Source organism: Carcharhinus amblyrhynchos, chromosome 25, assembly GCF_965287045.1.
Source record: "Carcharhinus amblyrhynchos chromosome 25, sCarAmb.v2.hapA, whole genome shotgun sequence".
NCBI classification, from domain to species: Eukaryota; Metazoa; Chordata; class Chondrichthyes; order Carcharhiniformes; family Carcharhinidae; genus Carcharhinus; species Carcharhinus amblyrhynchos.
Window position 1 is genome coordinate 29,270,851 of NC_137348.1, and position 115,113 is coordinate 29,385,963.

General features: G+C 43.5%; 1 protein-coding gene across 2 annotated transcripts; it reads left to right on the forward strand.

Moving 5' to 3' along the window:
- Positions 1 to 1,772: 1,772 nt before the first annotated feature.
- Positions 1,773 to 114,641, forward strand: LOC145358357 (uncharacterized). Of its 2 annotated transcripts, none has more exons than XM_080212315.1 (45): positions 1,773 to 1,818; positions 5,448 to 5,501; positions 9,345 to 9,452; positions 13,532 to 13,585; positions 17,026 to 17,079; positions 20,492 to 20,536; positions 22,718 to 22,763; positions 27,020 to 27,064; positions 28,414 to 28,490; positions 32,733 to 32,786; positions 34,648 to 34,701; positions 38,386 to 38,439; positions 40,824 to 40,877; positions 41,865 to 41,909; positions 44,807 to 44,851; positions 47,785 to 47,892; positions 50,478 to 50,531; positions 51,179 to 51,232; positions 53,781 to 53,834; positions 56,444 to 56,551; positions 57,494 to 57,547; positions 60,228 to 60,335; positions 62,205 to 62,258; positions 62,383 to 62,436; positions 63,545 to 63,598; positions 65,730 to 65,783; positions 68,290 to 68,397; positions 73,445 to 73,498; positions 73,659 to 73,712; positions 73,808 to 73,861; positions 77,604 to 77,657; positions 77,770 to 77,823; positions 80,126 to 80,179; positions 85,070 to 85,123; positions 85,224 to 85,277; positions 86,601 to 86,654; positions 94,419 to 94,472; positions 95,290 to 95,307; positions 98,214 to 98,267; positions 100,367 to 100,429; positions 105,401 to 105,566; positions 109,589 to 109,695; positions 110,903 to 110,983; positions 111,077 to 111,289; positions 112,522 to 114,641. In XM_080212315.1, exons 11-45 carry the CDS (start codon positions 34,696 to 34,698, stop codon positions 112,666 to 112,668), a joined length of 2,457 nt encoding a protein of 818 aa, XP_080068441.1. In that variant the 5' UTR covers positions 1,773 to 1,818; positions 5,448 to 5,501; positions 9,345 to 9,452; positions 13,532 to 13,585; positions 17,026 to 17,079; positions 20,492 to 20,536; positions 22,718 to 22,763; positions 27,020 to 27,064; positions 28,414 to 28,490; positions 32,733 to 32,786; positions 34,648 to 34,695; the 3' UTR covers positions 112,669 to 114,641. The 2 variants fall into 2 exon arrangements, with proteins under 2 accessions (XP_080068441.1, XP_080068440.1); XM_080212314.1 differs by having other exon boundaries at positions 28,414 to 28,467.
- Positions 114,642 to 115,113: the final 472 nt, after the last annotated feature.

Genomic DNA, 115,113 nt, shown 5'->3' on the forward strand with positions numbered 1-115,113 from the left:
CCTTTCTGCTGAGTGAATTGTGACAAATCCCTTTTATGTCATTGTGCTTTGCCTTTTTCCAGTCTAGAATCTATCTCTTTCTCATCCTTGCTATTTTTCTCATTGACTGTGTTGTGATCACTATTTCCCAATTATTCTCCTGTTTTCACATCAGCTCTTTGTTCCAATTCAATTCCCAGTACTGAATCACTCTTTCCTTTCTAAAGAAATAAGTTAATTTGAGCCAAACATATTCCTAAGCTTTTCGTATCGACTGTGACAATTAGTAAAATTTTAAAGTGAACCTTGCCGGGAAGTTACCGGGTAAACGTTAATATTGAAACTCAGCAGTAATTTTGATATAGGTTGTCAAAGAACAAAGAAAATTACAGCACAGGAACAGGCCCTTCGGCCATCCAGGCCTGCACCAACCATGCTGCCCAACTGAACTAAAAACCTCTACCTTCCGGGGACCGTGTCCCTCTATTCCTATCCAATTCATGTATTTGTCCAGTCACTAAAAGTCACTATCGTATCGGTTTCCATTACTTCCCCTGGCAGCGAGTTCCAGGCACCCACCACCCTCTGTGTAAAAAAACTTAACTCGTATATCTCCTTTAAACCTTGTCCCTCGCACCTTAAACTTATGCCCCCCAGTAATTGACTCTACCACAATGGGAAAAAGCTTCTGACTATCCACTTTGGCCATGCCCCTCATACCTGTCAAAGTAAGATGGAGAAGAGCTGATGGCCTAGTGGCATTATCACTATATTAGAAATTCAGCAAATGTTCTGGAAATTCCAGCTCGAATCCTACCTCAGCAGATGGTGGAATTTTAATTCCATAAGAAATGTCTGGAATTAAGAATCTACTGATGACCATGAAACCATTGTCGATTATCAGAAAAATACATCTGGTTCACTAATGTCCTCCCGGGAAGGAAATTTGCCGTCCTTATCCTGGCTTATATGTGACTCCAGAGCCACAGCAATGTGGTTGACTCTCAATTGCCCTCCAAGGCAACTAGGGATGGGCAATAAATGCTGGCCAGCCTGCGACACCCATGTCCCACGAATAAATAAAAAGAAATTCTAACTTTGCACAAGTGGACTTTTATCGTGTGATTATTGATCATTGAAGGGCAATAAATGTAATAAAGTGCATGAGTGTAAAGTTATGACAGATCAGTCAAAGGGCAATGCCAATGGGATAGCTTGGTTTGATTAAAACTTAATTGCTTTCAAAGTAAACGTGGTGATTTGGAGCCGAGTATCCATTGCCCTTAAAGTGATCTCTCTCTTGCATAGCATAACATGGGTGGCACAGTAGCACAGTGGTTTGCACTGCTGCCTCACAGCACCAGGGACCCGGGTTTGATTCTGGCCTTGGGTCACTATGTGGAGTTTGCACGTTGTCCCCGTGTCTGCGGGGGTTTACTCTGAGTGCTCTGGTTTCCCCCATAGCCCAAAAATATGTGGGTTAGGTTGATTGGCCATGCTAAATTGCCCATTAGTGTCAGAGGAATTAGTAGGGTAAATAAATGGGGTTATGGGGATAAGGCCTGTGTGAGATTATGATTGGTGCAGGCTCAATGGGCCAATGGCCTCCTTCTGCACTGTAGGGATTCTATGGACTTATGGTGATGTGTATTTGAAGGTTCGATCCTATGAGAGCGCTGGTCAATTGTGGAACATTTGCTTTAGGCATGAACACATACTGGCACATTGTTCATTTCATTTCTTAATATAAGCTTCTTATAACTGTGCCTAATCAAATGACCATATCTGTTTCAGGGTTTGACAGGACCGCCAGGGATCAGAGGCCCTCCAGGCAACCCAGTAAGACTGATTTTTAATTACTGTACAGTTCGGCATTTAATGAATTTTGCACAATGAAATGTGATTACTGGCTGCCTTCAAACGATGGGCATGTAGTGATTACTTTAAGAAGATAAAGGTGTAGAGTGATCCCTAAATTAAGTCAATTGATCATAATGGAGAAGGTTCACTCAACAAGGCACAGACTTTGGCTAGGATTTTCTGGGGGGTTTTTTTAACCTCAGGCAGGGAAAGCAGTGTGTAGCCTGCCAGCTGCATTGCAGGCTGTTCCGATTTTTTTTTGACATTAAAATCTCACAGGAGGGTCCCATGCTGCCATACTGGGGGCCTGGGATCTGAATGGGCCCATCCCACTAGCAATCTCGGTCAATCAGAGATTGGGTCCCCTTTTTGTTTTAGAAGGGTGCACCAATCAAAATAAAGCAAAAACAAGGATTCCCCCTCCACGCACATGGGAAGCCCCTACCTCCCCCCCCCCAACTCCCTTCCCCCATGCACATGGGAGCCAATGAACCCTGCTACAGGCCAGGCCACCCCAATGGAGGCTCCTCCAGCCGTGTCCTCTGCCATGGACACAAGGCCCCCCCCAACCCCCACCCCAGCATTCGCAGGGAAATTCCTTCCTAGGGACACAGGTAATTCCACCCCCCTACCACAAACTACCCCAATGAAAGCCATCAGTACTGCCCACTGGCACTGCCCCTGGGGGCATTGCCCAGGTATGGCCCTCTGTCCCCTGCAGGCTGTACCTAACTGCACATTGACGGGTTCTCTTTGTCATATTCCCACTAATCCACAGCTGTCTCAAACCCCACAGACATAATGTCACGTTTGCAGGGAGGGAGGAGATCTGAATGTCGGGGAGTGGGTGGTGGGGGTAGGTCCAGCAGGGGGGGCCCACTAATTAGATTAAAATTTATGGTAATGGGGTTCCTGCCCTTTCTGGATGGGAAATCCATCATGTCATTGGGGTGGAGCAGGAACAATGTGAACAGGAAATCCCATTGGCAGGAACGCTGTTTAGGGATTCTTTTTGGATTCTCTGCCCCCACTGGGCAGAGAATCCAAAGCGAAGGCGGGGGCAGAGGTACCACTGAGGTGTCGAGAGACTGCATAAATCTCCAAACAACTCATCTACCCACTCCTTCAATCACAACCAGCCGCACAGAGTCTGCACACTGGGCATTGGACTGATCAACTATCTCACAACCCGTTGAGATGAGGGAAGCAAGTCACACCCAATCCTGAAGTACCGCCTAGGTGAAGTAGTTGATCTATCATGCCATGAGCAACATCATTGATAATTGATCACTGTCCTCAGCCCAGGTCATAGCTTTACAGTCCTGAAATGTGGGACTCAGCTATCTATAAGAATGATTTACAAGTATTTTATCTTGTGATACAAGGTTACATTAACAATACTTTATTAGAATTCAAACAATGGTCAAGGAAACCATTGTCTTTGTAAACATAACCAAATGACAAATCATCCTTGTTCCTTTGGAAGATTGTGTTCTCTGTACCGCGGAGAAGTTGGACACAAAAAGTTATCCTTTTGACTTGTCATCGAGGGAGAATGCTGAGGAAAGACATGGCAGTTCCTGACAAGCATGGGCTAAAATGAGGGATTTGGCCCCTGGGCTGTCTGTGTGTCAACTTAGAGGCTGGATCAAGACGCAGGGAGGTGAGGGCTTAGTGGTAATATCACTAGACTATTAATCCACAAACTCAGCTAATGTTCTGGGTACCCGAGTTCGAATCCAGCCATGGCAGATGGTGGAATTTGAATACAATTTTTTTTAAAAACCTGGAATTAAGAATCTACTGATGACCGTGAAACCATTGTCGATCGTTGGAAAAACCCTTCTGGTTCACTAATATCCTTTAGGGAAGGAAATCGGCCATCCTTACCTGGTCTGGCCTGCGTATGACTCCAGCCACAGCAATATGGTTGACTATCAACTGCCCTCTGAAATGGCCCAGACAGGGGCAACCGAGGATGGCAATAAAGCTGGCCAGCCAGCGATGCTCATATCATAGAGTCATAGAGGTTTACAGCATGGAAACAGGCTCTTCAGCCCAACTTGTCCATGCAGCCCTTTTTTTAAAACCCCAAAGCTAATCCCATTTGGCCCATATCCCTCTATACACATCTTACCCATGGAACTATCGAAATGCTTTTTAAAAGATAAAATTGTGCCTGCTCTACTACTACTCCTGGCAGCTTGTTCCAGACACTCATCACCCCCTGTGTGAAGAAATTGCCCCTCTGGACACTTTTGGATCTCTCTCCTCTCACCTTAAACCTATGCCCTCTAGTTTTAGACTCCTATCTTTGGGAAAAGATATTGACTATCTATCTGATCTGTGCTCCTCATTATTTTATAGACCTCTATAAGGTCACCCCTCAACCTCCTACGCTTCAGAGAAAAAAGTCCCAGTCTATCCAGCATCTCCTTATAACTCAAACCATCAAGTTCCAGTAGCATCCTAGTGAATCTTTTCTGTGCTCTTTCTAGTTTAATCACATCCTTCCTATAATCCTTCTTGATAAGAGAGGGGATTAAGGGTTATGGGGAGAGGGCGGGAAAGTGGAACTGAGCCACGACAGATCAGCCATGATCGTACTGAATGGCGGGGCAGGCTCGAAGGGCTAGATGGCCTACTCCTGCTCCTATTTCTTATGTTCTTATAATAGGATGATCAGGACCACACATAGTATTCCAAGTGCGGTCTTACCAATGTCTTGTACAACTTCAACAAGACGTCCCAATTCCTGTATTCAGTGTTTTGACCGATGAAACGAAGCATGCTGAATGCCGCCTTCACCACTCTGCCCACCTGTGACTCCACTTTCAAGGAGCTATGAACATATACCCCTAGACCTCTTTGTTCTGTAACTCTCCCCAACGCCCTATCATTAACTGAGTAAGTCCTGCCCTGGTTCAATCTACCAAAATGTGTCACCTCACATTTGTCTAAATTAAATTCCATCTGCCCACTGGCCCAATTGATCAACAATTCAATGTAACTGGAGATAACTTTCTTCACTGTCCACCCTGCCACCCATCTTGCTGTCATCTGCAAACTTACTAACCATACGTCCTATATTCTCATTGAAATCATTAATAGAAATGACAAAGAACAGTGGACCCAACACCGAGCCCTGAGGCACACCGCTGGTCACAGGTCAGACGATTGAATAAAAAAAAACAGGGCTGACAGTAAGTTGGCCACTGGTCCTCTCAGCATGGCTTTTAGAGTGAGGAAACCCAAAGAATGGGGAAAGAATATCTCAGTTGTTTTGAGGATTAAAAGTGATGAAGCCCAGCAGTTAGTAACCTGAGAGTATAATTACATCAAATCACCTTAAAATATTGAAACTCTATTTTTCAATTTGTTATGGGTGAACGCATGAAAACTTGGAATGTAGGTTAAAATAATTCTGGAACATGAACATCTAATTTAATCATGTGTAACGTTTGGTTATTTCACTGAAAGGAAACATCACTTGCCTCAATGTCAAGAATGCTTATCTCCAGAAGAAAGTTGACAAGCATCAGATGTCAGGATCAAGATTTGTTTCTGTTATTTGGAATTGCTAACTTTTGACTTTGGTACTTTGACAGGGGCCAAGAGCATCAGATGGTGCACAAGGGGATCCTGGAGAAAAAGGAGATTCTGTAAGTTTCATTGAGAAATCAAACATTTATTTGCCTCATGTTATTTGCTCACACGCACTCTGTCTTCGCTGTGGAAGAGACGAATAACGCCACAGATATAGTTGCCAATCAAGAGGGGAAAGTGAGGGAGGAACTTCAAACAATCATAATCATCAGGGGAAAGGTATTGAGAAAGGTGGATACGTCAGCGAGACCTTGATGTCACTGATAATAAGCACGCAGCTATAGCAGGCAGTAAAGAAGGCAAATGGTATGTTGACCTTCATAGCGAGAGGATTTGAGCATGGGGATAGAGATGTTCTACTGCAACTGTATAGGGTGTTGGTGAGGCCAGACCTGGAGTACTATGTGCAGTTTTGGTGTCTTTACCTGAGGAAGGATATCCTAGCTATAGAGGAAATACAGCGAAAGTTTGTTAGGCTGATTCCTAGGATGCCAGGCCTGTCATATGAGGAGAGACTGAGTCGGTTAGGATTATATTCATTGGAGTTTAGAAGAGTTAGAGGGAATCTCACATAAACTTATAAAATTCTAACAGGGTTTGACAGGTTAGATTCCAAAAGAATGTTCCTGAAGGTGGCAAAGCCCAGAACTAGGGGTCATAATCTGAGGATAAGGGGTAAACCATTCAGAACTGAAGAAGAGAAATTGCTTCACAGTATTTGAACTAAATACCTTATGGACATATCCTCAGATCGTAAAAGCAGTCTCTGCAGCGATAGTAACTGCATTGGTTGTAATTTTCCAAAATTCTCCAGTTTCTAAGAATGGAAAATAGCAAATGTAACTCTTCCATTCATGACATGATGTGGGTAACTACAAGCCAGTTAGCCTAATGTTTGCCATTGTGAAAATACTGGGATCCAGTATTAAGGAAATGAGGCTGGAGAAGTAATAATAGGAAACAAAGGAATGGCAGAGGAAGTGAATAGTTACTTTGCATCGGTCTTCACGATGGAAGACACCAATGGGATGCCTGAACCCTGGGAGAATCAGAGGGCACAGTGAGTGTGGTGGCCATCACTCAAGGAGAAGGTTCTGGGGAAGCTGAAAGGTCTGAAGGTGGATAAATCACCTGGACCAGGTGGTCTACATCTCAGGGTTCGAAAAGAGATAGCTGAGGAAATTGCGGAGGCGTTGATGGTGATCTTTCAGGAATCTCTGGAGGCAGGGAGGGTACCAGAGGACTGGAAAGTAGCTAATGTAACACCGCTGTTTAAGAAGGGGAAATTATAGGCCGGTTAGCCTGACTTCGGTCATTGGCAAGATTTTAGAGTCCATTATTAAAGATGAGATTGCTGAGTACTTGGAAGTGCATGATAAAATAGGACTGAGTCAGCACGGCTTTGTCAAGGGGAGGTCATGTCTGACGAACCTGTTAGAGTTCTTTGACGAGGTAACAAGGAAGAAGTTAGATAAAAGAGTACCACTGGATGTGATTTATTCAGAGTTCCAAAAGGCCTTTGACAAGGTACCACATAGCAGACTGTTAAATAAGTTAAGAGCCAATTGTGTTAAGGGTAAGATCCTGGCAAGGATAGAGGATTGGCTGACTGGCAGAAATCAGAGTGGGGATAAAGGGGTCTTTTTCAGGATGGCAGCTGGTGACTAGCGGTGTACCTCAGGGGTCAGTGCTGGGACCACAACTTTTCACAATATACATTAACGATTTGGAAGAAGGAACTGAAGGCACCATTACTTTGTTTGCAGATGATACAAAGATATATTGGGGACAGGTAGTGTTGAGGAAGTGGGGGGCTACAGAAGGACTTGGACAGTGTAAGAGCGTGTGCAAAGTCGTGGCAGATGGAATACAATGTGAAAAGGTGTGAAGTTATGCACTTTGGAATGGAGGCATTGACTGTTTTCTAAATGGGAAAATGATTAGGAAATCAAACACAATGGGACTTGGGAGTCCTTGTTCAATACTCTCTTAAGGTTAACTTGCAGGTTCAGTTGGCAGTTAGGAAGGCCAGTGCAATGTTAGCATTCATGTTGAGAGGACTAGAATATAAGAACAAGGATGTACTTCTGAGGCTGTATAAGGCTGTGGTCAGACCCCATTTGGAGTATTGTGAACAGTTTTGGGCCCCATATCTAAGTAAGGATGTGCAGGCCTGGGAAAAGGTTCAAAGGAAGTTCCCTGGAACAAGGAATGGCTGAGGCCTCTGGGTCTGTACTTGTTGGAGTTTAGAAGGATGAGAGGTGGGGGATCTTATTGAAACTTACAGGATACTGCAAGATTTGGATAGAGTGGACATGGAGAGGATGTTCCCACTAGTAGGAAAACTAGAACCAGAGGGCACAACCTCAAGCTGAAGGGACGATCCTTTAAAACAGAGATGAGGATGAATTTCTTCAGCCAGAGAGTGGTGAATGTGTGGAACTCTGCCACAGAAGGCTGTGGAGGCCGGATCATTGAGTGTCTTTAAGACAGAGATAGATAGATTCTCGATAAATAAGGGGATCAGGTATTATGGGGAAAAGGCAGGACAATGGGGATGAGAAAAATATCAGCCATGATTGAATGGTGGAGCAGAGTCGATGGGCCGAGTGGCCTAATTCTGTTCCTATGTCTTATGATCTTATTAGGGGAAGTTATTATTTATTTTCAAAGTTAATCTTCTAGGTGAAGCCAGAAGAAAAATAGGTATAATTTGAACTAGCAATGGCATAGGCTAGACATTCCCAGCATTGAGTTACAGCAGAATGACACATGGCCCTAAACCCTATCACTACAGAAATCTCTTATCTCAGGTGGGATTTTATGATCTCGCCGAGTGAGACTGCAAAATCCCACCCATTGAGGGGGGATTTTCTGCTCCCTTTTCGGGTGGGTTTGGGGACGGGAACAGAAGATCCCGTCGGAGGCCCAAATCATGCTTCACACTGAGGTAAAAGCGGGATATGACTGTTTCCAGCTCCCCCCCACCTGTGACATGATGTTAGTGGTGGCTCCAATGTTGAGTGCAATCCTACCGACTGTTCACACCACACTCCCGCTGCAGCGAGATCAGAGAATTTGGCGGCCAGCCAAAACTCCATTCACTGCAGCGTGAAGAGAAAACCCTGTTGGTAAGAATGGTGATAAGATTCAAGCCATTGTGCTTCCTGCCTGCTGTCACACTTCGACAGGAAGAGTTCCATCCAATGACTTCCCAATCGTTGGACATTAGAATCATAAAATCCTGACAGTGCAGAAGGAGGCCATTCGGCCTATCGAGTCTGCACCAACCACAATCCCACCCGAACCCTATTCCTGTAACTCCACAGATTTACCCTGCTAATCCCCCGATACAAGGGTCAATTTAGCATAGCCAATCAATCTAACCTGCACTTCTTTGGGAGGAAGCCGTTGCACCCAAAGGAAACCATGCCAACACGGGGAGAATGTGCAAACTCCACACAGTCAGTGATCCAAGGCTGGAATTGAACCCAGGTCCCTGGTGCTGTGAGGCAGTAATGCTAACCACCATGCCACCGTGTTGCCCTATTGATTGATAGCTGTTTCAGCTCTTGTCAAGAAAAATTGGAATATGGTCTCTATTAATCATTCTGAGGATCACATTTTGCACTAAAGAATGGATTGCATATAATGACCTGTGGCAGTCACATTAGCATGTTTCAAAAGAATATGCACACTGCAAGAAGTATGACTGTCACTTGATGTCCCACTGAGTTTTAGAATGTGCTTGTTAAAACCTGAAAGGAAAAATAAAGAAAATTACACAGCAATATTATTTAAAACAGAAACATGCAGTATTTCACGTAATTTGCTTTGGCTATTTTAGCCAAGAAAAGAAACAATTGAACAATCTGATTTGTGAATGTTGCTATGTTTAGGGGCCACCTGGGTTGCCTGGTAAGAGAGGATTCCCAGGACCAAGAGGGCCACCTGGAATCCCTGGAATTCCCGGACATAAGGGACAGCTTGGCCTACCTGGACTTGAAGTGAGTAGCTCAGGGAACGTGTAAAAAAAATTGAATTCCTTTACTTTTCTCTGATTGTTTTGCAGACGCTGGAATCTATATTACTTGTCATTTTTCAAGTTACATATTTGTAAAGAACATTCTTCATTCTTCTTACACCATCACAGATTTGAAATCAGTATTCTCCTGCTCTAATACTTTGAGGGCCTCACAACCCTGCTTGTCTCATTAAGCTTCTCTCCATTGTTCAATGGGGCAACATTTAAAACTCAAATTTACCTCCATCTAACCATTAATCATTTTCTTATTCATCACAACCTGTGTCCTGTGCTGAGTTAGGCCTTTGTTCAAGTTATTCAATGAAAGATGGGTAAGCTCAGATGAGCTGAGTAGCCTACTTCATCCATAATTATCTCGTGAAGACAAACCTTTTTATACTTCCGCGGTTTTCTCCCACCGTCAAAAAGTATGCCGGTTAGGTGGATTAGCCATGGTAACTACGCGGGGGTCACGGGGATAGTGTGGCAGGGTGGACCTGAGTAAGATATTCTTTGAGAGTCAATGCAGACTCAATGGGCTGAATGACCTCCTTCTGCACTGTAGGGATTCTATGGAATATTAATTTGAAAGGATTTTCCCCCAGTTTCAGCAAAAAAAGGGAGACGATGGCCTAGTGATATCATCACTAGAATATGAATCCAGAAACTCAGCTAATGTTCTGGGGACCCGAGTTCAAATCCTGCCACAGCAGATGGTGGCATTTGAATTCAATAAAACTATCTGCAATTAAAAATTTACTGATAACCGTGAAACCATTGTTGATTGTCGTAAAAACTCATCTGGTTCACTAATGCCCTTTAGGGAAGGAAATCTGTCATCCTTACCTGGTCTGGCTTACGTGTGACTCCAGAGCCACAGCAATGTGGTTGACTCTCAACTGCCCTTGGGCAACTAGGCATGGGTTATCAATGCTGGCCAGCCAGCAACGCCCATGTCCCACGAATGAATAATTAAAAAAAAACGAGTTATGCTGCCTCCTTATTATCTCAAATGTTATAGTCTACTATGCAACCAAGGACTGAATTTTCCAGCCCTTTCCACCAGCTGATTGTCCAATCCTACAAATAGCCAAACTCTTGGGGCAGGTTTCCCAGCAATGCAACTGGTGAGCTACGCAAAACGGCATCGATATTGATGAACCAGAAGATCCACCGCCAGTCAATGGCAAGCCACCTCTGCCACTGGAAACATGCCACGCAAACTGCAAAGGTGGGAAAATCCCTCTGTGAAGCTTTGTACTGCATAGTTGAGAGGCAAATGCTGAACTATAGGTGGATGGTGAAATTAACTCTGCAATAACTTATTTTCTGCTTCAGTCGAACTTCAGCAATTCAGAATTTTTACATCCTTTGCAGGGCTGCGCAAACATTCCAATTTTCACTCATCAATGTTTTTGCAAAGGTGGACAATAATGAAAACAAATGAATGATTGTAATGTATCTGCAGCGTAATAGTGCAACTACAGTACAAAGCACGTTCACCATCCTTCAGCTACCATGTCCTAAGAGGTGACCATGGAGCTGCACTGGTTTTGTTCATGATTATGTGTGACTATCCATAAGTACAGCAGTGATTTGCCTTCTGCAGTCTGGCTGACCAGGGAAATTCCTGTTCTTACCACCTGTCATCAGGGGTATTGAAAGAAATTGCAAACTGATAATCAACCTAAGAGGCCACATTATGAACACACCTCCCATGGCCATCTAGCCCTTAAGGGGGACCTGAAACCAGAGTTCCAGTTCAGAGGTAGGGATGGTACCAACATGCCACAAGGTCTTCCCCTTAGTACATCACATTTTGGCTCAGATCAAGCCCAGGATGCGATGCAATGCCTTATCTTGTCAGCTTTGATCTTGTTTCTCTTATGGGGACCATGAATTGGATTCAACTTGAGTTTGGTTTTTGGAGCAAGCAAGGCATGGGTCTGACAGTCCACTCTGAGCATTGTCTTTGTAACTTTAAGAATGGAGTTTAAAAAAAAGTTTTTAAAAATTGTAAAGTCAAAGGGGAGAGTCTGATCAGTGTAGCCAATGAGGTTTAACTGACATGTTGCCTAATGCAATTTTTCAAAGCCACTTTGCCACTTTTGGCTAAAATGAAGATCAGAATGTCACCACCATTCACGCTGGCAAGATTTTCCCATTCCATTGCAGTGAACCGAGATTTGGCTGGGTGCCAAATTCCCCGACCTCACTGCAGCGGGAGCATGGCGTGAACGGCCAGTAAGATTGCACCCAAAGTGTTGGATCAAATCCAACCTGGGGTGTAATGCTTCACCTTGTCAGCTTGGATCTTATTTGTCTCTCTTGTGAGGGCAATGAATTGGATTCAATTTGAATTTGATTTTTTTGGATGGAACAAAGAAATTTGAAATAAAAAATGTTGTAAACTCAGAGTGCAATTTAGAAGTTTCTGTCCATTAGAGTTCACACAGCCAAATCTCCACCTCTGCAAACTGTTTTCAGATTTAAAAACAGAGGGTTTCAGTGTTGATGAAAAATTGGGTGATAACTTGCAGAAATTTAATCCCAAGGAGTGAGTGAAGAAAGAGGGTTAAATCAACCCAGTTCAGTTGGACAAATTTTAGCACAAATGTGTAGCAGTTGTATTCAATAGCTTGTTGCTTTTTATTTACTTGTACTCCTCAAAGAACTTTGAGAGTGTAACGTTCTGACATATCACATGCCTAGGAAGGAGTTTTCTTGAATAGCCTTTCATGGGATGAGGGTGTACAAGGCCCATTACTAATTGCCTATGAGCAAATTGGTTTGCCACACCATTCCAGGGGGCAGTCACAAGTCAACCACAGTACAATGGGGCAGGAATCGCATGTGGCCCAGAGCAGGTAAAGGATGACAGATTTCCCTCCCTAAAAGCCACGGTAAACCAGATGGGTTTTTGTGACAATTATACCCAGCTCCACCCTGGGCAGACCCATGAAACCATGCTGAGGCAAAACAAAGTTCTAAGTATCTATTACAGGTTTCACTATATTAAATAAAACACTCTTATGGATAAAAGTCCATTCATTACATTTGAATTTCTTCAAGTATCAAATCCCTAATAAAGACAAAGATTTCGATGCATAACCCTACATCAAAGATAGTTAATCACTTTATGACCACATGGAACTGTCAATCAAATTGTGATAGTCAAACAGAAATACAATAGTCATAGCACTCAAACTTACGTTGACAAGCACCGTTTGTTTTCAACTGCAGATGGGTCTTATTTTCAAAATGTAAAGAGCGGGGAATTTAAATGACTTGGCAGCGTGACAGTTCCGTAGGCCTTATCCATTCCTTATGTACATTCAAGCTTTAAAAGGTATATGTGACCTGTCCACAAAGGAAACTGACCTCTCCAAATAATGCCAATAGGTTTGGATTTTTCAATTAAATTTGTAAAGTTGTGGTTCACAAATCTGGGTGACCAATATTGCACTTTTAAATGTGTCACTGCCTCTGTGAACTGCAAATGTGCGATGCGCATCCCAACTGTGCCCATCCACGCCACTCCTCTCATTCACCAATGAAATTGATAGATGCTATATACTGGAGTGGGATTTCCAAAGTTTGGGTTCTGGCACCATTTTGGCTAAAATAAGCTATTCCAGCTTGGCGAAAATTCAGACCTTCGAATCAGAAGTATTACTTGCAACCCAAAGCTGGTTCCTGGGGGAAAGACTTACATTTAGAAGGATTTACCCCTAATATTCTCTCTAGTCCAAAGATGTGTGGGTTAGGTTAATTGGCCCATGCCAGTTAGTGTCAAGGGGAGTAGCAGGGTTAATACATGAGGTTATGGGATTAGAGTCTGGGTGGGATTGTTGTCGGTGCAGACTCAATAAGCCAAATGGCCTCCTTCTGATTGTATGGATTCCTTGAGTCCATTGTATGATTCTAATCCATTGATAGACTGATCAAATTGTAGACTCGGTACCTACACAGAATTATAGCTATTTCCTCATTTCTGGAGAAAGCTGTGTGTGTGATTTGTTATTTATTTAACATTCACTGTTTGTGAACTTTTTTTTTTAGGGTGATGATGGAGCCTTAGGTCTTCAAGGCCAGCAAGGACCTGTAGGATTCAAGGTCAGTTTGGCAAGGTCCTGATATGAATTCTAATTAAGAACTGGTGTAATCATCAAAATCTTTGAGAAACCTGATTTGTCTGTCTTTTTACTGACCATGTTGCATTAAATTTATTTATTAGTCACAAGTAAGGCTTACATTAACGTTGCAAGTTACTGTGAAATTCCTGTAGTCGCCTGTTCGGCGCCATGCACCTAACCAGTATGTCTCGCAAAATTTGGGAGGAAACCGGAGCGACCAGAGGAAACCCACGCAGACACGGGGAGAATATGCAAACTCCACACAGACAGTGACCCAAGCCGGGAATCGAACCAGGGTCTCTGGCGCTGTGAAGCAGCAGTGCTAACCATTGTGCTACCCTGCCGCCCGCATTAGAGAAAGTTTCAAAGTTCAATCCTATTGTTTGTTGTACAGGGTAATTGAAATGAATTTCTGTGGAGGTTCTCTCTCCTGGTCACCATAACTGTGGTGGAAGAGTCAAAGAAATCTCAGCTAAATCGTGACAATGCTATTTGGAGCAATTTTTCAGTGTTTCCACTGAACGTATGGAAGATTGGAGCAGTACGGTGGCACAGTGGTTAGCATGTTGCCTCACAGCGCCAGGGACCCGGGTTCAATTCCCAACTTGCGTCACTCTCTATGTGGAGTTTGCATGTTCTCCCTGTGTCTGTGTGGGTTTCCTCTGGGTGTTGCAGTTTCCCCTCACAGTCCAAAGATGTGTAGATAAGCTGCTTCGGCCATGCTAAATTGCCCCTTAGTGTCTTGGGATGCATAGGTTAGAGAGATTAGCAGAGTAAATATGAGGATACTTATGGATAGGATTGTTGTTGGTGCAGACTCGGGCCGAATGGCCTCTTTCTGCACTTTAGGGATTCTACGATAATGAGAAAATTCCTTGCAGGAATTCACCCGCACATCTAGATAGAGCGATTGTGCGAAGATTGGTCAAAAGAACCCTGAGATGCTTGGTTTTAAAGTCATGAAACAACCTGCAAGAATATGAGACTAAGAATGACTAAACAGTGTGATAACCTTGTCCCTGGCCATCTGATATATTTAATCACAGATCATACTCATCACTGATGAAGCAACTGAATATTTGTAGGATTATTTGAATATTTGTCCCATTTTTATAAGAAATGCATTTTATCCCATTTTAATTTTGTCCTATTCTGACAGTATGGTTGCAACAGATTTATTTGGCAGTTAAGATAGTATTATTTTGACGAATGAGTATTTGTTTCACTGAACGTCTATGCAGGACGTCAATTAGTGTAATGAGTGAATTGGTTAAAAATCCAGTAATAGCCTTATTTCAAGAAATCCATGTTGATTTTGACTTGTCTGATTTACAATGCAAACTCTTCCTCGGTAAAGACACCCACATTCACCTGCATTTAGAAAACGTAGACATAAAAACAGAAAATGCTTGTAACAGGGCAGGATTTTCCTGCTACACTCGCTCCAACGCCGGAAATTCCCACTGGGGGGGTCTGCCCCCCACCTGCTACGATTCCTGTGGCGGGCAGGGAAGGGGAAATTCTGCCTACAATCTATCAGGTTGCATCTGTGGAGCAAGAAAGGTAGGGTGGCTATTTCAGGTTGCAGACCTTTCTGACCAGCTCTGACCGAGGACGTTGACCTAACAGATTAACTCTGCCTCCCAGTCTTCCACAGATGTTGCTCAACTTGCTGAGTGTGCCCATTCTGTTCTGTTACAGTTCCAGATGTTCCCTATCCACAATATTTTGCTGTTTGTTCCTGAGACCTTTGAGTTCAGATCAAGCAAAAACCAATGCTTACGGGGTCCCCAGTGTAAATAATGGTGCTCTTGGGTTTTAATGAGCTACAACATTGTAGCTTACTGTAACAGACAAGAGGGGGATTAATTTAAACAGCACTAATTGCTTGTCACCACCCATCCACAAGCAGGAAGATATTTTGATTTATTTCCTTTTTTATAAGTGGCAGCTTGTTTCCTAACCCTTCAGTTCCTCTTAGATCCAATGTTCTGTTAGTTAGCCCACTGCACACTTGTAAATTGGAGGGACTAAAAAAAGTTTGTTGCACAACTCAAAATACAATAAAGTTTGTAATACCGTCTCCACACGCAGGTAATAAAGACAGGGATAGGCTAAGTAAAAAAATTACAGTACAGAGACCATAGAGAAAATAACTATTGTTTTGTGTGGGTTCCAGAGTTCCGAGGAGGTTGTGGGTTGAAAACCAATGCTGTACAACTCGCTTTTCTGGTGGTGTTGACTATACGTGATAGGCATGCAAGGATGAATCGGTCTTGTAGGTGATGGATTTTCCAGCAGGAGTAATGTAGATCAGATACTCCACCCAGACAGAGCTCCTTTTCCAGCTAAGAAAACTTTAAAAGGGATTCATTAGTAAATGTAGACCAAATGTTTCCCCTTATGGGGCAAACTAGAACAAGAGGTCGCAAGTGTGGGTTGAGAGGCGGTAGATTTCAAACTGAGATGAGGAGAAACTACTTCTTGCAGAGGGTGGTGAATTTATGGAACTCACTGCTCCATAGCAAGATGGAGTCTGAATCATTGAATGGTTTCAAGAAGGAGATGGATATTTTCTAATAACAAAAAAGAGATAAGGGAACATGGGGAACTGGTGGGGAGGTGGATTTGAGAGATCAGCCATAATCTGATTGAATGGTGGAGCAAGCTCAAAGGCTGAATTTGCCAACTTCTGCTCCTAATTCCTATGTTCCTGTGTTAGGCAGTTACAGACAGATGTAGGGTCAGGCATTTTTGAGATCTTTGTTCTATTTAAAAAATTTTAGAAATAGCAATGTATGTTTGTATAGATGTCTTAGTCACTCAGACTTACCAGGACAGAAATTTGTCAAGCGAAGTCCTCCTCCAGTTATGGTGTTGGCGTCCATAGGTTTACCCCTCCAGACCCAATGAAAGAATCAGCCTGGTTCATCAGCATCTGACTACTGCAGGTCAGTATACCCTTAGTTGTCAGGTCACCAAGCCCATCATAGAAACATAGACATAGAAACATAGAAGATAGGAGCAGGAGAGGAGGCCATTTGGCCCGTCGAGCCATTCATCACAATCATGGCTAATTGTCCAACTCAATAGCTTTTTCCCCATAAACTTGATCTCATTCGCCCTAAGCGCTATATCCAGCGCCTACAGATTTGTTGCAATTTCCCATCACATGGCAGTAAATTCAAACTCCTTTTTCTTTCTAAGCCCTTATCTGTTTCTCCCTTCTTAATCAACCAAGGGGAAAAACTCCCAATTCCTCATTAAACAAGTTAAATGTGTAAGGAGGCTGAATTACATCAAACAAGACGATAAGTTTTATACTGGGTATTATGCTGGAAAAGAACAGCCATAAGCTTTCACAAGAAAATTACAAATTATCCCAAGTGCTTTTGCTTTTGCTTTTTTTTTGTATCTCAGGGAAACCGAGGACCTGATGGCCCCAAAGGAATTCGAGGATCCAGAGGACACAGGGTTTGTACTCATTTGAAGGAAAAGCTTTGAAAAGGAAAGCAGTAATACAGGGGGAGAAAATTCTCTCCATGACCTGTATCAAAAGGACTTGCTGAATGTTGTACCCAATCTTTATTGTTTTCTATAGATTGGTTTGTTCGATAGCTCCTTTCACCATCAACTCCACACGGTCTACGTTCCCACACGGTCTACATTCCCTGTATTGATGTTAGTCCGACTGATCGTGTTCCTGTGACTATTCTGAATCAGTGCCAAATTCACCATCACCCTGTTTGAATTTATGTAAATTCGCAAGAGAAATTCCAAATTCATATTTATCCAAATGTATTGGCTGGAATCCTCCCATCCAGCCTGCCACTGGAATTTTAGCGGGCAAGGTTGCGGAGAACGTGAAACCCCATTGGCGGCCGGGCAGGAATTTCCTGCTTATAGACCAGCGCAGCCAGAGAATCCCGACCGTTTTGATTGCATCTAAATGCTGATTTTCGGAGACAACCAGGAAGTTATTACCAGAAGTGGAACCAATCGCCAATGACTCCTTAAGTTAAAAGGAGAAAATGGTGGAAATACAGGTCTGGCAGCATCTGTGGAGAGAGAAAGTGAGTGACCATTTCAGGCTGATAACTCACACCAGCAGGCCAGATTCTGCTGCGAATGGTGAATGAATAGCACCAGCCATTTGATAGGCCTGTACTCGTCCAAAAAATATTTGATGGGGTTTTCTATGTCAGGTTACTGCCAGTCAAATAGCACGGCACCTTTTTTAGGGCATCTGGAATCGGTGTAAAAAAGACAACCGTTCTGTATCTCCTTAATCAGTCAGACAGAAGAGTTGTTAATGAGCAATAAACAAGCAGAGGCAGCACGGTGGCACAGAAGTCTGTACTCACTGGAGTTTAGAAGGATGAGGGGGGATCTTATTGAGACGTATAAGATAATGAAGGGGATGGATAGGGTAGAGGTGGAGAGATTCTTCCCACTCAGAAAGGATAGCAGGACTAGAAGGCACAGCCTCAAGATAAAGGGGGGGCGGTTTAGAACGGAGTTGAGGAGGAACTTCTTCACTCAAAGGGTGGTGAATCTCTGGAATTCTCTGCCCGTTGAAGTGGTGGAGGCTACCTCGCTAAATATATTTAAGACACGGGTAGAGAGGTTTTTGGTAGACAAGGGAATTAAGGGTAATGGGGAGAAAGTGGAACGGAGCCACTTCAGATCAGCCATGATCTTATTGAATGGTGGGGCAGGCTCGAGGGGCTAGATGGCCTACTCCTGCTCCTATTTCTTATGTTCTCATGTTCACAGTGGTTAGCACTGCTGCCTCAGAGCGTTAGGGACGCAGGTTCAATTCCAGCCTCGGATGACTGTGTGGCATTTGCACACAGCGTGGGTTTCCTTCGGTTCATTTGCTGTGCTAGATTGTCCCTTAGTGTCTGAAGATGTCTAGTTTAGAGGGATTAATGGGGTAAATATGTGGGATTACGGGAATAGGCCTTGGAGAAGATGAGTCAGTGCAGAGTTGATAGGTCAAATGGACTGAGTCCGAAACAGTTAAAATAATTTATTCAAACCCAAATCAGATACAGAAAGTGAAATAAAGGGATATTCTTTCATCTAAAAAATCCTGGGTTTTGTTGGGTAGGGGTGGGAAGGGTGAGGGTAATTTAAAGTCTGCAAGATCTGTGTTCAGGTCAGAACCTGTCTCGAACACTTCCAGCATTAACTGAGGCCAGATATTGGGCTGGTGACAAAACCAATCCAACAAGATGAGTTGGAACTTTAAATATAACAGTGAGGCTACAAACCTTATAGTTATTCTTCTTTTCAACTTTAACTTCCTGAGCATTGGGTAACTTGGCAGTTTATCACGTCAGAGATTTGGTAGGCTTGTGAGGCTGGAGCCTTTACCTTTCTTCCTGGATCCAGGTGCTAACCTAAGAACCTGTTGACCTTCCCGAAAAACCTCCAGTTCTGTTCACTGCACTGCCAGAAGAACATGGAGGCTTTTTGCGGAGAGTGCAAAGCAGGTTCACCAGGATATTTCCTGGTCTTGAGGGCATTTACTATGAGAAGAGGCTGATAAACTAGGATTGTTTTCATTGAAAAGACAGAGGCTGAGGGGGCACCTGATAGAGATCTACAAAATTATGAGAGGCACAGACGAGGTGGATAATCGGAGGTTTTTTTCCCCAGCGTGGAAGTGTCAGTAATGAGGATGCACAGGTTTAAGGTGAGAGAGGGGAAGTTTAAAGGAGATGTGGGGGGCTGGGGGGAGGTTTTACACACACACACACACACACACACACACACACACACACACACACACACACACACACACACACACACACAGGTGGGTGCCTGGAACACGCTGCCAGAGAAGGTGGAGGAAATATTAGCAACATTTAAGAGGCAGCTGGATGGGTACGTGAATAGGAAGGGGACAGAAGGATGTGGACTAAGTAAGGGAAGAAGGTGGTTTCTTTTAGTTTGGTTAGGCATCATGAGAGGCCAAAGAGTCAGTTCCTGTGCTGTACTTTTCTTTTATGCTTTGTTCTTGATCCTGCACACCCATCCCCCCCAGCCGCTTTTAACCTTCCCAAAAAGTCTCCAAGATTGTACATACCCAAACCCCAGCTCCATTGACCTTCTCCAATCCCACTACGGGTGCCCCGGCTCTTCCCCAACCACCAGGTCCCGAGGTCGCACCCTCCTCTCCACTCCCTGAGTCTCCAATGCCCCCTCACCCCAGCATTTAAAAAGCAATGAATTGTTTGATGGGAAAGAATGTTGTATTAACATGAAGCTTTTTTTTCTTGTCAAATTCAGCACCCTGCCTCTTAAACATTTGTTTATTACATTTTACAACATACAGCTGTAAGCAGTAACCTTACTGATCTCTTCCATTCACAGATATATATAAAGAATTTTTATAAGCACTTGTGGGGTGAAGGGCCTGTTTTGCTGTCATGTTCTATGTTCTATGCCTTCATACAGACTTTCTTCCTCTTGGGCAAGATGGGCTCCCAGCCTGATTATCAGCTTGTTCAGCCACATCATGGTTAGCAAGTCCTGATGTCCGACTCAAACCCGGAGCTTCTGGCCCATCAGTGCTGACACTATCATTGCCCCACCACAACTCCTCTATTTTCAAAATAAGGGCTGGAATCTTGTCACCGTTCACGCTGGCGGGATTTTCCCATCCCGCCGCAGTGAACATTTTAGCTGGCCATCAAATTCTATGACTTCACTGCAGCGGGAGCGTGGCGTGAATGCCAGGTGAGGTGGCGCCCAAAGTGTTTTCCAAAATGAACGTAACAGTTGAGAACACTTTTTGCAGTTTTATAATGCTCAACAGTCTGCAGAGAGGTTTCCTTGATTTAATTGTTTTAAACTTCTGTGTATTTTTTTTAAACAGGGGCGTGCAGGCCAGCGAGGATTAGTAGGATTACCTGGGCCAGCCGTAAGTGAATTTATTGAGACTGACACGGTTTAAATTCATGTGAGCGTGACAGTGTATATGACAGACGCACAGTCACTAAATAATATGGCAAAAAGTCAAAGTCGACATAGAACCGTAGAACATTCCAATCCCGTGCGTGGAAGGCCATTCAACCCATCAAGTCTGTGTTCGTACTTTAAAAAAATTATCCAATAGCATCCTGCTGATATTGTGTATTATTTGTTGACAGCAGATAAATTTGAATGAAATATTATAAACTCTCAATTTTTAGTGGTGATTATTGTAATAAGGAAACAAGAAGAACTGTTGTCTTGGTCATAAAACAAATCCAAATCCCAGTTTTATCTGCATCCAACAGGTTAGAAACCAGCCTGATGATTTGTAAAGCCCTGTTCCTGCAGTAGTGCACAAAACACAGTTCAAAAGTTTGGTTTCATAATCTCACTTTAAACAGTCAGTAAGAACCCCCAACATCGATTAGCTCTGGCTAGTGGTTAGCACTGCTATCTCACACCATCAGGGACTTGGGTTCAATTCCGACTTCCATGTCTATCTGTGCAGAGTTTGCACGTTCTCCCTGTGTCTGTGTGGGTTTCTTCTGGGTGCTCTCTTTTCTTCCCACGGTCCAAAGGTGTATGGGTTAGGTTGATTGGCTGTGGTAAAATTGACCCTAGTGTCAGGGGGATTAGCAGGGTAAATATGTGGAGTAACAGTAAAAGGGCCTGGGTGGGATTGTGGTTTGTACAGACTCAATGGGCCGAATGGCCTCCTTTTGTATTGGAGGAAAACTATCTCTATTGTATGAAACTATCTCTCACCAATTTGAGTTGCAGTGTAACCCCAGCCTGTTGTGAAAGCACATTTGGGAAGCTTACATTTGCTTTTCTTTCAAACATTATGAAAGACCCTGGGGGCAAAATCCGTCTTATAGCACAAAATAGCGAATGGCTAACCTGCCACATCTCTTGCACTCTTCTCAATGATTGTTTTTGAAGAGTCTAATGGAAATTGGAATGAAGAGTTGGAAAAAACATGCTGTTGACTTATTAATGACTGTTTTGCACCACCTCCCTCAATTGATTTTCAACCCCTTCATGTTTTCACCGGCTGTCTCCTATTTCAAACATCCAGGCACCGCAAACAGAGCTCCCTTTATGCTCCACAGACTAATACGTGATACAGCTCATTTGTGGCTAATCTCAACATGACAAGTCTAAGTGCACAGACTGCCTACTAAACAATGCTGATTCCACTTCAAAAGTAATTAATTGTCTATGAGGTTTATTTGCACGTCCTGAGGAGGTGCTGACTAATCCTCTTTTAATCAGTGGCCTAACTCCAGTTTGCTGACTGCTTTATGCTATTCTATAGTCACAGCACAGCGAGCAGGGAGGCAGAGAAATAATAGGTATTGTCACTGGATTAGTAATCCAGAGACCCAGGGTATTGTGGATTTCACTACTGCAAAGTGCAGTGGATGCTGGGACAGTGAGTAAATTTAAGAAGAAGCTAGACAGTTTTTTAATTGGTAATGAGTTGAAGGGTACAGGGAGAAGGCAGGAAAATAGGGATGAGGAGCATATCGGGCATGATTGAATGGCGGAGTGGACTCAATGGGCCGAATGGCCTGATTCTGCTCCTATATCTTATGTTTCAGAGGCCAGGCCCAAGTTCAAATCCCAGCAAGGCAGATGGTGAAATTTAAAATTAATAGAACTCTGGTATCTATAACCTGTGAGAGGGGAAAAGCCCATCTAATTCACTAATGCCCTTTAGGGAAGGAAGTTTGCTGTCCTTACCTGGTCTGGCTTGGCCTACATGCGACTCCAGACTCAAATGAAGTGGCTACTCAGTTCTGGAAGCAATTAAGGATGAGTAGTGAATATAGACTCAGCCAACGCATCCCATCAATGTATAAGAAAAATGCTGCAGCTTTAATTATTTGAGGTGTGAGGGATTGTGATATCTCTTTGATTTCTATTTAAGGAATTCTATGGACTTGTGAATGGATGTAAATTGCAGGATCCTACTGTTGACTGTTTTACCTGAATTAGTTTTGTTTTAGTCAACCAGTATAGACATTGTACTGTTGATAGCTTTTTCATTATTTTAAGGCACCTTAATATTTTGTCCTTCTGTTTTGCACAAAGTTTAATTCAAAACATGTTTTAATCTCTGCAGGGATTAAAGGGCCAACAAGGAATACGCGGTCCTGAAGGAAAGCCTGGTACACAGGTTCCCATTCTGTACTTTTAATACAGATTATAACCATTTTACATTCTTTGTATTTAAACTTTATTTGTCAAAATGTTCAGCATGGAAAAAAAGTTTTTTTGTACGTCAACTGTAACTTTTTCATTTGGGTTTCACAATTTAACTAAAGCGCCAGGGACCCAGGTTCAATTCCGGTATCGGGTGACTGTCTTTGTGTGGAGTTGCACGTTCTCCTCCTGTCTGCATGTGTTTCCTCCAGGTGCTCTGGTTTCCTCCCACAGTCCAAACATGTCAGGTGGATTGGCCATGGTAAATAGTTCCTTGGTTTCTGTTCCAAGATCTGCAGGTTAGATTTGATTTGATTTATTATTGTCATATGTTTTAGTATACAGTGAAAAGTATTGTTCCTTGTGTGCTATACAGTCAAAGCATACTGTACATAGAGTAGGAAAGAGAGAATGTAGTGTTACAGTCATAGCAAAGGTATAGAGAAAGATCAACTTAATGTAAGGTAGGTCTGTTCAAAAGTCTGATGGCAGCAGTGAAGAAGCTGTTTTTGAATAGGTTGGTACGCAACCGCAGACTTTTGTATCTTTTTCCCCATGGAAGCAGGTGGAAGAGAGTATGTCCAGGGTGTGTGGAGTCGTTGATTACTCTGGCTGCTTTTCCGAGGCAGCGGGAAGTGTAGACTGAATCAGTGGATGGGAGGCTGGTTTGAGTGGTGGACTGAGCTATGTTCACGACCCTTGTAGTTTCTTGCTGTGTCGGACAGAGCAAGAACCACACCAACAATGAGAAAGAATGCTTTCTCTGATGCATTGGTATAAGTTGGTGAGAGCCATAGCAGATATGCCACATTTCCTTGGTCTCCTGAGAAAGTAAGGTGTTGGTGGGCTCTCTTAACTATAACATTAACATGGAGAGACTAGGATAAGTTATTGGTGATCTGTACGCCTAAAAACTTGAAGCTCTCGAACATTTTTATTTCATTCCCATTGATGTAGACAAGGGCATATCCCCCACTATGCTTCCTTAAGTTGATGACAATCTCCTTCATTTTACTGACAGTGAAGGCAAGATTATTGTTGTGGCACCAGTTCACCAGATGGATTAGCCATGATGAATGTGCAGGGTTATGGGCATGGAGAAAGGAGAGGGCTTGGGTAAGATATTCTGTCACAGAGTGGGTGTAGACTCGATGGTCTCCTTCTGCACTGTAGGGATTCTATGAGCTCCCAGTGGACATTGAGCCCAAAGCACACAAAGTGCCTGGATAATGGGGTGTTCCAAACCTGAAACAAGTACAGTCAGTCTCCTGCATCCAATAACAGCTTCAAGGAGTCAAAGTGGAGAATGCGTTGCGGAGTGAATGATGTTCTGAAACAAGATGTTTTCTCAGCCTTTTGGTTAAGATCAAGTGTAGGATCAAGCCTGAGGTCAGGTGTAATGCTCATTCTTGTCAGCTTGGATCTAGTATTTCTCTTTTTTGGAGACAATGAACTGGATTCGGTTTGAATTTGATTTTGTTTTCAGAGCCAGCAAGGAGATTGATCAGGGGTTTGCCTCACCCGCTCTGCACATTGTCTTTGTAACTCTGAGAAACGAATAACGCTGTTTGAAAAGATGTTTTTCACCTATTATGATAATTTTTATACAGGACACATAGCTTTTTTTAAAAAATTCATTTTACAGGACATTGCTGGCTAGGCCAGGATTTATTGCCCATCCCTAGTTGCCCTTCTGAAAGCAGTGGTGAGCTGCCTCCTTAAACCTCTGCAGTCCCGGAGGTGTAGGTACATCCACAGTGCTCTTTGAGAGGGAGCTCCAGGATTTTGATCCAGTGACAGTGAAGGAACAGCGATATATTTCCAAGTCAGGATGGTGATGGGGATCTCCAGGTGATGGTGTTCCCTGAGATCTGCTGCTCTTGTCCTTTTAGATGGTAATGGTTGTGGGTTTAGAAGGTGTTGCCTTTGGAACCTTGGTGAGTTCCTGCACTACATCCTGTAGATGGTACATCTGCATTCCACAGTTCATAGGTGGAGGAAGGATTGAATGTTTGTTGAAGACATAGCAATCAAGTGGGCTGCTTTGTCCTGGATAGTGTCAAACTTCTTGAGTGTTGGAGTTTCACTTATCCAGGCAAGTGGAGAATATTCCATTACACTCCTGACTTGTGCCTTGTAGATGGTGGGCAGGCTTTGCAGAGTCAGGAAGTGAGTTATTCACCGCAAGATTCCTAGCCTTTGACCTGCTCTGGTCGCCACAGTATTTACATGGCTAGTCCAGTTCAGTTTCTGGTCAATGGTAACCCCCAGGATATTGATAGGGAGGATTCAGCAATGGAAATGCCAATAAATGTCAAGGTGCGATGGTTATAGCCCCTCTTGTTACAGATGGTCATTGCTGGCACTTGTGTGGTGTGAATGTTACTTGCCACTTGCCAACCCAAGCTTGGATACTGTCCAATGTTTGCTGCATTTGGGCTTAAACTGCTTCAGTACCTGAACAGTTGCAAGTTGTCCTGAACATTGTGCAGTCATCAGCAAACATCCCCAGTTCTGACCTTATGATGTAGCTGAAGATGGTTGGGACTAGGACTCTGACCTGAAGAATTCCTGCAGTGATGTCCTGGAGCTGAGATGATTGACCCCCAACGACCACAAACAGCTTCCTTTGTGCCGGATTTGACTCCAACCAGGAGAGAGTTTTTCCCCTTATTCCCATTGACTCCAGTCTTCCCAGGCCTCCTGATGCCACCCCGGTCAAATGCTGCCTTCATGTCGAGGGCTATCATTCTCACCTGTTCTCTAGCTTTCAACTCCATTGTCCATTTTTGAACCAATGCTGTAATGAGGTCAGAAGCTGAGTGAAATTGGTGTAACCCAAACTGAGCATCTGTGAGTTGTCGCCGAATAAGTGTTGCTTGATAGCACTGTCAATGACCCCTTCCATTCTTTTATGATAATTGAGAGTGGACTGATGGTGCAGCGATTGATTGGGTTGGATTTGTCCTATTTCTTGTGTACAGGACATACGTGGGCAATTTTCCACAATGCCACATAGACACCAGTATTGTAACTGTACTGGAAGAGCTTGGCTAGGGGTGTGACAAGTTCTGGAGCACAAGTCTTCAGTACTATTGCCAGTATATTGTCAGAGTCCATAGTCTTTGCAGTATGCAGCTGTTTCTTGATATCATGTGGATTGAATCGAATTGGCTGAAGACTGACATCTGTGGTGCTGGGGACCTCTGGAGGAGGCCGAGATGGATCATCCACTCGTCTAGCTGAAGATTATTGTAAATGCTTCAGCCTAATCTTTTATTCTGTGAAATACTGACCTCTCCTGGCAGGATCGTTTTTGTTTATTGCATTGAGATTTCCCAATCTAGAAATCTTTGATTATTTCCAGTGTCCGATATTAATGTTCATTACTTAGATACTTGGTTGTATGATAGGACTAATATAGTGACAAACGTATTTTCACTGTATAAACAAGATGTTAAAATTGTGGTGTCGAATTATTAGGTTTTGTAAAATCATAGAATCCCTATAGTGCAGAAGGAGGCTATTTGGCCCATCAAGTCTGCACCGACCACTATCCCAGCCAGGCCCTATCCCCGTAACTCCCCACCCCCTTAATCCCCCGGCACTGAAAGTCAGTTTATCATGGCCAATCCACTTAACCCTACACACGTTTGGACTGTGGGAGGAAACCGGACAGACAAGGTGAGAATGTGCAAACTCCACACAGACAGTCCCCAAGGCAGGAATTGAACTCGGGTCCCTGGTTGGTGCCACCGTGCCAACCGTTTCAGCATGTTTTGAGTAAATCCCAGCTGACCCAAGTTAGTTTATCTCAAGGCTCGAAAGTTATTTATCAGACAGCCTCCAGATCTTTGAACACTGGCATCTCTACTCAAACTGAAAAGCGGTGCATGCATTCATCTTTCTTCATTAATCTAGACTGAGAAGCTGGTTCTATAATTGGAAGTACTTAAATTCAAAACCAGTTGCAAACAAAATACATGAAGGTTCAAATTGTTTTTTTTTCCACATTGGCTCTAAGTTAACTGACCATTAAAATGTACGTATTGTAAGTGACAATCAGTCAAAATGCTGTGAATTATTGAATTCATTAAATTAAGTCCCATATTTAAACATCAGCTAGTATTGGTGAAAACAGTTAAGTGTGTGGTGGAAATTTGCATGTACTTTTGTCACTTTCAGACAATGAAGGAAAATATATCCTTGCTTTCTCTCACAGGGTGCATCTGGCATTCCGGGTGATAATGGGAAGAAGGGGCCTAAAGTGAGTATTTGTATTAGAGTTACCTTGTGTGATCATTAGGGATTTTTCTATCATTCTGAAGACCAAAAATGTGCGGGTTAGGTTGATTGGCCATGCTAAAATTGCCCCTTAGTCTCAAGATGTGTAGGTTATGGGAGATCAGCAGGATAAATGAATGGGTTACGGGGATAGGTGGGATGCTCCGTTGGAGAGTTGGTGCACATTCAAAGGGCTGAATGGCCTGCTTCTGTGCTGTAGGGTTTCAATGATTCATTGACTATCTGCCTAAATGTTGCTGTGTCCTTCACTCTTCAGATCTTGCTGAGGGCTGGAGAGTGTGGATGTGCACCCAGTTATTCAACAACATTGGATAATCTTGCATGGACAATTATTTTTACCCTATCTGTGCAATGAGGGTGTCACAAGTGACATGAGCTTCATTTAAAAACAAAACAGACAGACATAAATAAGCAGCCTTTGCTGTAATTTGGGCTGAGTTGTAAATAGAAATTGATTGAAGAGATTCTGTATCCATGGAGTCAATTACGTTCAGGCACTTGAAAAAAAATCACTGCTGTGAGAGCATCTGGAATATTAAAATTCTGGAATGAGAAAAGAGAGTACATTGTGTCATAGAGATATAGAAACTGGAAGCAGGAGTAGGCCATTCGGCCCTTCGAGCTTGCTCTGCCATTCATCTTGATCATGGCTGATCATTGGTCTATTATAAATATCCCTGCCACATCACCTTCATTTGAAGGTGTTTTGGAACTAGAACATAGAAACAGCAAAAACCCACCAATTTACTGATGATGCTAAATTTGCACCAGGCAAGCTTTGGTTTCATTGTATTGGGTAGTTATCAACACACTGCATAGATTTCCAGAAACTCATTTTTCAGGCAAGAAACCAGTAGCTAACAGTCAAAAACTCAATCTTGCTGTCTTCTCTAACTCTCCTTAAAATGAATTAAACAGTTCCAGTAATCCTGTGGAACTTTTTACATCCTCCACTCAGTATTATCAGTCCGACTCACTTGTAAAGATGTCAGTGGAGGCTGAATCAGTTATTTTCCTGTTTTCCATTGTTAGGATGGCATTGCAAGCTTTTACAGATCCTCAGCAGACAGTTGCATTGAGAATACACATAGAAGAACTCTTAAGGGTTTACATAGTTACTTAATCACACTAGTAACAGTTGCACGTATATCCTAATTCTGCTATTGACATTAAAGGTTTATGAGTACAAAATGATAATACAAAAAGTTCTTGTGTGGATTCAAAAATGCACCTTAAGTTTTTTTTTATTGAATTGTAAGAAATGTTCAGTTAGCTATTGAATCTCACCGGATTACGTTTTCATGTTGGCAGGGCTTTAGAGGAATAAGGGGTGAACAAGGAACTGCTGGACCTCCAGGACCACCTGTAAGGAAAGCCACCACCCAAAAGTGAAGGATTTGCTTTGAGTTTGTTATTTAACCCTGAGTTGTAGTGCAACATGTGACCACACTGCAGGCATTTAATGTTCTCATTGTTCAGATCTGGCGGACTAATTCAGGTTAAACCTATAAATCCTTGACTTTCCTCATTACAATTAATTGCCTTCACCACCTCCTCCTCCCCCACTCCCCCCCCCAATCTCTGGAATTCCCTTCCAAAACCCTACCTGCCTCTCACAAAATTCTACAGTGTAGGAGGCCAGTCGGCCCATCGAGTCTACACTGACCATAATACCACCCGAGCCCTATCCCCATAACCCCATGCATTTACCCTAGCTAGTCTTCCCTCATGCTAAAGGGCAATTTAGCAAAGCCAATCCAGCTAACTCGCACATCTTTTAACTGTGGGAGGAAACCCATGCAGACACAAGGAGAATGTGCAAATTCTGCACAGACAGTGACTCAACCAGAAATTGAACCCAAGTCCCTAGCGCTATGAGTCAGCAGTGCTAACAACTGTGCCTCTGTGTCGCCTTCCCTCTCCTCTTTCCTTTTAAGTTATTTCTTAAAACATCTTTGATCAACCTGCTTGCTCACTTGCCCTACTATCTCTTTGTCTCATTGTAAATTTCTGACTGATAATGATTCTGTGAAGCACCTTGGTAAGTTTTGTTATGTTAATAGTGCCATTTAAATGCAAATTAGTGTTTAATTTTTGAAATATAGCTTTAAGGCACTTCTAATTTGGGCACTGGCTGCCAAGTAACTGATTTGGGAACTGGAATTGATGCAATAGAGGAGAGAGGATGTTCTTCAAAAGGTCTTTTGATTTGATTTATTATTGTATAAGTATGCATTGAAAAGTATTCTTGTGTGCTATACAGACAAATCATATCATTCATAGAGAAGAAAAAAGAGAGAGTACAGAATGTAGTGTTACAGTTATAGCTAGGACGTAGAGAAAGGTCAACTTAGTGCGAGGTAGGTCCATTCTAAAGTCTGACGGCAGCAGAGAAGAAGCCGTTCTTGATTCGGTTGGTACATGACCTCAGACTTTTGTATCTTTTTCCTGACAGGAGAAGGTGGAAGAGAGAATGTCCAGGGTGTGTGGGGTCCTTGATTATGCTGGTTGCTTTGCCAAGGCAGTGGGAAGTACAGACAGTCAATGGATGGAAGGCTGCTTTGAATGATGGACTGGGCTTCATTCACGACTCTTTGTAGTTTCATGGAGTTTTGGGCAGAGGGTTGTTTTTGAGAACAGTCTTGGGGGGGTTATGGCCTGGCAGTGCCAACCTGCCAGTGCAAATCTGCTAATGCCAATCTGTGCCAGGGGGCAGTGCCAGGGTTGGGTCCTCTAGGAAGCCCCATGCTGGTGAAGTTCCCCATATGTGCTTTTGTGGGGGCAGGAGGTCTGATACATATGAGGAAGGAGTGTGCCCCTGGTATTACCATAGTGATAGGGAGTTGCCCTGATTCTTTTAAGGGAGGGGTCCTTCATGACTGTGGGGATGGGGGAAGTATATTTTAGACAAAGCTTGGGGCACTCTTTAAAGATGGCACCATAGTATCTATGGAAGGAGCCTTGTTGGCTCAATGAGGCCCCATCCCTCCAAAGTGATGATGCAAACCTCCCCCCAGATATTAAGTGCCAGAAAATCTGGTCTGAAAACTCAGCTGTGCATCTGGAGAGAAACATGTTGGTTTTCAGAAAGAGCCTGACACTCCTGACACAATTTGGTAAAATTCCACCCTAGATATTTGACTTTGTAAATTGCACAAATTGCAAGTGACTGAATACATGAATATATTCTCCGCATTGAAAGAGCATCATTTTCTGGAATAACATCAAATCAGTAATTTGGATCAAATTTACAGCCAAATAGGAGATTGTTACTCTGCGTTCCAGGGAAGATCCACAGTAAAAAGTCTGACAACACCAGGTTTTAGTCCAACCTATTTATTTGATAATATACTCACAAGCTTTCGGGGTTAGTCCCTTCGTCAGGTGAATGGAGAGTTCTGGCCTCAGACAGAGCATATAAAGCACAGACAGTTTAGAGATTACTGATTAGAATGCGAATCCTTACACCTAACCTGCTGTTCAAGACCTGAAGTGGCTGATAATGTGAGTGGATTCCATTCCAGGGAAGATAGCAGAATAGAATTCAGTGTTTTACAATGTGAAAACAAATGACAGTGAGATCAGAGATAATATTTGGTATAATAAGAGCATAAGAACATAAGAAGTAGGTGCAGGAGTAGGCCATCTAGCCCTTCAAGCCTGCCCCGCCATTCAATAAGATCATGGCTGATCTGAAGTGGCTCAGTTCCACTTTCCCGCTTTCTCCCCATTACCCTTAATTCCCTTGCCTACCAAAAACCTATCTACCCATGTCTCAAATACATTTAGCGAGGTAGCCTCCACCACTTCAATGGGCAGAGAATTCCAGAGATTCACCACCCTTTGAGTGAAGAAGTTCCTCCTCAACTCCATTCTAAACTGCACCCCCCCCCCCCCCCCCCCCCACTAAAGGGCTGTGCCCTCTAGTCCTGTTGTCCCTTCTGAGCAGGAAGAATCTCTCTACCTGTACCCTATCCATCCCCTTCATTATCTTATACGTCTCTATAAGATCCCCCCTCGTCCTTCTAAACTCCAATGAGTACAGACCCAGTCTATTTAGTCTCTCTTCATAGTCCAACCCCCTCATCTCCAGTATCAGCCTATCGAACCTCCTCTGCACTCCCTCCAAGGCCAAAATATCCTTGCGCAAGTGCAGCAACCAAAACTGCACACAGTACTCCAGCTGTGGCCTCACCAGTGCCCTGTACAGTTACAGCAAGACCTCCCTGCTTTTATATTCTATCCCCCTCGCTATAAAGGCCAGCATCCCATTTGCCGCCTTGATCACCTGCTGCACCTGCAGACTGGGTTTTTGCGACTCGTGCACAAGGACCCCCAGGTCCCTCTGCACCGTAGCATGCTGCAGCTTTTCGTCCTTTAAATAGTAATCTCTCCTGCCAAAGTGGATAACCTCTCACTTGCTAACATTGTACTCCATCTGCCAGGTCCTCGCCCACTCGCTCAGCCTATCTAGATCCCTCTGCAGACTTTCCACACCCTCCGCACAATTTGCTTTTCCACTCATCTTTGTGTTATCAGCAAATTTCGACACCCTACACTCAGCTCCCTCCTCCAGATCATCTATATAAATGGTAAATAGCTGAGGCCCCACACCGATCCCTGCGGCACTCCACGAGTTACCAACTGCCAATCAGAATAGCACCCATTGATACCAACTCTCTGCTTCCTATTAGACAACCAATCCTCTATCCATGCTAACACCTTACCCCCAACTCCATGCCCCCTAACCTTCTGAAGCAAGCTTTTGTGCGGCACCTTATCAAACGCCTTTTGAAAATTGAGAAACACCGCATCCACCGGTTCCCCTCTGTCTACCGCACTAGTCACATCCTCATAGAATTCCAATAAATTCGTAATGGATATTGTAACTATGAATAACCTTCCCTCATTCATTCAGTGATCTTGTAGCCTTCCTACCCTGCACACACTCACTGTTGGAATTAAAATACCCCCTTAAAGTGTCATTCTTTCACATAATCACAGAATCCTTGATCTTCCTCAGTTTCCACTTTGTACAGCAATCTGCATATTTCTGTTTGTTTTGCAACCCCGATAGTAGCCTGCACTGTAGGTCTTGATCTTTTACATTGCCACTGAGAACTCCAAGTGCAATCATAGTCATAATGCAATTTCGCTGTTACAGTTTGTGCAACTAAACCTTTCAATATCAGTCACCCAGCCCCTACATTGTCATACGTGTGTTATTTGTAGTAAATGTTCTGTGAAAGCAAATGAAGGTTTTGTAGTGCAGTGGGTGCTACCCCCCACCCTCACCTCTGAGCCAGAAGCTCCAGGTTTAAGTCCCACCCAGTACTTGGTGGACAAAGAAGGTGTGTTCATAATGTGACCAAGCAGTTCAAATGTCAACCTGCGAATCCTCCCGACACACCAGTGGCTGGTAGTAAGGCCGGGAGAGATTCCTAGTCAGCCACGCTTGATGCAGAGCAGCGCCCCTCAGGTTATAATCCTCTGCTGACAGACTAGTGACCTGTTCCAGGAATAACTCGACAAAGGCCTGCCTTGGTGCACCACTGGATGTAGGAGAAGAATTGGAAAGGAATGGAAAAATACAAAGTTTGTGTCAATTTTCTTTTTCACATCATTCACAGGGTCCTCCAGGACATCCAGGGCTTGATGGAATTCCTGGCCAAACAGGAGAAAGGGTAAGCTTAATAACAATTGGAGAGACTAGCACAACGTTTGTTTAAACGTTTAAAGTTTGTTTATTTATTAGTGTCACAAGCATCTTACGTTAACATTGCAATGAAGTTACTGTGAAAATCCCCTCGTTGCCACACGCTGGCACCTGTTCGACTACAGTGAGGGAGAATTTAGCATGGCCAATGCATCTAACCAGCACGTCCTTCAGACTGTGGGAGGAAACTAGAGCACCTGGAGGAAACCCAGGCGGACACGGGGAGAACTCTGCACAGACAGTGACCCATCTCACTATGTCATGGTGATCTGGATGTGTTGCCATTGTCTGAATCCACATTCATTGAACTTGATAACTTAGCAACTCACACAGTTGTGTCCAGTTTTACCAACACCATGGTGCCCATATTGATGGTGTATCCATGGGAATCCTGCGGAGTCGAGCTTTCGTGGACACTTTAACCAGTTTTCATGAGAAACGAGTCTTTGAAGGAATGACCCTGAACTCCTGACGTATTTCCAATTTTGAAATTGCATCTAATGTTGGGCTGCACTATGTTCTGAGTTTTGTTATAATTGTTTGTTGCAGACAGTTGTTATTTTTGAATCTGCAGCTGCTCATAAGAATTTGCTTAAACACCTTAATGGGCTCGATCCCACGCTGAAAGGGGCCTGCAGAATGGGCCAGTCTAACAAGCTCCTTTTCCTTGACATGTTGGTTGTAAAATCTGCTAATGGGTTCTCTACTACTGTCTACCTGAAGCCTATCTTCATTGGTCAATATTCCGCCGTACGCTTTAAGATTGGCCTTACTGGCAACCTCCTACATAGACCCTGAGCCATTCACTCACCAAGCATTATGAATGTCAAAGTAGGATGCATCAAAGCTAAGCTGAGGATAAAGGCTACCCTGATCAGAGATTATTGCTCACTAAATATCTTGTGAACTCATAAATGGGTCTAAGGACGTTCACTCCTGAAAAGTGCCCAGTCCTTTGTCTCAAAAATTTGACAAATGGATGAAGCTAGTCATTTTACCCAGTATGCTGCAAAAGCAACATGAATGGTATTCTCCACTAACAAGCAATGAGGTGTATAAATTTCAATGTCACGGTGATATCTGGTTTGTAGGATCATCTGGTGGATTGTATCAAATAGCCAATTCTTTTCGCTGTTCACAAAACTCGATCAGACTTTGCTTCCAAGGTTCGGAACATAGAGCAGCCCAACATTAGATATGATTTCACAATTGGACAACAATATCTGAACAATTAGGCTAAGAATTTTATTAGCAACAAACTTTAAGATTATCAGTCAGTCTTGCAATGTGGCCCATTTACATGTGCTCAAAGACCCAGTCCTTTGCAAACAGAATATGTCCAAACATTGTACCTTTTTTCAATTAAATAAAAGCTCGGGGGATAATTGCTCCCCGCTGCATTCTCCACGGCAATGCCCCAACCAAGCACTTGCCAACCAATGCAGTGGGGAAAAAAATATTGTTTCCTCTGAAATTTGGCATTCTGGGAATTCAGTTCTGATGAGTGCAAGAGGAAAAGTTTCAACATCATGTCTCTTTTTTCAGTGATTTACAAAGATAATTGCACATCACAACATGTACCCCGAACCAAAAGTATCTTGTTCTCATCTAATGTGTAAAGATTTAAATTTCTAAGTGTTTCTCGTTAACTGCAAGATTGCCACAAGACCCTCTTGGATTGAGATGAAGACTTACCTGGTTCATTGCCTTGAATTGAGATTTACTAAAATACAGTAATAGATAGGAGAAATGCATGTGTAAATTTAAACTAGAGAGTTTTAATGTTTATTATTAATGTGAATTAAAAAATACCTGCTTTATATTTCCAGGGTTCCACTGGTAAACCTGGACTCCCAGGACAGCAAGGACCTGTAGGCATGTATGTAAGTGAGAAGCAAAACCAGCCATTACATACAAATATGTGAAAATTATATTAATCAAAGCACTAACTGCATCATTAAGTTTAGATTCCCCTCAAATGCTACAACAAATGTAGATATTTGATGTAATAAATGATTGTATGCATAAAGTTTGATCTGATTTGATTTATTATTGCCACATGTTTTGGGAATACAGTGAAAAATATTGTTTTTTGCGTGCTACACTGACAAAATAGATCATTCATAGAGTACATAAGAGAGAAGGAGAGGATAGGATGCAGAATATACTGTTGCAGTTACAAATAGGGTGAAGAGAAAGATCAGTTTAATGTATGATAGGGTATTCAAAATTCTGATGGTAGCAGTGCAGCAGCTGTTCTTGAGTCAGTTTGTGTGCATTGTGGGGGGGGGTGCTAAAAACGGGTTGAAAAGATGGATCAGAAACTCTCCAGTTTCATGTCCACCCAGCACTTTTAAAAAAAAAGGTAAAGTAAGACCCATAGTGTCACAAGAAAAGTTATCAATTGAAAAGCAGACTACGATATTGAAAATTCTGTAACAGAATTACATTGATGAATGTCTAATGAATTACAAATTCCATCGATTGTGATGCTTTATTGGGTTAATTCCAGTTATTGGAAAGATTTCACAGAACCATCTGCACGGATAGAAAACTAAGAAGCCTCGAACATGATCAGACAATATGACATAGGAGCAGAAGTAGACCATTTGCCCCATCAAGTCTGCTCCATCATTCAATGAGATCATGACTGGTCTGATGTGGTAACCCTCAACTCCTGCCTTGTCCCCATAACCCTTGATTTCCTTACTGATTAAAAATCTGTCCATCTCAGTCTTGGACATACATTATGACCCAGCCTCAGCAGATCTCTGGAGAAGAATGCCACAGATTTACTACGCTCTGAGAGAAGAAATTCCTTCTCATCTCTGTCTTAAATGGGTGATCCGTTACTCTGAGATTATACCCTCTGGCCTGAAGCTCTCCCACGTGGGGAAAGAATTTCTCAGTATCTATCCTGTCAAGCACCCTGAGAATCCTGTATATCTGAATAAGGTCATCTTTCCTTTTTCTAAACTCCAATGAGTACAGGCCCAACTCAACCTCTCATTAAAGTCAGAAGAAATGTTAAACTCTCAGAGCTGAGATTGAAATGTCAACTCTTTTAAAAGGAGGTAGATAAATGATTGGTTAGGGTTGGGAAAAGAATTGAAGATTATTTGGATCTTCATAGATGATAGAAATCACCAGCTGCCCACCCAGCAAAGGCCTCACCTCAAGGTGGCCAATCTGGACCAACCTGCCCAAGCCAGGTAGTTCTGCTGCCAACCTGTGGAAGGACCTGTGGCACAATACCAACAACAAAACCCAAAATCAGCACCTGGTGAATGATCCGACATTGGGAAGCCCAGACTTCAACCTTTGTCATGGTGAACGGATCAAACCAAACATGTTTCACACGCGAGTCAGACTCTGCTGCAACAATCTCTTCTGTTGGGGACAACTTGATTCACCCCTGTGCAACTCTGTGCAAAGTGTGAACCATGGTGCATATAATCGACAAATGCCCCGACCTGTGCTTCTGTGGTGACCTAGCCGTCCTACACCGGACTGAGAAAGAGGCTGCCACTGGCTAAAAAATTTCAAATTCAACATCTAGCTGTTTATCGCGATATTGGTAGTAGTATTGTAGACTGAGGAGATCAATAACTTAATGGGATACAATCATATATTTTTGTCAGGCGTGGAAATGTTTGTCTGAAGAATGTAATGTCAGCATTTAATAGAGGAAATCTGAGAATACATACATATTTTGATATATTTGGACACTTATTTGGAGTTTGATCTTTGGAAGTTGGGGAATATTTAGGCAGAATTGTCCTCATGAGATTTTATGAGTGCATTAGAGTCCATGATGGGATGGACATGCATTTCAGTGGAAGAAATTGATTAGGTGTCAAATGATCATTTCTCACCACTACAAGATCTATTGCAGTTCTGGTCGTAGACAGGATATTGTTAAACTAGAAAGAGTGCAGAAAAGATTTAATAGGATGCTTCCGGGACTTGATGGTTATAAGGGGAGGCTGGGACTTTTTTTCTCTGGAGCGTAGAAGGTCGAGGGGTGATGTTGCAGCAGGCTGTAAAATAATGAGGGGCATAATCAGCTAGATAGTCAACATCTTTTCCCAAAGGTAGGGGAGTCTTAAACCTATGCCCTCTAGTTTTAGGTGAGAGGGGAGAGACACAGAAAAGGTCCAGAGAGTCTATTTTTCATTCAGAGGGTGGTGAGTCTCTGGAACAAGCTGCCAGAGGTAGTAGTAGAGGCAGGTACAATGTTTTCTTTTAAAAAGCACTTAGACAGTTACATGGGTAAGATGGGAAAGGGAAATGGGCTAAACGTGGGCAATTGGGACTAGCTTAGTGGTTTAAAAAAAGGGCAGCATGGACAAGTTGGGCCGAAGGGCCTGTTTTCATACTGTAAACCTCTATGACTCTGATTAGTCAAGGCTCCTTCAACGACACCTTCCAAACTTGTGAACTCTAAACCTAAAAGATCATGGGCAGTAGGTGTGCGTCAACACCACTGCCTTCATATTTCTTTCCAAGTCGCATACCATCCTGACATGGAAGGATCTTGATGTTGCTTCATAGTTGCTGAGTTAAAATTCTGCAACACCATGCCGAAGAGCAGTGGAACAAGAAGGCTCACCACCATCGTGGAATGGGGCCAAGCCAGCCACACCCACATACCATTAAAACATATCCATGTTTGCTAATCTTAACAGCTTGTGAAATAAACCTCAAAATTTCAATATACCCCGCTGATTATAGGAAATGTGCAAGGCAAATGTCTATTAAGTAGTTGTATCTTGCTTTTTTTGCTGTAAATTATTTACAGTGCTGTAAAATCCATTTCTGAAATAATTGAGATTCTAGGGTGGTGGAGTGGCATGGCAGTTAGTGCTGCTGCCTCATAGTACCAGGGAACCTGGTTTGATTCCTGCCTTGGATCACTGTCTGTGCGGAGTCTGCACATTCACCTCATGTCTGCATGTGTTTCCTCTGGGTGCTCAGGTTTCCACTCTCAGTCCAAAAAACATCTTGGTTAGGTGCATTGGCTGTACTAAATTCTCCCTCAGCCACCAGTTCGGTGGATTGGCCATGCTAAAAATTACCCCTTAGTATCAGGGGGACTAGCTAGGGTAACTGCATGGGGATATGGGGGTAGGGCCTGGATGGGATTATGGTCGGTGCAGACACAATGGGCCGAATGGCATCCTTTTGCACTGTAGCGATTCTATAATAATTCTTACCTGAACAGGAGCCGGAGTGTGGGGACTAGGGGATTTTCACAGTAACTTCATTGCAGTGTTAATGTAAGCCTACTTGTGACACTAATAAATAAATAGATCCACTTTAATGTATTTGCTAAATAAACAATTTTATTTGCATCATATAAGTCTTTGATATTTGGATTTTGTTTAATGGAGGTTTCTAATCCTGGCAAATTACTCTGAGTTAATTTGTTTGATTTGATTGTGAAGATAACTTTTAATTTATTCAACATTCGTTATTTTTGACTGGCTCATACAGAATGTTAGTGTGCCCTTCTGGTCTGTCCTTGGATATCTGGTAGGATTGAATGCATTGTTTGTTACCCACAGGGATTCCCTGGCACATTGGGTGAGCGAGGAAAGCCAGGACCAAGAGGAGTCAAGGTATGTGAGGCTTTTTAATAAGGAAGTTTGCCATGTGAGCCCGGTTTTAACAGTGACATACAAGTCTAAGCCTTGGCTTTTGAAAATGTTCTTGCTGAAACATCACTGGGGCCAGGCACAGAAATCTTCTGGTTGTCATTAGCATTGATCATTACTTCCTGAATTCCTTTATAATTCTGTCCTTGTTCTCCGTGCTAACTTTCAGCTTGCTCCTTACAGTGAACCACGCAGAACTCCACTGGTCCATGATGTATCTCGACATCAAGAGTTCCAACCTCGCGCTCGTCCTTCCTCTGAATAACCAAGAGTGTCTTAAAGAAAATATATCAAATGTTTAAATGCCCAGAATGCTCATAAACAGAATACATAACAGGCTGACAGTGAATGATGTCAGCTGTATCATACATGCTTTATGACCTGTGCCTGACATACTTGGAAGTTTTCAATCATCGGTCTTATTTTTCACAATCTGTCCCTTGACAGCTGTCCACTATTTATACGTGAGCTGGACTATTTTCTTTCTAACTTCCTATTTTTAACCCCTCAAGCGTGATGTGTTATCATCAAAGTTTTTTTTTATCTCCTTAGAAACTGAGAATGTCGAAGCAATGTTTGCACCACGCTTGGAAATTAAAATCATTATTTTCAGCATCTGGTGAAAAGAAATCGTAGAATCGTAGCGTAGAAGAGGCCCTTCGGCCCATCACATCCACACCAACACATGAGAAACACCTGAACTCCTGCCCAATCCCACTTGCCAGCTCTTGGCCCGTAGCCCTTAACGTTATGATGTGCCAAGTGCTCATCCAGGTGCTTTTTCAAGGGTGTGAGGCATTCCGCCTCCACCACCCTCATAGGCAGCGCATTCCAGACTGTCACCACCCTCGATATAAAAAAAAGTTTTTCCTCACGTCCCCCCCTAAACATCCTGCCCCTCACTTTGAACCTATGTCCCCTTGTGATTGACCCTTCAACTAAGGGAAACAGCTGCTCCCTATCCACTCTGTCCGTGCCCCTCATAATCTTGTATACCTCAATTAGGTAACCCATCAGTCTTCTCTGCTCCGAGAGAGACAACCCATGCCTACCCGACCTCTTTTCATAACTTCAGTATTCCATCCCAGGTAGCGTCCTGGTGAATCTCCTCTGCACCCCCCCCTACAGTGCGACCACATCCTTGAAAATAAATAAATGAAAACCTCACTGAATAGATGTCACTAAGTGCAAGAAGTAAGGTCAGTCTGTCTTGTTGTATCTGAAGTCCGAGAGGAGATTTTGTTTCACGCTGCTACGACTTTTTTTTAAACATGGGCGTTGGTGGGGGGATTTCATACCTGGCCACTGATCTCTGGCATACAGAGAATATATACCCGCCTCTACCAGTACCTCTGGCAGCTCGTTCCAGACACTCACCACCCTCTGAGTGAAAAAATTCCCCTCTGGACCCTTTCGTATCTCTCCCCTCTCACCTTAAACCCTATGCCCTCTAGTTTTAGACTCCCCTACAGGAGCAAGTGTACAGAGATCGAGAAATCCCGCTGGTGTAAAAACCATTCTGTGACTCTCATGGGATTTTCCGCCACTGTTGCAGTTATCATCCTCTTGAAAACAGGAGCAGAAATCCCCCCGCCCTTACCCCACCTTCTGCCCCTGTAGTTTAAATGATGTTTATTTTTCAGGAAGGAACGGGGGTAAATATTTCGGTCCTGCCCGCTGCAGGAATTGCCGCAGGCTGGATGGAAAATTTGACGGACAATTCAAAGATGCATTGACCTCACTGAGGAATTTCTGGTCTCGGGATGAGTGAGACTGGAAAATCCTGCCCTCTATCCCTGATCTCTTCTACTAAATAAGAAAAATAAAAGTCAGGTCCACGCTGAATGATGTTGGTGGATTAATGGGAATCATGAGCATTTGTCATAGAGCCATAGAAGTTTACAGCATGGAAACAGGCCCTTCGGCCCAACTTGTCCATGCTGCCTCTTTTTTTTAACCCCTAAGCTAGTCCAGTTGCCCCCATTTGGCCCATATCTCTCTGTACCTATCTTGCCCATGTAACTGTCTAAATGCTTTTTAAAAGATAAAATTGTACCCGCCTCTGGCAGCTCGTTCCAGACCCTCTGAGTGGAAACATTTCCCCTCTGGACCCTTTTGTATCTCTCCCCTCTCACCTTAAACCTATGCCCTCTAGTTTTAGACTCCCCTACCTTTGGGATTTGTGAATGAGGAAAGGTCATTTCTTCAATGCACGTCGTGTAAGAAATCTGCTTCGCCTGCCATTATTTGAAGCTCACAATTGACCGTCTATTTCAAATAATTGTGAAGCAATGCGTCAGAATTTCATTCCATATGTGTATTCGTCAACTGCGTGATATTAATTTCAGGGCGAACGAGGTAAACGAGGATCACCAGGACAATCGGGAAAACCAGGTCTGAAAGTAAGTAAAACCAAAACTTAAAAAAAAAACATTTGAAAAAAATGTTACTGATTGCACAATCTCATTTGAATTATTGGATTGAAAAAAAATCATTGGGTGGATTGTTCCAGCTGCGTTTTCTCTCCAGATATTTCAGCGCTCAGTGTACCAAAGATTTGGAGATATGGCACACCCCGTCAAGGGAACAGAGTGAGGCCTGATAAAGGGCGCCCAGACCTGAGCTCAGACTAACACTAAATCCTCCCCACACACAAGCTTTGAGGCAAACACCCCATGGCAAAAGGAGAACAGCCGCACCCCACCCCCCCCACCATCACACCACAAGCGTGCACACGCATGCACATGCATAGGCACCAGGGCAGCCCCCCACACATAAGGGGAACCCCCAAATGGAGCTTCCTAGCGGGGCCCTGTTGGCACTGCCATGCCTGGGGGCAACTCCAAGATACTCTCCAGGCATGTCCCTCTTCTCTCGGGAACTGTATTATCTTAGTGCCCCTGGTGGACTCCCTTCACTTGGTTCATGTTTTTCCAAAGCCTCATGCCATATTGGGGTAAATTTCTAAGTGGGGGAAAAATAATATCCTTTAATTATATTCTAATTTATGGGGATGATTTTTCCAACCTTTCTGGGAGGGTGGGAGGGCAGGGGAGTGTGGAGGAACCTCACTACATCACCAGCGAGGGCAGGGGAAATCAGGAAATGAGATTCTCATTTTGCTGATTTCTCACGAGAATTTGCGCCTGTGTCGACATTTGCACTCGCGTACGAACGTAATTCACCCCCGATGGGTGGAATTTTCCAGCCCTTCCATCCAGCAGGATTTTCCAGTCCTGCCAATAAAGTGGCGAAAGCAGAGCTTTCTAATAGTTAACACAAAAGCGATGTGAGATGAAGAAAATGCCCATTGCCTGTTGGGATTTTTTTTTAAGAAAATGGGACTCAAAGCTCGTGAAATTAATTTTCCAAATGGAATTATTTTTCAGGGTCCTCATGGCAAGCCTGGTGAGAGAGGGTCTCCTGGATCACCAGTACGTTTACAATTCTCTTCACCTATTAAAAGAAACAGTGTCCTTTTCGTTGTACGATATGTTTAAGCTTCAGACCTGCTGCCTTCAGCTGAGCGATTACCATCAGTTCTCATTGTCATGGAATGAGTCTTTCACTGAATGTCATTCATCTTTCCTGATATAACCGTCACCTTATTCAATGTAATGAACTGTACAGATGATCGTGAACAAGTCTTAGAAAATGTCCCTTTGTCTTCCTGTCTGGAGGAAGACAGAAAGTAGATTATATATTTATTGATTGGCTGGATGATAACACTTAGCGTTTTCTCTGCCCTGTAGTGTGGAAGGAGGCTGGTCTGTTTTCAGTGCTAGCTCTCATGAACAATGGCACCAACAGGTTGTCGGCAATAAAACAGCTGTTGCCTTGCTTTACTTTGCTAGCTCAGGGTTGACATGGTTCATTTGGCAACTCGGAGGCCAGCACGCTGACAACAAGATAGGAGCTGGTGGGGTGCCTGTGGAAACCGAGACCCGTGTTACTGTCGTGCAACCCAGAGAAACTCCTGCACCTCCTTCACTTTGGTCGACAGTATTTGGTGTCCCCAACACGATCCCCTCTCCACTGGGGAGATTAAATGCAGACTGGGTGACCGCTTTGCAGAACACCTTCACTCCATCCGCAAATACGACCCCAACCTTCCTCTCGCTTGCCATTTCAGCGCACAATCCTGCTCCCGTGCCCACATGTCTCTCCTTGGCCTGCTGCAATCTTTCAGTGGAGCCCAACGCAAACCGGTTAGGCACGTTACAGTCCTTGGGATTCAACATTGAGTTCAGCAACTTTATACTGTGAACTTTCCCCTCCATCTTGACCCCCTTTTTTTTTTGTTCCCTTGGTTTGTCCCAATAGAATCCCATCCCTTCCCCAACTGAGCCACCTTGGGGTATTTCTTATTAGTTTTGTTTTCACTGAGCACTGACCCTTTGTTCTCCCATTAACATATTCTGTTATTTTATCTTTATGCCACTATTAGCACTTCTTTAGTCCTTAATGCCACCATGAATATTCTTTCTCTTGTGTCCATTTTAGCCAATTCTCTTTAGCTTTGACCTATCCCCAATCTTCTATTCCGCCCCAACCTCTCCACCCACTGCTTCCGCTCTCTAATTTATTTCATTTCTATCCCTCTTCAGTTCTGCACAAAAGTTATATGGACTTTTAAACATTAACTCTGTTTCTCTCGCCACAGATTCCGCTAGCTAGTTAATCCACCATTTGCTGTTTCAATTTCCGATTTCCAGCATCTGCAGTACTTCGTTTTTATAATAAATTTACACTTAGATTTTTGAGTTCCTTCAACTGTACCACCACATTTTAATGAGTTGATCGGGATCCAATATACATTGCAGATCAATGCTTACGAAACTGATGGAGATCTGTGTTTTATTCAGCCATAGTTGGGTGGCACAGTGATTCGCACTGCCACCTCACAGCACCAGGGACCCAGGTTCAATTCTGGCCTCGGGTGACTGGCTGTATGGAGTTTGCACATTCTCTCTTGTATCTGTATGGGTTTCCTCTGGGTGGTCCTGTTTCCTTCCACAGTCCAAAGATGTGTGGGTTAGGTTGATTGGCCATGCTAAATTGTCCCTTCGTGTCAGGCGGATTAACAGGGTAAATACGAGGGGCTATGAGAATAAGGCCTGCGTGGGATTGTTGTCAGTGCATTCTTGATGGACTGAATGGCGTGCTTCTGCACTATAGGAATTTTATGATTCTATTCTATCTTTCTAAAATATTCTCATTTATAATTGGCAAAAATTTGACAGTGGCCTATATTCTGGGCCAGTGCATGTTTCACTACCCCTTCTGGCATGATTAAAATACAAAATGTTTGTAGCCAGTATTGTCCGTATAATAAATGACTAGGGAGAAAATACACCTCTGCTGACTTGGTTAATGTCATCTCATATTAGTTCTTGTTGATGCAATTTTACTTTTACATTAGAACCTTTAAAAGTATTTATTGATTTCTCATCCCTTTGTCCCCTCTTGGTATCGCTGCTTGGCTAGGTGGGAACACACAAGTGATCAGCTGTGTCTATACTCCGATCATTCTTCAGTACCTAATGAAGGATGCGTAGAGTGGCTAGCAGAAAGCTTTTCCTTTGTGCTCTGTCCTCGTGCCATGATGGTGAAGTAGTTTCCCTTTGCTCAACACTTACATCGGAAGAAAAACGGTGGATAGCTATTGACTACAAGTTAGATTCACTAGGTTGATTCCAGAGTTGAGAGGGTTGGTTTATGAGGAGAGACTGAGTGGACTGGGACTATACACATTCGAATTCAGACGAATGAAGGGAGATATTATATGAAGATATGAAATTATGAAGGGAATAGACAGGATAGAAGCAGGGAGGTTGTTTCCATGGCAGGTGAAACTAAAACTAAGGGGCATAGCCTCAAAATAAGGGGAAGCAGATTTAGGACTGAGTTGAGGAGGAACTTCTTCACCCAAAGAGTTGTGAATCTGTGGAATTCCCTGCCCAATGAAGCAGTTGAGGCTACCTCATTCAATGTTTTTAAGGCAAGGATAGATATATTTTTTAACAGTAAAGGAATTAGGGTTAATGATGAATGACGGGTAAGTGGAGCTGATTGGAAAAGATCAGCCATGATTTTATTGAAAGGTGGAGCAGGCTCAAGGGACCAGATGGCCTACTCCTGCTCCTTGTTCTTATGTCCCACAATTCTGTAACACGCTCTCAGCAGTGTCCAAAATAATTTATCACCTCTGCAGCAACATTTATTTATTAGGAAATCAAGTTGAGAGGTAGATTGAATCAGCATTTGTTTACCCCGTTCGTATTTTAAATGATAATGTTTTGTTTTCAAATTATTTGCTTTGCATTTTCAGGGCAGAATGGGAGAACCTGGCCCCAAAGGACTAAAGGGATACCCTGTAAGTTTTACCTGACACACAAAAAATACACAATGAACATTTCATTATGAAATATTTTATATGTTTATAGGTATAAGGAGAATGTACAATTTCACGTCAGTATTTTAGACTATTTTTTATCAATTAAAGTAAAAAGATACCCTCTGTGGACCACAGAAATGGAGTACACAGCTGGTGTCTACACGTATCTTTTCCTATTCTCTCTCGGAATCTGGGTGTCGTGGACAAGGCCAAGCATTTGTTGCCCTTCCCTATTGGCCATGAACTGAATGGCCTAAGCAGGGGGACAGCTAAGAGTCAACCACATTGCTGGTGTTACATGTAGGCCACATAAGGTACAGATAGCAGATTTCCTTCTCTCAAGGACATTAGGGAGCCAGATGGGTTTTTCCAACAATCGTTGCTATTGACACCATAACTGAGACTCGCTTTTATACCCCAGATTGATTAATTGAATTTAAATTTGTGGTGGAATTTGAACTCCTATTCCCAGAACATTAGCCTGGTCACTGGATAACCACCATCTCCCCCTTTTCTTGTGTATAGTAACCAGGATTTTCAGTTACATGATATCATATTGCTGCCATCACAACTCTAAAGTGTTTCCAATCAATAAATTACTTTGAAGGCCTCTGTGATGATGGTAGACTTTGTGAACACAGCAGAGTGCCACATATAACAATGAGGTGAATCTGGTAATATTGTTCAATGATGGTCCGGTACCCCAAGGGTGCTCTTGAGTAAGGATGCTCTTTGGGAGGCAGTGGCTTACTGGTGTTATCACTGGATTATTAATCCAGAAACTCAGCCAATGTTCCAGGAACCCAGGTTTGAAACCCTCCATGGCAGAGAATTCAATAAAAAAAATCTGGAATTAGAATCTAGTGATGACTGTGAAACCATTGTCGGTTGTTGGAAAAGCCCATCTGGTTCACTAACGTCCTTTAGGGAAGGAAACCTGTCATCCTTACCTGATCTGGCCTACATGCGATTCCAGAGCCACAGCAATGCAGTTGGCTCTCAACTGCCCTTGGGCAACTAGGGATGGGCAATAAATGTTGGCAAGCCAGCGATGCCCATGATCCACGAATGAATAAAAAGAAAGGAATCTCTGAACCTGAATCCCCAGAGCAGAGAAGTGCCACCTTCATTACACCTTGTTTGAAGGGTTGGGGCCACTGATGATTCTTCTCTTTTCAACACTATCCTATTTTTAAATGATATGCACAAACTCCCGTCTGAACACAAACCTTTCTGGCCCAGAGAATTTGATGCTACAATGAAGCTAAGAGTAAAGTGCATTTAGTAGCATTCTTGCCACTTCATAGTTCCAGTTGTCACTTAACCACTGAGCAAATTGAAATCTGTCTGGATGCAGACAAGAGACAGAATTTTCCAGCTCCTCACAAGGATGGGATTATCTGATCCCACGCAATATGAACGGAGATTTCATTGGCTCACCAGCTCCACCTTTTGGGGAGGGGAGTGCTGGAAAATTCTGGTCATACATTTGTGGAAATATCAAAAAAAGGTGCAATAAAGAAAATGACGAAGAAAGTTAACCCAAAAATGTAGGCACTCATGGTTGCATTTGATGCATTTATTTATATGCCATTGGCTGTATTTCTTTCTGTTGCTATGTGATGGTGAAGTGATGTATTGTAGATTGCTGACAATAACATATTGTTACTGTCAGGAGTGGGGAGACATACGGCACTAGTCATACAGCAACATGGATTAACATCCAACTGTGACAATTTGAGAATTTGAATTCAATTTTCTAATATCGGTAAAACCACAAAGGTGTCAAATTGTCAATAGGCAGATTGGAAGAGGGGAAATTTAACTCTATTGTATAACATTATGAGAGACCAAGATGAAAGTCGCCAGAGTCTCAGGACCATAGGCTGCTCTCCCTTTCCCTGTTTGAGTGACAGAGCTGACTGGGTGGTGATTTAACCTGAGGGTCACTACGCCTTAGGCAGGGGTAAACTCAGCTGATCTCGGAATTGAACCCGCACTGTTGGCATCACACTGTATCACAAACCAGCGGTTTAGTTAACTGCCACCCTTGACAGAGTGGGTTGGAAGGACTGATTTCTCTTAACAGAGAGTTCAATAAACAGGGTGTGTGGATGTTTGGCTAGAGGGGAGTTGCGGAGTGATTTTTTTTCATCAAAGATAGTGGGAGTTTGGAACTCAATGTGTGAGAATTGAGTGTGAGAAAAACACTCATTTCACTTACAAAATACTTGGATAGATACTTGAAATGCCATAAGCTATAAGCCTATAAATCAATGACCTCTCCCCTGGTTCACAAATTCCCTTCCAAATGAAACCTGCTCTAAACACAGTCTGGCCTTTGTGTTTCATCTCCCCCTCCAACATGGTTAACTCTTAACTGATGTGGCCTTGCAAACCATGGTTACCACCACCTTCACAAGGTGTTGAGTGATAGGCAATAAACTCTGACAGTGTAGGCAATGCCCACTTTCCAAGAATGAATGAGAAAAGGAACACCACAGACTTAATCTTCAAGTCATGAGCAATGTCTTGAGAAGCCCAGGTTGTGTTTTAAGCAGTTGTGTTTAGGGCAGCACGGTAGCACAATGGTTAGCACTGCTGCTTCTCAGCTCCGGGGACCTGGGTTCAGTTCCCGGCTCGGGTCACTGTCTGTGTGGAGTTTGCACGTTTTCCTCGTGTCTGCGTGGGTTTCCTCCCACAGTCCAAAGATGTGTGAGTTAGGTTGATTGGCCATGCTAAAATTGCCCTTAGTGCCCTGAGATGCGGCGGTAGAGGGATTAGTGGGGATATGGGGGTAGGGCTTGGGTGGGATTGCGGTCGGTGCAGACTCGATGGGCCAGATGGCCTCCTCCTGCACTGTAGGGTTTCTATGGTTCTATGTGTTTATCTGTGACATGTCTTATTTTCAGGGTCAGGTTGGAAGCCCTGGCAGTGATGGTGCCTTTGGCAAGACGGGACCCCCAGGTGACCAAGGACCAAATGGACCAACAGGCCTCCCTGGAAGTCCCGGATATAAAGTATGTGTTATAATAGAAGAGTCGCTGATTAGTATTGTTTGTTTAAAAAAAATGAATTAAGCAATTTTGATAGACCTGTTTACAATTGCAAGTTAATGCAAATGGTCTCGGACAGAAATCATCATTTTTTTAAATATCCTGAATGCTCTATCATTGGGCCATATGTCAGGAATACGCTTTCAATTAGAAGTATTTTGCATTTGTCTCATACTTTTTCTTGCAGGAGTTTTTATTGTGCCTTAAAAATTTCACTTCATGGAATTCTGCAATATATTTATTTTTTAAAGTTTATTAGTGTCACAAATAGGCTTACATTAACACTGCAATGAAGTTACTGTGAAAATCCCCGAGTCACCACACTCTGGCGCCTGTTCGGGAACACTGAGGGAATGCACGTAACCAGCATGCCTCCCAGACAGTGGGAGGAAACCGGAGGAAGCCCATTCAGGCACAGGGAGAAGACGCAGAGTCCGCACTGACTGACCCAAACCGGGAATCAAACCTAGGTCTCTGGTGCTGTGAGGTAGCAGTGCTAACCACTGTGCCAAGGGGGCATTAATGAAAATCTTTTCTCATTTGCTTGTGAGGAGGGAGATCTCCTCTTATTTTCTTACAATGGTATTTCTCACAAGTGACGTAATGATAGGTTTCAGTACATTGTGCGTTCCCACTTCTAAATTTTGCAAACACGCAACTGCTTTGCAGAACAATATTTCATAAAACTAGCGCTCATTTAACTTGCACGTCTCAAGCAGTCTCGGGAAATTAGGGAGAACAGGTATATTCTGATAAAGCATTCCAACAAAACATTACCTTTTTTTGATGAAGATGGGAACAAGAGTCACCATTTCAGCCCTTGCGCTGATTTCAAACTCGCTTTTCCAGCCTTTGCCGATGTTCTAGAAAACTCCACCCATAGATTATCCATAAAAACAAAAAGGTTGAATGTTTAAAACTATTTCAAATAATCAGGAATGCCTATACTCATTAAGATGAAGGACATTAATACTGTAGAGTCAATTTAGACACCCAGGATTATTGTCCATCATCAGATGAGAAGTAGATTTTCCTTTACCATGTCCCAATACAGGTGTGCTGCTGTGAAGCAATACACTTGAGATTATCCAACTTCGTTTTGAGCAGTCCATGAACATCTGGTGAAAGAAGAATCCTTCGTCCAATCAGCCTGACTTGCCCTCAAATTCAGCTCTAAAGACCAAACAATTTTTCCAATGTGTCTATTTTTCCCCTCCTTTAAATATGTTTGAAAGGTCTTCAATCTATGGGCAGGATTTTCAGCACCCCTCTCCTGCGGCACGCTTTACAGTGGCGGAGGTGGCCCGCCATTGGCCAGCAGTGATATCTTCTGGTCCTGTCGCTGTCAAAAAGATTTCCTGTTGTTTGTACTCTCCGTCTCCAGGAATGAGGGTGGAGGTGGGGGGGGGTCTCTGTCAGCTAGACTGGAAGATCCCACCGACAGGAATGACCAGAAAATCCCATCCCTTACGTTTATTGGAAAACTCCTGACACCCAGCTGTTTTCAGTTTAACTTCATTCATAGTGTTAACTGAGACCCTTGCTCCAGTTAATTGATAGGGAGAAAACCTTTTTCTTTAAATCACAGAGCCCTCAGCTTTTTTGACTCCATTTGTATTTGGTTCTTGTCTATTTGATCCATTAGAATTAGTTTTTTGTCAAGGATGTGTGTTACAGCTTCTTCCTTGAAAACAACCATTGTCCAGAATCCTGCTGACTTTATTGCCCATTGTAAAACCAAAGGCATTTGTTGCAATGAAACAAAGCAGTCCACATACTCAGCCTGGAGTTAAAATCTTCTTTTCTGAAGTTACAGTAAGGAGTCTCACAACATCAGGTTAAAGTCCAACAGGTCTAATCGGTAACACGAGCTTTCAGAGCACTGTCCCTTCATCAGTTGAGTGGAGAGTTGGGTTCACTGACAGGGCATATATAGACACAGACTCTGTGCCCTCTATGCCTTGTTTGTGAACCCAACTTTCCACTCACCTGATGAAGGAGCAGCGCTCCGAAAGCTCGTGCTACCAAATAAACCTGTTGGACTTTAACCTGGTGTGTGAGACTTCTTGCTGTGCCCACCCCAGTCCAACACCGGCATCGCCACATCATTTCTGAAGTGAGCCCTATTTCCCATCAGGCCATGGTAATGAATTTTTTTGCTTGGCCATTTTGTATTAGACTATAAATCGAGTGAAATATCACAGTCAGGGTTTACTGGCTCTTCCCACCAGTGGGATCTCTTGGTTTTGCTAATGGCAGCAGGGGATGGATTCAATTAAAAATTTCATTCACAGCAGTGGGACCAGAAGATCCTGCCGTCAGCCAAACAATGGACCACCTCCCACTGCTGAGAAACACACCACTTGGGCACGGAGAATCCATCCCTCCATGCACATACCTCCTAACTCAACCATAGCATAGTGTCAGTGTCTTGTTATTTGTGCTCAAGGAGCAACCCAGTCAGTGCACTCCAAATGCACACAGTCAACCACAATTTCAATTTAATTAGCAAATCACGCTCTGTCACTGATTCTTGACATTTTTTTCAGGGAAGAAAAGGAGCTGTTGGACCTGAAGGACCTCTTGGACAGAAGGGGGAAAAGGTAAAACATTTGTATTGAAGTGTGCAGAAGTTTTTTGGAACTGTTTTTATATTTGAGCTACGTACTGTTCAAGTTTAATGGGCCTGCAACCATAGAACAATAGAATCCCTATAGTGTAGAAAGTGGCCATCCAGTCCATTAAGTCTAAACACCCACCCATCTCTTCCACCCTTTCTCTGTACCTCCATGCATTTTATCATGGCTGATCGACCTAACCTACACATCTTTGGACACTAAGGGGCAATCTAGCATGGCCAATCCACCTAATCTTCGCATCTTTGAATACCAGAGGGCAATTTAACACGGCCAATCCACCTAACTTACACATCTTTGTACATCAAGGGGTATGGCCAATCCATCTAACCTACACATCTTTGGACACCAGAGGGCAATTTAACATGGCCAATCCACCTAACTTACATATCTTTGGACTCTAAGGGGCAATTTGGCATGGCTAATGCACCTAACGTACGCATCTTTGGCCACTAGGGGGCAATTTAGCATGGCCAATCCACCTAACCTGCACATCTTTGTATTTCAACAGTTGATGTTCTTTTTGTGGAATACCATCTAAAAATAATCAAAAGGATTTTCATTCATTGGAGCTGATTTGCAAATATTTTTCTTCCCACTGATTTTGGAATTAGGGTGAAATGGGACCACCAGGAGACCCTGGTATCGTGGGACTGGATGGAGAACAGGTAATTATTACTCTTCAATTGATGAGTTTCCAATTGCAGATGAAAACAGCAGAAGGTGCATGATCAAATGACAGCTTAGTTATGGTTTATTGACGAGGATGTACAAATAGGATATATCAGATGGAGCAATGTTCACCTTTGTTTATCATGACTATGCCATTTATTGTGGTCTAATGACACATTATAGTGTGTTAGTTTAGCATGAAGATATTAGCAATCTAGTTTATCCAATAATCCCTCAACTGATGAACTCCCATTCTCGAATGGAGCAGTCTCTTAGCAAGTGCAGGACAGTCCCTCAAAAGTGTCAAATTAAAAATAAGTGAAGAATCAACTCACTCATTCGTTTTTGGAGAAATAATGTTTGTTTTTATGTCATTGAATATTTATATGCATATTTGATCACGACCTGGCCTCCACAACCCTCTGTGACAAAGAGTTCTACAGATTCACCAGCCAGTGACGGTATCACTGACACCGTCATTCAGACACGCTTTAATCAACATTAACCATACGTTCCAGGAAAGAATGCAACAAATTTCTGACGTCAGTTTTAGACTTACTTTCATCATTCTTTTGATTTTTTTTTCATGGTTTGTTAATTTTCATGGAGCTCGATTTAGCGCGGTTAACTGGATGGCTGGTTCGTGATGCAGAGTGACACAAACAGCACGGGTTCAATTCTTGCACCATCCGAGTTATCCATGAAGGCCCTGCCTCCTCAGTCTTGTCCTCATTAGGGGTTTGATGATCCTCAGGTTAAACCCCCACCAGTCAGCTTTCCCCTCAAAGGGAGAGCAGCCGATGGTTATCTGGGACTCTGGCAACTTTAACTTTTTATTTCCTTTCGTGTAAGCCATGTACTGAATCACTACACATTTCACTTGGTAAGGGAGAGCAACGGGGAATTTTTTGTTTATTCATTAGTGGGACATGGGCATTGCTGGCTAGCCAGCATTTATTGCCAATCCCTAATTGCCCTTGAAGTGTGTGGCTCGCTAGGCCATTTCAGAGGGCAGTTGAGAGTCAACCATGTTGCTGTGGCCCTGGAGTCACATGTAGGCCAGACCAGGTGAGGATGGCAGATTTCTTTCCCTGAAGGACATTAGTGAACCAGATGGGTTTTTTCCAACAATCGACAATGATTTCATGGTCATCAGTAAATTCTTAATTCCAGATATTTTTTATTGAATTCAAATTCCACTGCCTGCCATGGTGGGATTCGAACCTGGGTCCCCAGGACATTAGCTGAGTTTCTAGATTAATAGTCTGGCAAAATACCACTAGGCTATCGCTTCCACACGCCGAGCCAGGGAATGTGGTAGAGGCTAGAGAAACAGTTGACAGAAAGTGACAGGCAGTAAATAGAGAAAAGAAAGATGAAGGAATCGGAGGGGGAAAGCATGGAATTGGCAGAGAGCAAGAAGAGTTGCAAGTCAGAGACCAAAAGACTCTTTAAGGAAACTTTTGTCTCTGATCCCCATCAGAATTATGAGCCAGACCCAGAATATGATACTGGCAGGAGATATGCAAGTATTATGATGGGGAAAAAGAGCCACCTTTGACATTAAAGAATGATTACCGCTTTTAAGTGACCTGACTCACTGAATGTTGTTCTTGTGGGAACATCAAAAAAATCAAAACATTCCTTGGAAAAATCAGAAATTATAACAGCTCAGCACAATGATAAAATATTTTTATCAGACATTTTTAAAACAGCAACTCTCAGAGAAAGACCTACTTTCATGCAGCAGAATCTCCAAGAAAGAAACTTATCTCCTGGCAGATCCAGTTTCCAATTTCAGAGAGGGCAAAAGATAGATACTGCTCTCCCTCAACTTCAAAAGCAGCATCTAAACTTGAATAATCTATGTAAGCCCAGCTTCCACGTACCATGCCTACTTAACATCGCAATCAAGCCCCACTCTGCAAAATCCCAAGGGAAATCAGCAGAACAGCATTAGTTTAGATTAAAACCAATATTCTAGCCATTCGAAGCAATTATGCTGCTGCAGCAACAATGCAGGATGCTGGTCGACAGCACAGCTCTGAGGGCATAAAACTGCTACAACAGACCCTGCACAAGAACATGGCTCAAATGCATTTCTTAAAGGCACAGTATCATCACAATATAAACTTAAATAGCCTGATAATATGAGCAATATGCTGTATTTTGTCTCAGATTAGGGTTGTGGAATACACGATGCAAGATATGGGTAGTGATGAACTACATTGGAAAGAAGCTTGAAAACATTGGCAGCAGGACTCTATATGCTGTGTTCTGCTTACAGGCTAAGGTGAAGCTGAGATGAGATCAAATGAGACTTCCCTTCTCATGATGGCATGCTGCTACCTCTTAAAGGCATATTACAACACATTGTGCCACCAAGTTACTCTCTGAGGTTTCCATACCTGGAAGAGACCCACAGTCAAAACATTTCTCAGCATGCAGCCTAGAACTTGTACCATCTTCAGATTCTACTTTGAGTTTCTAACGTTTCTTATGTTCCGAGAGATAGTTTTAACATTACTTTGTTCTCTGTGACAGGGTGTGCCTGGAGGTGGCGGCGCAGAAGGTCCTGCTGGAAGGAAAGGAGAACAGGTCAGTGTTTTAAATGGATAATTATGAGGCATAATTTCACTACTTCCCTAACAATTCCCATTATGATTTCCATATTGTCAGTCTTTTCCCTGGGATAATAGTTTAAAGTAGTGGGAGTGTTCACAGTGTGATGGGTTTTAAATCGAATGCTGCCTGCCATCAGTCAATAGAGGACAAATACAGTTCCCTCAGCCCATCAGATGAGTGCCCCATTGGATAATCAGCCAGCATTCGGAGCTCAAACTCTGGTCATCATTGGCCAGGATGATCTGGAGCAGGTTACAAAATTAATCGCACTTTCTGACTCATAGGGTGGAATTTTCCTGACCCGCCCGCCACGGGAATTATAGCAGGTGGGACAGGACCATGTGAAGGTCCATTGACCTCAGGTGAGCATTTCTGGTCTTGGGTTGAGTGCAGCCAAAAAAACTCCCACCCGTAGTCTTATTGTCGTACAGTGCAGATAAAGCCCTTCGGCCCATTGAGTCTGACTGACAATAACTACCACTAAAGTCACCCTAATCCCATTTTTCTGCACTTATCCCATATGATGTTTCAAGTGTTCATCCAAATACTTTTAAAAGGTTGTAAGATTTCTGGCCTCCATTTCCCAGGCAGTGCATTCCCACCACATCTGAGTGAAATTGTTGTTTCTCAAATCCCTTCTGAATCTGCTGCCCATTGTCCTAAAACTGCGCCACCTTGCGATTGACCCCTTAACAAGGGAAACAGTTGTTTTCTATTCACCCTGCCCATATCCCTCATAATCTTATGTCCCCTCCCTCAGCCTTCTCTAGTGAAAACAATACAAGCCTCTCAAGTCTCTCCTTCTAACTTAAATGCTCTATCCCAGGCAACATCCTGGTGAATCTTCTCTGTACCCTCTCTAGTGCAATCGCATCCTTCCTATAGCAATGTGATTAGAACTGCACACAGCACTCCAGCTGTGGCCTAACTAACTTTTTGTACAGGTCCAACATAACTTCCTTGTTTTTGTACTCCATGCCGCAACTCAAAGATGGAAATGTTTTCACTAAGCGATGATTCTCTCCCAACAATTGTAGCTAACTATGATTATTTTAAACTAGAGTTTGAAGCTGTTTATATGGTAGAGTTTTAATATTTTCAACACACTACCACATTATTATAACAATAATTGACCCAGAGCAAGACTAGTGTGTGGGCATGCATTTGACATGGAATTTTATCTCCTCTTTTATGCTTTCCATGGGCGTGCTATAAATCCAAAGTTCCATCTTAATGTTTTTTGTTCATTTGTGGGACATGGGCATTGTTGGCTAGCCAGCACTTACTATCCATGCTAATTGCCCTTGAACTTGCTAGGCCATTTCAGAGGGCAGTTGAGAGTCAACCACGTTGCTGTGGGTCTGGAGTCACATGTAGGCCAGACCAGGTAAGGACAGCAGATTCCCTTCCCTAAAGGACATTAGTGAACCAGTTGGGATTTTCCGACAATGGTTTCGTGGTCATCAGTAGATTCTTAACTCCTGGTATTTTTTTATTGAATTCAAATTCCACCATCTTCCACAGTGGGATTTGAACCTTGGTCACCAGAACATTGGCTGAATTTCTGAATGAATAGTCTAGCAATAATACCACTAGGCCATTGCCTTCCCATGAGAAATGAGAGGGATGAAGGCCGTTCAATGGACAAGAGCTCCAAGGACAACCTGCCTTTACATTACCCTGTACTGTCTAGCTGAGTGCCATTCTATAAAGTCAACTAAATCAATTTATTATTGGCATATTTTGAAGATGTTAGTCATTGCTGATTGTCAAACAAAAGCTTGTTTGAATGCTGTTAGCATTTTATGGTAATCTGCCAATCGTGTTAATATCAAGGCTGGTTTTCAATAAAAGTAGATGTGATTGATACTGCCTGTTGCCCAAACTCTCCAATATCTGTCCCAATTGAGCAAGAGTTCCTAAGTGTCAAATAGGCCATTTTAACAGGCAATTGTCCTAGCTGAGGGAGTCCATTTCACATTATATAGAATCATAGAACCCCTATGGCGCTGTAGGAGGCCATTCGGCCCATCACACCTGCACCCACAATTTCACCCAGGCCCTATACCCATAACCCCACGTATTTCCCCTGACACTACAGGGTAATTTAACATGGCCAATCCACCTAATTTGGAATGTGGGAGGAAATCCACGCAGACACGGGGAGAACATACAAACTCCACACAGTCACCCAAGGCCGGAATTGAACCCGGGTCCCTGATGCAGTGAGGCAACAGTGCTAACTACTGTGCCAATGTGCCACCCCTCAGTGAAACTGAGATCAGGTGCCATTCTCCTTTCTCTGTCTACAGCACCTCATTGCCTGATCTTGCCTGGCAAAGACTGTGCTTCTGTAGTGAATGGTCCAAGTTCTTGAACTTCTGGGTTCATTGAGATTGTGTGGGCAGAAATTACAAAACCCTGCACTTGACTGAATCGATCCCAAAAAAATACCAAGTGCAAAGAAATTAACCTAATATAGAATATATAATCATTACCCTTTTACTACTTCACTCATTTTTCATTGCTTTGTTGTTTATCTCAAACGTACAATTTGAACCATGTTTGGTTTGGCTTCAAAGGGCCCCCAAGGAAGCCCTGGGATACCCGGTCCAACAGGAACTAAAGGAGAACCAGGTGATGAGGGATTGCAAGGGTCTCCAGGAGAGAGAGGAGAATCGGGAAAAATGGTAATACGTGTTTGTTGTATGATTTTTGTGTCCTGTCACCGCATCTAACAGGAAAACAATCTGTCATTCTTTCATCGATTAACCCACTCTTATTTGCCTCTTAGCATTCCTTTCTTCTTTTCCAATTGTCCCTTGAGCTGGTCTAATTACTATTCAAGCGTCATTCCCTGGTATTCATATAAATTGACAGAAACCCATTTGGGGGCTTTCAGTTTTTAAACATGTCTCTCACAGCTGTAAGTTCAGTGGGAAAGTAGAACATGCAGAGCATAACAGAGGCTGCCAATTTGCTATCGCTCTTTCTCCACTATACAAGGCAGCTTTCAACTCGTGCTTTTTACCATAAAGTGCACGTATAAGTCTACACCGATACTGACAGTTAGATCCTGGGCTATCGATAGTTGTGGTAATGCCAGGTGGCTGTACGGAAAAACTGACATATTGGTGGCTTTGATGTTCATTTATTTCCATCGTAACTTAACGGTGGTTTCTGTCTGACGAAACAAAAACCATAAACTTACAGTCGCACAAATGAAAAATGAGTTCTCCCTTGGCAGTGGAAACACGGTTCCTGTGGTAGCAGCAGAAAGACCGGGTAATAGCCTGAACCCAGATACTAAATGCAACGGTCTATTGTCAGGGATTCCTTGAGGTCTCCATGAACCGTACACGTGTGAATCCAGCCCATTCCCATCCCAGTTAAAACGGAAGGTGGCGCAAATTCCGATCTCAGCGTCTCAAGTCGCTTTCTTTCGGACATTTCAGACCTCAGTAGCTGATTAACATTGCATAACCTGAGCATCCCTGTCAAACTAAAACTATTTCTCACCAGAATTGGAAAATCCGAGCTGCATTGACATTTCTGAACAAGAAATTGATGCGTGAAGGCTTCAAATGAATAATTGGTTAATTTGTGATTACTTCTTGTGTTGTGTCCAACAGGGAGAAATGGGGCCTGCGGGTGATCCAGGGGATTTTGGGCCAAGAGGAGAAAAGGTAATATCTTTGTTCTTTAATTATCAAGATGCGTGTAACAAGAAAACTAAATTTAAAATGTTGCTTAACTTAGGAACGTGGGAACCAAGTAATTAGGAGCAGAAATAGGCAAATTGAGCCTTTCAAACTGCTCCACCATTCAATCAGCTCATAGCTAATCTCTCCCAGGACTCAAATCCACCTCCCTACCTGTTCCCCATATCTCATGAACCCATTTTTTATTGAAATATATCTATCTCCTTGAAACGATGTAATGATTCAGACTCCATCGCACTATGGAGCAGCAAGTTCCACAAATTCACCACCCTCTGCGAGAAGCAGTTCGTCCTTATCTCGGTTTTAAATTTACTGCCTCTCAACCTATACCTGTGAATTCCTGTTCTAGATTGCCCCATAAGAGGAAACATCTGCTCTGCGTAACCAGTTTTGCGGTTAGTCTATCAATCCCTTTTAGAATTTCACAATCAGATGCCACAATCATATTCCCCTCTCAGCCTTCTAAACACCAGCGAGTATAAGCCCAAACTTCTCCTCTTATGTCAAGTATGAACTCCCTTCATTTCAGTTGTCTGGTTTTTAATAGTAAGTTGCAACAAATATCTAATCTATTGGCATGATACTAGGTTTTTTTGGATCAATGCACCATGCAAAGCATCATTAAGCATATGAGGGTAGAGGCACTAGCTAAACAAGTAATAGTTTGGCAATGCGAAGCTTTGGTTCTGAGAGAAAAGGGAGAGGTTGGGAGATAAAGGGTTCTGCTGCTTTTGTGGGCCTGAAAAAAATCAGTACAGCTATGGTAAAGATATTTAAAAAAAAACCTTTTTTAATGTCACATTGTGCAATCTTGTTCATATCCCTGCAAGTTTGGTCTGTGTTTTGGAAACAGTATTTGGTGTGAAGGAATTTCAATTTAAGAATGGGGCAAATAAGGAGCCAGCAAAGAAATTAATTGGGCAGGATTTTACAGCCTCTCTTGTCCCAAAACCATAAAATCCCACCTGCGGTCAACGGATCTTCCTATTGTCCGCCCCTCGCCCACTCTGATTCCTGAGGTGGGTGGGTGGGGTGGCAGAATTCCAGCGACTGTGTTTCAAAATGTCACCCACCAAATCTGGGAATGGAGGTGGAGAAGGGGAAGGATGAAAATACCATGCCAGCTCATGTGCCAGTCTGAGGATGCCATTCCTATCACCATCAGTAATACCAGGGGGTGTTGGAGGACAGGACAGGCATCCCACTCTCCTCCCTATTGAGGCTAATTAAATTAATTAAAAAGCTTGTTAAAAGCTTGCTGCTTTGTAGAGGTTAAATGCAGACTGGATCGATCCATCCACAGACAGGACCCGGACCCTCCTGTCACTTGCCATTTCAACACACCATCCTGCTCACAGGTCCACTTGTCCATCCTTGACCTGTTACAATGTTCCAGTGAAGCCCAATGCAAACTGGAGGAATAACACGTCATCTTCCGATTAGGCACTTTACAGCCTCCAAAATTTAACATTGAATTCAACAATGTCAAACTGTGAACTCTCTCCTCCCACCTTCACCACATTTCCATCTTTTTATCATTTCTTTCGTTGATTAATTTTTCCGTTCCCCCCACTTTATTGCTTATCTTGCTTTCTATCATTTCCTCTTACCCCTGACTCCCCTCCTACCACCCCAACCCACTAGGACCATCTGTTACTTGTATCAGATAGTCCTTTGAGACCCTGCTTACCTTTGTTGTGCCATTTACACATTTCTGATCTCTCAATGTGCCGCTATCAGCACCCTTCTCAGCCGTGCTTACCACCATTTTCATTCCTTTTTGTCTGTGGCATCGCTGTCAATCTTTCCCCAGCCTCCACCTATCTTGGAATCATAGAATCCCTACAGTGTGGAAAGAGGCCATTTGGCCCATCGAGTCTGCACCAACAACAACTCCGCCCATCCCTGTAACCTCACCTATTTACCTTTCTAGTTCCCCTGAGACTAAGGTACAATTTTACATGACCAATGAACCTAACCCACACATCTTTATACTGTGGGAGGAAACTGGAGCATCTGGAGGAAACCCATGCAGACACAGGGATAATGTGCAGATTCCACACAGACAGTAACCTGAGACCAGAATTGAACCCAGCTCCCCAGCTCTATGAGACAGCAGTGCTAACCGTTGTCACCTCTGGCCCTCTAGCCAGCCCCAACACACTTTGCTCCCCAAAACAGTATAAATCTCATCATATTTCCAGTTGTCTAAAGCTTTGACAAAGTGTCATCAAGGCTCAAAACATCAGCTGTGTTCTCTTTCCACAGATGCTGTCAGACTATCTGGATTTTCCAGCATTTTTCAATTAAAAAGTCATAGAGATTTACAGCATTGAAACAGGACCTTCTGCCCAACTTGTCCATGCCGCCCAGTTTTTACCATAAGCTAGTCCCACTCACCCACATTTGGCTCATATCCCTTTACATCTTATTCATGTAACTGCCTAAATGCTTTTTAAAAGACAAAATTGTTCCCGCCTCTGGTACTATCTCTGGCTGCTTGTTCCAGACACTCATCACTCTCTGTGTGAAAAAATTGCCTGAAAGTTTTACTTTCAAATTCCAGCATCCGCAGGCATTTGCCTTTTTCTTCCTGCTATATTGTACATTGCTGACATCCATTTGTATTTTTTTATATTGTCAGGGAGCCACGGGACCACGTGGTCCTCCTGGCCCGTTGGGGCCTGTTGGAATAATGGGCAAAGCAGGCGACCGAGGGCAGAAGGGGGAGAAGGGAAAAGCCGGTGTGACGGTGAGAAATGTTTTACTGTTGCTGTTGAAGTAAAAATCCTAGGACTTGATTGGCACAGAGCTGTCCTAAGTGGGCATTGACAACCGTGGACTTCCGTTGGATTGGTCCATGATTGTGTGGCAAAACACTGCACTGGGGTTTGCCATTGCCTACTGCAGTGTGGCAGACCAGGAAGTTCGTCTGCTCTTACTGCCTGCTCTCAGGTATATTGGAATGGTTTACAGCATGCTGGTAACCAACCTGTTTGGCCTCATTATAAACAAACCTTTTTGTGGCCATCAAGTCTTGAGGTGGGGCTTGAATCCAGAGCCTCTGGCTCAGAGATAGAGGTGCTGCCACTATACCACTAGATCTCTCCCAATCCACTCTCAGTACCTCAAAACATAGAAAAAGATGTCCCTTTTTCCTTGCCTAGCTGATTCATAATTCAAGTTTTATTTTGCCTCTTATTATTCTTTCTTTCTCTCAAAACTAAGTTGGACTATTGTGCATTGAGAATTTTTGAAAATCCTCTTGAAGAAATCTAACAATTGTTATAATTCTGGTCAGAAACTCCAAGTTGTGTTATGAAATTCACCTGGGCCCTAGGTTTTGCACTTTGATTTTGGCTAGGATAAGCACGATATGTTTCACTGCAGGTGTGATTCAAGTGACCCACTGGGAAGCTTTTTACCAAACAAAGTTTATCTAAGAATACAGTTAACACATAGAAAGAAAATTAGCAATGGCTTTTACCAATTACAAACAAGAGAAAAAGCAACCATGATGTTGTATAAACCTTAACAACAAAATAAATATTCTAATACAACAAAACCTCCTCATAGAATCTCTCTAGTGCGGAAGGAAGCCATTTGGCCCACTAAGTCTGCATTAACAACAATCCCACCTTGGCCCTATTCCCATAACCCCAAATGTTTACTCTGCTAATCCCTCTAAACTATGCCTCCCGGGACACTAAGGGGCAATTTAGCATGGCCAATGCACATTACCCACACATCTTTGGACTGTGGGAGGAAACCGAAGCATCCAGAGGAAACCCACACAGATGCAGAGGGTACATGCAAATTCCACACAATGACCCAAGCGGGAATCGAACCCAGTCCCTGGAGCTGTGAGGCCGTACCACAATGTACAACCATTGTACCACAATGCAACCCTGAAACATTATAAACATACACTTGCCATCAATTTAGCACAGAAAATAAGAATGCTTAAGTGATGCTGTTAGATTCTGCAGCTTTCTTGACACACATCCAGACAAACTTGAGGTCAGAACAGCTTCCCAAAACAGCAGGGAGAGAGAGAGAGATAGAACACTGCATCCAGACTGAAGTCCAAACAGATTTGAACTAAACAATGGCCAGCATAATTCCCAAGATCAGGAAGAAAGGCACAAAAGTACTGCTTTCCATTCTGGGGTCCAACAGCTTCTCAAAACTCCTGGGAGAGAGAGCGAGAGACAAAACCTGCCTACAGCTTGGAAACCAGGACAGCCTCTGAAAACTGAACCAAACTGAAAATAAATGTACTCCTGACCTCTCATTCCTCTCCCCGCCCCCTAACATTTCAAAAGGGTTGTAAACTTGTAAAGCTTCAGGACATGGTATTAGGCCCAGATTAACAAATAAACAGAACCCCATTTAAACAGCAATGAAAGGACATCTAAGCAGATAGGTCAGCAACAACAAAAAAAAGCAGTGCGTACAAACTGCAGAGAACATGATTTTAAAAAATAAATTTCTTAAAGGCACAGTAGCTTCACACAGTTGACTCAAGTCTACTTTTGAATTTGTTAAAATTTGACTTATAAAGTACCATCCCAAACACGCTTCAAGGAAATAATGTTCACAATGTGTTGCTGTTTAACAGGGCCCTCTTGGTCTCATTGGCAATACAGGTCCAATAGGACATCGGGGACAAGCTGTGAGTAGAGTACTAAACTGTATAAAAAATGTGCATTGTAAGTGTCATCCATTTATTTCTGTAGGAAACAAGAGTCAAAGTGACGTTTCACAAGTAGACTTGCACTTTATATACTTTGTTTCAGGGTGAGCTGGGACTAATGGGATCACCTGGAAATGTCGGGCATAAAGGCAAGAAGGTATACATGAAGTATTATTCCTTTTGATGATTGCAAAATAGCACTCAGTATTTGTTTGGAGTCGACTTAGTTCTGTTGGAATGTGGTAAATTTTCAGGATCTGGTGTGGCATTATAAACAGGGAGACAAGACTCAGTGCAATCCTCAAGTCAAGGAGCATCAGAAAGAGGAGGATAATTGAGGCAGGTTTGAGGTAGGGGGGTTGCAAAGTTGGTGGGTAGATTGAGAATAAGGCATGGGAAATCACTTTTCCTGTTTGGGTTGTCAGTTAGGGTAAGCGTGATAGGTATGTGTGGAATCCTTGATAACCTATAACCAGTGCGACGTTAGTAAGCAGGCTTCAGCAGCGACCCCACACATCAAAGTTTTTGATAAATCACTGACTTCATATAGTGATTATAGTACCCCATGACTAATAGCTGTGGACTTTGCTTTGATTTGATTTATTATTGTCACATGTATTAGTATACAGTGAACAGTATTGTTTCTTGTGCTATACGGACAAAGCATACCATACATAGAGAAGAAGAGGAGAGAGTGGAAAAGGTAGTGTTACAGTCATAGCTAGGGTGTAGCGAAAGATCAACTTAATGTAAGCTAGGTCCATTCAAAAGTCTGAAGGCAGCAGGGGAGAAAGCTGTTTTTGTGTCAGCTGGTAGGTGAAGTCAGACTTTTGTATCTTTTCCCCCACGAAGAAGGTCGAAGAAAGAATGTCCGGGGGGTGTGTGGGGTCCTTAATTATGCTGGCTGCTTTTCCAAGACAGCGGGAAGTGCAGACAGTGGAGTGGATGGGAGACTGGTTTAAGTGATGGACTGGACTTCATTCCTTTTTAGTTTCTTGCGGTCTTGGACAGAGCAGGAGCCAAAATAAGCTGTGATACAACTAGAAAGGATGCTTTCTGTGGTGCATCTATAGAAGTCGGTGAGAGTTGTAGCAGACATGCCAAATTTCCTTAGTCTCCTGAAAAGTTAGAGGCGTTGATGGGCTTTCTTAACTATAGTGTCCGCATGGAGGGACCTTGTCAGATTGTTGGTCACCTAGAAAATTAAAAGATTATCCAATTTTGTGCGCTTTATCTTTTCACTCATTCTATGTTTCTATTACCAGGGAGAATCTGGACGTGCTGGAATACCTGGGCCAATGGGTGGCATAGGACTTGAGGTTGGAAGGAACAGGCACTTATTGTACTAAAATCATTGTTTTATTCCAATACTTAGGTCACAAATATGTTCAGTAATACACTTGTAATATTTTGCTGGGGTTTTTAAAATTATTTTCCTGTAGTGAAATACAGCAAGATTACAAATTTCTGCTGAATTAATTACCTCATGAAAATTTCACCTTTATGGGAAATCCACAGGTTTTGTGCTCTGAATGGAATATTCTGGTCTTGGAGATGGTACACTGAGCCCTAATTTCAATAAAGTGGAGAGGAAGATGTTGGATGGCATATTTTGAGCAGTTGCCTTCAAAACATTTGTCACTTGGAAAGATTCCTGCAACGTTGCAGAACCTGGCACTGGCTTAAAAGAGTCGGAAGCAGCTGAGGCAATCATAAGTCTGGCTCCTGTACCCACAATCCATTCAGCAATCCAGCTGCTCCTACTCTGCTGTCTGTTTTCCAATATGTCCTCCCATTTTGGTGAAATTGAGATTGATTCCATTCATTTCATCTAAATTAATCTTTCTCTTAGCTCCTTCATCTAACAATGAGGGATGGCACAGTGGTGAGCACTGCTGCCTCACAGTGCCAGGCACTGTGTGGAGTTCACACATTCTCCCCATGCCTGCGTGGGTTTCCTCCGGGTGCTCTGGTTTCCTCCAGTAGTCCAAAGATGTGTGGGTTAGGTGCATTGGCCGTGCTAAATTGCCCCTTAGCGTCCTGGGATGCATAGGTTAGAGGGATTAGTGAGGTAAATTTATGGGGATACAGACTAGATGGGACTGCTGTCAGTGCGATATAATGGGCAAAATGGCCTCCTCCTGCACTGCAGGGTTTCTATGGATCTTGAAGTCTTTTACAGCCCAGGATTTGCTTCATTACGTTTTTAATTTTATTCATCTTTGCTACTGGTTGTTTCCAAACCTGGTCACGCCTTTTACTTTGGTTCTTGACTCTTCATCTAGATTTGTCAACTTTTAGTAAAAGCTTTCAGTTATCAGACTGAACTGTGAACACTCACTCACCGATGAAAGGGTGCTTTTCCTCATCCTTGTTCCCAGGAATGTTCATTTCCCTCACACACAAGTCTGGATAAAAGGAGCAGAGACTCAGATTGCCTGGATCTTGCTCCCTTGCGTATGACTCCAGGGTGCTCTCCTGAGATGCAGTAATGGGGGAGCTAGGCCTTCATGTGTGGGAGAGGCAGGACAGGCTGAACAATTCACTAAGGTGGGAATGGTGTTGCCTGCTTCCTGCCTCAGTCTCTGGCTTCTTTGATGGCTGAGCTTCCTTGGGCATGAATGTTAACAGCCACGGTGGATCTGCAGTGTCCTGGGATAAGACGGAAGGATGCCAGGGCCGGATATTCTCCAACCTCGCTGGGATTCTCTGATTCCCCTTGCAATGAATGGAGATTAGGTTGAGCGCCAAATTCACTGCGCTCACAGGTAGCAGTAGTGGGGACGCATGATATCGGAAAATCCCAGCCCAAGTGAAGGCTGGGCCAGCAATTTTTAACTCATGCAGAATTTCCCAGGGCAGTCAGACAGCACTGTCCCCAAGCCATGGGAAACAACTGCAGATCTGTGAAGTCTGTAATCATCCCAGCCCTTTCATAGGTGGGACTGTCCTCTTCGCAATTTAAAAAGCTCATCAGAAAATCCATGATGTGTCAGTGCTAGACAGAAACAGCACACTACAGGTGCATTGCTTCTGTAAAAACGTGGGTGGGGGTTTGATGGGACAGGGGGTTGTTTGCGAGGGTGGGGGTGGGGGTGCGGACAAGAGAAAATCTCTGTGTGATTCTGTTGTCGGAAGTGAGTAGTTTTGTCTGAACTTTGATTTCTGGATTCTGCTGCTGTGGCAGCTTGGCAGGAATCATTACTGACCTGTGGCATAACCTGTCACTAAGGCAGAAAATAAAACTTTATTGCTTGGAGTCAGCACCTGCCCCAGACGTGTTGTAAGATTTTTGTTTTGTAGGTGAGTGAATGATCACACTTCGGTTAGGTAGCTTGTTCAATATTTGTTCATGCTCTTCAAAGTAAATTTTCTTTTCAAAAAAGAAACAAGTAACTCAAAATATGTCAATTGTCTAAAGCCTATTTTTTTTAAAAACAAAATTACTAGGGGTTACCTGGTGAGAAAGGAGAAATAGGAGATTGCGGTGATCCTGGACCCATTGTAAGTGTTTACTGTTGTTAAGGAAGTCATCTAAGCTTGAACAGTTGACAAAGATGGGAATGTTTCTTATTTGAGTTTTCAAAACTGGTTGTCAGTAAAACACGTGGGGATGACGACGCCAATTTTGGCCTCCGTATTGAAGGGAAAAACTGAAACTTGAGAATGATCAATACTGGCCAAACTTGTACACATGGAGGTCCAATTGGATGTCAGTGGTATTAGGTTTTGCTCATTTTGAGTTGGTTCTTCCTGTGGATGGTGTTGGGCTATCAAATGCAGGCAGCTTGGTTCAATCTAAAATTGGCCCTTATTTCCTCAAAATTGGCAGCTCAGCTATCCGTCGAACTGAATTTTGGACCGCATGCCCTTGGGTAAGGACAGCGGGTGGGGTGAGCGAGAGAGGGACCAACTGTGATTACAGTCATGAGTCAGGAGTGCAATAGAACCAGGAGCCACACTTCTGTTTCTTCCAGACCCACATAAAATTGAAAGGACTTTTTGATGGGCATCCTTCACTGAAAGCCCTCAGAAGAGCAGACCCAGTGCCTACAGTGCTCAAGGCATTCCAAATTTCCCATGAGGTTCTAAAACAGATAATAGGTGCTCATTGACATATGAATGGGGCCTAATGCCTGTTTGGCCGATTGCGCCTGAAGAATGGCCTGACCTGCTTTCCTGTTTGATGAGCTCTACTTGAGATGCAGAATGTCGATCTCCTAATTGGACATCATTGTACCCACACAACTGGCAAAACAAAGGCCAACTCATAGAACACAGAACAGTACAGGCCCTTCGGCCCTTGATGTTGTGCCGAGCTAGGTCCAAACTCAAGATCAAGCTATCCCACTCCCTATCATTCTGGTTTGCTCCATGCGCCTATCCAATAACTGCTTGAAAGTTCCTAAAGTGTCTGACTCCACCATCACAGCAGGCAGTCCATTCCACGCCCCAGCCCCAACCATTCATACACTAATTCCTTATGGCAACATAAGTATCATAAGGACTTGGAGCAGAGGTCGGCAGTTCAACCCCTCGAGCTTGCCCCACCATTTAATACAATAATGGCTGATCTCATCTGTGCCTCAACTCTACTTTCCTGCCCGTTCACCATTGCCCTTCAAATCCTTCAGAATTAAAGATCTATCCGCCTCTTCTTTAAATTTACTCAATGCTTTAGACAGTAGCAGCAACACTTCGCTACTTTTATATTCTATTCCTTTAGCAATAAATGCCAAGATTCCATTTGCCTTCCTTATTACCTGCATATCAGTTTTCTGTGATTCATGCACAAGGACACCCAGATTCCTCTGCACTGACAAACTACAGTTTCTCTCCATTTAGATAATAATTTGCCTTTGCGTTTTTCCTTCCAAAATGGATAAATACACATTTATCCATGTTAAAATCTACCACTTTTTGTCCCAGTCACTTAACCTATCCATATCCATTTGTAAATTCCTTATTTTATTTTTGCAACTTACGATCCCACCTATTTTAGTGTCATCTGTAAATGTGGCTATGGTACCTACTATCCTTGTATTCAAGACATTAATATAGGTCATAAATATTTGGGACCTGAGGACTGAACCCTGTGGCACCCTATTAGTTATGCCTTGCCAATCAGAAAAAGACCCATTTATCCCAACTTTCTGCTTTCTGTTGGTTGGGCAATCTTCCATCCAAACTGATAAGGCAATTGGCCACGATAAAGTGATCTTTAGCGCCAGGGGTATTAGCAGGGTAAATATGTGGGATTGTGAGAATAGGATGTGGGTGGGATTGTGGTCGGTGCAGACTTGCTGGACCAAATGGCCTCATTGTGCACTGTAGGGATTCTATGATTTGAAAAAAATACCCCATATCCCATGTGAACAAATCTTGTGTATTAACCTTTTGCATATCTGATCTGGAAGTCCAGATATTCTACATCTACAGGATCCCCATTATTCACTTTGTTATATCTTTGAAGAACTCTATCAAACTAGTCAAACCCTTCATGAAACCATGCTGACCCTGATGGATTGCACTTTGACTTTCTAAATATCCTGTTATTACTTCCTTTATAATGGATTCTAACAGTTTCCCAACAAATTAATTGGCCTATAGTTTCCTACATTTTGTCTCCCTCCCTTTTTGAATAAGACCGTTATATTTGCATTTTTCCAATCTACCGGATTCATTTCTGCAACCAGGGAATTTTGGAATATTGTAAGCAATGGACCAGTGGAGTTAAATTATTTCATTCTGAAACTTGTATCCTACCAATTACAGGGCCAATTATATAGTCAACTATTTTAAAGTGAAACTTTTGACTTAATGTGGACCCCATTTTCTTTTCAAACATCCAGGGCTAGGATTTCAGTCGGCCGTTGGGAACACAGCTGATGTTTGAATTGCAAGCCGAAAAAACGTCATGGGAAATGAATGTTGTTTTATATACTGGTGCATGTTGATTGTTTCCCTTCAATTTCTTACAAATGTGTTGAGTAAATGTTATCTGATACAGGGGCAAGCGGGTCGTGTAGGAAGCCAAGGTGTAACAGGACCCAAAGGTGAAATTGGACTTCAGGGAATGAAGGGTGAAATAGGTCTCAGTGGAGATCCAGGATCCATGGTAAGTGGTTTGTTTTTCTGCAGGGCAGAATGGAAATTATTGCAGTAGTGGAAAAATGTTCACTTGATTTCAGAACTTTATTACTTTGGCTAAACAAACTTAGAACTGGAGTGAAGGTCCATTCTTTTGGGGTTGAATTGGATTCTGTGGATTTACAATGGCCACCATCTAAGGGCCCCGCTAACCATGGGCGCAAATCCCACAATGGCTGCTAAGTCTCGCTAGAGGCCCAAAATGGGATTTGTGCTCGCAAAATTTTGGTTTGTGATCTTTCCAACCACACCCCCTAACCCCTTTCCAGTGGCACAGTGGTTAGCACTGCTGCCTCACAGCATAAGGGACCTGGATTTGATTTCCAGCCTGTGTGTGGTGTTTGCACATTCTCCCTGTATCTGCATGGGTTTCCTCTCGGTGCTCCAGTTTCCCCTCATGTTCCAAAGACATGCAAGTTAGGTTGATTGGGCATGCTAAATTGACCTTCGTGTCAGGCGGATTAACAGGGTAAATATGTGGGGTTACAGGAGTAGGGCTTGGGTGGGATTGTGGTTGGTGCAGACTCGATGGGCCAAATGGCCTCCTTCCGTGCTGTGGGGATTCTATGATCAGGTTCATGCCCAGAAAGAGCACGGGCCTGATTAGCATATTTTAGAATCAACTTGAACGTAATCAAAAAGGAGGAGGTATTAGGGTTCTTGAGAAACATTAAGAAAGACAAATCCCCACGGCCTGATGGGACACACCCCAAAAATACTGAGAGAGGAATAGAGGAAATTACAGGGGCCTTGGGAGAAATCTTTATATCCTCACTGGCTACAGAGGAGGCCCCAAGAGGATTGGAGAATAGCCAATGTTGTTCCTTTGTTTAAGAATGGTAGCAAGAATAATCCAGGTAATTACAGGCAGGTGAGCCTTACATCAGTGGAAGGCAAATTATTGGAGAGGATTCTTCAAGACAGGATTTACCCCCACTTGGAAGTCAAAAGACATATTAGCGAGAGACAACATGATTTTGTGAAGGGGTGGTTGTGTCTCACTAACTTGATTGGGTTTTTCGCGGAAGTGACAAAGGTGATTGATGAGGACAGGACAGTGGATGTTGTCGAGATGGACTTCAGTAAGGCCCCTGACAAAGTCCCTCATGGCAGACTGATGCAGAAGGTGAAGTCGTCTGGGATCAGAGGTGAGCTGACGAGATGAATACAGAACTGGCTCGGTCATAGAAGACAGAGGGTAGCAGTGGAAGGGTGTGTTTCTGAATGTAGGGCTGTGACAAGTGGCTTTCCTCAGGGATCAGTGCTGGAACCTTTGCTGTTTGTAATATATATAAATGATTTGGAGGAAAATGTAACTGGTTTGATTAGTAAGTTTGCGGATGACACAAAGGTTGGTGGATTTGCGGATAGCGATGAGGATCGTCAGAGGATACAGCATGATATAGATTGGTTGGAGACTTGGGTGAAGAGATAGCAGATGGAGTATAATCCGGGCAAGTGTGAGGTAATGCGTTTTAGAAGGTCTAATACAAATGGGAAATACACAGTAAGTGGCGAACCCTTAAGAATATTGATAGGCAGAGGGATCTGGGTGTACAGGTACACAGGTCAGTGAAAGTGGCAACGCAGATGGAGAAGGTAGTCAAGAAGACATATGGCATGCTTGCCTTCATCGACTGGGGCACTGAGTTTAAAAATTGGCAAGTTATGTTGCAGCTTTATAGAACCTTAGGCTGCACTCGGAATATAATGTTCAATTCTGGTCACCACACAACCAGAAGGATGTGGAGGCTTTGGAGAGGGTATAGAAAAAATTTACCAGAATGTTGCTTCGTATGGAGGGCATTCGCTATGAAGGAAGGTTGGAGAAATTTGATTTGTTCTCACTGGAACAATGGAGTTTGAGGCGACCTGATAGAAGTCTTCAAGATTATGAGGGGCATGGACAGAGTGGATAGTCAGAAGCCTTTTCCCAGGATGGAAGAATCAATTACTAGGGGCATAGGTTTAAAGTTCGTGGGGTAAGGTTTAAAGGAGATGTAGGAGACAAGTTTTTAACACTTGGTGAGTGCCTGGAATTCGCTGCCAGGGGAGGTAGTGGAAGCAGATATGATAGTGACTTTTAAGAGGCGTCTTGACAAATACATGAATAGGATGGGTCCCTAGTTCAGTTGGGCAGCATGGTCGGTGCAGGCTTGAGGGGCCAAAGGGTGTATTCCTGTGCTGTAATTTTCTTTGTTCTTTGTGATTATCGAGCTTTACGGTGGGGCATGAGGGAGTTGGTATGTCAGTGGGAGTTGGCGGGGGTGAGTTGGTGGGGTTAGGGAGAGCGAGGTCAGAGGCCAGGAATTCGGGAGAGAGCAGTTGGAGGTTTCAATGGATGGGGATGTCAGGGGGCCTTCCAGGGAAGGTCTCAGGCTCAGGCTCTCACTAGTCAGTCCTTTGCGGATGTGAGATTGTAAGGATTGGGGGGTGGTGATGTGATGTGCGTCAGTAACAGGAGTATGCAGCAAGTACATATTTCCTGGCTCCAAAAGTTCTTGCGTTTCTGTAATTGCTGAGTTTCCTGAAGTTTAAAGTACCTAGCCAGCCTGTATTAAATATGAATAGAAGCAAAATGCTGTGGATGTTCAAAATCTGAAACTAAAACAGAAAATGCCAAATAAACCCAGCTGATCAGACAGCATCTCTGAAGAGAGGAACAGAGTTAATGTATGACTCTTCAGAACAGCAGAGGATAGAAATAAACTAAATGATATAGTTCATAGAATCATTGAATCCTACAGAGCACAAGGAGGCCATTCGGCCCATTGAGTCTGCACCAATCACAATCCCACCCAGGCCCTATCTGCATAAACCCATGCATTTACCCCAACTAATCCCCCTGATACTAAGGGACAATTTAGCATGACCATTCCATCTAACCCGCACATCTTTGGACTGTGGGAGGAAACCGGAGCATCTGGAGGAAACCCACGCAGGCATGGGGAGAATGTGCAAGCTCTACACATATAGTCACCTAACCAGGAATCAAACTCGGGTCCCTGGCGCTGTGAGGCAGCAACGCTAACCACTGTGCCACCATGCTGCCCCTGAAGAGAGGGGTTGGGCAGAACAGAAGTTTGGCAAAAAGGAGCTAAGGTGAGATTAACAAAGAATGTTATGGACACAGGTCAATGAGGATGTTAATTTGAATGGGAGCGAGAATATGAGGCTCCCAGCCTCGTTAGAGTATTTAAACTTTATAATCTGTTTCCGAGGAGCAATTTGACTTCCCAGTCTCCTGCCACCCCCATCCCTCATCAGTTTAAGTTGGAGGTGGGTGACTTGGGGAGGGGATTCTGAATTTTTAATTTCTTAAGTTCCCAAATTCATCCAGCTGCCAGGGTTACTATTTTCCGCCTAGTTGTGAAATTTTTAAAAACAACTCTTAAAATTTCCTTCAGTTTTTTAATGATGATTCTAAATTGATGCACTTTCAATACGGAACTGGTTGAAAGAGTTTTTTTCAGGATTTGCTTTGTGAAGATATCTGATACTTCTCCTCCTGTACTTATTTTCTGAAACAAACCAGATTTTCCAGTTTCTCCTCCTACCTAAAGCCTCAATCTTTATCCATCTTAATAAACCTCTGCCACACCCTCTCTGTGGCTTTGGACGCCCTTCATGGTGGCTCGGTGGTTAGCACTGCTGCCTCACAGCGCCAGGGACCCGGTTTCTATTCCCAGTTTGGGTCACTGTCTGAGTGGGGTCTGCATGTTCTCCCCGTGTCTGCATGGGTTTCCTCCAGGTGCTCTGGTTTCCTCCCACAATCCGAAAGATGTGCAGGCTAGGTGCATTGGACATGCTAAATTCTCCCTTTGTAGCCGAACAGGCACCAGAGTATGGCAACTAGGGTATTTTCACAGTAGCTTCATTGCGGTGTTAATGTAAGCCTGCTTGTGATACTAATAAATAAACTTTAATACTTTAACTTTAAACTTTAAAGCCTTCCTAACTTGAACTAACAATGACAGATTTTAAGAATAAAAGCAATTATTTTATGGTACTTCTTTGCTAATTAATGTATATTTGCTTGAGCAAAGACCTGATTGGCAGATTCTGTGGAACAGTGCAGTGGTTAGTTATCTCCATCTGTCAGCCAGAAGCTCTGGGTTCAAGTCCCACTCCAGGACTTGGTGACAACTGAAGATATGTTCACAACATGGTCGAAAAGGTTGATTGTCAATCTACAGATTCTTCTAGCAAACCGATGGCAAAAGATACAGGTGGGAGAGGCTCCTGCTCAGCTATACCTGATGGGGTGTTGCTTCCCTCAAGCTATAGCCTTGGGCTAGCAACCTGTTCCATGAAAACAAGCTACAGAAATCAGACGTGAGAATTTGCTCTGTCTACCTTGTGTGTCTATAGGTATGGGAAGAGCGTAATGGACTACAAAAATGCCCTTTGACCACATATTCAATCAATTTGATACTAAATATTTGGCAAAGAACAGTGCTCCTTAAGCAAAAATAATTGTGTCGAATTATATGGAATGTACAGCACAAAAAGAGACCATTCAGCCCAACTTGTTAATTTTTTCTATTCATAAGACATGGGCGTCAATGACTGGCCAGCATTTATTACCCAGCCCTAATTGCCCTTGGGGAGCAGTTGAGAATCAACCACATTGCTGTGGCTGTGGAGTCACATGTGGGCCAGACCAGGTAAGGATGGCAGATTTCCTTTCCTAAAGGACACTAGTGTACCAGGTGGGTTTTTCTGACAATCAACAAAGGTTTTGTGCTCATCAGTAGATTCTTAGTTCCAGATTTTTTTTATTGAATTCAAATACCACCATCTGCCATGGTGGGATTCGAACCCAGGTTCCTAGAACAGAAGCTGAGTTTCTGGATTAATAGTCTAGCAATAATACCACTAGTCAACCCCGTCAACCTTCTTTCTCCCTTGCTTCTGTAAAAATCTAATTTCCCTTTAAATGGTACTGTTAACTCAGTTTCAATAATTGAGGCAACAAAATCTGCCACGTTAAATAATGGAACTTATCTCTTCAGGGACCAGAAGGACCAGCTGGAGAAAGAGGCCCAATGGGGAAACCAGGAGTGGAGGTGAGTAATGTTGAGGTTTTTGGCCTACGGATGGCTGAACAGGGTGGGGAATAAGATGACATCTCTTTGTGACTTAAATGTATTGATATTTTATTTTAGAAAACCGGTCTTCCCATTATTATTAATTTTTATATTTGGAAATATGTTACTTTAATATTAGGGTCCTCTTGGAGAGCAAGGACCTCCGGGTGATGTTGGCCAGCCAGGCAGAATGGTAAATGTTACTGTTTTGGAAAATAAGATTGAAAGGCGCATAATCGCTATTCAAAAACATCTTAAGTGGTTCATGTGAATTGTTTGCACCTTTAGGGTCCAAGAGGTCAACAAGGTTCTGAAGGCAGAATGGGAATCAAAGGAGCAAAGGTGATTGTAAAGTTGAACTACTGAATACATTAATCAGCACTGAGAATGGAGACCTTTCATGTCAGTAAGCTTTCTGAGGCGGTGTTGTCTTCCCCCAGCTCCGTCACTAGCCAGTGAACTGATGAAGGAATGAGCAAGTTTACAAGAGTTGGGTGCTGATTCACTTTCACATGCATTACAATGTATTTTGCAGCAAAAGGCTCATAAAAGCCTGTGCTTTCTCTGTGCTTCATAATTTATAGAATTTCCACTTTCCCTGTGGGCTAACCCCAGGCTTGGCCTTGCCAGATGGTAGGGCACCCAAAGGCCCCCATTAAAAGTGAACACAAGCGAAAGGAATGTAATTAAATCTGAGATAACCCAAAGGCGGAGTCCTCGAAATTGCTCTGATCAGTTACTGAGCAGCTCACGTTACTTTCTTTAGTTTTGTCCTTCGTCAAAGGTTGTGGAATTTTCAGTCTTTCAGCTGATGGGTGCTTTTGAAAGATGAATTCAGCAACGGTGCACAAGGCAAAACTCCTTATGCAGTCACACCTTTACCTTACAATGCCATGCATCAGCCTGGAGAAGATGATTTGGCTTACCAAAATTGAGCACTTTAATGCGCATGTCTTTCTGACTGTGGGTAGAAAGCAGACCACCCAGAGGAAACCTATGTGCAGACTCCGCACAGACAATATCCTGAGAATAGAATTGAGGCAGCAGTGCTAATGGCACCCAAAGTGTCACCCTGCCAGTCTGGCCTCCTTTTCCTACAACAGCAAGAAAAGGAATGTCTGCCATTCACCTTTCCCTCATGGAAAAGCTAGCACATTCAAACAGGACTACGACTTGACTAAACGGTTTCCACCACCACTTCTCCCAGCACAGCCATCCAACAACAGTCCCACTATTCCATAAAACCCAAAAAAGTTCTCCAAAGATGTGCGGGTTAGGTTGATTGGCCATGCTAAGAAATTGTCCCTTTGTGTCCAGGGACACGTAAATTAGAGGGATTAGTGGGTATAATATTTAGGGACAAGGGGCTAGGGCCTGGGTGGGATTGCATTGGGTGCAGACTCGATGGGCTGAAGGGCCTTTTTGTGCACTGTAGGGTTCTATGATTCTATGAAGTTGGGAGCTTGAATGTCTCACTCCACTACAGATGAGGAAATTGCTGGGGCCTTGAAAGAAATCTTTGTATCCTCACTGGCGACAGGGGAGGTCCCAGAGGATTGGGGAATAGCTGAGTCTTGTTCCTTTTGTTTAAGAAGGGTAGCAAGAATAATCCAGGTAATTACAGGCCAGTGAGCATTACATCAGTGGTAGGGAAATTATTGGAGAGGATTCTTTGAGACAGGCTTTATTCCCACTTGGAAATAAGTGGACATGTTAGTGAGAGGCGACATGGTTTTGTGAAGGGGAGGTCGTGCCTCACAAACTTGATTGAGTTTTTCAAGGAAGTGACGAAGATGATTGATGAGGGTAGGGCAGTGGATGTTGTCTACCTGGACTTCAGTAAGGCCTTTGACAAGGTCCCTCATGGCAGACTGTTGCAGAAGGTGAAGTCACATGGGATCAGAGGTAAGTTGGCAAGGTGGATACAAAACCGACTCCGTCAAAAAAGACAGGGTAGCAGTGGAAGGGTGTGTTTCTGAATGGAGGGCTATGATAAGTGGTATTCCTCAGGGATCAGTGCTGGGACCTTTGCTGTTTGAAATATTTATAAATGATTTGGAGGAAAATGAAACAGGTTTGATTGGTAAATTTGCAGATGACACAAAGGTTGGTGGATTTGCAGATAGCAATAAGGACCATAGAGGAGACAGCAGGGTATAGATTAGTTGGAGACTTGAGCAGAGAGATGGCAGATGGAGTTATCTAAATATGAGGTAATGCATTTTGGAAGGTCTAATACAAAGGAAATATACAGTAAATGGCAGAGCCTTTAAGAGTATTGATAGGCAAAGGGATCTGGGCGTACAGGTACACAGGTCACTTAAAGTGGCAACGCAGGTGGAGAAGGTAGTCAAGAAGGCATATGGCATGCTTGCCTTCATCGGCCGGGGTATTGAGTTTTAAAATTGGCAAGTTACATTGCGGCTTTATAGAACCTTAGTTAGGCTGCAATTGGAATATAGCTTTCAATACTGGTCGCCACACTGTCAGAAGGATGTGGAGGCTTTGGAGAGGATACAGAAAAGATTTACTAGGAGGTTGCCTGATATAGAGGGTATTAGCTATGAGGAGAGATTGGAGGAACTTGGTTTGTTCTCACTAGAGCGACAGAGGTTGAGGAGAGACCTGGTAGAAGTCTACAAGATGATGTGAGGCATGGGCCAAGTGGGTAGTCAGAAACTTTTTCCCAGGGTGGAAGAGTCAATTACTGGGGGCATAGGTTTAAGGTGCGAGGGGCAAGGTTTAAAGGAGATGTATGAGGCAGATTTTTTTATACAGAGAGTAGTGGGTGCCTGGAACTCATTGCTGTGGGAGGTAGTGGAAGCAGATACAGTAGTGACTTTTAAGGGGCATCTTGACAAGTACATGGATAGGATGGGAATAGAGGGATATGGTCTCCGGAAGGGTAGAAGGTTTTTGTTCAGTTGGGCAGCATGGTTGTAGCAGCCTTGGAGGGCCGAAGGGCCTGATCCTGTGCCATAATTTTCTTTGTTCTTTGTGTCTCCTTTTGATAGAGAATTTACATAGGTTGTGAGATCTGTGCGAGACGTCTGTGATGTGCTGTGTCTTCCACCATTGAAAAAGACTGCCTTATTCGTGAGGTAGAAAAATGTGGAAAAAAAATACATTATCCAATCAATAGGGTGGCACAGTGGTTAGTACTGCTGTTTCACATCATCAGGACCCAGGTTCAATTCCGACCTTGAGTCACTGTCTGTGTGGAGTTTGCATGTTCTGCATGGGTTTCCTTGCACAGTCAGGAAAATAGAACATAGAACAGTACAGGCCCTTCGGCCCTCAGTGTTATGCCGAGCTTTGTCCGACACCAAGATCAAGCTATCCAACTCTATCGTTCTGGTGTGCTCCATGTGCCTATCCAATAACTGCTTGAAAGTTCCGACTCCACTATCACAGCAGCAGTCCATTCCACATCCCAACCGCTCTCTGAATAAAGAACCTACCTAGGACATCCCTCCTATATCTCCCACCATGAGCCTTATAGTTATGCCCCCTAGTAACAGTTACATCCACCCGAGGAAATACTCTCTGAACGTCCACTCTATCCCCCTCATCATCTTATCAACCTCTATTAAGTCACCTCTCATCCTCCTCCACTCTAAAGAGAAAAGCCCTAGTTCCCTCAACCTTTCCTCATAAGACCTACCCTCCAAACCAGGCAGCATCCTGTTCAATCTCCTCTGCACTCTCTCCAATGCTTCCACATCCTTCTTATAGTGAGGTGACCAGAACTGCACACAATGTTCCAAATGTGGTCCCACCAAGGTCCTGTACAGCTGCAGCATAAAAATGTGCTGGTCAGATGCGTTGACCATGCTAAATTCTCCCTCAGTGTGTACCGGAACAGATGCCAGACTGTGGCGACGAGGGGATTTTCACAGCAACTTCATTGCAATGTTAATGTAAGCCTACCTGTCTCACCAATAAATAAAAATAAATCTTAGTATGTATTGTTTTAAACACCACAAGTAAAAAATAGTAAGTGTATGAAACGAGCCTAGACGTCCGAACTTAATCTTTCACATCAACAATTGGAATTAACATTATTTATATTTTTATTTTTAAGGGTGACAATGGGATTGATGGAACTCCAGGAAATACAGGGAAACCAGGAAGGGTGGTCTGTACCCAAAAGCCATTTGAAAATTGCTTCTATTTATCAATAGATTACAATTGCCTTTTTTTAAGAATGTGATAAAATGATGCCATTCCAGGAATATTCTGTCTTTTAGGGGAGGCGAGGAAAAACAGGATCAAGAGGATTAAGAGGAAAGAAAGGCTTAAAGGTAAATTGGGCCTTTTGAACCCCTGGTTACTTATTCAGGATTCATGTTAAGTTTTGCTAAAGAGCATTTAGTAGAAATTTTTGTCTTTGAAAATGCCTGAATGGTCCTATCACATATTAAGCAGAGCTTTCTCTTCACCCTATCTGTGACCGTAACACTATCCTCTGCACCTCTCCTTTCCTTCTCCCCTTTGTGCTCTGTGAACAGTATGTATAGGTCGCAAGAAATAATACTTTGCACAGTATCCCAAAACATGTGACAATAATAAATTAAATCAATTCAATTTTAAAAAATCACAGAAATAGTTTTGTGTTTGTCATGTTGAGGCACATTAACGAATACCCAGATATTTGGATGGATATTTGGGAAACTCCATGGAGGTGAAAAAATGGCAGCCTGGATCCGATTCCGGGATTCCTGACTCCAGTCCTGACGTCGTCCAGTTTCACCTGGACAGATTAAGGGGACAGGCTGGTTCAGGTCACGATTCCGCATACTGCACTCCCAACCTGGCCAACTCCATTGAGGGAATAGGAATGCCCTAGTCCTTTGTAATTTCCATTGAGTTGGGCCACCCTTTAAAAGCCTCATCGTTCAAGGCACCTCAGAGGGGTCATGTACCATTTTCTGGATGAGGAGACTTTTTGAAAGGCCCATAATGCCAAACTATGCCCCTTCCCACCTACACCCTGATGGTTCCTTATACTCTCAATTCCAAACTATACCCCTCCATGCCATTCATGTCCATTCACCCACTGTAGATATCGTATAGGGCTAATGAATCCTGTAGTAGCAATAGGATTATTGCGGGTGTTGGGGGGGTGCTTTAAAAACACATTAATTCATTGATAACTTTATAAATTTTTAAAAGAAACTCCTTTCACTGCAGCCAATAAAAGTATCAATCATCCAGACGCTTTAAAGTATCAATTGCTAAAATTACAAGCAATTAAAATCTCATTGTTTTGTGTATATAACCATTGGGAAAGCTAAGTGAGCCAGAGTTGTCAATCAAACAATTTCTCCTGAAGAGAAGAGCAGTTTCAACCCCCTGATAAATGCCAGGACACTCAGCCAAGAATGATTAGTAAAACTTGTCTGAAAGCCCAGACACCTGTTCGAGTGTTGAAACAGTTGCGCCCAGGGAAAACATTGCTTGATTAACAGCTCTGGTGCTGTGATCTATCTTGTAAATTCCACAGTGTGTATTTACGCATGATACGGAGGTTTCAAGTTTTTGCAATGTCAGCTATTGAAATCTTAAGTGGTCCACATGATTAACACTTTTATTGGCCTATAGTAAAATGGATTTTTTTTCAGAGAGTAGAAAGTCATGAATGTATGTTTTATTATGACTAATTCCCAGGTGAGGTTTCCTAATTTAGTATCCCACCCAAGACTCCTCAATTTGCTACTCTCCAACTAGGAACCGCCCCCTCCCCCGAATATTGTCATGCTGTGGGTGAAGAGGGATGAGCTGGCTTTGTTTCTTTTTTTGAATTTAGTTGATTTGATTTACTATTGTCACATGTATTGGGATAAAGTGAAAAATATTGTTTCTTACGCACTATACTGACAAAACATACTGCTCATAGAGTACATAAGGGAAGAGGAAAGGAGAGGATGCAGAACATAGTGTTACTGTCACAGATAGGCTGTAGAGAAAGATCAGCTTAAAGTTCAATAGATCCATTCAAAGTCTGATGGCAGCAGGGAAGAAGCTGTTATTGAGTCGTTTGGTATATGGCCTCAAACTTTTGTATTCTTAAGTGGAATGTGGGTCATGTGCAGCCCGTTTCACAGCACAGTATGCTGTGGATTCGTTCAGGTTGCACAACTTAAGGAGGACGCTAATTATCGGGTTGGAGGAGATTACGAAGACAGGGGCAAGGCGATGGAAGACTATTGAAGAGAAGGCTGACAGGATGTATACAGACACTAATTATCAGAGTGTCCAGTGTGATTTTAACTCCCTTTTAGCCAATGAATGAAAAGGAATTAGTGCATTGATGATGTATTGATTATGCTTTAACTCATAAATGCATTGATGATTATGCTTTAACTCATAAAAGCTTCACTGCACATACATTGGCTGGAAATCTCTGGCACCACCCCGTAGCTGGGATTCTCCAGCCCCGCTGCAGTGAATAGAGCTTTGGCTGAGTGCCAGATTCTCTGGTCTTACTGGCAGCAGTGGTGGGGCGAATGAGATTGAAGAATCCTGGCCTTAAGGTTTTCCATGAAACCTTCTTTATCTTTGCCTGATTAAAGAAAATTCTGGTTCTAAATTCTTCTATTTTAGGGCGCAAGAGGTCAAACAGGACACACAGGGCCACCTGGATCAATTGGACCTCCTGTAAGTTGTATATTTTTAATGTTGTGTCATTGGGGTAAATTTTCATCCTTGCATCCTGGACCCTGAACATCGACCTGGGTAAATGGCGGAAAGAAAGATTGGGTGCTGAGAATCAGCATCCCTTATGGAATCTGTGAATGTAGCCTTCTATTCATTCTATTTTCCCCCTCTGTGCATTGCCCAGGTGAAGCTTAACATCAGACAAGTAATAAGGACAAAAATTAAATAAATTACCCCTATGTAAAATTGTCAGACATAGGCCGGATTTCTCCTACGGATGAGACAGAAAATTGGGTGGACCATTGAAAAATCCGTAGAGCCGGGGTGGGATTTTCTGGTCTTGGGGTCCACGTGGCTGGTGAATCCCACCCATAGACGCACTGTAATATTTATCCATCAAAGTGGCACAGATATCAGGCAGACTACATGCCAGACAGATTTTCCAAACCTCGCTGGATTCGGGGGAAGTGCCGGAAGATTGGAAAACGGCTTATGATACGCCGCTGTTTAAAAAGGGTAGCAGGCAAAAGGCAGGGAATTAAAGGCCGGTTAGTTTAACGTCTGTTGTAGGTAAAATGCTTGAATCCGTCATCAAGGAGAAAATAGCGAGGCATCTTGAGGAGAATTGTTTGGTAGAGCAGACGCAGCACGGTTTTGTTAAGGGGAAGTCGTGTCTGACGAATTTATTGGAATTCTGAGGATGTGTCTAGTGCGGTAGATAAAGGAGAACCGGTGGATGTGGTGTTTCTTGATTTTCAGAAGGCGTTTGATAAGGTGCCTCACAAGAGGTTATTACAGAAGGTCAGGGGGCATGGAGTTGGGGGTAGGGTGTTAGCGTGGATGGGGGATTGGCTGTCAAATAGGAGGCAGAGAGTGGGTGTCAATGGGTGCTATTCGGATTGGCGGTTGGTGACTAGCGGAGTGCCCCAGGGATCGGTGCTGGGGCCTCAGCTATTTACCATTTATATAGATGATCTGGAGGAGGGAACCGAGTGTAAGGTGTCGAAATTTGCTGATGACACCAAGATTGGTGGAACGGCAAATTGTGCGGCGGGTGTGGAGAGTCTGCAGAAGGATCTAGATCGAATGGGCGAGGAACTGGCAAATGGAATTTAATGTTGGCAAGTGTGAAGTTGTCCACTTTGGTAGGAATAATGGTAGGAAGGACTACTACTTACGTGGCAAAAAGCTGCAGCATGCTATGGTGCAGAGGGACCTCGGGGTCCTTGTGCATGAGTCGCAAAAACCCAGCCTGCAGGTGCAGCAGGTGGTCAGGAAGGCGAATGGGATGCTGGCCTTCGTAGCGAGGGGGATTGAATATAAAAGTAGGGAGGTCTTGCTGCAACTGTACAGGGCACTGGTGAGGCCGCAGCTGGAGTACTGTGTGCAGTTTTGGTCGCCGCACTTACGCAAGGATATTTTGGCCTTGGAGGGAGTGCAGAGGAGGCTCACTAGGCTGATACCGGAGTTGAGGGGGTTGAGCTATGAAGAGAGGCTGAATAAACTGGGCTTGTACTCGTTAGAGTTTAGAAGGATGAGAGGAGATCTCATTGAGATGTACAAGATGATGAATGGGATGGATAGGATAGAGGTGGAGAGGCTCTTCCTGCTCAGAAAGGACAGTAGGACTAGAGGGCACAGCCTCAAGATAAAGGGGGGGGCGGTTTAGAACGGAGTTGAGGAGGAACTTCTTCACTCAAAGGGTGGTGAATCTCTGGAATTCTCTGCCCATTGAAGTGGTGGCGGCTGCCTCGCTAAATATATTTAAGACGCGGGTAGATAGATTTTTGATAGGCAAGGGGATTAAGGGTTATGGGGGGAAGGCGGGAATGTGGAACTGAGCCACGACAGATCAGTCATGATCTTATTGAATGGCGGGGCAGGCTCAAAGGGCTAGATGGCCTACTCCTGCTCCTATTTCTTATGTTCTTGTGTGGGATTGTGAACACGCTAATATTGTGGGATTTCAAAAAGAAATTAAATATAACTCTTGGAGCTGAAGGGATATGGGAGGAAGGCGGGATAAGGATATTGAATCTGAGGATCAGCCATGATCAAAGTGAATGATGGAGCAGGCTTGAAGGGTGAATTCCTACTTCGATTATCTATATTTGTGTATATATATGTTACATTAACAGCTAAACATGTATGCCCAATAATGGCCTACCCTTACTTCTGTTATCTCTATTTGTATGTATATGTTACATTAACAACTAAGCATGTATTCCCAATTCTCTGACTTCAGTTTCAGCCATTCAGTCAGGAAAGTGTCAATAAAAGCAAGTCAGTTTTAGCAAGCCAGCTAAGAATAACGCAGCCCGCTGATTTGGTTATTTGCATTCTGTTCTACGTGAGGCTGGTAAATATAGAAATTGAAGTAGGCCCCTTGAGTCTGCTCATTCATTCAATTACATCATGGCTGCTCTGCATTTTAACTCCATTTGCTCACATAAGCTCTGTACCTCTTACTTATGTCACAACAGGGAACAATGGAAAGGAGCAATGTGTTTTTGGCCAGTTTCTTCTCCATCCAAATTAAAAATGTGTCTTTTGGCACTCTGTACATATTTACCCATATTGAAATAGGAAGGCATATCATTTGAATCAGTTATTTCAGTAAGTGGAGAAGGCTGTATCCAAAATTAAACCTGCACAGTTGCAGTTTTATCATTCCTAATCTGCGTAGTTAGGTTGAATTACTCCGCTCGTGTTGTGGAGATGCCGGCGTTGGACTGGGGTGGGCACAGTAAGAAGTCTGACAACACTAAGTTAAAGTCCAATAGGTTTATCTGGTATCACAAGCTTTCAGAGCGCTGCTCCTTCATTGGGTGAACATTCCACTGTTGGACTTTAACCTGGTGCTTGTGAGACTTCTTACTCTGTTCACTTGTGTGGGAATCGGGACATGAGTGACTGGTCAAATATGCCAGCTGGTTCAACAGAGAAGGATCTCATGCAAACGGTGATTGCCCAGTTTTGATTCACTTGGATGGTTTCGGATGGAGGTGATCGTTTTAAGGAGAACAAAGTGAATGTGGAAAATAATCCGTTGTCTTGGGTAATGGGGAGGTAGGGGAAGCATCCAGTTCACATCGATAACAAATTAAAATATTTTGGAACATGTTACTGTCCAAATGTCCACAAACTGAGAATAGTGTCAATTCACCTGATTTCAGCTTCTGTTACGTGAACACGGCTATTCTAACACCAGGTTCCAATGTAATAAAAACAATTCACCATAATCAGGTGGCAAAGAAAAATCAAAGTTAAATAAAGGTTTAAGTGGGAGTTGCCGTTGAATCAACCATTGCCATTCATTACAAAACTATTCTGAGAACAAATACTCTTTCCGTGGCATCTATAGGAAGAGATTACTGCTGAACTGTTTGACAGAATTGGAAATATGTTCCTTAGAAACACTTCTTTGCTACACCCAAAGAATAGAAAAATCCTTACAATGCAGACAGGAGGAGGCCATTCAGCCCATCGAGCCTGCACTGACTCTCTGACTGTGCATCTTACCCAGGCCCTACCCCTGTTTCATTTCAAAGAAAGACCTTTCTCATCTGCCCCTATTTTCACACACTAATAAAGGTTGCAGTTATCCCATGGTGTTGACCAATATGTCCCTTAAGCATGTTTTCCACTGGTGGAGGTAGCTCGCCACTGACTGCTAGCGGGACTTTCCAGTCCTGCCGACATCTACAGCATTTTGCGTGCCTCGCTCATCCCACTGCTGTGAAACCCACCATGGGAGGGAGAGGGGGATCCCAATCCCACCAGTAGGTAAGGCCAAAAAAATCCCTTCCATTGTCTCAGATCAGTTACGGCCCTGTAAAGTACAGGATGTTAAAGTACAGGGGCACATCCCACATTATACCCACAACAAAATAACTTGCAATTTTGTTTTAAGGAACAACATCAGGGGGAAAGAAATGCAATACAACTGTGATCATCGCTGATGACACGAAGGTCGGTGGTGTTGTGGATGATCTGGAAGGATGGCAAAAGTTGCAGCAGGACATAGATAGGATGCAGGACTGGGCGGAGAAGTGGCAGATGGACTTCAACGCGGATAAATGTGTAGTCGTCCATTTTGGCAGAACCAACGGGATGAACGAGTACACTATCAAGGGCAGAAGTCTGAGTAGTGTTGAGGAGCAGAGGGATCTTGGGGTCCGGGTCCACAGGACTCTTAAATCGGCCTCGCAGGTGGAGGAGGTGGTCAAGAAGGCGTATGGTGTACTGGCCTTCATTAATCGAGGGATTGAGTTTAGGAGTCGGGAGGTAATGCTGGAACTTTATAAGACCCTTGTCAGGCCTCATTTGGAGTATTGTGCGCAGTTCTGGTCGCCTCACTATAGGAAAGATGTAGAAGCTATTGAGAGGGTGCAGAGGAGATTTACAAGGATGTTGCCTGGACTGGGAGGCATGCCTTATGAAGTTAGGTTGAGGGAGCTGGGACTCTTTTCCCTGGAGAGACGAAGGTTGAGAGGCGACCTGATAGAAGTTTACAAAATGTTGAGAGGAATAGATAGGGTGGACTCTCAGAGGCTATTTCCCCGGTTTGAAATGGTCGCTACGAGAGGACACAGATTTAAGGTGCGGGGAGGGAGGTTCAGAAGTGATGTTAGGGGTAAGTTTTTCACTCAGAGGGTGGTGAGTGAATGGAATCGGCTGCCGTCAGTGGTGGTGGAGGCGAACTCGCTGGGGTCTTTTAAAAGACTTCTGGATGAGTATATGGGGTTTAATGAGATTGAGGGTTATAGATAGGTCTGTAGGTAGGTAGGTGATGTGATCGGCGCAACTTGTGGGCCGAAGGGCCTGTTTGTGCTGTAGTGTTCTATGTTCTATGTTCTAGTCAAACTTAGTCTTGTTTTTCTTCCATAGGGAATTCCAGGACTGAGTGGTGAAAAGGGGATCCTCGGCCTGAAAGGACAAAAGGTAATTGTACCTTTTACCTGTACAGCACACTGCTTAAACTGTCAAGAATTGCCACTTTACATTGCCAAAGCTAAAATGTCTCTTTTCTCTTTTATTGAAGGGATTAACAGGAGATCCAGGACCTTTTGGGCCTCTTGGGGATCAGGGCAAGAAGGTATGTGGAAGAATATTTAAATGTTGCCTGTTGCTAAGATAAGCTTCATGTAGTTTAGTGATTAGTTTTACTTTTGTTGGTTAGCTAAGAGCGGAACTTGACAAAGCAACAGAATGTATTTGTAATATTAAATGAAATCACGAGCTTTTGGAGCACTGCTCCTTCATTCACTCACCTGAGGAAAGAGCAGCACTCAGAAAGCTCGTGATTCCAAATAAACCAGTTGGACTTTAACTTGGTGTTGTCAGACTTCTTACTGTGCCCACCCCATCCAACACTGGCATCTCCATCTCATGTAATATTGATGACAGTTCAAGTGCAGAGTGCGTGACTCCCTAATTTTCTGGTTGATGCTTGGGACTTGTGCAAAGTGGACCCAGGCGTGATTCTGCCAATGTTGAGGTCAGCCGGTGATTGGTCTGTACAGTTGTCCCTGGGTTACAGAGGAGAAATGTTATTTCTCGTCTCTCATTGCGATGATTGCATTTATCCCTGCTGGAAGGTGGATGGTGAAAATTGAGAATTGTGCCCACCAGTGATCTGGTCAACAGCAGGACCAACCCCAAAGCCAGGCTGAGATACTCGAGGGCTGAATTCCCTTAAACCTGATGTTAATGAAGCTTTTTGTCATGAGCTCTACACAATGGCCTAATTCAAAACGAACTGAGACTGTATAGCTTTCAGCAGGTCCACTGCAGCGAATGGCCATGAAAATAACATGAACAGCATAATTCTTATACATAATCCCTGATTTTCCTGTTGCGCTCATCCCAAGGTCGGAAAATCCCAGTCAAAGTCAATGGATCTTCGCACGGTCATGCCCGCCACAATTCCCATGGCGGGTGGGGAGGGGAAAACACCGCCCACAGAGTCTGCTGAGCAATTTTAAGCTCAATAGACACTCTGATAGATTTCAGAATAGCAAAATGTTATTCCTATTCTGAAAAACTTGATGGGCTGAATGACCTCCTTCTACCCTGTAGGGATTCTAATAGCAAAATTTTATTCCTATTCTGAAATATCTAAATTAAGTAAACCTTGTTATATTTAAATCCAAAACAAAAACAGAAAATGCTGGAAAATCTCAGCAGGTCTGACAGCATCTGTGGAGAGAGAACAGAGTAAGAAGTCTCTCAACACCAGGTTAAAGTCCAACTGGTTCATTTGTAGCAAATGCCACTAGTTTTCAAAAGGTACACATTTGTCAATTATTATTGACAAAATCTGTTAGGATGATATTTGGTAATTAACTATGAAATTACACGGCATCAGTAAAAGTATGTTCTGAAGGTCTGAATGCGTTTTTGCGTCTCGTTGTTTAAGGGGAAACCAGGACCTGAAGGCTTACCAGGTTTACTCGGTCGTAAAGGTCAACAAGTAAGTATCACATCCTGAATCTAACTGGATGATAAATATAAATGACAAATTGTGCACTGCACGAAATAATGCTGAATGGCATTATCACATTTTGGGGTTTGACAATTCTGCAAATACACAATTCTTGGTATAGTTTGCCAGCCACTTGCGTATGTTGGTTTATTCTCTATTGTCTGGAGAGTGTCTTTTCTATCTAATATTGTGGTTAAATGATCAACAGACCTAAGGCGACCGGGCACCCTTACCCTCTGCCCACCAAGTACTAGAATGTACCATGACACACCACCACATAACCTGCTTATCAAACAATGAGACAGACACAGAGCGGAATGAGATGCAGCTTTGTGACAATGGGTCACTTTATTTTCACAAGGCAGATAAAAACTGAGTTAACAATGCAACTCAATAAAATAGATGTTTCTGCACACTTACCAACACACCAAAAGGATAAACCTGCTGTCGTTGTAAATCTATGGGGTGATTTTAAGCTAACTTGCAGTCGGAGTCTGACAGGACCAGATTGGGCTGCCATTTAACATCATTTCCAATGTTACTGCCTGATGACTTTAATGGACAGCAAAATAGAGTAGAATGTCATGTGGATTGCCAACCTGATCTTGTGTGTTTCTTATTGGGCAGGTTCGAATAAAATTGCCCATACGTCGCTAAAAGTTGAAGCTTTCCAAAACCACAACCTGGCCACGCTTTCCTTCTCTAAACTAGAATTCAGATACTGTACAAAACAAGGACAGCCCTCTGGCTGGTGCTTGTATGATTCATTCACTGACTTAAAACCAACCCTCAGTACAACACTGTGTGAGAGCAGAGCTATAGTTACTGAACTGTCGATTTTGGAGGAGTTCCGCTCCTCAGTGGCCTAGCCGACTATTCAAGGGAGCTCAAGCCACTCAGTCATTATCTCAAACAAGGTCCGTCCTTTGATCTGACACAGAAGTAGCAAATCAGATACCTCCCGTGATTTCATCATAGCAAATCACCACCCAACAATATGGGGTGGTACGGTGGCACAGTTGTTAGCGGGCCCAGATTTGATTCCCGGCTTGGGTCACTGTCTGTGTGGAGTTTGCATGTTCTCCCCGTGTCTGCATGAGTTTCCTCCAGGTGTTCTGGTTTCCTCCCACATTCTGAAAGATGTGCTGGTTAGGTGCATTGGCCCAAACAGGTGCCGGAGAGTGGCGTCTAGGGGAATTTCACAATGGCTTCATTGCAGTGTTAATGTAAGCCTACCTGTGACTAATAAATAAACTTTAACAATATTAACTCAAAGCAATCTCTGACAAGACCTAGGATCCGAATCATAGCTCTGATTAATTGATACCTTAGGTGTGATTTTCTGGCTGTGCTCGCCCCAAGACTGCAAATTCCTGCCTGAGGTCAATGGACCTATGCATGATCTGCCCCCCCTCCCCCTCCCAATTAGGATTCCCATGGCAGGTGGAATGGGACAATTCTGCCACTTGAGTTTACTATTGCCTTTTTCCATTCTCATTCAATGAAAATGCTGCAGCAATTCCTTCAGAATTGAACGACTGTACTCCTGTTGGAGAAATCTGCTAGCCCTTACACCTTCATTCCTTCGTTCTTTTTTCTCCTGCTTTTTATACTGCCTTGGGACATGCTCTATTTTAAAGACAGCTGGATAGTCTTCAGAAATTCTCAATCGTGATGTGAAGAATGTAATTGTTAGTGTGTTAATTGTCGTAGAATCCCTAAAAGCCCAGGAGAAGGCCATTCAGCCCATCAAGTGTGCACCAATTCTCTGACAGAGTATCTTACCCAGCCCCTCTTCCCTCACCTTTTCCTCATAACCCCACACAATCACCATGGCTAATCCATCTAACCTACACATCTTGGGACACAAAGGGGCAATTTAACATGACCGATCCACCTAATCTGCACATCTTTGGGATGTGGGAGGAAACCGGAGCGCTCGGAGGAAACCCACTCAGATACAGGGAGAACGTGCAATCTCCACAGAGACAGTCACCCAATGCTGGGATTGAACCTGGGTCCCTGGCACTGTGAGGCAGTGGAACTAATCATTGTGCCACTATGCCATCATGGTTGTATATGATGTACATTGATGGAGTTTAATATCTATGGGGTAAATTTTCCAGTCTCGCCTGCGGCCAGAATCGTCGCTGACGGGTCGGACAGTTTGACGAGCCGTTTAAAGGTCCGTTGACCTCAGTCTCAGAGCAGCAATGACTGGAATATCCCACCATGTGTTGTTGATGATGCTGGTGGCCTGGTCGTTTGCATGAAATAAAATCCATAACAAAGCAATCAAACATGCCCAATAATTCAGAATTCTGAACTCAGCTTTATTGGACAAAAAGTTTGATTCCATATCGAGTGAGCTTCTCAATGGGAAGAGTAACGATACAGGAAAGGGGAATGGGAAGGACATGAGTGATTCAATCAATAATCCAATGTAACAATTTTCTCACATCTTTTTATTCATTCATGGGACATGGGTGTCGCTGGCTGGCCAGCATTTATTGCCCATCTCTAGTTGCCCTTAGAGGGCAGTTGAGAGTCAACCACATTGCTGTGGCTCTGGAGTCATACGTAGGCCAGGCCAGGTAAAGTCAACAGATTTCCTTCCCTAAAGGACATTAGTGAACCAGATGGGTTTTTAGTGAACCAGTAATGGTTTTATGGTCATCAGTGGATTCTTAATTCCAGATTTTTTTATTGAATTCAAATTCCACCAGCTGCTGTGGCAGGATTCGAACCTGGGTTCCAGAACATCAGCTGAGGTTCTTGATTAAAAGTCTAACGATAATACCAGTAGGCCATGCCTCCCCTCCTCTACTCTTCAATATTTCAGCTTTGCTCTTTTATCATAATTTCATGTTTACTTTAGGCTCACATTGTTTTGTAGGTTTTTGCTCACAGAACAAATTTAGGATTGATTGAGGGAAAATAGTGTTCAAAAATTGTCTACGTTGCGATGAAAGTAGTGCAATTATCAGCCAGAGGGGACAGTCCCTGGCCATATGGAACCAAGGGGTCACTGTGCAATATTTATGAAGACAATAGATTTTTATTATTGTCAAATTTTGAGATTGAAAGTGCCAACAAATATTAAATTAGACAAATGTTGTGGTGAAATTATCGTGGGAAGTAAATTCATGAGCATTTAACAGTGAGGGTGGGATTCTCCAACAGCCCACTGCAGAATGGGGCATGGGCCAAAGTTCAGGACTCCTGAAAGGCGTCAAACCAATGGGGATTTGCCCCACCCATGCCTGTCGGTCTTGATCCGGTTTCCATCCACAGCAATAATTATGCCAACCTGCTAATTGTAACACAACTAACAGGTTTGATGGCCCATTCACCGCCCCCACCACCCTGGCCTTCCTCCACCCCCCCCCCCCCCCCAACACTCCCCCACCGCCCGCACCCCCCCCCCCCCCAAACCATCACCATTCAAATTACAGATCACACAGCCCCCCCCCCTCACTACGCACACACCCTGCAGCCACAACGGTGACCCAACTCCCACTCAGGCCCCCTCAGACACCTACTCAAACCTTCCCCTTCCCTCTCAGACCTTCAGTCAGTCTCCCCTTCAGGTCACGTGCCTTGGCAGTGCCAACAGTGCACTGCCCCCTGGGACTGACACCCTGGGCCCAAAGGGGCATCAAAGAGATAGGTCCAGTGGCCACTTGCCCCACTGCTGCTGCCGCCAGGCTAAAGAGAAAGGGCCCTTCAAGGGTGTTGGGGGTTGAGTGGTCCGGACTAGGGCACGGGTTTGATCTCAGTACTCTCTATGGGGAATGGTGTGTTATTGTTGGGCTGCCCCTTCTAGTCCTGGCAGACCTGAAGATCACCTCCGGCATGGTGATTTCAAGCATTCTTATGATCAACATTTGCATTCCTGCCTATCAGTGGTGAAAATTCTGAAGTGTCCAGGTCACTTTAATCTACATAGCCCCCTAGTCACCTGGCAGGATTTTAAATCATTGCAACACTCCATTATGCAGCAGAGATTTTCCCCCTCTCCTTGTCAGAAGCTGCAGGTGTGAGGAGAATGAACGGTTTAACCTCCTCTTTTGCGGACCATTTTATTGATCATGAAGGAACCAAAGCTGTAAATGTTTAGTTAGGAACAATGGAGGTACTTGAGATGCATTCAAGCGTGAAGGGAAATGTATATAAACACAGCTGGCTGAAGCCTGAGTAGAAATCTATTAAGCTGGCAATGGAAGCAGCATTTTGAAAGAGATAGTGTTTTTCAATGAAATAGAGAGGGTTTTAAAGGTTTCAGTTTGCTAGGAAGGCTCAGAGAATGCAAATCAAAGCTGTGTGAATACATTGAGGATGAGTGCACATCTGTGGAGATTGAAAGCCTTCCACCCCACCCCATTCCCCAGGTGAAATTAACATCTCCTCTCTGTCCAGAGGACTTCAAAGGGGTCTGCAGTTTCTGACAGGAAGAGAGAGAAATCTCTGTCGCAGAATGGAGTACTACAGTGATACTAAAGGCTGCAGGCGACTGGGGGAGGGGGACAGGGGTGGGCATGGAGGTTAAAGTGACCTGGTCACTTCAGCGTTTTCATAGCTGGTTGGCAAAAATGAAAATGTTGATCACAGTGCAGTCTGAAATCACCGTGCCAGGGGTGATCTTCAAGTCTGCCAAGGCTAGAAGGAGCAATCCAGCCATATGACCCCCATCCCTGAGGACACTGGCAAAGTCAACCTCTTGCCCCCAGTCCGAGTCCATTTGAGGAATCTTTCCTCTTTCGTCTAACAGCAGCAGAGGGGTAAATAGCCTCTGGACCTACTTCCTTGATCTTTCCCCCACCCACTCATGGTCCAACACAGCAGGCTAGTGTGTCAGTGTCAGGGTGCCAGAGGGCAGTGCACTGTTGGCCCTGCCAAAGAACATGGCCTAAAGGTGGCCCTGAGTGGTGTGTCTGAGGGAGGAGGGGGGAGCTGAGTCAGGGTGTGAGTCATGAGGGAGGCTGAGGTGGGAGAGGGGCTGGGTGGGTGGCTGAGTGGGGTGTCTGAGAGGGAGGGGTGGCTGAGTGGGTGGTCTAAGGGGGGAGAGGGCTGACTAGGATGTCTGTGGAGGGGTTCTGAGTGGGGTCTGAGGAGGAGGGGTGACTGATTTGGGGTTTTAGGGGGTGGGCGTTGATTGGGGGTGTGCAGGGGACTGATATTGGGGGGGGGGAGCATGGGGGTCAGGTCAGGTCACCCTCCTGCTTGTGTGGTTTTGGGGATAGGGGCAGTGACCAATTATTTGTGGGTGAGGGGGAGGATGCCCCTCTTTTGTGAGGGGTTGGTGGTGTTCCAATGGTCAGAGATGGTCATCATTTCATTTTGGGGGGGAGGAGGGTCTTGCCTCTTAGCGTGGAGATCTTTAAAATTGACACCTCGATCTCAACAGCGGGGGCTAGCCAGCAGGTTCCCGGAGATGAGCTCATTTGTATCATTCAGGTGGGTGAATCCCACCTGTCAGATGCTGCCAGCGTCAGTGGACAATACTCCCATTTTCCTGTTTGTGAGGGCACTTAACCTGAAAACAGGAGAATTCCGGCCTCAGTTTAATTCTGACATTGTGGGCACATTTGCTCTGTTAATTCAGGCCATTGGAGAATTTGAAATTACTTGTTTAGAATAAGGAGTGAACAATTAACTATCCAAATTAAATACAATTATTTCCTTTGATTTTAAAAATACTGAAGTGTTGCAAATGCTTATTGGAGCAGCACAGTTTAGTGCATTCAATTTACATGTCTAGGCCTCAAGTTAGTAATGATTTTTCTAATTAGTTTTCGATATGAACATTATCCCACTCAAAGCCAATGGTGTACCATTTAATGCAATGTTACTGTGTTCAGTATTGGAATTAAGTCAGAATATTGGATTCCTCATCAGGTTTCTCAGAGATGATAATTCAAATTGAATCATTTATTGATTTGAGTATTAATTTTAGCAATTGGTTTCAAGGGAATAGCAAATTTTAGGGCAGTAGCAGTAATCTTGAATAGAAAATATTTTCTCTGGTTTCTATCTTTTTTTCCAATTTAAAAATAGTTAAGAAATCTCTCAAGAATGTTAATAGCTTGGAATATGCAAAATCTTGCACAATATTTCAATACTGAAATTGGAAATTAAATTTAAATAAAATCATATACTATTTGGTTCGTTTGTGGCACAAGACTAGTTTTCCCTATGTCGAACTCCCAATTGTTAAATGGTAAAGCTGGTCAAATTGATGCACATGGTTGTCTCAAGTCTGTTTTCATCGAATCCCTACAGTGCAGGAGGAGGCCATTTGGTCCATCGAGTCTACACCCACTCCCCAGCAGAGCATCCCACCCAAGCCCCATCCCCCACTCCCTATCTCCATTTACCCTACTAATCATTCTAACCTACACATCTTGGGGCGCAATTTGGCATGGTCAATCAGCCTAACCTGCATATCTCTGGACTTTGGGAGAAAACTGGAGCACCCTGAGGAAAGACACGCAGACATGGGTAGAGCGTAAAATCTCCACACAGACAGTTACCCAGGGCTGGAATTGAACCAGGGTCCCTGGAACTATGGGGCAGTGGTGCTAACTACTGTGCCGCCCTTAATTAAAATGCTTGAGTAGAACAGGGCAGCATTTGAGTATATCGCGATTCATCTTCTTGAGTTCCCTGTCCAAAGGCAAGTCTTTGGCAGTTATTCATTGAACTACAGCAAAGTGGCGTGATTTCTTTTTATTTGGGGTAGGATGTGAAGGCAGACCCCGGGCCTGTCTTGGCGAAAAACCTCATGATGTTGGCATTAATCTGATCCACATACTAGCCATCTAGCCAACTGAGCTGACTGCTCCCCATATAATCCAATATTCTATCCCAATTATAGGCAGAACAAAGAAATGAATCTGAAATTAAGATTTAGGTGCGTGTAAATCAGTACTGGGACTAATATTGATTTGGCATGGAACAGTCTGGGAATGGGTGTATATTTGTATTCTGTTGCCCATCCATTGACTCTGTCTACACTTTCTGCTGCCTCGGAAAAACAACCAGCAGAATCAAGGACCCTACACACTCCGGACATACTCTCTCTCACTTTCTTCCATTGGGCAAAAGATACAAAGGTCTGTGATCACGTACCAACTGACTCAAGAGCAACTTCTTCCCTGCTGCCATCAGCCTTTTGAATGGACCTACTTCATACTACATTGATCTTTCTCTACACCCTAGCTATGACTGTAACGCTACATTTTTCCCTCCTTCCCTTGTCCCGATGTACTCTACAAATGGTATGTTTCGTATGTACAGCGCGCAAGAAATAATACTTTTCACTGTATCCCAATACATGTGACAATAATAAATCGAATCAATATTATTCTCTTGTCTGGAATGGCAAATCGCAAATAAAAACTGGATCTAAATTTCAAGGGCAGGGACAATTCCTGTGTGTTTGCAATTCAGAAATACTCCAGGGATACTGCCCCATCTGTTCATTTTCTTTACTTTGTATAAATGATTTATTCAGTCCTCCTTATTGTTTTATCCTGCTTTCAAATGGTAATAAAAAATAGTGAAATACATGATACAACGCATGAGACGACACAATGGGATAAAATGGATTATCGGGACTATAACATTAAAGATGTTTTAAAATAATTAGCCACTTGTAGTAAACGTGTTAATATTTTCACAGATTTCCTAATGGTCTCAGCTATCTTAATATACGAGTAACAAAGTTATGTTATTTGTCTACAACGACAGGGTGACACTGGCCGCCCCGGTGATGAAGGAAAGGAAGGATTGCCTGGACTGCCGGTAACTGCTGCTTACGTTAATTAATAGTGTCCCGTTCCATTCAAACTCAAAACTGTTTGCTGCATTTAATCATTAGCTAAGGCATCTGATTAAAGTTCACTTATTGTTTAAAAACTGGATACAGTCAACTCATTCAATCCATGTATTGTCCCCAAGCAAGATCCCAGTTACTGTCCATGCTTGGTACCTGGTCCAATAAGTCTGTGGTGGAGAGGGTACAGCAGGTCTCTGGGGTTCAGGATCAGGGGTCGAGGAAGCAGCCAGGATAGGTGTTGATAATTGACGTCCATTGCTACTGGGAAAATGATTGATGTTCATCACTGCTGAAAGACCTCACACACTTATCTGAGGACAGAATAGGCACAATTGTGATGCATCTACAACTGAACTGCGAGCGTAGACCATACAAGAAGCAAGCTGGATGTAATGTACTTGATGAACTGTAAGAGTAAGAACTTCAGAGAAGGAGAAAACCTTGTGGGTGGGAAATTTTTAACAAGGAAATTAAATGAATGAAAATACTTTTTACCTGGATGGCACGTGTATTATCTTAAAGCCAAGGTTCCTTCCTAAAAAAGCTATTTATAAGAGAGGCTCATATGGAAGTACATTGGTTGGAATTTTCTGGTCATTTACACCCTGTCGCGACTGCAAGTGAGGACGGAGAATTTGGCAGTCAGCCAAATTTCTGTCCCCTGCAGCGGGACTGGAGAATCCTGCCAGAGTGAACGGCCGAAGAATTCCCCCCATTTTGCGCAGGTCGCACTATTTTATACCGTCAAAATAAAACTGCTGTTGTTTTGTGCTTCATTTGCAGGGTCCACATGGAGCAAAGGTAAGCAGTCCCCCAATCAGTTCAGGGTGTGCACCAATGTATCTAGGTACAAGTTTGGTTTGTTCATGAATTTAAAAAGTGCGTCAAGGTTAAAAACAGTCAAAGCTTTCTTAAGGTCAAATAACCATAGCTCATAATATCAGACCACAGAAAAAGAATGCTTGTTGTTTGTGATATGAAATTGTTCTTATGATATTGGTACTTACTAAGTTTTGGGAAACATTCAGTGAAGTGTGTCTGGAATGTACAGCGGAATTCTCTGGCTGTGCTAGTCTAAAAGCCTGAAGTTCCAGCCTGACTGTCAGTGGGCCTTCATATTGTCCACAATCCGCTACAATTGCGGTGTCAGATGAAGCGGGAGAATTCCAGCCACAGTGCGTGAAGGGATAACGGCTAGAAATTCAGTAATAACTTTCAAAAGGGAATTGGATAAACAGTTGAAGAGGAAGGATTTGCAGGTTTGTGAGGAGAGAGAAATGGATAACTCTTTCAAGGCGTCTACTCAGGACCAGGAGACTACCTTCTGCACTGTCACTCCACTGTTATATGCGTTTGACTTCAGTAAAACGGTAGAGAAACGACATGTGAATTTGTCGGTGATTAAGATGAATTCTTTTTATTCATTCATGGGACATGGGCGTCGCTGGTTGGACCAGTATTTGAAAGCGAACTCTAATTGCCCTTGGGAAGGTGGCAGTGAGCTGCCTCCTTGAATCGCTGCAGCCCATGTGATGTAGGTAAATCCATAGCGCTGTTAGGGAGGGAGGGAGTTTCAGGATGTTGACCCAGCAACAGCAAAACTACAGCAAATCAGGATGGAGAGTGTTTTGGAGGTGGCAGTGTTCCCATGTGTCTGCTGTCTTTGTCCTTCTAGATGGTAGAGGTTGTGGAGTTTGAAGGGTTTTTGAGGGTTTGTGGGTCTAGGAAGTCTTGGTGGTTTCTAGCAGTGTATCTCTGATTTCTACCTGATGGTGTTTTCAGTAAATAACACAGAATCCCTGCTAGGTGCCCACTCTGCCCATTCTGCCTGGTGCCCATTCTGCCTGGCACCCACTCTGCCCATCTCTGCCAGGCGCCCACTGTATTAATGTTGGTGGATTATTGTTTTCTCAGACGATCTGATTTCCCTCCTGTTTGTTACAGAACAGGCTGCAGACTGCCCAAAACTCAAGAGATGTATTTAATAATTAGATGAACCATATCAATTCGGCTCAAGGGTCATTACACACCATTGCTCTGTTAATTATTCTCTGTTGGAATAGTGGATATAATGGATATATTTGGCCTGGGGTAAGAGGGAGAGATGAATCATATTTCCTCTGCTACAGCTTTTTTCTGAGGAAAGAGAGGCTGTGTTTGTGTGAGTGATCAATCGGTTAGGGATGGGATTGGATCTGGATGTGATATCTCTGAGCCTGCTATTAGCTGCTGTCAAAATTCACCTAAGAGTGAGCTGCAAGTGTCAAACGTGTAAGGAATCGAGTTTGTTTTCCATCTTAACTGCTGGGCAGGAATGGGGTGCTTCCACAATGAAAATTGCAGAACATTTACCACCCTGACTTTGCCCCATCAGTGAAGTCTACTCTTTTGCTGACGGCCTTAAAATGGGAAACCCGGGTGCTCTGAATGCCTGAGTTGAGGCCTGACGGAAGTTTGAAGTATCAATGGCCCTCGGCAAGATTTGCCCATTGGTACCTGCCCGTGAGTGACCTGTTCAGATGTTTCTAATGGGACCTGTGTGAACCATTCTAAACATCTCAAGTAAGGCTTTTAATCATTTTTTGTCAGATAAGGATGCCCGTCGTCCTCAATCTTGCAATTGCCTCCATTATTCTTCCTTTGTTCATGGTGGCAATCATAAAATCCCTACAGCGCAGAAGGTGTTCGTTCAGCCCATCAAGCCTACACCAACAACAATCCCACCCAGGATCTATCCCTTTAACTTTATGTATTTACCCCACTAATCCCCCCCGACACTAACAACCAATTTAGCATGTTCAATCCACGTAATCTGCATGTTTTTTGACTGTTGGAGGAAACTGGAACGCCTGGAGGAAACCCACACACACACGGGGAGAACGTGCAAACTCCACACACAAGTGACCGAGGTCAGAATTGAACCCAGGTCCCTGGCACTGTGAGGCAGCAGTGCTAACCACTGCGCCACCGTGCTGCCCTAGCTCCATTCCATGACGAAGCTCCAGAAATTCCCACCATGCTGATAGGGAAGCTATACTCATTTATTGCAAACAGCTGGTCAGCTAGATGAACGCAAAATGCTGGAATCTGAAATAAAAACAAAAATGCTGGAATCTGAAATAAAAACAAAAATGCTGGAATCTGAAATAAAAACAAAAATGCTGGAAAATCTCAGCAAGTCTGACAGCATCTGTGGAGAGAGAGAGTAGAGCCAACGCAGCTCTGATGACAAATCATCCAGACTCAAAACATTGGCTCTACTCTCTCTCCACAGATGCTGTCAGATCTGCTGAGATTTCTAGCTTATCAACTGGGCCTACCTGCTGAAATGGGTCAGGTCTCTGACCATTTCCATCAGGGAGATGGTCCCCTCTTCCTTCTGATGGATGCAGTGATACAAAAATCTGTACCAGCGTGTTAAAGATGAGGCAAAATTGGCAACACAAGTGAAGAGGTCGTGGGGGAGGTGGGGGGGGGGAGGGATGCAGATATATTTGAGGGTGGGAAATCATTGCACAAACCAAGCACACACTCATAGTTTAACCTGATCCTCGATAGCTGCTATGTGTCAAAATTTTGCTTCTCATCACTTCATGATATTGTACTGCGTTACTGCTACTATAATTGTACATTTATTTATCAATAATAAATATAACTCTCTTTGCAAGATGATAAAGAAATTGATTAACTCTGTCAATGGTTCTCAGGGGCTGAAAGGATTTCCGGGAATGCCAGGGCCTAAAGGCAATGCAGGACCGCCAGTAAGTAAGAACTTTGCTTTGTATAAACAGACCCACATCCACAGTTACATTCCTACATCAGTCTAATTTATCTCCCTTGGTGCCTCTTATCAAGGTAACCTTTGTGATCGTTGGGCTTGCAGCATATCTTTTACTCTGGAAAAGGGAAGGGGAGAAGGGTGGGTGGATAGGAAGGAGAATGGGGACGTAATTGATGAGTTGGGGTCTCCTCTCACTATTTTAGTAGCCAACTGTTGCCAACTCTTTCTGTTAGAATCATAAAATACCAATAGTGCAGAAGGAGGCCATTTGGCTCAACGAATCTGCATCACAACAATCCAACCCAGGCCCTATCCCCTTAAACCCCTTACCTACCCTGCTGATCCCCCTGACACTAATGGCCAATCAATCTAACCGGCACATGTTTGGACTGTGGGAGGAAACAGGAGCACCCGGAGGAAACCCACGCAGACACGGGGAGAACATGCAAACTCCACGCAGACAACGATCTGAAGCCGGAATTGAATCTGGGTCCCTGGCGCTGTGAGGGAGCAGCGCAAACCACTGTGCCACCGTACCGCTCACATTTGGAGGAGGTATTTAGAAATCAATGGGAACAGATGGGCTTTCCTTCAGTGGCATCATCAGAGGGCGTATAATCAATGAGATTCAGCCTAGACAGTCTTTTTCAGAGTCACATAATTGAATATGTAACCAAGGCAATACTTTGAGCAAGAAATACTCCCCTAACAATTCCCTTTCAGCATATAGTTACTGCACATGAATATAGTACACTCTGTTTATACTGAATAGGAATTCAGTGCTGTAATTACGGCATGGACTAAGATCAGGAGTTGTAGGACAGTGAGTAAGAGATAGGTAAGATTTTCAATTAAAACCTTCTGTCGAAACTGAAGGTTTGGAGAATGGAAGCTCCTGAATAACGAACAACCCATCCAAATAGAGAGATGATGTCTATTTATTAGTGTCACAAGTAGGCTTACATTAACATTGCAATGACATTACTGTGAAAATCCCCCAGTTGCCACATCCCAGCATCTGTTCAGGGACACTGAGGGAGAAATTAGCACAGCCAATGCACCTAATCACACATTTTTTGGACTGTGGGAGGAAACTGGAGAACCCGGAGGAAGTCTGCACAGACAAGGGGAGAACGTGCAGACTCTGCAGTGACCCAATCTGGGAATTGAATCCAAGGCCTAGGCACTGCGAGGCAGTAATGCTAACCACTGTACCACCAGGCTGGCATGAAGTTAATGGATTGAATGACCTGCAACCTTCTAAGAGGAAACAAAGAAGGCAATTGTTCAATGATAATCAGTACAATATTGCTAATGTGGTCTGAGGATGTGCTGACAGGTTAATACATTGAAATGTAAGCAATTAGCATTTGGTATCTGACTTTGCTGTGAACAAAAGTGCATCCTTGAAAGGATGCTGTACAATCATAAAACATTGATTTCGACATTGAGTTAATGCCCTCTGAATAGAAGTGTACTATTGGACGTGTGCTAAGTTGGAATGTTTGAGGAAATTCAAGCCTAAGTTAGAGAGCACATCAAATAGTGAACCTGCACGGCCAATAAAGTGCTTTTTGAACTGTAAGTAGTAGTTAGTATAGCACTGGACAAGAGAGCCGATAGGAGGAGGAACATTTCCCACATCATTGCTCATCCTCATCATCGGGTGAACCAACCAATGAAAAATCCCGATATTGGTTGCTATGAGATGACACAGTGACACAGTGCTTAGCACAGCTGCCTGGCAGTGCCAGGGACTTGGGTTCAATTCCGCTTTCTGGTGACTGTGCAGAGTTTGCATGTTCTGCATGGGTTTCCTCCGGTCCGAAAGACATGCTGGTTAGGTGCATTGGCCACGCTAAATTCTGTTTACCCGAACAGGCATCGGAGTGTGGCAACTGGGGGATTTTCGTAGTAACTTCATATTAATGTAAGCCTATTTGTGACATTGATAAATAAACTTTAATCTCGAATGTAGAGATAGGCAGGTATTCAAGTCACTAATTTGTACTTGAGGCAAAAATCAGAAGGCATATTAGTGATTTGATTGTGTAACAAGAATGCTTCCATTTCCTTTAGGGTCTTCCTGGTCCTCCTGGCCCACCAGGACCTTCACTGAAGCTTTCTGACGAGGAATTCCAGGTAAGCAGTGTATTCAGTCCCTACACAATTGCTTCTCACAACATAGATGTTCTCACTCAAAGGTGCCACTGGAGAGTTGCTCCATTGGCATCAGCTATGCCTATTTACTTTGACTTGAAAGCAGAAACAATGCTTTAATCAGTTTTGCTATCACAGAGCCATTACTGCTGAACTAATTGTCATCCATGCACGAACGCTTACAATAGTAAATTGCACTGGGAGGGGAGTGTTTGCTGTTTTATTTTTCCCACTTTCTTTAGCATCAGGGCGGCTTGTAACACCTCCCCTGTTGTTGGTATTGAGCTGCTGACTCAGTGTAAATAGCGCTGAAGCCTTCCTGATCTGTGTAGCTCAGTGGCATACTTGGCAATGGTTCTGCCGGCTGATCCCGGTAACAGGACTTTCAATCAGGAACCTGACCTTCCGGTTGCTTGCCATTTTAACACACGATCCTGCTGCAATGTTCCAGTGAAGCTGAACACAAACTGGAGGAACAACATCTCATCTTCCAGCTAAGCTTTCTATCTCAACATCGAATTCAACAACTTCAGATAACTAGTTCTACCCCACCTGGGCCCCTTTATTTTCATTTAATTTAGTTTTTAATTTCTCGCTACCTTTTTATTTCTTTTATTGACTTTTTTCATTTTTCTTCCCCCCACTCTTTCCCCCTATTGTATCCCCCCTTTTCTCAATTTTACCTCTCTTCCCCCTCCATCCAATCTTCATCTGTCACAGTTTACCTTCTGATTTCTTCTCTGCTGTTTGGCCATTCACACCCTCTATTCTCTCTCTGGACTGCCATTAGCAGCCTTTCCCCTTGTTTTTGTGGCTCTGACTCATCTTTCGTTACCCTTATCCCACTGTATAAATATCCACTTTCTCTTTCTTTTAGCTTTGACAAAGGGTCATCTGGACTCGAAATGTCAGCTCTTGTCTCTCCTTACAGATGCTGCCAGACCTGCTCAGATTTTCCAGCACTTTCTGTTTTGGTTTCAGATTCCAACATCTGCAACAATTTGCTTTTATCCAGTAACATGTAAACTGTCCACGTCACAAATTATACAGAACCCTGCATTCCTGTCTACGTCCAATTTAATTCAGGATGTGCCAGTCTTTCAGTGGCATAGCCAAAAGTAAAGGTGTGGCAGCTATCCACAAAACCTTGAGACCTGAGATAGCAGGTGAGTTCAGGAGAGCAGTCATGTTAGACTCCAAACATTGAGGGAGATTTCTACCCCTCCCCTCACTGTGTGTTTTGGGTGGTGGAGGTCACCCGCTATTGGCCAGTGGTGGAATCTTCCAGTCCCATCAGCGTCAACGGGGGTTTCCCATTGTTCGTACCTTCCACCACCAGGGGAGCTAGAGCAGGAGGTCGCTGATGGTGGGACCAGAAGACCCAGCAGTGGGAACAGCTGGAAAGTTCCACCCGAGTGTTTCTCTCTCTATAGACAACGCCAGACCCACTGAGTTTTTCCAGCACTTTCTGTTTTTAGTTAAGGTCTCCATCTTCTGCAGTATTTTGCTTTTGTTGAAGCAGTTGAGTAGCTAGGGCTAGAGCAAAGTGGTGCTCAGCCAAGTTCTCTGGGGGCGATTTTCCAGCCTCACCGCACCTGGCACAGATCACACTGATGCTGGAAATTTGCGTGCAGGCCTAAATACGAGTTTTGCCCTGGGTGCCAGCCAGCTTGCAGTTGTTCCGGTCCCCTGCCACTGGTGCAAATCTGATATCTCTCAAAAAGTAGCGTTTAAAAATGCCTAGCCTGTTCAACGCCAAACATTCCCAGCTTCCAGAATCCTCCAACCTGCAAGTGCAGCGCAAACACAGCAAGAATCACTACTGGTCTCCACCAGCAGAGACCAGGCTGAATGGCCATGCCAGGTAGGTGGCGGGGGAGTCTTGGAGGCAATTGAAGCCCTGAGTTGGTCAGAGATATGGCTGTCCCGTGTCCATCCTGGCCCTGAAGGTGGAGGTGAGGGAGGACAGCAGTGCAGGGGGTGAAGGGCAGTAGTGGGGAGGGAGGGGGCAGCAGTTGTAGCGGGAGGGGGGGGGGGTGGCGGGAGGCAGAGCTCAGAGGTCATTGGAGCCACAGGGTAGTCAGGGATATGGCTGGGCTGTGCCCATCTGGCCTGACGGTGAGGGGGGAGAGGGCGGGGAAGGGTGGCTGGGGGTCTTCCAGTGCACTAAGATCGCAGCACCCTTTCCGAATGGTGCCCAATCGCTTTGCAGCCAGGCTCACCGGCATGATTAGGCCCGACCCCTCCCAGGAACTGCATGTAATTCGCCACTCTCCCAAAAAGTATGTGATGATTGCGTGGTGGGTGGTGCCGGACTGACCAGGTGCAGATTGCTCCAGCTTTCTCACTGTTATGACACCTGGTCACTTTTTGAGACAATTCCACCAATTGGAGATTGAAAATTTGTCATCTCAGTATTGTCACTTTGGGAGTCCATTCTAAACAATTTGAACATCGGTAACTGTTACTCTCAATCTTCAACTATACGTAGAAGTACTTGCTTTTGTGATACAATTGACTATTAAATGTACTTGGATTATCCTTTTTACATTTCAAGGTATGGTAAGACTATAAATTGAACAGGAGTGCATAATAGATACTTTAACAACATCTTAACATATTAACGTGACGTCAAGGTGTTATTCGTAAATGTTGGTGAGGGAGACAGGTCAGAATTGCTTTAAAACTATCAGAACATGTTTATCACAGTGCATTGAGCTGAATAAATTATTCTCAAGATATCGCTGATGTTGCCACGGCTGCTCTTTATTCCCTGTTCCTAGTTGCCTTGTAAAAGTGCTGACGATGTGTCACCTTGAACTATCAGCAGTTAAGAGTGTGAGGAAAAAGTCACACGTTTGCCAGACAGGATCAGGGTGGCAGAATTCCCTTGCTCGTTAAACTCACAACGTGCCAACAGCTTCTTCTGGTGTTATAGCATTAAGTTTCACAGCTTGCTATTGTGGGATTTGAACTCTCAACACTTCCAAACCCCACCATTTAGGAGGGGAAGACTCCCTGACATAAATAACACCATTATGTTGAAAAGGAAACCACAAAGGCTTTTCAAGTTCTGTTGAGTAGAAACATAGAATCCCTACAGTGCAGGAGGGGGCCATTCGGCTTATCGAGCCTGCACTGACCACAATCCCGCCCAGGCCCTATTCCCGCCCAGGCCCTATTCCCATTAACCCACGTTTTTACCCCGCTAATCCCCCTAACACTAAAGGACTGTTTAGCATGGCCAACCCACACTTTTTTCGGACTGAGAGGAAACCAGAGCACCTGGAGGAAACCCACGCAGACTTTGCACAGTCACCCCAGGCCGGAATCGAACCCGGGTCCCTGGCGCTATGGGACAGTAGTGCTAACCACTGTGCCACTGTACTTGGGTGTGGGGACAACAGGTTATACGCACAGCTGAAATGAATGGCAAGCGAATTGTCATTATACTGCTGATCCATCGGGGTTTCCTGATCTGTGCTCCATTATTCCCTTGAAGGTTGCAAACCTGATTTGTGTAAGTCTTCCAATGTATGGAGAAGGATCTCAGCTCACTTGGCTTAGTTTCGTTCTAAACAAGTCCCAGTCTTAAACCAGTTTCTGTGATATAAAAATGTCAATTCTATATTTTTTTATTTCAAAAATGTACTTTACTCATTAACAAAAACTCTCAAATAAGCCATTGCAGAACGCCATAGCCAATAATTACAACATTGTAAAATTCCAATACTATACCATGTTCATTTACAGGACATTACATTCACTTCATTTCAGTACGTGAAACTATACATTCGTTAGGTTTACTCTGCTGTTTTTTTTTTGACATTGACATTGACGTAAAAATGTCAATTCTAATTGGCTAGATAGACCAGTTCAAATTTCTGGCCCTCTGACTTGTTGATATTTTATTAACGGGGTCACCTGTAAATGTGACCACAATTTACGCCACCTCACTGTCCATCATTAGACACATTTGCATGTGGATGTCACCATGTGGCTTTATTGGAAAGAACTGGGAATGTTTCAATCATTTCCCAATAACACTTCTGAGCTGGAGATTTTTAAATGCTATGCCTTAGAAAAGTAAGAGCATAAATATTGACTAAAGCAAATTAGTATCTCATTAGTAAGCTGCATTAATTAGTGACCGCCACCCTGTGTTTAGTAAAATTTGTTAATGTCACCAAACACCCAACGTTTTGCCTGGAATGTGTAGTTTAATACAGGCAACATGTCCCAAGTGGCATGGCCTGGCACTGGGCTGCTACATTAAATTAAGTGGGACCAAACCCTGTACTTAAAAATGCCTAAACAAGCGCTGGCTTTCAGTCTAATGTCTTGGAGGTACTATTTTAAGTTTTATTCATGTCACAAGTAAGCTTACATTAACACTGCAGTGACGTTACTGTGAAAACCTCCTAATCGCCACACTCTGGCACCTGTTTGGGTACACTGTGGGAGAATTTAACACAGCCAATGGACTTAACTAGCACATCTTTCAGATTTGTGGGAAGAAACCGGAACAGCCAAAGGAAACTCACGTGGGACACGGAGAACATCAGACTCCCAACTGACAGTGACCCAAGCCGGAATCGAACCCAGGTCCCTGGCATTGTGAGGCAGCAGAGCTAACCACTGTGCCATCGGGCCACCCTGTACATGACTGCATCATATCACAAAATCCAAGCACACTTTGTACTCGCCTTCACCCCAACTGCCAACATTCTTGATGGTCCAACTATAAATCTTGTCAAATCCCACCAGGTAGTATCACAATGGCCCTCTGTCTTCAGCTTTGAATAAATTATATCAGAGATTTATTTCAAATTCTACACCTCCAAACTAGCCGCGAAGTATGCAATAAATTCTAACGCTCGGGGTACTTCTGAGGAAACGCCTGCCTGCAGTTTTTCTGTGCTTTGTGATTTATTCTTTGTCTTCTATTGACAGGTACTTTTGAGCAAAGCACGCGGTGCAGATTCACAGAATATCTGGAAGGCGCTGGAAAAGTTAAATATGGAGATTCGGTATATTGTTGCCCCGCCCACTGGAACCAAAGCCAACCCTGCCTCAACCTGTAAAGAACTAAAGCTATGTCAGCCACAGCTTCATGATGGTAAGGCGAACCGTATACCCGCAATAGCGTTGGCATCCTTCAGTCTGTGTGTTAATCCACTTCTGGTTGAAGAAATGGACGAGTCTTCTCATGGATGGCACAGTGGCACAATGGTTAGCACTGCTGCCTCACATAACCAGGGGCCCCGGTTCGATTCCCGGCTTGAATCACTGTCTGTGTGGAGTTTGCACATTCTCCCCATGTCTGCGTGGGTTCCCTCCAGGTGTTATAGTTTCCTCCCACTGTACAAAGACTGTGACTAAAAAGTTAGGTTGAATGGCCATGCTAAATTGCCCCTTAGTGTCAGGGGGTTAGTAGTGTAAATAGGTGGGGTTGCGGAGATAGGGCCTGGGTGGGACTATAATCGATGCAGACTCAATGAGCCAAATGGCCTCTTTCTGCGCTGTAGGGATTCTATGTTTCTAATGTTTTAGCAATCTGGAGAAAACTCATTTGTTCATAATTAATTAGTGGGAGTCACTCAGACATGAAGGTGTTCAAATCCTTCTCCAGGAACTGATGAAATGAACAATGGTGAGATTCATAAGAGTACACAAGCTCCATTGATATCAATTATTTGCCAGCATTGTGTCCAACCTCCCTTAGTTACAATAAGGGTGTCATAGCATATAAAAACAGAAAATGCTGGAAAAAACACAACAGGTCTGGCAGCATCTGTGGAGGGAAAATCAGTTTGTGCCCATGTTCACCATGAGCACAAATGGCAGTGTGGTCGCAAAATTTTGCCAGAGTCGGAAAATGATTCTTACCTGCAAGATGTTGCTCCCTGATTTTCCCCGCCCCTTGCTGGTGATGTTACTGGGAACCTAATTTGAAAGCATTTAAATAAATTTAAATATATTTAAAGGGCATCCTTTCCATATGTTACTCCCAGGTAAGGAATTCCCCATCGCCAAGTTTATAACAGCTGTTTCAAAAGGGAAAATAGTCAAGGGGAACCCACTGGGGATATATAGGTAAGTATAACCCCCCCTATAGAAGAGGGACATGCCCCTGGCAATACCAAGCAGGCAAGGCCATCCAGGGTAGCACTGCCAGTTTTGATGGCGTAGCACTGCCAGGGGAGGCTGTGCCAGGGGACTCAAGCCCTTTGGGAAGACCCATAGAGGGTGGAGGGTTCACCTTATGTGTGGGGACGTTGGACTAGTTCTTGTGTGTGGGGTGGGTCTCCCATGTAATTCTGGGAGTGTTGCCATGTTGGTTGTGGAGAGGGTCTACGTGCAGCTAGGGAGCTGGATGCTCCAGAGCTTGTGATGGGGTGGGGGGAGGTTGCCCTGTTAATTTTGGTGATTTCCCCATATTCGGGGGGGGGGGGGGGGGTACCTTTTCAACACAAATCGAGGCACCCTTTTAAAAAAAAATGCACCCCAATCTCTCTGGAGCTGGCATTGCCTACTCTATCACACTCCACCCCATCAGCGTGACAGTGAAAACCATGCCACAGCTATATCTGGAGAGCTATCCGCTGGTTTCCTCACCCCAGCCAGGACGCTGAGTAGACAACGCAAGTTTCTGCCCAATGTTTCGAGTCTGTATGACTGTTCTTCAGAGCTAAAGAGAGGGAAAAGTATTTATTATTATTGTTATTTATTAGTGTCACAAGTAGGCTTCCGTTGACACTGCGATGAAGTTACTGTGAAAATCCCCTGGTTGCCACACTCTGACGCCTGTTTGGGTACACTGGGGGAGAACTTAGCCCAGCCAATGCATCTAACCAGCACATCTTCCAGATTGTGGGAGGAAACTGGAAGAAACCCATGCAAACACAGGGTGAACGTGTAGACTCCACAGAAATGGGAATTGAACCCAGGTCCCTGGCACTGACGCAGCAGTGCTAACCGTGGTGCCACCGTGCCATCCCAATATAATGGATTTTACACTGTTTAATAAGGGGTAGAGCAGCGTGAGCAGAGTAGAAAGTAGGAACTAGGAGAGGTTGCAACAAAGATGTGTCGGTCACGAGACAGGAAGCATTAGTGATAGTGTAAAGGGCTGTAGAAAGTGCTAATAGCCTCATGAAGGTTAGATAGCAGAATGTGTTAATAGGAAAACAAAGGTCAGTGAACCCAAAATGAAAAAACAAATGACAGATGACCCAGAGGGGCACAGAGAGGGGGAAAGGGAAATTTGTGTTGGGGCAGAAATGTGTGTATGTGATTTTTATGTAAAAGGTCACACGACACCAGGTTATAGTCCAGTAGATTTATTTAAAGTCAGAAGCCTTCAGAGCGCTGCTTGTTCGTCAGGTGAAGTGATTTCAGATAAACCTGTTGGACTATAACCTGGTGCTGTGTGACCTCTCAGCTTGTCCACCCCAGTCCAACACAGGCATCTCCACATCGCAACCTTTATATGTTTGCGATGTTGATGGCTCTCAAAGTGATCATCTGTACTGAGACAGTGAGAGTTCCCCAATAATTGTGTAAAGCATTTTCAGGTAAGCAAATAGTAGCAATCATTTCTGAGCAATTACAAGGTCTAGCAGAGAGTTGAGAAGAGAATTGCAGCAGTGTAGGAGAACATGGATTTGAAATGGCACTGTTCACCATTGAGTTTATGAGCATTCAGCACATTTATAGGGAATTCACTGATCTGCAATTTTGCTGGGAGATTTAATCAATTCAAAAGTTGCCACATAAATAATAAGCCTTGTACACTCATCTTCCCCCAGTATAATTTCAAGGCCTGTATCACAGCATGGGAGCAGATTTCAGTCTATCCACTTGCGTGATAATTTATAGACTGAAGCCTTTCACCAGTTCAAGACATTCCAAGACATTTCACAGCCAAAACGTTTGAAGTGCAGTTACTGATCTAATGCAGGAAGGAAGAGCTCAGAACTGCAGCATCAATATCAAGATGTGACTGCAGATGTTAGCACTGAAGGGAGATCTCCAGAAATTAAATACAAATCCATTTCAAAAAATTAAAGGTTTTTTTTGCTAAAGAGCAACTGGAAGTGAGTGCAACAATGAGGATATAATAGTATAGGCAGCACGGTGGCACAGTGGTTAGCGCTGCTGCCTCAGAGCGCCAGGGACCCGGGTTCAATTCCTGCCTCGGGTGACTGCCTGTACGGAGTCTGCATGTTCTCCCTGTGTTTCCGGGTGCTCCGATTTCCTCCCACTGTCCAAAGATGTGGGGATTAGGTAGATCGGCCTTTCTCAATTGTTCCTTAATATCAGGAGGATTAGGAGGATAAATACCTGGTGTTAAAGGGGATAGGGCTTGGGGGGGATTGTTGTCAGTGCAGGCTCGATGGGCTGAACGGCCTTCTTCTGCACTGTGGGGATTCTATGAATGAGACTAATTCACAGCCTAAGTATACCTTCAAGGTCCACAGCAAATTCAGGCCAGACTGTAAGGCCCCTACTGAATTATCCACGTCCTCCACTATTTCCATTTACTGCAAGTATAAAGGTAATCAACAACAACAACTTCACATTTTTGGTTTGTTAAGTGGTAATTGCGAAGTAAATTCGAAAATATTTAAACCTCAAAAAAGACAGTAGGACTAGGGGGCACAGCCTCAAGATAAAGGGGGGGCGGTTTAGAACGGAGTTGAGGAGGAACTTCTTCACTCAAAGGGTGGTGAATCTCTGGAATTCTCTGCCCGTTGAAGTGGTGGAGGCTGCCTCGCTAAATATTTTTAAGACGCGGGTTGATGGGTTTTTGATAAGAGAGGGGATTAAGGGTTATGGGGAGAGGGCGGGAAGGTGGAACTGAGCCGCGACAGATCAGCCATGATCTTATTGAATGGCGGGGCAGGCTCGAAGGGCTGGATGGCCTACTCCTGCTCCTATTTCTTATGTTCTTATGTTAATGGGTGATTGTCAATGGCAAACAACCAGCATCAAATTTGGATGACTTTACACAAGAACAGGAAATGCTGGAAAATCTCAGCAGGACTGACAGCATCTGTGGAGAAGAATAGAGCCAACGTTTCAAGTCTGGATGACCCTTCATATAATTTTACTTGTTTTCTTTGCTTCTCTCACTAGGTTTCTACTATATCGATCCCAATCAGGGCTGCCCCTATGATGCACTACTTGTTTACTGCGACTTTACGGCTGATGGAGCAACCTGTTTGCCAACTGTGGAAAATGAGGTACTACAGGTTACAGAAAGTGAATGGAAAGGTCCCGTGATAAATTTGTTGTGTTATTCCATCCCAGAACAGGAACTATCTTCTGTCATCAATGCAATCGCCCGTTATTAATAGCGCTGTGGTCTTGTTCAATGGTGGGGATTGGCAGTTTTGTGCTAGAATTTCTTCACCTGGGTAACTGGTGGAAGAGTGTTGAGCTGGGCACTTTTCCACTGGCAGTGATCCCAAATGTGGGCAACTGTATCTGGTACATACAACATTTCCAACCAGGCTTTTTAACAATTGTGGAAATAAGGGGCACCATTGCGGTCAATATCCCATACTGATATTCTATACTTTGAACAAAATACTTGAGGAAAAGGAGAAAGTAATGTATTGGGAGGGCAGGGGGGTGGGGGTGGGGGGGTGGTGGTGGAGGAGTTGGTGCCTGGGTATTGGATGATAGCTGTTCACCAGTTGGAAATGTGGTGGCGTGGTGGAACAGTGGTGAGCATTGCTGTCTCACGGTGCCAGAGACTCCACGTTTGATTCCCGGTTGGGTTCACTTGTCTGTATGGAGTTTGCACATTCTCCCTGTGAATGTGTGAGGTTCCTCCAAGTGCTCCGCTTTCTTCCCACAGTACAAAGATGTGCGGGTTAGGTAAATTGGTTATTCTAAATTGCCCCTTCGTGTCAGGGGGACTAGCTAGGGTAAATGCATTGGGTTATGAGGATAGGGCCTGGGTGGGATTGTGGTCGGTGCAGACTTGATGGGCCAAATGACCTCCTTCTGCATTGTAGGATTCTATGATGTCTATGGATAGTTCTGCAGTGACATGAACAAAGCTGCCTTTATTCTGTTAGAACAGAAAAAGTTGAGGAGAGATTTGGCTGGAATTTTCCCATCCCGTTGCAGTGAATGGAGATTTGTCTTGTCACCTAAATCAAACACGATTCGAGCCTTTCACGCAATTTTTCCACGCCTGCGACCAAACCCTTCCGAAAAGAACGGGAGCAGAAAATCCCAAATCGGGTTAATTGGGATCAATCTTTTAAAGAGCTGGTACAGTCAAGATGGACCGAATGGCCTCCTTTAAGGCTATATCACTCTGAATTAAGAAGCTTATTGCAGAAAAACTGTTGTGTTCATTCAGTTTTCTTTTTAAAGAGGGAGAACTTTTTTTTAATTGGAAAATGAATTCTTTTGACTTTTTAAAACATTATCCAGGTACCTACAAAAGGCTGGTTTAAACACCAGCCAAAGGAAAGTGCACATCATTGGTTCAGCTCGACAGAGGGAGGATTTGTGGTGAGAAAACTCTACAATCCAAATGTCATTTTAAAAAGAACCACTCTCGAGCTTCATATTTTCCACACCTCGTCTTAATTTTTGTATTTACAGTTTGAATATCCTGGAGTGAACGTAGTGCAGCTTCGTTTTTTAAAACTTCACAGCACGCACGGAACCCAGAAGGTAACCTACAGGTGTAAACCGGGTCTTAATTCATTCAAGCTGAATATCAGTGATCACAGAACGATTCAGTTCATGGGTGACAACCAAAAGAAAATATATAATGGACACAAAGGCTTCTCTGTCAATTTTGATGGATGCTCGGTAAGTTTTCAGCAATTTACTGAATACTTTAATGTGTCAAGCACTATATTAAAATGCAGGAATATTGTATTCCGAAACAAGTTATTCCAACAGTCAGGTCATAAGAAGCTCTAAATAAATGCAAGTTTTGATTTTGCTGCCAATTTGGGAACAAACTTCTGAAACTTTTATCCAATGAGTTTTCTTTGCTCTTTAGTTGAGTTAGGGCATCATGATCGGCACAGGCTTGGAAGGCCTGTTAGTTGCTGTTACTGTGCTGTACTTTTCTTTGTTCTTCTTCTTTGAGTAGAGTCTGTAACCACAGTATTACAAAGCAACTGTTGGAGGGTTTCCGTTCTGAATCATTTGTTGACATAAAAGTGCAACCAAAAGCAGCCCTAGGCCATTCGGCCCATCAAGACTGCACTGACAACAATCCCACCCAAGCCTAACCCCATTTCCCCACGTATTTACCCTGCTAATCCCCCTGTTAGTAAGGGGCAATTTACTAAGACCAATCAACCTAACCTGCACATCTTTGGAGTGGGGGAGGAAATTGGAGCACCCGGAGGAAGCCCGTACAGACACGGGGAATATGCAAGCTCGACACAGACAGTCACCTGAGGCATGGATTGAATAGAATAGAACCCCTACAGTGAAGAAGGAAGCCATTCAGCCCATCAAGCTTGCACTGACCACAATCCCAGCCACGCCCAATCCCTGTAACCCCACATTCTTAGCCTGCTGGTCCCCCTGACACTAAGGGGAAATTTAGCATGGCCAAGCCACCTCACCTGCGCATCTTTGGAGTGTGGGAGGAAACAGGAGCACCCTGAGAAAACCAATGCAGGCACGAGGAGAATGTGCAAAGCCTACACAGTCACCCGAGGCAGGCATTGAACTGGGTCCCTGATGCTGTGAGGTAGCAGTGCCAACCATTATGCCACCGTGCCACCCAAAACCAAATATGATAACTGCAAACGCACATACGCAATCTTTAATATGTATAAATACAATAAATGCAAGTACGTTGAAACTTTTCCAGTACACAATAGCTGTTATTCTTGAGAATATTTTTGCTTCCTGAGCACATGATTGATAGGAATCCCTTTATTTCATTTTGTTGTGGAACCCAATGATGTGTAAATAGTACATGTACCCTGACACATTGTTACAATAGAGACACCATTTCAAAGTCAGTTCCAGAGTATCAGTGATGAGCAACATTGTAACGTTTTGTTGTCTTCTTGCAGTTGAATGATTCTGGACCTCATGAAATTGAGTTTGAAGTCACCACTGATGACGTTGATCTACTACCTCTGAGAGATTTGGCAGTCTTCAATAATGGTGATGGCACTCAGGAGTTTGGCTTTTCTGTTGGTCAAGTATGCTTTTACTGATCACGCAGTCCAGCCCCTGGAAGACCAATGGACGATATAAGCACCAAGGTATAAACCAAGAACTGAAGTCAGGACAAACGTTTTATTTTCCACACGACTTATTGCAAGACAAGTGCTTTCACAAAAGCTGCATCTATTTTTATTTTAACTTTGCAAGGCATTAGTGACAGAGGCTTCCATTAACCTTTGGACTAAGTTTCTACCAAAGGGCCAGATATTGTTTACACTGATGGTGCAACTTCAGAAGGTTTTGCTGCCAACTTCTGCACCATTTGCCCATCACCTTAGCTGTACTGGATGGTACTGGTCCCGGGTCAAAGCTGGGCTTTGCTGAATTTTCATATTCAAGGAAGCACCTAAAACTGAGCTTTCAAAGCTTATGAATGACCACGGATCTCACAGTTTACAAAATGGTTACAATTATTACTGGTATTATTAAGAGACTGCAGAGCCTAATTATGAACAACAGCGTGACCAGTCAATATTTCACTATATTGCCAAAACCTAGCCCGGATCTCATGTTACAAAACAGAGTCCTGACTGTAGTAATACATGTGTATGTCATTTCCATACTTTCTTATGAGACACCTAATCGATGTTTATATCCAGCAGCAGTTGTGGATATTTCAGCTGGAGATTTCAGGTCAGTATTGATTATCAACAGAACCTTGATCACAATAGTCAGTGGATTTTTAACCTGAAGTCGGTAACTCGGGACACTGACACTATGAGTTAGCCAAGGTTTAACATCCATTACTGAAATCATTCTTGCAATCCTAAGAAAAGGACAATTCCAGAACATGTTTTTTTCTGTATTTGTTACACATTAATAATTCAGAAATTATTTGGTGAATGCTCCCCAAAAGACATTTTTAAGGCTTCGCTCGTCCTGAAACCGTAAAATCTATCCGAGGTCAACGGACCTTTCCATGGTCAGTCCCTCACCCGCTCCGATTCCCGTGGCGGGCAGGACGGTATAATTCCAGCCATTATAAGACCATAAGAACATAGGAGCAGAACTAGGCCACTCGGCCCTTCGAGTCTGCTCCGCCATTCAATCATGGCTGATATTTTTCCCATTCCCGTTCCCCTGCCTTTTCCCCATAACCCCCGATCCCCTTATTAATCAAGAACCTATCTATCTCTGTCTTAAAGACACTCAATGACCTGGCCTCCATAGCCTTCTGCGGCAAAGAGTTCCACAGGTTCACCACTCTGGCTGAAGAAATTTCCCCTCATCTCTGTTTTAAAAGATCGTCCCTTCAATATATATTGAAAAGAAACCTCATTATCACCAATGTACATAATACAGTTGAGCCACTACTCTAACAGGATAATCAATCAGCAACTTTGTTTATAACATACGACAGAAACATTGACCGATCCTGATTGCCCATCTAATGGCTAACTTTGCACGTTAAATACCACATAAGGATGATCGAACATCTCCTCTTTTATTATATGACAAAAGGAAACAACTTCAGGGACTAGGTGAATGAACCAATGTTCAACATTTACGTGGGAGACAGACAATGTCCACAAAGCCTTTTTTTGGTTTTGTATTTCTTGCACGTTTGGGACTTGATCTTAATTAAGAAGGTTTCTATTTTAACCCTTTTTTATTTGGCTTTGAGACCTGCAGATTTTATACTTGGGGTCAGTTTTTTGTTACGTTAAATACTTGTATATCTCCCTCTGTAATACTAATGTGTACAAGGTGCAAATGGTTTATTAGAATTAAAATAAGATGGCATATGTCTAGAATGTTGTATTTATATACCTTACCTGGCAGTGAGGAGGCGTTTTGTATTTTCCAGCAGTACTTTATCATAGCTCTTATTTTTGTCATTAATTTTGTGTAATATGCATCCTCACGATCATAACATGATCTTGAATGGAAGTGATATGCTGGTCATTTTTGCTGATTTAAAAGTCCTATTGTTTTGTGAATAAATAAAGGTATTTTAAATTTATGAATATTTTTATATTTCACTGATGGAAGTACTTTAGCCAATACTTTTGCAAAACCTGAATAACTCCTGATAAGGTATTCACTTGACATTTCAACACTAACGAGTTTGATAACCTCCAGTGCAAAAGAAGCAATTCCTAAGATCAATATTGAACAGGAAACACTAAAGTATTGATTTCAGGATCTTTGTGATTGTGTTTGTTACTGCAAATAATTATTTTTAGAGAGCAATTCTAGTAAAGAGAAAAGTTTTTTAAAATGTATTTATTAGTGTCACAAGTAGGTTTACATTAACATTACAGTGAAGTTACTGTGAAAATCCCCAGTCACCACACTCCAGCGCCTGTTTGGGTACACTCAGAGAAAATTTAGCATAGCCAATGCACGTAACCAGCACATCTTTTGGACTGTAGGAGAAAACCGGAGGAAACCCAAGCAGACATGAGGAGAATGTGCAAACTCCACAGTCATAC

Bases quoted from the DNA above. Each gene is read 5' to 3' on its own strand.
- LOC145358357 (XM_080212315.1), top strand. The intron at 73,713-73,807 runs GTAAATGTTACT...TTGCACCTTTAG, and splicing joins TTGGCCAGCCAGGCAGAATG to GGTCCAAGAGGTCAACAAGG. The intron at 86,655-94,418 runs GTAAGTATCACA...CTACAACGACAG, and splicing joins TCGGTCGTAAAGGTCAACAA to GGTGACACTGGCCGCCCCGG.